We start from the raw sequence: 144,179 nt of genomic DNA, 5'->3' as shown, positions 1-144,179 counted from the left end.
CATCAGATACTAATGCTGTCTCCTGTAGAGAAAGAGGGAATTTAAAAAAGAGTACAAGACTTTTGACTGGAGCAACGGAAGGCACCGGAATTCTTACTTTATAAAGAAACTAAGAGAACATGGGCTGGGAAGGTGGCAGTCAGCATTTGGAAGTTGGAAATAAGTTTGCGGTAGTTAGTATACATTTAAAACCGGTGTTGAGCAGACTGCTGAGCACAGAAATGTGGAATTCATAAGAGAAGTGTATGAGAAAGTTCATGATAAGTTTGTCTAACATACACAGCCAGGAGTAACCAGAAGCTGTAACTCATCTTAAAAGCTGGGGATATTATTATGTCATCTATCCTGTGGCTTACAGTGAGTGAGTCTAGACTCAGCGAGACACAACTGATTGACACAAAATTAAGAGGCACAAAAAGACTACTTCTAATGAATCAGAGTGCTTAAGGATCCAAACAAGAAATATGAAAGAATTGAGCATGTTGTCACATGACTGTAGTTCCAGTACACGGGAGGTTGAAGCATGAAGACCGTGAGTTAGAAGTCAGTCTAGACTATATAGTAACAAGCTGGCTCAAAACCTAAACCAGAAAAGGGTGGGAGGAAAGCAAAACAAGGACAGTGCCACACCCCAGAAGAAAAGGAAGCAGTGCTTCAAGGAGTGGTTACCTGTCAAATGCTGGCTGCAAGTTCGGAAAGACAGGGTAGAATCAATTTTCAGATTGCGTTGTTTAAAGGTCAGACAAGTCTTTGATAACAGTGCTTTGCACAGCCTGAAGGACTAGGCTTATGAGAAATAAGTAGGACACTGAGTGAAGACAGAACATTCAAAGAGATCTGTCAGAAAATAGGACCAAGGAACTGGGGGAGTCATGAGAACCTATTTTAAGTGGATGATATCACAACATAATGTTTGGTGAGTAAAGACAGATAACAATGTCAGAGGAAGGGATAAGGAAGCTATATGTCCTTGGAGTTGGGTAGGTTTTCAGTGTAAAAATTGAGGTTAAGGAATGGGGAATGGAGGAGCCAGGCCATGAATAGATTGATCTTGACTTCTTGAAGAACAGGCATGATGGGAGCCTGTTTGGTTGATAATAAGAGGTAAAGAGAGAATTACTTTAGACTATGTGCTTCAAATGAGGTTGAGCACATGCATGTGCACACACACTCGTTCTCTCTCTTATACACACACACACACACACACACACACACACACACACACACACACACACAAACATGGTGGGGGGGCTTCCTGACTCCTTGATTTTGGACTCCTAATCCTCCTAGACAATGAAAAAAAAGTCTGGCCCTTTGAAACTTGCAAAGTATTGAGTATATTGTTACTAGTAGCACCTATGAAGGCTGAAGATGCTGTATCAGATCCATGAAGGAGAATTTGAGTTGAGACACAGACAACTGGGCAGCTTACGGCTGACCCCTAGGGGAAGTTAGTGACTGGTCCCCATAACTGCCAATATAGAACAGTATCACTGTGACCCAGCAAGTCATGGTCTCAGCAGCACTGGTCCTCCTGAGTCTGTTTTTGGATCTTGGTAGAAGCAGGAGACGGAGCAATGCTGTAAATGAAGGTACAATAGAATAATAAACTGCACTCTTACCAAGCGTGTTTTTTCCTACCCATGAAGTCCTTTTTATCTCATTACATTCTCAAACTCAACTTTGAGGTACCTGCTGTTACCACTGAAAAGCAGACGTGGGGAGCTTGAGGAACTGATGCTTTTGAGGTGAAAAAGACTGAACTTTTGAACTATGAAAGTCTAGACTTGTGAGACTTTAGAGAAAATGAAAAAAAGGGGAGTAAGTTTGGGAGAGAAGTTCCGAAGGAAGTGGAAGGATGTGAGAGTTACAGTGTGGTCTGTTTTGAAGTAGAGAAGGAAGTCCGACTGTGTGGGCACCAAAGCCAAGAAGTTGGTAGATTACGTGGGAGAAGGGTGAAGACACATCAGATTTTCAGATGAACTACGACACTTTCATCAATTTAAAACAAACCTTCAGTGAACAGATTATCCAGCATTAATGGAGAAACTACTTGATGCATTATTCCCTATTTGAGACCAAATTTTAAGAAGAAAAAAGATGTTCAATGTTTAACAATTCCATTTATTTATTATTTGGAAATGATGGCATGCATGCCATGGCATGTATGAGGTCAGAGGCGAACTCATAGGAATCACTTTTCTCCTTCCACATGTGAGTCCAGGGATTAATTTCCAGTTGTCAGTTTAGGTGACAAGCGTCTAACATGCTGACCTATTTTTCTAGATCAACAAAATCATGTTTCTTATATAATTGAGGATTGAGAATAACTGTGATACCCAATATGTGCGGGAGCCTGTGTTATGAGTAGCCCATCAAAGATGACGACTCAGAATTAGTTTATAGCTAGTTAAAAGTCATTATTGCACCTGGGTGGGACTACACCAAGGTGTTAGGGTAATTGGGTTTGACTCCAAGTGTCCAGAGCTCCATGGCCTAGCGTCTTTAGTGAGTTTTTCAGAAATAGACTGCTTAACAGAGGTTATAAACGGTTTTCTGTTGAGGGTCTGGACAAACAACTTACATATGTTATTTAGGATATCCTGACCTTGGATTCTTAGAACACAGTGTGATAACTTTCATGGGATCTTCCAGCTAGAAGATCAAATTCTACTTAAACCTGAAGTGGCCTCAACAAGAATACAAGATGGGGGAACCTTTGCATTGTCTTATCCTGTCATGTATGTCCATGACAATCGTGTACATTGAAGAAGTATGTCATCTTGGAATGGCAGGTTAGAGAAAACAGACATTTGAGGTGAAGTTTAGCTCTATAATGAATAGCAGTTTCAGTTAAAACAGTGTTGGATAAACAACAATAAAACCACTAATGAAACCAAATATGAATGAGTCAAGCTTACTGGAAAGTCTACACAGGGAAAGAAATTAGTCAACAAGACTCCGGAACTGTAAAATGAGAAAAAAAATTCTGTCCTTTAAAGATTGTAAAGTCTTGGGTATTTAGTTACTAACAGCCTGATGATTTGCCACAGTGGTTCAATAACTCAAAGCAATGGAAAAACTTAAGAAGAGGTGAATAGTATATCCATCATACACTTTTTCTTGGGCACAAGCTCGTGCCCGTATGTGACAAAGTCTTTGTGTGCATGTATGTGCAGGTGTACATGCAGGTATGTGATAAGTGGAGGCCAAAGGTCAAAGTCAATGCCTCCTTCAAGCACTTTCTACCATATTTTTTGAGATGGTATTTCTATCTAAACCTGGAGCTTTCTGATTCATCTGGACTTGTTTTCCACAAGCCCCAAGGGTCTCCCTGTCCCCACTTTTCCAGAGGTATCACATAGACATGTTATAGGATCAGGTCCTCATGCTTGGAAAGCAAGGACTTAAGTGATGAGCCATCTCCCCAAACTCATTATTTTTTAGCTCTAAATGTTTTTTTAAAGGTGCTGGGGGTATCTATAGGAACCATAGCAAAACAGAGCCCTACTTCCCCTTCGAGCCCGCCACAAATCTGTAGTCTCGGTTCATGCTGAAGACAAATGATGACATGCAAAATCCAGAAAGAGCCTCCCCTTCCTCTTCTCCTGATCCAGTCCCATCATCAGGTCTGTAACAGACCTCCTGCTGTAGTGTCCCCTCCCCTCATGCCCGCATCTCCAGCAGATTGTGCATATTTTCTCCTCCAACCTTCCTTGCCCCCACTCATCCCTTTATCCCAGCCCCCAACCCCAGCAGGCAGCATTACCTGGGAGCCAACAGGGCAAGTCTGCCAGGGAAGTACATAGGCCAACACAACAGGTATGCAAGCTTCAGATCTTCACTCTCCTTCCCACCAAACCTAATCCCCCCACCCCCACCCCAGTCTCACCCCAACTCTATAGCAAACTGCTTGATGTGACCTCTGCTCACTTTCTGCCCATATTCCCAGTGGGCTAGGCAGATCCTGGTGAAACAACCTGCTTACCTCTCTCCTGTGGACCTCCTCAGCACCTCCCTGCTTCTAATCCATCTCCATTCTCAAGCGTCAATGCCCAACACCTAAAAACACATTGAACTAGAAACCCCACAGTGACCAAACCTGGCAGGATGCTAGAAGTATTCTCTACCAGGCAAGACACAGCATCCACACTCTCCTAAAAATCAGAGGGGAAAATAGAAACCAATAAGCAGGACACCCACAAAACAAAAAAAGACCAGACATCATCATCTAGACTTACAGTCATCCCTAACCCAGATAGATGCCTAGATGCCAGCGTTAGAAACACAAACAGTAACAGCCAAGGCAATATGTCTCCACTAGAGCCCAGCAACCTTACTACAGCAGGTTCTGAAAAAGGCAAGGTAGCTGAAGCACAAGAGGGGGACCTTAAAATACCATTTATATATATGATAGAGGTCCTTAAAGAAGAAATGAAAACATCCCTTAAAGAAAACTATGAAAACACAAGCCAAGCAGTGGAAGGAAATGAGTAAAATAGTTCAAGACCTGAAAGGAGAAACAGAATCAACAAATAAAAGTGAAACTGAGGTAAATATGGAAATGAAAAATATAGGAACTCAAACAGAAACCTCATGGATTCCTCAGTCAAAGAATATGTTAAATCTAAAATGAAAAAAAAATCCAGGCACAAAACATTCAAGAAATATGGGACATTCTCAAAAGCCAAAATCTATAAATAATAGATCCAGAGGAAAAAGAAGAAACCCATGTCCACTGCAAAAAAAAATATTTTCAACAAAAACCATAGAAGAAATTTTCCAAAACCTAATGAAAGAGGTGCCTGTCAAGGTTCAGGAAGCACACAGAACACCAAATAAACTGTGCCAGAGAAAAAATTCTCTTGGTACATAGTAATCAGAACAAGAGATGAAGCAGGGAACCTAACAACAGACAGAGAGGAAATCCAAAGAACCATATGGATATACTCTAAACACCTGTACTCCAACAGCTTGCATTAGAGAAGCCAGTGGCATAAACAATGATGTTACAGGGACCATCCTTGCACTCATATTTCATATCCGTGGGAAATCCATGTTACCAGACTGGCAGGGAGTTGAGGAGGGAACGAAGGGAGATTGGTGGAGACTACAGAGAGCGAGCTCAGGAACTAGTGATTTCTGAAACATGCAGGACTTCAGTCACCAGGTGGAAAGAGAGGTGGCAGTAAGCTCTCCTTAGCTTCCTTCTGAGGCAGCAGCTGTTAGCTTCCTGGAATAGAGGTAGCCATTTTCATTACTTAGCTGTGTCTGAGGTACAATTTCCTTAGCTAAATGTCTCTTTGTCTTCTGTTTTGCTTTCTTTTTAAAGATAGGGTTGTTAGGAATATTTCCTAACCAAGCACTCTATCAACGCAAAATAATCTCAATCGAGCCAAATCAGACCAGATTAAAAGATATTCAGGTTTAATTAGACACCTGTGCTCCTGGGTGGCCCTGAGGGGAATCGGGAAGCTGCCAATGACTACCCACCCAAGAGGAAGAGGAAAAACCACTTGTTTATTTTCTGGGGAGCAGTTTAAATAGTCTATGGGAGTGGTCTTGACCTTCCCTGGTGAAGGGTCATGGTTTGGTGGGCTAACTTGACCTTTCTGGAGGAGCAGTCAAGGTTCGAGGGGCACAGGGGAAGGGCCTCCAAAGATGGAGACCGAGGCTGGGATTACAAGGGTTTCTCCATGTACTTGTACTTGGCTGTCCAAGAACTCATTCTTTAGACCAGGCTGGCCTCTAACTCACATTGATTCACCTGCCTCTGCCTCCTACATGCTGGGATTAAAGGCGTGTGCCACTACCTGGCTTCTCTCTCTCTCTCTCTCTCTCTCTCTCTCTCTCTCCCTCTGTCTCTCTCTCTCTCTCTCTCTCTCTCTCTCCCCCTTCCTCCCTCTCTTTCTCACACCCTCTCCCTTCCTCCTTCCCTTCCTTTCGCTCTTTTATAATTTATACTTTTTATTTTCCGAAAATCTTATACGCGAGTACCATATTTGTATCATTTCTACTGTCTTTTCTCCCCTCCAACTCCCGTCATGCCCCTTTCTCCCTCTTGACTTCATGATTTGTTCTTCTAAACATGTTTGTTACACACACACACACAACACCTTAAGTTCATTTACCTGTTTGTTTGGTTTTCATCAACAACACTTTGCAGTTGATTGACTATTCAAGTGCAGTAGCATCTGGGAAGATTGACCAAGAATTGGAAAGTGAATAGATACCCAGGTTCGACAAGGTTGGAAGAAGCCCCAACATGCTCTTGGCAAACATCTGCACAGAGTTATTACAGTGCCAGCTACTAACCCAGCACAGCAAATGCACTGCAGTGGAAAGATGCAATGAAAGAATTAGCTATGTTAGAAAGATCAACACTTAAAAAATAAAAGAGTAAAACACTTTCAGTTTCTGCCTCGTTCAACAAGCCCTGTGGCCAGCAAGGCTAAGTCTCCACCATTGAAAGATATCCCTAAGACCTAAGTCAGGTACCTGTGGACTCCATGCGTTTGAGCTCAAAAGTAGTGCAAACAAAGCACTTCTCCATTTTATTATTAAAGCAAGCAAGAACATAAGGAGGTGATGTTTCCAGTTAGCTTAAGCTAATGCAAGCACAGCAAGGGAAAACACCTGGTGTATATCTTACCATCTTTTGTCATGGGAAAAAAGACAGGCCTATCTTATCTTGTATGTTATGTCAAAAGTCTGAAATACTAAAGCAGCACACATCTGAATATTGTTTATAGTCAATGTGGTCTTTTTAGCACTAAATAATCAGTCGTTGCTCAATTTTACGGTACTGCCCCTCTCATTTTACCCAGTTATCAATTTATCACTGTCAGTATGGTGGTAGTAATGCTAGTAATTTGTTAAAGACACGTGTTATTTTCCATATCTCCTTCTACATCCCTGCCACCAGTCCAGGTATAGACAGGAGGAACACTGCAGCAGTATCAACTGAGGTAGGACCCAAGGCAGGAGGGTCAGCGTCACAGTCAGTAAGGAGAGCTTGTGTGTGTCATGGGTGATGTATACCCGAAGTGGGCTGTCAAAGCAGCATAGGCACAACAGGACCCACACCACAGTCTCAGAAAATTCCTTTGATAAAGCTGCCAAAGTGTGATTGTAGACCCTAGATGAGGACCCACTACTGCCATTTTCCTAAATCAATATAGCTTTAAACTGTGTTGTACATACATTTCCTTATATGCACAGATAAGTGTAGCATATCTCATCAACAAACTTGCCCTTGGCAACAGATGGTGACCATGGAGTGCCCAGCCCTGACTGGTACATTGACAACATAATGCCTACACTCAAGATTCTCTTCTGTTGAGTGAACTTTAGGTCAAATTGGACAGCTTTGCTTGCCCCCAAGATATAAGTGCTACTAATTGCACCATTGGGAATGTCATCCTGGGCCTGTCATTGTGGTCCAGGGGATTTACCATTGAGTAGGACTTCTGATTCCTCTTTTTCTTTGGCAGCTTATACCTTCTCATACTAGAAAAGCTACCCTCGGGGACAATTCTTTCATGTCAGTTGAGTTCAATTCCTCCAAATCCTGTGTCTGAAGTGTGTGGTGATTTCAGCAACCTTCAATTTGTGGGAATCAACCAAGGGCAATCCCAACAGTCTAAATTGTTTTGAGAGTCTTTTGGGCACCTGACCAACAACTCAAAGAGAGGTTTCCCTTGTCTGTTACTATTACTGGGGTTTTGATAAGCTGTGACTTTTAGGGGTGAGAGGGAACTTCTATAGAGCAAAGCAAGCCCACAGAGTTGGAAAGAATATATATACATATACATCCATAAGAGACTTAATATACATAATGAATAACTCAAGAGACAAAGAGTGACCAAAAAAAGGAAGAAAAAATAGCTCCCCCCCAAAAAGACTGTGAGTCTGAACAGAATTCTCAGAAGAAAAAATAAACATGGCAAAAAGTGCTCACCATGCTTAGCTGTCAGGGAAATGCAAATTAAAGAGCTAAGTGTCTCTCATGTGGAAATGTGGCAGTGTAGAAACCAGGAAACTCTGCGGGCAGGATGTGGTCTGAACCACTCTGCAAACTTTGAAGTAAGATGGCCTTTCAATGTGAATGCCTGCATATACAGACCTTGCAAACCAGGGGCAGATACAACCCATAGAACACCGCCTCTACACTACTGCCACTGCCAGACGTGATAAGGGACAATAGTGACGACAGGAGTGGAAGGATCAACCTCATTTGCCAAAGCCTTGCTTTGGTCCAGGCACTGTTCGTTTTACATATATTCATATATTCAAGTCACACCCTATACAAATCACTTCACCGATGAGGATACAACTAGAAATGCTGAATTCATTTAGAGCAAGATGAATTGACTGGTGTCAGTTTGATTTCTTCCAAAGAGCTCAAAAATCTAGAAATACGTATAAGTTTATGATATCTGAATTTCACACTGAAGCTTAAATTCATTGAGTTGCTTATTGAGCCAGACCTGGGGTGATTATGCCAGCAGAAGAGCCGGCAGCTGCAGTGAGCCAGCTAGGTCTATGACCACCCACGCCCTAAAGGGCTGCCACACCCTACTGGGGACCAGACGATTTCTGTGGCCCATGTTATCATCAAGAACCATGCAGAAGTCTATGGTCTGTGCTAGAGTCTGAAATGACATTGATATCCTGTATTGATGTGTATGGCCTGAGGCCGTGCTAATGTTATGGTCTGGGCAGCCTATGAGGACCTTGTTTGATTCGCAGTACTACTGCCACAGCGGGCTATGTTCGTGGTCTGTGCCATTGCCAGAAATTGGCTGGAGAACCATGCCCGCGCTCTGGCTGACTGTGAAGAGCAAGGATACAACTTTTGCTATGATATTGGTGATTGTCAATGTACCGTTGGGAATGAAGGACATGAAAGGTTTCTGTGACATCCCCTCTATCCCATCCCCTAAAATAACAGCCAACACAGGAAGTCACTGAGGAGAACTCTTCAAAAAGTGTGGTGGAGATGCTGGAGTATCTCTCTATAATTGGTAGCTTCTGGCAGAAGTATGGGAGAAGAAGGACTCAATTCTACTTAAGGGGTAGACCACTAAATCATGTTCCAGTAAGAATATAAATAACACTAATGACTTGCCTTCCTTCCTTTTTTCCTTCCTTCTTCCCTTCCTTCCTTCCTTCCTTCCTTCCTTCCTTCCTTCCTTCCTTCCTTCTTTCCTTCTTTCCTTCCTTTCTTCCTTTCCTTCTAATTCTTTACTTCTTGGTTTTTTTTTGGGGGGGGGTCACAAGAGGGAGGCAGACATGGAAGTACTGTGAGGGGATTGTGATATGAAACTACCAGAGAATCAATAAAAAAATGTGTGGGGGGAGAAATGTTCATTATTATGAACTTTTAGTCGGGTGCCCTGGATATCCGTCAAGGAATAATCACATTAGTAATATGTTAGCGAAAGAGTTCAGAAAGAGTTAGAGTAACAAACAGTTCAGAAGACCGGGACTAACTGCATCTACTATAACAGCTCCTCGTTTTCTGATTCACTGGCTAACTCTTATTTTCATTTTTCTTTCAGCACATGCTTTTCTCTAGTGGAAAGACTTTCAGTGCTGCTTCTGGGGACATCTTAAATTCTCTCATGGGTATAATACTATGATTTCATGAGACTGAAAACTAGCAACATGCTGAAAACTAAATTTAATTTTTCTTTCAGATGTCTTATTGTTTTGTTGACAGATTGTCAACATATGTAAAGATGAATAATGAAGACAACATCCATAATGTATACATTCTTATTCCTTTAATAAATAGCATATTGTTTAGCAAGTAAGTATGTTGTAGTAGTATTTTTCACTTCATTTACATTCTGTCATTAGCAGTTATTATAAAAAATGAAGAAACAACAAGGTACAATTATATTGAATATACACAAAACTTCATAGTAATTTTTTATTTTAAAAATCTAAACTAAAATAAAAAATATGTTTTTATGCTTTCAAAGTATTCCTTTCTTTATAGGATATTCATAGAAATAGTTTTAAAAATATGAATTAAAAATTAATGAACATTACACATTTTATTTCATTTTTAAATATTTGGATAAGTCTTATTTGTTAATAAAAGTAGAATCTCTCATAATTATATGTTTAACTTTTAGGCAGTTGGATTGGTATTATTATTCTTGTTACGTCTAAAATAACACAAACTGCTTCATGTCATTAAATGTTAACCACCGTGTTTGACTATTGTGAATGTTCTCAGGAGTGACTGTTAATACTGGACCTAATACGACAAGACATAAGAAGTAGTATGCTTGGATTTGCAGGTCTTACTTGTTGAATTATACAGAGACTATTGCTAATAGCTTATGTTGGCCTCCTGCCTCAGTCTCCCTAGCACAATGAGACGTATAGCCGTGTACCACAAAAACTGACAAAGAATGAGAATCTACTATATTTTCTTATCTGTGAGAAAGACTTTGATCAGTTCATTTGTCTTCTCTCTTTGCTAATTAGTACTATATAAAAATCTTCCCTGCATTCAGAGTCTTTTACTTTGTCTTAGAGACTAGACACAATTACTCATGGAATTTAAACAGAGTTGCCTTTGTTTTTAAGAAAGCAGCATATTATAGAAAAATACTTTCCTGGTTCCTGGGAGGTACCTGTTATGAGAAGCTGATACTAGAGATTTGTCATTGCATCATCATACAGGTTATCAGACCCTGTCAAACAGAGACATACTTCTTTTCCCTCAATAATACAACTATTTATAAAAATACCCTTCTAAAAAGAGACTATTAACATTACTTCATTTCCATGATTATTGTCATGCTTATGTGTTCTTCAATAACTTTATGAATCACCATATTTTTACTATTAGAAAACAAAGTGCTTGTCTCTGTTATTGAGTTCTACTTTGATAGTAGTTACAAAATTACCCTTCAATTGAACTCTGGTTTCAGATGGGCTCTCTCTCTCTCTGTGTTCCTACAGAAGTGAGGAGAGCAAATCTGGTGATGACCAACCCAAGTGCTTCCACCGGATCCCAGGAAGCTCCATTATAGAAACACATCTCAAGCAAATGGATCAAATCACCCCAGCAATGATTTGCTGAAATTCTTGTGGGTAGGAATGGAACAAACTCTCACAGTATTTAAACAAGGAGCTACACAGTCAAATTTGAGATGGTTGTCTCACTGTCACATGACTTGTCCTAGTATGAAAAGCCAAACCCAAGAGAAACAAGCAAAACCATACAAAGAGTGTGAACTTTTTTTGACAAAGTTGAATTGAACACTGACTTTAATACAGCCAAGCCAGCTAAAGAGACTACATACGTTACTACATAATGCTTAAAAGCGTTATGGAAGCTAATAAAGCTCCTCATCAGGTAATGGTTTCACCTCTGGATTTACAGACATATATACAGATCAACAATTTTCTCTCACGCTTTACTTAAATACAATGTGAGTTGAGTTTGTATTGCAATTAAAAGTACAGGTAAATGCTTTAAGCTTTTAATGTCATTAGGTCACAGAAAAATGCAGGTTATATATGACAGGCACTACTCAGAAGCTGTAGTTAGAGGTAGAAGATAGTGAATTCTCATATTCTCCATGTTGAAAGATAAGTGGCACACATGGACCATGATAAAAAAAAAAGTGAACATGGAAGACCCTCAGTCAGGTTGGAAAAGCTAAGAAAACTGGATGTGGTGGTTTGAAAGAAAATGGCCCCAAAGGAAGTGACACTATTAGGAGGTGTGGCTTTGTTGGAGAAGAAATGGGCTTGTTAGAGGAATTGTGTCATTATGAGGACAGGTAGGATTGAAGGTCTCATATGCTCAAGTTATTCCTAGTGTGACAGTTCGCTTCCTGTTGCCTGCATTTCAGCATGAACAGCTACCTCTTCAGCATCGTGTCTCCCTGCGTGCTGCCATGTCTGGCCATGATGATAATGGACTGAACCTCTGAACTATAAACAAGTCACCAGGATTAACTGTTTTCTTTGTAAGAGTTGCATGGTCATGGTGTCTCTTCACAGCATAAGAAATCCTAACACACTTTGCTATTGTCCACAAACACAAGACAATAGTAAGGTGCAGTTTAAGGTTAAAACAATGGTAGGATACATAGTATGATGAGTATGGGCTCAGAACAGAAGAAAGTCACCTTTGGCCCTTCCATCCATTCTATGTGCACTTTCTTAAGGGTGAACCCTTTGCCATGAAGGCAAGATCAAGAAAAGGGAGGGCAAGTTTCATCATCAGAATTGTTTTATATCAGGAAATAGCTGTTTCTTTTAAATGACAAAAAAAGTGAAGAAGAAAACAATCTTCATAAAAAAGTAATAGAAAAGGGGGCACTTGAGAAACTCATTTGTTTTTTACCTCCACTTTTTTGAAGCAGGATTGGCATACAGAAAGTCACATATATTTAGCATAAATCACCCGATAAGTTAGGGGATAAAGATACAGATTGATACTAATATCACAACCTATTTTATAAATACATCCGCTACCAGATTTTAATAGAAAGACCTCAGGATAGAAGTACTGTCCCAACATCTGCCTCAAGGAGAAAAATGGTGGAGAGAAGAAAAAAAGTATTCCATGTAAGCTGGCATCAAGTTCAGACACATGACAGACAGTAACCACACATACAACAGGAGAGGGGCCTTTAAAGAAAGTTCAAAAACCCAACATAGTGTTAAGTAAAACATAGAAAATAGATAGAAAGGAAAATGGAAGTTATATGATTTTAAATAATGCAAACAAGCAGGCTGACTTATAAGCTCTGGGCCTGCTGCCCTGATTCCCTGAAAGCTACTGCACTATGGAGATTGAACCGGCCATCTTCTGTAACCAGACAAGGCTTCCAGTGGTGTAACTGGACAGCATCCAAACCACAAAACCTTCGACCTACAAATCTGTCTTACCTATAAGATGTGCTGGAAAAATGGTGACAATGAACTTGTGGGACTGGTCAAATCATGACTAGTCTAATTTGAAGTCAATGAGAGGGAGCGCATGACTGATACTGGATCACCAGGAACTGTAAGCTGGACATCTCTGAGACCTAGGTTAGAACCAAATATGACTGGAAAAAACCAGTTAAATGATTGCTAATGATGTTCTACTATACTCATAGGTTGGTACCTAGTCCAGAAGTCTTTAGAGATGCTGCCTCCTGCAATTGAAGATACAGAGATCCATAACCAAACACTAGGTGGATAAAGAGTCCAGGTTGGAGGTCTCCATTGAGTCCCCCTCAAAGCTCTGAGAACCTTTTGGAAGGAGAAAGGATGAATTATAGGATCCATAGGGGTCAAGGACAACTGGAGAGAACAGTTTAGGGAATCAACTAAGCAGGGTTCACAAGGACTCACAGAAACTGAAGTGGCAGTAGTGGAGCTTGCATGGGTCTATGCTAGGTCTTCCACATATGTTATGGTCGTCGGCTTGGTGTTTTGGGGGAATCTTCTTCCAGTGGGAGTGTAGGTATCTCTGACTATTTTGTCTGCTTTTGGGACCCCTTTCCACCTGCTGGGTTGCCTTATCCAGCCTTGATGGGAGAGTTTGTGCCTGGTCTTATTGTATCTTATTGTAACTTGTTCTGTTCCCTTGATGTTCCTGGAAGGCCTGTTCTGTTATGGATAGCTATAGGGGCAGGTGGATTTGGAGAAAAGGAGGCTTGGTGAGGGGTGGACGGGTGGAAGGAGGAGAACCTGAGGTTGGAATGTATTATATGAGAGATACATAAAAGTTAAAAAAAAAGATTTATGAGGAGGAAAGTATAGTATCTCATTAAAGAGGAAAAGTGTAGTACAGTATCTCATTAGAGTGGTTATTCCACCATCTTTATAGCATGGCTTAAGGAAAGCCAGTCAAAGTGACAAATCTAGATCTATTGGAATGTGACCCCACCAAGGTTAGAGAATCTATTCTCTTAACTAGAAACCGTTATTTTCATTCTAACAGGTCTATGCTTGTAATATGAGGGGGCCGGCTTGTTGGGGTTTCCGTCCCGCCAGGTACCCCACAACCGGCAAATCCCAAAGAGAAGTCACACACAGGACTCCATAAGGTTATAAACTGATTGGTCCATTAGGTCAGGCTTCTTGTTAGTCCTTATAACTTATGTTACCCCATTATCCTTATCTACATTAGCCACATGGGCTTAGTACCTTTCTCAGTGTGACAGCTTACATATTGCCTCTTAGGTGGCCTGCGCAGGAATGGCTAAGGGAGCTTTCTCCTCCCTCGCCTTATCCTATTCTCATTGCCCCGCCTCTACTTCCTGTCTGGTTGACCCGCCTATACTTCCTGCCTGGCCAATCAGCGTTTTATTAAAATACATGATTGACAGAATACAGATAATTCTCCCACATCATATGCTAACAAAATCTTATGTTCCATAAAGAAATAAACAATGTGATTAAATTACTCAGTTATTTTATATAATAAGAAATACCAGTATATTTATAAATCAAATAGTTCACTGAACATAAGTCATGTATTATTTTTTTGTTTTTGAGTCAAGCACTTAAGAAGTGTGTGTATGTTAAGACACATTGTTTCAAATAATGAACTTATCACCAGAAAAGTGATCATTTCTGAGTTCATCAGAAATGAACTCAGTTTTGGCATATAGAAATTCATAATCAATTGTTTAAAATTAAATCTAGATTTTATTATAAAACAGATGAAGCTCCCTTTTTACTATTCATGAGGGAGTTTTGTTTGTTTGCTTTAGACTTTTTTTCTTTAATATATACATATGTGTATGTGTATGTGTTTATACATGAGCAGTTTATCTCATGGAATGACATACTGAGACAAAAAGGCTTAGAACTGGCCTGTCATTGCTGAAGAAAAATCTAGGAACATATAATTTATTTTAGTTCCAATCTGGAATTTCTAGGTCGATGTGGTATTACCCTCTGTATGCTGTGAATACCTCTGGTTGATAAAGAAACTGCCTTTGCCTGTTGATAGGGCAGAACTTAGGTAGGTAGGAAAAACTAAAGTGAATGCTGGGAGAAAGAAGGCAGAGTCAGGGAGAAGCCATGTCGCCCCACCAGAGACAGACATGCTGAAACTTTGCTGGTAGGCCACGACCTCATGGTAATACACAGATTATTTGAGATGGGTTAAATTAAGATGTAAGAGTTAGCCAATTCGAAGCTAGAGCTAATGGGCTAAGCACTGATTTAAATAATATAGTTTCTATGTGATTATTTCACGGCTAAGCTGCCAGGAACCAACAAGCGCCTTCCTCCTACAGTTCACTCTTGTGTTAAATGAACAAACAAACAAACAAAACCCGTTCAATGCTTGTCAAAGACTATTAAATATGACATCAATGTTGCCTAACATTTTATTAAAGTATTTGTGCCTATTTTCATGTCCCTGTACATGAGTGGCAATGAATCATTTTAATTAAAGATTTACTGGTCATTTTGCTAAACACATTAATCCTTCAGTCAAGTCACATTAGCCACTCTGTGAGGAGGGAGCGATTTCTATTTTCAGTTTGAGAAGAGAATGTAGAATTACCTCACAATGTGACTGTATATATGACCATTCTCATCACATCTCTCTTCCTCTTGGAAGAGAGACTCTCTGGCTCAGTGGATTGTGGCCTGGTTATCCTTTATTTTACAGCTAATCACCCTGTATGAGTGAGTATATGCTGTGCTTATCATTTTGGGTATGGATCACCCCATTAAAGCTGATTTTTTTTTCTAGTTCCATCCATGTGTCTTCAAATTTTCTGAGGTCATTTGTTTTTAACAGATGAGTAATACTCCACCGTGTAAATATAACACATTTCTTTACCCATTCTTAGAGTGAGGGGCATCTAGGGTATTTCCAGATTCTGACTATTACAGTTAAAGCTGCTAAGAACATAGTTGAGCAAGTGTCCTTTTGTTATGACTGAGCATCATTTGGGTATATGCCCAGAGTGGTATTGCTGGGTTTTGAGATAGACTGATTCCCAGTTTTCTGAGAAAGCGCCGTATTTATTACTGAAGTAACTGTACAAGATTGGACTCCGGCCAGCAATGTAGGAATGTTTCCTTTTTTCTACATCCCTTCCAGCATGAGTCGTCACTTGTGTTTCTGGTCTTAGCCATTCTGATAGGTGTTTAAGATGGAATTGCAGAGTTATTTTTGGGTTGCATTTCCTTGATGGCTAATAATGTAAAACATTTCTTTAAGTGTTGGCCATTAAGATTTTTCTGTTGAGATTTCTCTGTTTAGGTCTGTACCTCATTTTTGAATTGGATTATTTGTGGTTTTGTTGTCTAGTTTCTTGAACTCTTTATATGTTTTGGAAACTACCCCTCTGTCAAGATGTGAGAATCTTTTCCCATTCTGAAGGCTGTCATTTTGTCCTATTGATAGTTCGATTTGCTTTAAAGAAGCTTTTAAGTTTCATGATGTCCCATTTATTAATTGTTGATCTTAGTGTCTGTGATACTGGTATTCTATGCAAGAAGTTGTCTCCTGTGCTAATGCATTCATGGTTACTTCCCACTTTCTCTTTTATCAAGTTCAGCGTAACTGGACTTATGTAGAGTGAGGTCTTTTAGTAAAAGCAATATTCAGCAAGCTGACAGTCAACATCAAATTAAATGGAGAGAAAGTCAAATCAATTCCACTAAAATCAAGAGCAAGACAAAGTTGTCCACTCTCTCCATATATATTCAATACAGTAGTACTTGAAGTTCTAACTAAAGCAATAAGACAACAAAAGAAGATCAAGGGGATATAAATGGAAAAAAAAGTCAAAGTATCACTATTTGTATATGACATGATAACATTTATATAACGATCCCTAAAATTCTACCAGTGAACTCCTACAGCTGATAAACCCCTTTAGCAAAGTGTCTAAATACAAGATTATCTCATAAAAATCGGTAGCCCTCTTACATACAAACAATAAAATAGCTGAGAAAGAAATCAGGGAAACAGCACTCTTCACAATAGCCATAAATAACATAAAATATCTCGGGAGTAACTTTAAACAAGCAAGTGAAAGATCTGTATGACAAGAACTTCCAGTCTTTGAAGAAAAAAATTAAAGATATCCGAAGTTGGAAAGATCTCCCACGCTCATGGATGGGTAGGACTAACATAGTAAAACTGGTTCTTTTACCAAAAGCAATTTACAGATTTAACACATTCCCCATCAAAATTTCAGCACAATTCTTTACAAACCTTGAAAGAACAATGCTCAACTTCATATGGAAAAACAGAAACCATAGGATAGCCAAAACAATCCTGTACAATAAAGGAACTACTGGAGTTATCACCATCCTAGGTTTTTATTTTTCAAAAAAAAAATTGTGTGTGTGAGTGTGTGTATGATATAAGTGTATATGTGCGTATGTGCCTGCATGTGCCTTGTTGTTCGGTGTAGGCCATGACCAGTAATTTTTTCCCACCTTGCTTCTGAGGCAGAGTCTCTTGGTTCTGCCCTGCATAGTCTAGTCTTGTTGGTCCCCTGGATTCTAGCAGCGACTCCCATCTCTACTGCCTGCCTTTCCACAGGAGTGCTGGGATTCAAATGCACATGAACTTTTCACATGGCTGAGCTCCAGGGCTACAATACAGACAATCAGTCTTGAATGGCAAGTGCTTTTAGCCCCTGAGCCCTCTTGACAGCTCTTTTTAATTTTTTTAAATTATTTTTCAGATATTTGTATGTCCTTGCTAGTCACCTATTTTGTGATTAAGATATTCTTATACTTTTATTTTTATAATTTTATTTTCATGTTGTCTATATAATTGTAAATATTTTTTTCGTCCTTTTTTCATCATCTTAAAAAAATCTTCTCTTGTTTTTTTTTTAAGTAAGGGATTCTTAAATAGGGAAAGACCTTTGCCAGAATAAAATTTTAATAGATGATTTAGATCAATTCTTTCAGATAATAGTTAAGAAGAAGCAATGTCATACATTACTTTAAATCCTAGTCTCTGAGTATAGGCTAAGGGAGGAGGCATCAGATCAAACAGTAGATTTCACCTCCTAATTTTATTAGAGTTTCTAAAATTATTTTCAGTATTATGTATTATTGTTTAATTCAGTATGTTTTATTGAAAATAGAATTTCTTTCATATGGTATATTCTGATTACAATTTCCTCTTCCCCAATTCCTCCCAGATCCTTACTAATTCCCCCAAATCTACACTCTTTCTTTCTTTCTCATTTAGAATACAGGCATCTAAATAATAATGACAATAAAATGAAATAAGACAAAGTAAAAACAGCCAAGTCAGAATAGGACAATACAAACAAACAGAAAAAAAAACTAGCTAAAGAAAAAGCACAAGAAAGACACATGGCTATAGATATACACACATTACACACACAGAAAAGCCATCAAAACAAAATTGAAAACCAGAATATATAAGTAAAAGATCTGTAAGTTTAAAAAAATGCTCCAGCAAAGCACTATGAGTTGAAAAACACCCAAAATTCCATTGACATTGCATTCATGATTCATTAACCTCCTACTGGTGAGCATAGAACCTGCCCTTCACTGTAGTTTGATTATACATTGAGATTCCGTTAGAGAAAACTAATTTCTCTTTTGTCAAAGGTTATCATCTGGACATAAAATTGCTGTGCACAGGACGGCATCTTATGTCTACTTCCCCTCTGAGCACTGGGGACCCATCTGACTTGGTCCTGCATAGGCCCTACACATGCTGCCACAGTCTCTGTGAGTCCGTATGTACACTGTGTCTTGAAAGCCTTCTTTCTTTGGTGTCTTATATCTCTTCTTGCTCTTCCAATCATTCTGCTTCTTCTTTGGCATAGTTCCCTGAGTCCTGAGGGAAGAATCTGATGGAGACATCACACTTTGACTGTTTCAAGGTCTCCCACTCTCTGCGTAGCATCCAGAAATGGTTCTCTGTTCTCATTTACTACAGGAGGAAGGTTCTGTAACGATGACTGACCAAGGCACTGATCTATGAGTATAACAGAGTGTATTAGGGATGGTTTTATTGCTATGTCCCTTTACCAGACTAGTAGTATTTGGTCTGCCCCTAGGCTCATGGTAGTCTATCTAGTCTCAGGTTGTTGGCAACTGGGCCAGGTAGGACATGGGTTTGCTCTCATAGAGTGGAGTTTAAATCTAATCAGACAGAGGTGAGTTACTCCCTCAACTTTTGTTCCTCTATTACACCATCATATCTTGTAGTTAAGTCACCACTGTAGATAGCAGAGTTTGTATCTGGGTTGGTGTTTACCTTTCTCCTCTGGCAGTGTGCACAGTACCTTTCTGTACTATGAACACTAGGCACCAGCCGTGAGTTAAGTAGGTGTTGTTTGTAGCAATAAGGCCTTATCACTAGTTTGTGATGATATTATTGGGATTTGCCTGGATTGGATGGAATTTTACACATGGCTCCTCTGACCAACTACTTTATGATGTTATTTAGCATCAGTATATCTCTGTTTAGTTTTTGTCTGGATGACTTGTCTACTGGTGAAAATGGAGTATTGAAATTAACTTCTCTCACTGTGTGAGCATCAATATGTGATTTTAGCCATAGCAGTGTTCCTTTTAGGGACTTGGATGTCCTTCTGTTTGATGCATAAATGTTTAAATTGCAAAATCCTCTTGGTGAATTTTTTTTCTTTGATAAGGATGTAGTGTTCTTCTTTATCTCTTCTCATTAGTTTTGGTTTGAAGCCTCATGTCAGATATTAAAATGGGTTATACTGGCCTTCTTCTTTGGTTAATTTGCTTTGGATATTTTTCTTTATACCCATAATATCCTTAATGTTGAGATGTGTTTCTTGGATGCAGCTGACGAATAGATCCTGTCTTCCCATTTATTCTGTCTGTGTCTCTTTTTATTGAGAAATTGAGTCTTTGAGGTTGACAGTCTTTGAGGTTGAGAGTTATCAGTGAACTGTGTTTGTTGATTCCTGTTATTTTGTTGTTCTTGTTGTGGGAGTGGTAAAGGTGGTGGTGGTGGTGGTGGTGGTGGTGGTGGTGGTGGTGGAGGAGGAGTGGTGGTGGTGGTGGTGGAGGAGGAGGTTGTGGTGTTGTTGGTGGTATATTTCCAACTCTTGATTTTCTGATCTGGGATTATATATTCCTTATGTTTTCTTGGGTGTGGTCAACCACTTCATGTTGAAGTTTTTTGTCTATCACATTCTGTAAAGCTGAATTTGTAGACAGGTGTGCTTAAATTAGATTTAATCATGGAATGTCTTTCTGCCTATTGTGATTGAAAGTTGTGCAGGGTATAATATTATGGGCTGGCACTTGTGGTCTCAGATTTTGTAGAACATCAGTCCAGTCCCTTCTGGCTTTTAGAGACTCCATTGAGAAGTCAGGTGCTATTCTATTAGGTCTGACTTTATAAGTGACTTAATCTTTTCCCTTTTCAACTTTTAACATTATTTCTTTGTTCTGTACATTTAGTATTTTGATTAGTATGTTTAAGGGGACTTTTCTTTCTGGTACAATTTATATGGTGCTCTGTATGTCTCTTATACCTCGATAGGCATCTCCTTTATTGGGTTAAAGAATTTTTCTTCTTCGATTTTACAGAAACTATATTTTGTGTTTTTAACCTTCGCTTCTTCTTCTCTTCCTACTATTTGTAAATAGGCTTTTTCAGGGTGTCTCATATTTCCTAATTACTTTGTGCCTACCTGGAATTTTAAGATTTAATATTCTCTTTAAACATGGATCATTTTTTTTATTTTATCTTCAGTGTCTGAGATTTTCTCTCCCATCTTTTGTATTATGTTAAAATTTACTTCTGAAGTTCTTGTAGTTCTTAAATTTCATTTTCAGAGTTCCCTCAGTTTGGGTTTTCATTAATGATTCTATTTCTACTTTCAGATATTTAACTATTTTCTTCATTTCCTTTCACTTTTTGTTGGTGCATTAAGACTTTATTAATGGATTTGCTCATATCACCAATGTTGGTTACTATGGTAGGGTTATTGAGTTCTGGAGAATACATATTTTCCTGGCTCTTTTGAATTGTGTTTATGTGGTGGTGTTTAGACATTTGAGTTTGGGATACTTGTAATTCCAGGGGTTGATATATGGTCTTGTCCTTTTAGATTGGTGTTTCATTTCTTGGTTTCTGTTGTCCTCTCTAGATCTTAAAAGAGTGTGGTAGGTGAAGGATCCCTGATAGGGAGAAATCCTGAGTCCTTGCCAGGAATGGCCTCTGGCAGTAAAATGTATTTCTAGAAACTAGGGGCTATTTTTAACAAATGAGAATTGACTGAGGGTGTCACTGAGAAGGTCCACAAAAAGGAGAAAAGGGAATTTTGTCATGAAGATCTGAGGATTCCCCAGCAAGTGGAGTCAGAGAGGGGAGGCAGGTTCCTGTAGGTGATCTGTGACCCCAGGAGCTGTGTAACATGAAGGGCAGGCTTGTTGGGGTTTCTGTCCCACCCAATACCCCACAGCTGGCAAGCCCCAAAGAAAATTACACAGAGGTCTTCATAAGTTATAAAACTGATTGGCCCATTAGCTCAGGGTACTTATTAGCTCCTGTAGCTTATATTAACCCATTATTCTTATCTATGTTAGCCACATGGCTCAGTACCTTTCTCAGTGGGGCAACTCACATCTTGCTTCTTCGGTAGTTTGGGCAGAACTGCAGAAGGAGCTTCTTGCTCCCCAGAATGTTCCTGTTCTCATAGCCCTGCCTCTACTTCCTGTCTGGTTGACCCACCTATACTTTCTGCCTGGCCAATCAGCGTTTATTTAAAACATGGTTGACAGAGTATAGACAATTGTCCCACACCAGGGCTGGAAATAAACTTAGGGAATTTGCAATAGTAGAAAGGAAGGAGAGTGAAGAGCATCATCTACTTGTTTGAATCCAGGCCAGTATGGCCAGTGGGGTCCCAAATAAAGTGCTCTGGACTTTGAGAAGAGAAGGGATAAAGGAGTGAGTGTTGTTCCTGTCAGTGCTGAAGAGTCCTCAAGGAATTGGGGAAGAAAGAGACGTCAGGCCCCGGAAGGTCTCAAGTTAAGTATTCTGGTCATTTATCAGAGTGCTTCTCAACCTTCCTAATGCTGGGACTCTTTAATTTCTCATGCTGTGGTGACCCCAATCATAAAATGTTGCTACTGTGGTGAATTATAATGTAAATATGTGATACACAGGATATCTCATAAGTGACCTCTGTGAAATGGTTTGTTCTATCCCCAAAGAATCATGACCCACAGGGTGAGAACCACTGATCTATGAAATTCTCTTTGTTTTAAAATATACAGCTTTCTTGCCCACTGAAGCATTAAATCTAGATACGTATATACACATAAATATGAATTTATGAATCTATACTTATATACATGAGCTATGTATTAATGATGAAAAGAAAATATATAAATACCTAGATCTAGAAAAGTGCATAAAAATTTATCATAATAATTAATGCTCGACTATTTTGTAATCAATTTTTACTTTAAACCATATAGATTATTGAGGGTTGAATATAACATTTCTTTAACAACCAGTATGAATTTCTTGGGTTTTACTTGCTCTCTGTGATAAATGAAAGCCAAAGGCAATGTTATAAGGATAAACAAATGCTTAACAGTGCAAATTCCAAGAGGAAAGTCAGATCTTAGCTGAAAATCAATCTTTCAAATCTGTCTATAGCTATAAATATTTACAGTGCAGAATTAACTCCATCCCAGAGATTAGGGTAAGTAAGACTCTGAAAGTTTCCTTCACAGAAAAATCTATGCTCATGCAAAGAAAAAGACAGTTTAACCAAAGAGTGAATCTAAGCAACAGAAAAATACAGATACTCTTCTTTCCCATTTTTGTTTTGCAAAATAAGATGGTTTGAGTTACTAAGTGTGGTGGTTTGATTAGGTATGGCCCCCATATATTCATATGGTTGAATGTTTGGCCCAGAGTGAGTGGTGTTATTAGGTATGGCATTATAGGAAGAAGTGTGTCACTGTGGGGGCCAGCTTGGAGGTCTCAAACTATGCCCAGGGTGCTGGACAGTTACCTGCAGTTTAATATGTAGATCTCTCAGTTACCTCTCTAGCACCCTATCTGCCTGCATGCTGCCTTGATACTGAACTAAACCTCAGATCTGTAAGCCAGCTGCAATGAAATGTTTCCTTTCTAAGAGTTGCTGTGGTCATGGTGTCTCTTCACAGCAATAGAAACCCTCATTAAGACACTAAGGAAAGCAACTGGTCTGCTTTTCTTACGACCCATCCTCCACCTCTCACCATGTGCACCTAGAGAATTCTAGACATACCAGACTGACAATTTTGTCAGGATAAGTTTATTTAGATCAGTATAAAGAATACAATTTTTAGCCAGGAGGTGGTGGCACATGCCTTTAATCCCAGCCCTAATGGAGGCAGAGCCAGGCAAATCTATGTGAGCTCGAGACCAGCCTGGTCTGCAGAGTGAGTTCCAGGACAACCAAAGATATACAGAGAAACTCTGTCTCAACCCCCCCCCCCCAAAAAAACAACCATTTTTGCAAAATAGAGTTAACTGTGGAAAACTGAATTTCAAAGTGGGAGTCGATGTGCTTTTAATGCATTCTTGCCCTTTGTGATCTTCAACTGCATGGAAAGCCTTGATAGTAGTCTCCACAGGGCCGTAAGCTCAGGGAAGACTAAGAGCTGAATTACAATGTGAAACTTGCCTGCATGCTGCATGTAAATATACAAAGAAAGTTCTTCACATGAAAAGACAAATGGTTTCTAGAAGGCTAAGAAAAATCTAATAATCATTCATCACATTCTTCATGGCCACGTGGGCTTGGAGCTGCTTTCCTGATTTCCTTTTTCAAGTTTTGTTGACCTCTCCAAATGCAACTGTGACTTTTCAGATGGGTAGAATTTTCAAAGTCGCACCTTTCCTATGATCCTAGGTTTCCACCTTACAGCTCCTTTTTCTATTACATTGAAAGAAAAGTACTTCTGCTTAGAGGTATGCCATAGGAAATTCAGTGTTCATAGTGCCAAGGCCTGAAATGAGCTTGTTTTCCAGTTGATACTAGTAGACACAGAAGACTGAATCAATGTGTCCCTCAACGATTATTCTTGAGAGAGAGAACCTCTCCCAGTTAAGTTCCCTGGGCAACCACTTTTGGAATTACATTTAGCTTTATTTTCTCCTGTTTTCTGTGTTTCTAGAACTGCTTTATTTTCCTCTTTGCTTCCAATATCCATACACATTTACATTTCTCTTTGTATATTCTCTTAGCATTTAGTATTTTTTGTCATTTTTATTCTTTACTCTTTTGATGGGCCTGCCACCCAGCTCCCAAATAAATCATACAGAGTCTTATTATAACTTATAAATGCCCAGCCTTAGTTTGTCTTGTTTATAGACATCTTTGTTTAACTTGAATTATCATGTCTACCTTCTGCATCTGGGCTTTTCCCTTTCTCTAACTTCTGTAGATCTTACTCACTCACTCCATGGATGGCTGTGTATCTGGGTTACTGGCTCCTAGGCTCCTCCTCTCCTTTTATTTGCTCCTCCTCCTTTCTTGTTTCCAAATCTTTCTTTTACTTCTATTTTTTCTCTCTGTCTGCATTCCCTACTAATCTTTCTCCTGCCTTGCTATTGGCTGTTCAGTTCTTTATTGGACCAATCAGATGTTTTAGACAGACAAAGTCATACAACTTCACAGAGTTAAATGCAACATAAAAGATTGTAACACATCTTTGCATCATTAAAACAAATATTTCACAGCATAGACAAATGTAGCACATCTTAAAGTAATATTCTACAAGTATTTCTCCAATTGCTTTTCTCTCTATCCCTTTTTCTGCTACTAATGATCCAATGATTTTTCCCATAGAAACAAGTACTTGCCTTTAAAGTTGGCTTGTCAATTACTATCTGGTTATAATAAACCACCTACCCGTATCTTGGACTTCAAACCCATGTTATGGAAAAATCAAAATAGGTTCATTCCTGTTTATAATTTAACCCCTGTTTCTCAAGTTGGCCACTATGATCCACCTGTAACTTTAACTACAAATGGCTCTACGTTAGCCATTTCAGGAAACAGCAACCATGCCTGTGTTTCAGGAGGTTATTAAAACCACCTTGTTTTGCTTACATTCCACTTCTATAGCCACAGTTATGTGCAAAATCCCCCACCCTATGGATTTTGCCCTAGAAAAAGGAGTTGAAAAATTTGTTCAGGCTGTTCTCATGAATCCTGCCTTAGTGGAAGACACACATGGATTCAACTCTGATGTTCACACAAATAAAGCTTATTTCAGTTGGTGGTTTTTCTTCTCACAACTGTGGGGTTAATAGTTATTGCTTTGCTCCTATCCAGACAATCCACAGAAGACCCTCCTTGAGCATGGAAATTCTACTCACTTATGCTACTAGAGTTTGGTTGGATCCCAGCTTATTAAAATGCAGAAGTGTTAGTGGTTGAGCCAACAGTAGCTCAGAATCCCGGTTGTCCATCTACTTGCATCTCCAATGGCTGAGGAAATTTCTAATGCTATTTTTCTAACAATTCCAAAAACAAACTGAGAAGGAAATTTTGATCTGGAGAGAGACTGCCTTTGTTAACAGCTAATAATTCCAAAAACAAACTGAGAAGGAAATTTTGATCTGGGGAGAGACTGCCTTTGTTAACAGCTCATCAGCTACAGGAAGGAAGATGGATATACAATAAGTACATGCAGTGCCCTGGAAGAGAGACATGTGAAGATTGAGCAGAGATATCTGTGGGTTTTTATTTTGTTGTTTGGGCACGTTTACTAACACCTTCCAGATCATCATTCTCTGGTGCGAACATCCCTTTTATAGTTAGTGTCCTACTTGTTAGCTTTGTCGACTTGACATAGCCTACAGTCATCTGACATGAGAACCTCAACTGAGAAATTTTCTAAATCAGATTGGCCCATAGATATGTCTGTGGCTGGAATTGTCGTTTGATACTTGATTAAAGAGGAAACAGCCCACTGTGCAGTGCCCCATCCCTAGGCAAGTGATCATGAGCTATTAAGACAGCTAGCCCAGCTCGAGCCTGTGAATGAGCCTCAGAATAGAAGGAGATTTATTCTGCTTCCCTCAGCGATGGACTGTAAATTGTTTCCTCGCCTAAATCACTTTTGGTAGGAGTACTGTCATATTAACAAGAAGGAAACTAGAGTAGCTAGTGTTTGCTAATTGTCAAATAAATTCTCATTTATTGACTAAGAGCAAGGCAGAAATTACTTTTGTTTACATTTGCTTACAAGGGAAAAACAAAACAAAACATGTCTAAGCCTGAACTTCCTGGGCCTTTGGAATCTTTTCTGAACCCCATTTCTAACTTTGAAGGCTGCTTTTTACCACTTTTCTCTGTGCATACCACAGTGTGTACCACAAGAGCCCCCCTCTCTCCAAACAGGCCTGTGTGTTTCTGCCCTTGCTCAGCATCACTCCTGACCTATCTGCCGTTCTTGCTGAGTTTATCCTTCCTCTGTGATGTCACTTGATTGTCTGATCTGGAAGTGCCCTCCACTTATCATTGTGTACTTTCTGTCATGGGACCCATGTTGGCATTGCTGCCCATCATCTGCCTGAACCTAGACTAAAGAAACAGCAGCAGCTCTGAAACAGTACCCAGAAAAGCAGACACTGGTGTGGGCTCTCTTCACTCTTTAACAGTGGTAGACATGAGCTCCATGAGAACTCCAAAGACATCTAGAATAGGGATGGAATTGAGCGAAGGGGAGCAGGAAGCTGTTTCCATGAGGAAGAAAGGTCTTAATAGTTCCATCCACTAAAAGAGGACGGTTCATCACCAAGGCAACATGGTGCAATATGTTTGCAACCTGGGTAAATCAGACAGGTTGGAACTGGCTGTTCCCATGCCTTGGAGAAATAGTGAGGAGTGAGGAGGGCTCAACAAAGACAAGTAGAATTAAACTGTCACATCGCATCGGATAACGTGCTGATAACACCTTCTGATAACAACACCTTCAGCTAATGCTGAGAAGCAAGGCCACTCAGTTTGTGCGTACGTTGGTGGAGACTGCACACAATAAGCCCCATCTGTCTCCTCTCAAACTAGAAAAACTGAAATAAGTAATGCAGGGAAAAATAAATTATCAATGTTTGAAAGAGTACACTTGCCGCTATTGTCAATAATCTTTTATTCTTTCAAAATTATCTTCCAAAAAACCTTAAAGAATACAAAGCTAGGTTGTTTAATGATTTCCCAATCACTCCAGTCTATGGACAAGAACACTGAAACTTTAAGAATGTGTAATAGAATGTGTGTAGAAGAGAACCGCTCCTTCTTCCTCTTTTGGATTTTGTCACTCTTGTGACAGAACCACCCAGCCTCTGTGCCCCATTTTCTGCTAGCAGGAAAAGTAACTTATCGGTTTGTCCCCGAATCTCTGTTCAGCATGGAGTTACAGTTCCCTCACCACCTCCTGTCCATCTCCTAAACTTCCATGTTCCAAGGAGGAGGGGTGTAAGCTGAATTCTGCAACTACTTGGTATCTTCCAAAGGACTTTGTTCTATTAAAAAGCATTGTATTTAAACATGCCCTCGACTTCAATAATCACCTTAACCTTTTAACTCTTTTGTTCCTGGGCCTATCCTGATGCAAAGCAGGAACATTGGTAGCACTGTACCATAGAATTCTTTCAAGAATTAAAAGCACCCATGCAGGCAAAACTCTCATAATAGGATTTGTACACAGGAGAACTATTTTGGAAGCATTTGTTGCTACTTGGGGAGATGATAGAAGTTCACAGCTTGAAAGCACACATTCTGAGGCCAGCCTGCCTTGCTTCAAACCTTGGCTTTGCCCCTTACTAGGGTCATCACGTACATAGGGCAATTGTTAGAATTTAATTACTATGCACAAAGCACTCAGGATAATAGCTAATGTTCAGTATTAGATATTACTCTCCACCTCTTCCCATGCTACCCACTTGCATGTGTCCTGTCCAGGGAAAGAACTCCAGAAGAACCAGCTGCCATGCTCAGGGCCTCTAAACCCCAACAGTTTCTGGCCTAAGCTTCTTGGCCAGCATTCGCTCTGTGCACTCAAGCTTCTCTCACAGAACACACAGTGAGGAAAGTTATCCCCCCCCCCCCCCCGCTTTCCCACCCTGGGAAGACGAGGCAGAACACTTCGTTAACCCCCTGCCCTTTCTTTGGGAGACCCATCTTCTCAGTGGAGGGCTACGTGGTGACAGAAGATATTCTGAATTAAGAACAAAGCAACCCATTCTTCATACATCATTCAATTGATCTCAAACTGCATTAAGAACTCCAAAGAAGTCTCAATTAGAAATAGTGCTTCTAACTTGAAAGGCATCAAAGGCCTATTTGAATGTTAAAGCGTCAGACAATTTTGAATTGTTTGCAATTTGACTTTAATGAATAAAGCATTTGTGCTGAACCATATTAAATTAATAAAAAAAAATCAGCTAACTTTGTTGTATATAAAGAGGAAACTGTTGCATAATAGAAAAAGCTGTAACCTTTATATGTGTCTGAGTATATTTAAAAGGTGCATTATAGCCCCCTCTTCTGGCACCTAAAGACATAGTGTTTCCAAAAATTAAAAAGTCATAGTAGCCAGATTAGAGTATTTTATTACAGTTTCATAAATATCTTTGGAGAAAAGGTGCCTGAAATAATACTGTTGGGTGATTTCTGCCCAAGAGAATCCTAATCAAAACACATAGCAGAATTAGTAAAAACTAGAAACCTATGGCAACCTGTGTTAAAAACAAAAAACAAACAAACAAACAAAAAAAAAAACACCTAGCTTTGGTGGGTAAACAGTGGGGTGAGATCGCCACCTCGTGACAGTTTTAGGAACTCTCACAAGTGTTCGATTTTGTGACTACAGGCAATGTACCCAAAAAGCTATATAAACCGTTTTCTATAGGTAGAAACCAGTCCAAATCCATATTTACTGAGTGCCATGCTCTGTCCCTCTTAGCAGCCGTAACTTTAGGACATTCAAAAAAGGTGTGGGGCGGAGGGAGTACATCCCTAACACTATTGCGAATCCCATTCAGGTAATTTCTTTTTTTAAAAAAATGAAACAGGAATATCTGAATTGTTTAATATTATGAAAGTTCTTAGAGAACTTCCCAAGTGAAGTCCATGAAATCTAAGGAGTAGCAAGTGCTTTGTTAATTTCTTACTCTCTGGAGAACGGCTCCTTAAGGCCGCAACTGCACACTGCTGCAAAGACGAGCACCTTCAAGGCACACTGTCCCTGGGCAGATGGCAATAGCACAGGCACTCAAGATGTTCTACTTTTAAGACATTCATCGTCAGTGGTTGTCAGATTGCTACAGTTTGCAGCTCAAATGTCCCCTGAAGGGCGCACTCAAAGTGTCCTGGGTACTACTCACAGAGCTAGGAGATGGGACCTGAGATGGAAGTTTAGACCTCTGAAGTAGGTTTGTGACCCTGGCCAAGAGATGACATGCCAGCTGGCCCCATGCTCCCACCATGACCTTGAACTTAAACCTCTGAGACTACGAGCCCAAACAAATCGTGTCACATTTTCAGTTATCCCCGGTGTTTTGACGTAGTGCTCCAAAGGTACCTAGCACACTTTTGGAAAGTCGGGCTTTTATTTAGCATCACGGGAGGCTCCCAGACACACAAAGAGGGGTAAGCCTAGCTGTGGCTTTCCTCATCCTCCACAGCTAGATGCTCTCACCTTCCCTCTCGCAAGTACTGTCATCTGGACCCCAAGAATCGTGGGTTTCCCATAGATTTTCCAGTTTGTTCACATCCTGAAAATGTGCAATGAGTGAGAGGATTATTATGTTTGTCATACAAAGTCTTCTCTGGAAAGAAAGAAAGAAAAACAGAAAGGAAAGGAGAAAGGAAGAGAGGGAGAGAAGGAGGAAGGAAGGAAGGAAGGAAGGAAGGAAGGAAGGAAGGAAGGAAGGAAGGAAGGAAGGAAGGAAGGAAGGAAGGGTGGGCAAACAAACAAGTCCTGTGTGAATTTCCCTGTATAAACTTTTCAGTTTTCCTAGGATTCGGGCAAATTTACTAAGACTCTTGACTCAACCCATGTGGGCAAGTGACTTTTTGGCTTAAGGGAGGCACTGCTTACCCAGACTCTAAGAGTTCTGCCCTGGCTCACAGTTGCAGCTCTGAGAGTTCTCAGGGACACCCTCCAAACTCATTTTATTCTCTTTAAGTGAAAATCAGGAGCAACTAGCTTGTACGATGATTTTCTTGAAACTTCGAAAGGCTCTAATATGTTCTTAGCAGTCCCCAGCTCCCAGAAGGCTGTCCATTCTAACTGTTCCTGCTGCTTGGTGCTCCATGAGAAGTTGGCTCCAGGATTCAATCAGGTGAGAAGAACTCCTGATTCAACTTCTACTTTTTGTTTGAGTCAGCGGACCTATCTTTGAATGGTAGCAGGTGTTTGATGATCTGAACTGTCATCAATAACTGGGCAGAGAGAAGGAATTCACTAATGAAGCAAGCACAGCTGTAGATAAGAAAATGTCCTACAAGAGGAGAAAAGACTGAGGAGAAAGAGGGAAACTGTGACAAATGCCATGGAAGCAAATGGACAGACCAGGGCCCTCAAGCTCTGGCAAGCCGCTATGCTTTAGCAACTAGCCATGATTTTTGCTGTGTGTCTGGCACCATGCTCAGAATATTGCCAATAGTTCGTCCTTTCACTTCTATAATAATTCAGTAGTTTGCACATTGAAGAAATAGCATAAAATAATCAATCAGAGTCAAATAGCAGAGATGTGCTTGGAAGATGCCAGGTGCACAGAGGAGACGGGCTTGTGAGTAGTAGTTAGCTAGATCCCTGCCCCTCCCTTGCCTGTGCCCTACCCCTTCCCACCTTCTTACTCTTTATATCTGCTCTCTAGCCCCCTCCACTCTCTCCTCTAGTCCTTCTTTCTCTCAGGCTCCTGTCTCTTTTCCTTTTTTATTTCTCTTTGCTGCATCTTCTCTATTCTCCTTCTCGTTTCCCCTCCCTCCCTGTCTCTTCCCCCCTTTCCTCCCCCCATCTCACTCTTTTCATCTCCACTTCTCCTTCCTCTTCTTCCCTTTCCTCCTTTCCCCTTACTTTCCCTTCGGATCCTCTGTTTCCTCCTCCTTTGCTCTCCATCATCCTCTCCTCTCACCCTTTCTTATGCTCTCCCTTTTTCTCCCCTCTCCCATCATCCACCCAGCATGCCTAGACCACTGAAGAGAGCAAAGCTGAAGATTCTGCATAATTTCCTTTTTCAGTAGGGTACTCACCTTTAGTTACATTCTGAGAAGATGCAAAGATCACAGAAATCTCTCTGGGCATAGGACACAGAGCAGATCACGTTTATCCTTTTTCTTTCTTTACAGAGAGGTAAGTTTCTAGACAGTGGCTTGATACCTTTACTGTTCCATTTTAGCCTGGTTATCTGACTGTGATAACTAAAATTTTCTAATAAATGACTCAAGCAGACAGCGCACACAAAGACAATGTAAACATGGGCTAGAGACTTTAATACACTATAACCACATAGTCAAGTATTTCCTTTTGAAAATGTCTCCTTCCTAAAAACATAATATTCTTTACATTTAAAAAAACTGGTGAGAAAATTCAATCTTGTCTTTAAACAACTTCTGGCCTTGAATTCTCCTTTGTCTTAGTTCCTCAGCAAAAGAATAAACACATTCTCTTTCTCTAAAACATTCTTTATCAGCAAATGTGGCACCTTATGTAAGACAAAATACATTGTGTGTGTGTGTGTGTGTGTGTGTGTGTGCAAGCGATGATAAATTGTGCTCTAGAATATACACAATCCATAATGTTTGTCACTACTAGAAATAATGAGGATAGACGATTTAGATTTAAATTTAAAAAATGTCATTACCTAAGAGCTATGTTACTTATTTTCCTTCTATATTTTTGTAGAAAAAAAATGACTTGGTTAAACACTGACTCTATTTTGTTGGACAACTGTCATAAAACCCTAGTGGTGGAGACTCATCTTTAAACAACTATGTGTTGTAAGGAGGCCTCTAGTAAGTTCCCTGATGCTTAGCCCTGAAATAATCACACAGAAACTGTATCAGTTAAAACACTGATTGGCCCATTTGCTATAGCTTCTTATTAGCTAACTCTTACATATTAATTTAACCCATTTCTATTAATCTGTGTATCACCACGAGGTCGTGGCCTATCAGTGTCTGTCTCCGGCCGCAACTCCATGGCTTCTCTTTGACTCTGCCTCCTTTCTCCCAACCTTCGGTTTAGTTTTCCCTGCCTATCTAAGTTCTGCCCTATCAACAGGCCAAGGCAGTTTCTTTATTCACCAATGGTATTCACAGCATACAGAGGGGAATCCCACATCACCAATGCTCCAACCACTCATTAACATGACAGACTTTACAATAATGTGGTAATTATTTCTAACTGTCCATTTCCAGTATAATCAATTCTCTCAATAACCATGAAATCAGAGTCAACTAGCCAGTTTAGCTATCCATCTACCCAAAGAATAAGACCACGAGCAAAGGAGATGATAATAACTAATATTTATCAAAACATTTCTCTGAGGCATCACTCAAGTGCTTTACACATACCATCTCATCACCGCTTTCACCCACTGTTTCCATTTACTCCTATCGTTGTGGTAAAATGCTCCAACAGACAAAAGCAGTTTAGGGGAGAAAGGATTTATTTTAGCTAACAGCTCCAGGTGACAGACCATTGCTGAAAGGAAGGCACAGCACCAGAATCTCGAGACAGCCTGTCACATCACATCCGCAGTCCAGAGCAGAGAAGTAAAGAAGGCAGGAGTGCCCTACAGACATTCTGCTCACTTTTTCCATTTCTATACAGTCTAGGACCCCAAACCAGAGAATAGTACCACCCACAGCAGGCTGGTCTTCCCATATCAATGAATGTAATCAAGACAGCCCCCCATGGGCATCCCCATAGGCTAAACTAACCGAAGAATTTCTTCATAGAGACTCCTTTGCCTGGTGCTCATGGGTGTGTCGAGCTGAGATTGAAACTCACCATCATCACACTCACTCTATAAGATGTGGATTATTACTGATGGCGTTCCACAAAGGATGTGCTGGAAACTTACAGACATGATCTTCAGTGGTCGAGATCGTATAGCTAGTACGTAGAGTTAAAATTCCAACCCAGGGAGTTTGTTCTCCAGGCTCTCAACTTCAGTAACGCTGATGGCTAAGGCTGGGCAGCTTTGCCGTGGGGGCCTCCATGGGGATGAAGAACGTTCACCTGCTGCTGGCAGCATCCCAGCTCCGCTCACTCCATTCCAGCAGCAGCCTCTGGGCTCACCTCTTTTTCCCAATTGTCCCCAGTTCTCCAATCCCAATTAATTTGGAAACAACTATTCTTCCTGCTTGTCCTGCCAACCACTCAGTCTCACCTCATTGGACAACTTTGATAAATACTTTAATGGCTATAATATATTTTATTGGACATTAATGCACACCTACCTATATACTAATTTTGATTATTTTATATAAAAAATTTGAGAGCTGGAAACAATGAAGCTCTTGGAAATCCCCCTTTGGTGTATATATAATCCTAGAGTTAAACTTGGTTAAAAGAGTCCCAAGCAGTAGGTGATTTAAAGTACAAAGACTGTCACTGTGATCCTTTCGGGAGCATCACCCCTATATTCCCAGCATACCTCAGAAGATGAAACAAATGAAAACTGTATCAGTAAGGCATATCTACTGTGAAATTTTATTTAGTTAGTGTAAACAGGGGAAATCTAAGTCAACAAACAATTAGAATTTAATTACCTGCATATATAAACAAATTATTAAAAAAATTTAAGATTAAGAATTATGTTATTTTTCTAAACTATGTAACAGGTTAAAATTTGTTAGCACCTTGGTTTTGTTACCGTTCTTAAAAATGTATAATTAAACATATATTAAAAGCAAGTCTTCTGCAAATTTTATTTACAGTATGTTGTGCAGATATTTAAAGTGATCACTGCTATGTTGACTACTTAGGAAAAATATAAAAATTAAGGTCAGCACTTCTGATGAAATTACTTTAACAACAATTTTCCCACACACAGAAGTCCAGAGAAGAAAAGGCAGTCTAGAGAACCTAGCACAATATCTTATACAATCCACATAAAACAAGACATACACATGAACCAAGTTAAGGAATATAGTGAAATTTATTTATTACACATATTTCATGTAAGCAATTTGCCACAAAGTTTACATTCTGTGCATCCATATGAAAAGTCACAGTATACACAGACTAGATGCAAATACATTAGACAAAAGCAACCGAGAGATGTTTATGTTGTCACAACTTTTACAATATTTGCAGATCTCTCTTAAATTTTGGGGAAAATATGGTGTCATTTTGATCAAAAATAAACACATTTTATACCTGTGATTTTTTTTACTATTAATACCATCTCACTAAAAATATAATTTCCTACAAATTCTGCAAAGTATTAAATTAATAGGATTTGGTTTATGCATATCAATAAGAACATAGTTAAACACGTATCTGACTAAGTAAATCCCAAGACAGACAGTGGACTTCATTGGATGTATAAACCGTGTGTCCTTCCTTGGGTGCAATTTGAATGTAATACCTTTTAATAACCTATTTGGGTATCATGGTTGTGGTTTAAGGACAGAGCAGCACAACGAAATTACCTAAAACGCACACACTACCACGATTACTACCAGATCAAACACTTCAGGAAGGCATAGCTGCTATGTCTCCCAATGTGCATAAAATCAACACCCTGGATAAATTGTAAGTCTTCATTTTCCGTCATTTAGGGACTTTTGCGGTTGGTCTTGTGCTTTCTCTTCACTCTTCTTTTTAACATCTGCAAAAAAAAAAAAACATTCTCATTCTTATGCAAAATACATGGAAATATATTTTATATTTAGAATTAAAGAATTGTTTTGTGCTTGGTTCCCCTGAGTAGTTTTTCATCCTGACTAGGTCACATTTTGCCCTCAGCAGATGTGAATCTGCACAGAGAAGACATATTCGAGTAGTTTCTAGATCTTTCTTCTCGTCAATTTTCTTCCTGGTCTATAGTAACTATAACCAAACACACTCTTAAAATGTCATTATACCCTTTACCTACAGGACAGCAAACTACAGCAGAAGCAGGCGAAATGACTTGTGGGAAGTCACCCAGCTAGTGAAAGTCACAACTTGAATCTAGATCAAGTGGCTACATAGGTCCTCAATCATTTCCCTATTCTGGTACACATTTTCTCTGTATTCTTTGCATTTTCTATTTCCTTTGCTTCTTAGAGATAACCTTCTGCCCTTAAGAAAAGATGAAATCAATGCCATTGTGCAGGAGCTCCTTCACCTTCCTACTATAAAATGTCGAAAGTCTTCTGTAATATGGAATCATTGCTCCTGCCCCCACTTGCAGAACAATGGGAGTGCTTATGTGCTTCACAGGAATGATTACATAATTTGTTATTACTCATTGAGAAATGACACAGTAGTGACTACACTGATAAAACTATGAATAATATTGAGACCAGAAGAGGAGAGCATTCAGCAAGTACAGTGAGTGTAGGGCCCTGCTCACTGTCCTGGGTGGACGCCTTTGTTGTTGTCCCTGGTGATGCTCTTGCTGCCAAAGTCTAATGCCCTTGTGGTTCCAACTCCTGCCAGTTTCCAACTCACCAAGAAAGCTACTCCAGTGACAGTTCCCTGCTCTTTATTCTACCAAACTTCTCCCCCTTTCCTGCTTCTTCATTTCAAACCCCTATCTTTAAACTCTCTTTCTTCCCCACCCTCTCTTGTCGTCCTCTTTGAAACAAGATCTCACTATGTAGATCGGGTTAACCTCAGAGTCACAGAGATTTATCTGACATTGTCTCCCATGTGATGCGATTAAAGACATGTAACTCAGTTGCAATACTGCTTTCTCCTTTTCCTTTCGTTCTTTAAAATGTTCTGCATTTGATGGTCTTCATTTAAATGAAATTATTTATGTTTCAATATTTCCAACAAAAATTCTCCTACCAAAACCATTTATGAAATCTTTGAAGATACGTCTGGTACTGTATATTTAGAGCTTTTTATTTGTCAAATATGTATTAACCAACCTTGGCTATATAATGAGTTTCAGACTAGCTTGGGCTACAATGTAAGGTCTCTATTTTTTTTTTTTTAAAAAAAAAGATGGTTATCAAGCTAAGCACCTGAAGTAGTTCTCAAGTACCATCCAGTGAATGGTACAAAATAAACAATAAACAAAATACGTAAAGTATGTGGTACGTGAGAAGTGAAATACGTTCACGGGTTAATTAAATCAGGAGTAGAAAATAGGAATTGCTAAGATGTCTCAGGCCTAGAGTTTACAAACTGATACAGAATTGGCTGGGAACAAGCCCCAGAAAAGGAGGCATTTTAGCAAAGACCTACAAAAGCAAGGTAGTGTGCTCTTTATATCCCATGCAGAAAGGGATACAAAACGAGATAATAGTAAAATCAAAAGCAGCAACAGCAAAGAGACACAATGGGAAGAAATTAAAACGCATAGGATGGAATCTTAAAAGCAACAAGACCTTATGTAGCAGGTATAAAAAACAGGCAGATTTCTGGGTCAATTTTGAAAGTGTAGCTATCAGTGTTCTCTAAAGTTAAAGATGAAGAATGTTCAAAATAGAAGGGAAGCAAGGATGAAGCTAACATTTTTGGTTACAGCAACTGCAGCTGTAAAATAACTACTCATCACGATTGGAAAGACACAGGAAGAGCAGGTTTCAGAGGGAACACCCAAGGTTTGCTCTTAGGTTCATAAGTTCGATAGCCTAGCAATGATGTCAGCCAGGTAGTTTCTTCAATGAGAGCAAACTTCAAGCATCTTCAGACTGAGATCCATAACTGTCAATCTTCATGTCCGCTTGAGTGGATTTAGAATTACCTGGGAGACACATGTCTGAACATAGTCCAGAGAGGCTAGACTCAGTGAGTTCAGACCCTGATTGTGAGCAGGGACACTTCATAGGATTCCAGATGAAATAAAAAGGTCAGCCAGAAAAACCAGTTGAGCATCAGCATTTGTTTTCTCTTCTGATTCCTGACTACACAGACAATGTGAACAGCCTCCTCGCCATCTTTCCTGTCCTCCTGCTACGGTGAAGTGCACACCCTTTCAAACAGTGAGGCAAAGTGAACCCTTCCGCCTTAATTTGATTTTCCTTGGGTATTTGGCCATAGCAATAAGAAACGTCAGAATACTGGTACCAAGAGCAGTGCTAAGCCTGATTGTGAGATTTCATAGGCCTCTACCACAAACTTTTCAGAGGAAGAGTTTTGAGCTCCAGATTAGAGAAAAGCCCTAAGATGTTAAAAAAAGAAAGAAAGAAAGAAAGAAATAAATAAAGAAAGAAAGAAGAAAAGAAAGAAAGAAGCTTTTAATAGGATATTCTGATGGCAATGTGAAAGACCAGAATAACACGACATATAAACATTGGTGGCCTGGTCTATGAGGTGCCAGAGAGGAAGCAAGGATTCTACAAAGAATTAGACTACAAGTCTTCTTGCTATGTTCTAGCAAAGACTTTGCCAATGTCCTGAGAACTTGAGACTGGATTCCAAAGGAACAGACTAACGTGTTTGGTAGAGGAAACGTCAAGGCAACATACCATTGAGGCTGTGCCATAACTACAGCTTTCTGCCTCATGCATTCGTTCTTACAGTGAGAGCGAGCAGCCAGTGGAGCAGAAAGATACACAATGTTTATAGTTTGGCAAAGAAGGGGAAATGCTGACAGCTGAGGATCAGCCATGTGTGGAGAAAGCAGCTGTAACTGTTAAAGGGATGAGGGAGATGAATGTGAAAACTTCATATTTTGCACTGGGTAAAAGGGAAGATGCCAGAGGGCAATTCCCTACTCATTTTGAAGGCCTACGTTTTCAAAAGAGCAAATTCCTTTAAGTAGGGTGAGACTCATATGTGAAGCCTATGAAGAGGTCTCTGCTAAAAACATTTATTGAAGGAAGAGTTTCCTGGACTCAGCTACCTAGTTCCACAAAGACCTTACACAGTTGCTCTAGAGTAGTGGCCCTCAACCTTCCTAAGGTTGCAACCCTTTCATATAATTTCTCATGTTGTGGTGATCCTCAACAATAAAATTATTTTTGTCACTACATCATAACTGTAACTTTGCCACTCTTACTAATCGTAATATAAATATAAATATTTATGTTTTCCGGTGGTCTTAGGCGACCCCTGTAAAAGGGTCATTAGAGGCCCAAAGGGATCATGACCCATAGGTTGAGAATCACTGCTCTGTGGCCATGATAGAAGTAGATAAGACTATACTTAAGATTGACCAAAATGGAAGTTATGAGGATATGGAAGCACCTACCAAGGTCCCAGAAAACTACTGAGGCCGATCAGGGAGTGAATGACTTTTTGAAGGAAGGCCATGTGACCAGTGAGTGAACAAACTTCTGAAAGTAGGCCATGTGATACCATGCAGAAAGCTATGAAAGTAAAGCCTAATTCGCAATGGTGATGTCAAGATACGTGAGAAGCCAGGACTGAGGAAAGCTTGAGGAATGGAGCAGAGCTGGTCAAAAAGAGGGGCTGCTGTGCTGCTGCCGGCAATATTTGGTGAGTAAGATTGGCCATGGTACATAAAGCCATAAAAAGTGCCAGGTGGGGGATATAGAGCTGCAGGATTTGGTGTTGTATCTGATGAATTTGGTCTTCTTGAGCTTCTTTCCTTGCGATGTCCCTATTCTTCCTCCCCCATAGAATGGGAATTGTGATTTTCTGTCATTGTATGCAAATTATTTTTTATTTCATAAGGATTTACATTTGCATCTCAGGAGAGGTTTTGGGTTCTAGATTTTCTAATAATGTCGAAGCTGTTAAGACTATAGACTTTTGAAGTTAGAATGAATTCATTTTGCATTAGCTGATAGCCATGGGGCTATAGTGGATAGGACTTGATTGTTACAATTCAAAATTTATATGCTTGGATGTCACGTTGATAAAGGGTATACATGCAATGGCTAATATTATCAACTTGGCTGGATTTAGAATCACCCCGGAGGTATTCTTCTGGGTATACCTTTGAGAGCATTTTAAGGCAGCTTGAGGTGAGAAAGGAAAACCCAATCTGAATGTAGGTGGCACCATCTAGTCAGCTAGAGGCCTACTAAATGAAAAGGGGGAAAAGAGAAAGAAAGCTGGGAACTGGCATTTGACTCTCTCTACTTCTTTATGATAGATGCAGTTTGAGCAGCTACCTCACATTCTACCATGACACATCCCCCCATGATGAGAACGACCATTCTAAACTGTGAGTAAAAATAAACCCTTCCAGCATAACATACACAAGTGATTCTAAAAATTCTACTAGGAAACTCCTACAACTGATAAAGTAGCAGAATACAAAATTAAATCACAAAAATAAATAGCTTTCCCATACACAGATGACAAATAGTCTAAAAATGAAATCAGGTAAACAACACCTTTCACAATAGCTTAAAATAATATAAAATATTTTGGGGTAAGTCTAACCAAGCAAGTGAAAGATGTGAATGATAAAACTTTATGACATTGAAGAAAGAAATTGAAAAAGATATTATAAGATGGAAAAATGTTCTATGCATATGGATAAGTACAATTAACATAACAAAAATCCTACTATGCAATCTACTGTATTGAATCAAAATTTCAACACAGTACTTCAAAGATCTTAAATGAAAATTTTTCAGTTCCATATGGAAACAAAAAATCTGGGATAGCTAAAATAATACTGAGCAATAAAAGTATTGCTGGAGTTATCATAATCCCCAATATCAAATTGTACTACAGAGATAAAGTAATCAAAAATAATGGTATTGTCATTAAATAGTCCATTGATCAATGGAATCAAAATGAAGAGCTCAAAATAAATCCAAATAACTATGGACACCTAATTTTTGAGAGGGCAGAAATACATAGAAAAGACAGCATCTTCTAGAAATGATGCTGGTCAAACTAGTGTCTGCATGTGGAAGAATTAAAATAGAGTCATATTTATCACCTTGCACAAAACTCATTTCCAAATGGATCAAAATCCTCAACATAAAACCATGTACACTGAATGTGATAGAAGATAAAGTGGGAAATATCTTTGAACTATTTGGTACAGGAAAAGACTTTCTGAACAAGACACCATTAGCACAGACACTAAAATTAACAATAAATAAATTGGATAACCTCATAAAACTGAGAAGATTCTGTAGAGCAAAGGACACCATCATTTGAACAAAAGAGCAGCCTAAAGAATGGAAAAGAGTTTCACCAACTACACATTTGATAGAACACCAATATTCAAAATATATAAAGAACTCCAAAAGCAAGATATCAAGTAAACAAATGGCCTAGTTAAAAATGGAGCTCAGATCTAAACACAGAATATTCAAAAGAGAAAACCCAAATAGCTGAGAAACACTTAAAAAAACATTCAGCATCCTTAATCACCAAAGAGGTGCAAATCAAAACTATGTTGAAGTTTGATCTTAGACCAGACAGAATGGCTAAGACCAGTAAAAAACAAATGACAGCTCATGTTGGTGAGGATTTGGAGAAAGGGGAACACTCTTGCATTGCTGGTGGTAGCACAAACTTGTGCAGCCACTATGGAAATCAGTGTGATAAGGTTCTTCAGGAGTATGGGAGTTGATAGACCTCAGGATCAAGCTATACCACTCTTGTGCATAAACTCAAAGAATTTTTTATTCTACGACAGAAAGACTTCCTCATGTTCATTGCTGCTCTATTCCTAATAGCCAGAAATTAGAAACAGCATAGATGTCCCTCTATATATAAATGGATAAAGAAAATGTAATACATTTACACAATAGAAATTTATTTTTTAATAGAAATTTATTACTTAGCTCTTTAAAAATGAAATCATAAATTTGCAGGCAAATGGGTGAAACAGAAAAAAATCATCCCGAGTGAGATGACCCAGACCAAAAAAGGTGAATTTGATATGTATTCACTAACATATGGATATTAACTGTTAAGTCAGTGATAAGCAAGTGACAATCCTTATAACCACAGAGGTTAGATATTGAGTAAGGTACAGGCAGCGAGGATTGAATCACCCTAGGAAGGAGGGATAGAGTAGATAGCTATGAAAAAAATAGCTGATACTAGAACAGGAGAAACAAATGGGGAAAGGGAGGGAAAAGGGAGTGAGGGAGGAAATACATGTAGGGGCAGATAAAACTAATGACCATTTGAGGGGTTACATGAAAACTTAATGGAGTAGAAGTACTAAAATATATTCATATATGAAGACAATCTAAATGAAATAGCCAAATACTTGGGTAGAGCCAACTAGCTTGGCCAGAGAGACCCCATGGAAGCTCCCAAACAATCTAGGATGTTGCCAAGGTTATAGATTGCTCTCCACAAACTGATGGCGAGCTCCATTGCTTACGAGAACACCTACACAACTCATTGAACATCTATATACCAAACTGGTGCCTAAATAGAGCCACTTCCACTTCATTTTAGCATCTTTGGTATAAAGAAGGTATTTTGTATACTATCAAAAAAAAAAAAAACATAGGCACCAACCCAGCCACAAACTCTCTGATCTACAATGGTGTCTAGCCTGCAAGATATGCTGGTAGAAGGTGGCACAAGGCTTTTGGGAGTAACCAACCAATATCTGATTTTACTGAAGGCTCCCTCCATAACCATAACCAACAATTCTTTGGTGACATAGAACCTGAGACTAGACAGTCTAGGGATCTAGGATAAAAGCAAATATCATTGTTCTAATATATATATATATATATATATATATATATATATATATATATATAGCAAAAGATAGTTCTTAATAAGATTCTGCTGTGTTCAGTGCCTTGTTCAGCCATCATCAGAGAAGCTTCCTCCTGTAGCAGATGGGAATAAATACAGAGACCCACAGCCAGACATGCAGAGATTAAGAGACTGTGGAACATTCAACCCTAAATGGATGTATCCATCAAATCCCTCCTCTCAGAGATCTGGGAATTGTGCAAATGAGGAGACAGGAAGAGTGCATAAGAACCAAAGAGGATGTAGGACCCCAAAAAGCAAGCCCCACAAAATCAACAGGATGGATGCATTACAAATGAATTCACAGAAACTGAGACAACATACACAGGACCTATATAAGTCTGCCCTAGTTGGGGTCTTAGAGCTGAAAGGTCAAGGGACACATGACCCCATGCTTAAGGCAGAAGCAATTTCCAAATGATAACCACTTGAAAATGAAAACTTAGTTTTCTTCAAGAGAGTCTCGCTGGGGAAATAAACTACTCAATAATAGGCTGCGTGCCTAGCAGTAGACGGCCAACAGAAAATAAACCCAAAGTTATCTTTGGAGGTTCTTTTTCCTATAATGTCAGGTCAGGGCTTTTTTTTTTTCTTTTAATTGTTTTTTCTTTTTTATTTCCAGAAGCATTTCCCCTCCTCTCTTTTTACCCTATAGGTCTTTTGCATATATATTATGGCTTCCAGTTTAGTGCCTTTAAGAAACTTCTGAGTCTCAGCAAGTGGGTCTATGCTTCTCTATCTGTTTCTTGTGTCTTTTGTTGGACTCTTTTCCTTCTATTTGTTTGCTTTGTCTTATTCCAATGTGTTAGTTTCTGTTTCATTGTATTTTATTTTATTTTTATCCATTATAAGCCCGTTTGTTTTCAAATCAAAGAAATGAGGTGGATCTGGATGGGAGGGGAAGGGGGAGGAACAAAAAGGGGAGTGGGGGTGAAAACTGTTTTCAAGATATATTATTTGAGAAAAAAAAATCTATTTTCAATAAAAAAAATCCTTCCTTAATATGGGTTTGTCAGTTAGTTGGTCATTGCAACAATAAAAGTAACTGATATAATATCTAAGTCTATGTTTCAGAAGGATATAAACTATACAATGAGATCAGATAGCAATTAGAAGCAAAGAAATAGTGACCAAGTTGTCAAATACTGTACTTCATACGTTTTATTCCATCAAGTGATTGAGAATATGAGCAAACAAGACCCAGTGCCTTTATCAAGTGCTTATCAGTCAGCCCCTACTGACTTTTTGGGACCCTACTCTATTAGGATGGACACCTTCCTAGACCTGAATGAAGTAGGGGGGGGGGGGGCTTGGACTTTCCACAGGGCAGGGTTCCCGGCTCTCTCTTAAGGAGGGAGGGGGAGTGGGGAGGAGAATGGGAGGAGGGTAGGAAGTGTAAATTTTTGAATGGAAAAATAAAAAAATAACAAAAAGTAAAAGTAAAGTAAAATAAAAAAAGATAAATAAATAGAAGGAAGAAGAAAGGGAGTGAGAAAAGGCAGAGAGCAGAATGCCAGGGCCGGTGCCTCTTCCTCACAGCCAGACACGGAATAAGAAGGAAAAGAAAGTGATACAGCGATGGAGAATGGCAAGAGCCCAGAGGCAAAAGGTAGGAGGGATAAATTATGATAATAAAAGCAGGCTAGAAATAAATCAAGCTTATGCTGGGCATTTCACAGGGGAGGGAGAGAGAGAGAGAGAGAGAGAGAGAGAGAGAGAGAGAGAGAGAGAGAGAGAGGATATGAACAAAGAGAAATCCAAAGTGAAAAAGTCAACGAGGAGAAAGAAAACCATGAGACCAAAGTGTCCTGGAAATCAAAGGACACTATTTAAGGCAAGATGCAATAATCAATCATGATAACATTTTGCAAGGTCGTGCTAGAAAAGGGCTGAGAATGGACCAACAACTATAGCAGAGACAATGTCATAGATAGGTGAGATGGACGAAGTCTTACTAGGGTTAGAGAAAAGAGGGGAGAAAAAGAAAATTACTAGTCAAAAGAGCATCACATTATCATGATACAGGGAAGTAGGCAACAGCTGCAAGAAAACATGGATCATAAAGATATCTGGGTCCTAGCAGTCATTGTCTCATTGCTTATGTGTCCCAAGTTCTCTTCCTGTGGTGCTTTTCCTCTTCCTTCACCCTCAACCCACGGTGGCCAGTCTTTATTTCTAGACATCTAGACATCTGCTTTACCCACTGGACTTTTCTTGTATGTAGAGAAGAGTTGCTGAGTTTTAGTGATTTTTAAGGATTCTAAAAAGTGAGGGTTCTTGAGAATTTCATGCATGAGCACTGCGTCCATATCTCTCTTTTCTCCAACTCCTTCCTTCCCCATGCAAATTCATAACCTCTTTTGATTTATTTTGCATGCATATATATGTACATACACATTGTATATATAAGCTTACTGAGTCTGTTTAGCTTTTCTCATATGTATACATGTTCAAGGCTGACCACTAGGGATTGAACAGTCTATGTGGGAATTTGTTTCTGCAGGTAACTGGTTCTTAGTAGGCACTGACCTCCAGAAGCTCCTCATTTACTTTAGGACCATGTGCCATTGCCCCTAGCTGCATTGGTGTATCAACTGATATTATGATGGTTTGGTTTGAGACAGAGTGTCACCCTGTAGCCCAGGCTGTACCGGATCCCACTGTGTATCCCAGGATAGCATCAATCTCACAGCAATCCTCTTGCCTCAGCCCCATGAGTTATTCTGACTTCAGTGATGAGCTTCTCTGATGTCTATTCTAATGTAATCATCCAGGAACTCTCCACAAAGCACCCCATTTCCATTTTCTGAGAAAGCGTATCATTGTTAGTTTATATCTTTTCCCCTTTAAGATCTAACACTCCTGTTGGACTATAAAATCTGGGACGGCAGGAGTTCACATCTGCCTTATGCACCACTAGGGTCCCTAATATTGATCAGGCATAAAATTGAATGGTAGACAAAATAGCAATGATAGAAGCAAGCAAAGATATTTTGTGACTGAAACATCATCTTCTATCACCCCTTGTTGATATGTGAGAAGGCTCCTTGTCTTCTTTATTAGGGTTCTCAAACTATAAGTAGTAGGTTAAGACCCATGATGAACTAGACAGCCACAATACTCAGCTCAGTGCAATGGTTACTGTTTATGATGACTTAATTAATTTTGTACTGGAGAGCGAACCTAGAATTCTAACACATGACCATGCACATCTAATAGACAAAAAACCAACAGTTTCTATGTTCACCCTTAGTACATCAAAATAAAATTACCTAGTTTCAGAAGGGCGTAGAAATCTATTTTACCTTAAAACCCGAGAGCTTTCAGTCAAGAAGAAAGAGAACACAAAAAAAAAAAAAAAAAAAAAAACTAGTTGAAAGGCTGCTGCAAAGAAAAAGCTTAAAAGGAGACACATGCTGCGGGTTTTATTTCAGAGGATTAGTGTTACCTTCCTTCATGGACAATGCCTCCAGCTTCAGTGGAAGATCAGAGGATCCACCTGTAGCAGCGGAACTCTGGATGTCAGGTAAGGCATTGCGTCGGCCGGCCCTTGCTGAAGAGGCAAAGCTGCTAATCACAGACTCCACATCAGTCATCTCCGATGAATCTGTCCTCATCACAGCATCTATAGATAGAATGTGCGCATTAAAAAGTCTGAGCCTGTTCAGAGGTAAAGGGTCACCCCAGAGACCGATGGCTAGATCAAAATCGCTACAGGCTTGAAGATCTGATCTTGGGTGGCACACGTACAGCACTTGCGCCTTGGCTCTAGGGTGCCCACGTGAACATTTGCTGAATAGGGCAGGAAGCGCTTCTGTGAGCCAGATCGCTATAAATAACCCCGGAGTCCAAAGCACCACTTGAACGCTTGAGGGTGTAGTAGACCTAGACTTTTGTTCTGCTTTTCTATGGATGAATCAGCCAAGCCAGGGCTTGGAAGCCAATGAAAACGGACTGGTATAGCCACTCCCAGAGTATTTGCTTGTGGTGTTTGTTTAGGCTGAAACCAAATCACTGTAATTGCGGGGAATATACAAAGCACTTTCCCCTTATCCTTTAGAAACAAATTCCACTTTATATATAAGGCCTTTCCCTCCACAGTTGGAACTTCATTTGTTCCGACACGAATAGGTTTCAGTAGACTCATGTTTATCCTGGGCACTATTTTCCTTGCCTTTGGGTGGGCGCAGTCATTGCTAGCACCTTCCCCATCATCCCTTATCCTCCTAGCAACGATCTCTCTCAGTTCTTAAGAAATCATTCACTATACAGGAGGTAGAAATTATTATATATTATTAAAAAATCCTTAACTGATCCTGTTTCATATGATTTTCTTTTCTTTTCTTATAAATTTTTCCTAGGATTTGATATTGAACTGTTACTCAGAAACTGTGATGGTAGCAAAAAGCATTTGCTGAGTAAGCATTTATGCATCAGGTTCTTGCAAGACCTTGAGTGTGTGTGTATCTGCAGGGTGTTTGTACTCAGAGAGACAACAAAAGGTGCATGCTTTCTGAAAGGTCACCTCAGAATATGCCCAGTGTCCCTCCCAAAGTCTGGAATTAATCCTTTCTGGTATTTATGACAGTAAACTCTGGTCTAGAAAGCAAGTTAGCCTTCTCACAGTAATGAAAGCGTCGCTCTTCTTAGACAATCAGCTTTCACTCAGAATGCTAATAAGCAAATGAGCGCGTGCAGATATGCTACATTTGGAATTAGAAAACACAGCTCTTGTTGTCTGTCACACATAAGAGCTCATGTGGTGCCCATGTGTTCTTCAGGAGTGTGTTGGCAGTCCAAGTGTCCCTACAAGAAGCCTTTTATTGTTGTGCTAGTCAATCTGCTTTCAAAAGCATCAAATGAGGTTTGCAGACACAATCCGGGAATTAGACTTTCAGTGTTTGATATTCGCCAAGTGTCTGGCATTGACAGCTCAGAGAAATATAGTGAGCATTGAAATCTTAGTTCAAAAGAGTCCACTTGATTATAGACTTGCAAGTGACAGTGGTCAAATCATCGAAATTTATGAGTCACAGTTTCCCTTCTACATATCGGGTACAACAACTAGCCGGTCTGATTCACGGGACTGGCTTTGTGGAAAAGCAATGAGATAAAGGGTAAACATCTCTCCACTCCTATAAGACCATTGATGAGCAACCGCTTGCATCATTGGTCACCTCTCACTGCATCTCACTTCAGCACCCTGCCGTGTACCCGCTTTAATCCTAACAAGAAGATCCTGCTACAGGATCCTCTAGACACCTGATAGAGATATCTTGAATTTTCTAACAAAGAGACCAGCATTTCTTCAATAATATTAATAATATTTTGTGTCTATCACCTCACTTAACATCCCCATAATTCTATAAGGGTAATGGGGTATGGTCCACATTTATGGATCCAGCCACTGGGGCTGAGAGGTTCAATGACTGACTTAAAGTGCATAACCACTAATCTAATTTTGGAGAGAAATTTAGTCCAGCTATCCCTGAAATCAAAATGACAGGGATTGTTAAGAAAAAAATCCTAAAATTCTGGTGATATATGCAGCTAGCTGCATATAGATCTCCTTTAGATTCTGTTCTTTAATAATTCTGAACAGGAAACTGTGCATGTTCAAAATTTTTCCTCTGTGCTCCCCCCACCCACCACCGTGCGTGCGTGCATGTGTGTGTGTGTGTGTGTGTGTGTGAGAGAGAGAGAGAGAGAGAGAGACAGACAGACAGACAGACAGACAGACAGAGAGAGAGAGAGATAGTGTGACACGTATACAGAAATTCTTTATTTTAAATATCTGTTAGTTTGAGAGAACCCCTACTCATGATGAATTCATTTCACCTAAGGTGTCTTCCCTATAGCTTGTGAAGAATTGAGTGATGCCATCTTGAATGGTTCTTGGGCCCTGACTCTATCCCTAGTCAGTTATCATTGACTCAGAAATGATGCCCATGATCAAATCCTTATCTACAAAAATCATCTCGCCTTGTAACTGCCAGCACACTATGATTGGCTTCACAGACCAGACCCATGATTTATTGCTTGATGGTCTATAGCCTTAAAGCTGAAGATAACAGAAATTAAAATATTAAGATACAATATTTTAAATATTTCAATGATACATATGTAAAATGAAATGGTACATTTCTTAACAAGGTAAGAAAAATCAAAAGAGTTTTTAACTTCTATCAAAAGAGAACTTCTAATTTTGTCTACATTTGTATATTGTATATAAATCTCAACTTTAATATTAAAAGAGATCTTCTAAAAAGTGATTACAGTCATGAGCATGGCAGGAGAATTCAGGACCCTGGGTTAACTTCTTTGCTATTTAGGAAGTTGTTCCTTTTGCCTTACATTATATACCACACAGAATTTTCTAAGTGAAAACATCACAAAACATTCAGTAATGAGAATCTTAAGACCAGGTCAGTAGTGGAGAACCAGGGAGAGCCAGCAGCCAGGCTGCCTTCCTTTGAGACTCTCTCTGCTCCGCTGTTTCTCAGTTTACATTTGCATTGGGCTCCTCTCATAGGTTGGTGTTGAAGCTGACCAAGATATCCACCATTGACAGACCAGACAGCTTATCATCTCGGTCCACAGAGCTGTGAGTGTTGGCATTCTATGGTGAAAAGCTCTCTACCTTCCGACCCAATGTGTTTGCTTTACAAAGTTTGCAGATTCTTTTTGTTTGTTTGTTTGTTTGTTTGTTTGTTTTTCAAGACAGGGTTTCTCTGTAGCATTGGAGCCTGTCCTGGAACTAGCTCTTGTAGACCATGCTGGCCTCGAACCCACAGAGATTCGCCTGCCTCTGCCTCCCAAGTGCTGGGATTAAAGGCATGCGCCACCACCGCCCGGCTCGGATTCTTGATTCAGGCTGCAGTATCCAGTTCTTTAGATTCTCTGGCAATAGGTGACCTGTAGCATTGGACAAAATTGGCAAGTCCATCAGGAAAAATAACATGAATATAGCACATACATCGTGCTAAGAATCTGATAATTCTAGGTGACATAGAAAGTGTGAGATCTACCGACAGAAGCATGTCCCCAGAACATTTTGCAATGTTATGGGAACAAAAAGAGGAAAACAATAAAAATAAAATCATCTCGATTTTATACAAAGGAAAAAAAAGACCTATTTGGGAACTACAGATAGAACAAAGACAATATTGACCAATTTTTAGCCCCCTAGACACATTTTAATGTACTGAACATACATTACTTTTATAGTGTAGAAAGAATGAAACAAGACAAATTACAGGCCATCAGACAATCTTAGCACAGAAAGGTTCTAGCAACAATATTTTGAGCATATAAACAGCAAATCATGAAATGAATGCTCTCCCTTCCCTAAATACTCATTTTACTTGTCTTTGTTTTATTAGACAGCAGTGCTTTTAATATTTTATAAGGAATGGCATATGTAGAAACACGACACTGCTTTTTTATAATGCCGTGTGATATTTAAAAATCATAGTTCATGGGAAGATGAGGTAATACACGACCTAAGGGAAATAAACCTGAGATAAGCTTCTAGGCATTTTAAATGTTTTAAGTTTAAAAAGCTAATTATGTGAATGTTTGCTAACTCAGGTGACTGACTCACTAGCATAGCTTACTCTTTCTCATCCACAGGATTAACAGAGGACCCCAGATGAGTTCTGTTGTCAGCTGTACTGCTTGCAAGGGCTGGAGCCAATTGGAAAATTGGAGATTACATTGAAACCCTGCATTTCCAGTGAGATAATGCCGTTTGTATTGCCATGGACATATATGGTCTTAGTTTAAAATATAGCTTTTAAGTGGCCTTAACAAAAGACCATAATACAATCATGTATACGTACATTCTAGCCTCTTTGCAGTCTCTAAAATATGGAGAATAAGACATAAGCACAAATGAAGACAATCAGATGTTTAGGCTTAAATAGAGTACTAGATTTATACCCATATACACAATATACACATAACATGTACATAATAATGTGTGTGTGCACATATGTCTAACCACTAAACTCTCAGTGGACTTAAAATAACACCAGAAAACAGTGTGTTTCCTTGTTGAAACTGTAGCTACAGACAGATTTTATGTCTGTCTCTCTCTCCCTCTCCCCAGACTGCTCAGTGCATCCTTTGTTCATACTAGCCTGTCCTCAAATGTCTTTACTTGAAGCCAAGAATATAAGCAGGCTGATACTTTCCTCTTTTCTCATCTCTCGGTCCCTATCTTTCACCTCAGTTTCCACAATGAAACCACTGTCAACCATGTCAACAAAATTTATTTGCTAACTTAGTTCTTGTGGGGGAGGGCGTGAGCCAGACTGTCTGAAGAAAAAAGAAACACACAGAACACAACAACAACATCAAAAAAGAAAAATGAAAACAAAACGACAAAAATCAAGCACTTAGACTAACAAAAATGGAATTCTGAAAAGTCTGTTTCTGGAAGCAAAAAGAACAAAGGCAGATACTGGTCTCAGCTGTCACATAGGGGCTAAGGACTTCCTTAACTTGGTGAGAGAGTAAGGCTGAGAATATTTAAGACTACAGCATAAACACTTTTCAAAAGGAAAAGAAAAGGAGAGAGAGAAGAGGAAAGGCGAGGCATGGCTTTATCTATCTCTTTCCAGATCTTGATATCTCCATACTTTATGCTAATGTTCTTCAGTTCTCTATGTTGGTAGAGATCCTTATTTTGTGATTTTCTGTCTTTTATACGTAAACTTCCTCCAAACATGGTGAAACAAGCAGAATAGTTGCTTCTCTGGAAACCAACAAGCCAGGTATTTATCCTTCTGATTACATATGAGCCCTTGACCAGCCCACAAGCCACAAAGAGGAACAAGACAGTGTTGAAATGAGACACAGTCTGGTCCCTCTGGCTACTTAACCTCAAGTCCTAATCTTAGGAAATTAGGGAAAAGATGTGAGTCCTTTAACACATCTATCCAACCAAGTGACAACACCATTTTAAGCTAAACAGAACTTAGAAGAAGCATTAGCATATGATGAAATTACTTTTTTACGTAGAGATATGTCTCTTTAAAATTTTCCATTTGTGCCATTTCTATGTCTCTAGTAAAAACACAAACAACTGAAAGTTTATTTACATTTACAGACATACACTTTTTTAAGGCTTGGTTCTTTCTTGCAATAACACAAATTCTCAACATGCATATTCAAGTTGTTCTAGCACAGAAATTTCTTAAACAGTTAAAACATGTAGTATTCAAAACCAAACTTAATTTTATTCTCCCATAATCTTCCAGATGAAGCTATACATAAACCTGAATACCTTTCCAGCACTATAGTACTTACTGTTTTAAAAGAGAACTATGTATGATAATAATATGAACTCTTTTGTGTGAAAACTGGAAAATCATCGTTTAATAAAGTCACTAAACAAATGTGAGTTAGAAACTGAGACCTACACCCAGTGGGAGCCAGAAAGTGGTAAAGTTTGCTTCCACCATTGATAGTAAAGATTAAAAGAAACTAAAGAATAAGATAAAAACATAAAATTGTAAGTCCAGTTATCAACTGCTATGTGGATTTTGTTATGGTGACATTCAAATAGCTCTGCCTGAAAGCCTTAAGCTAGGAAAATGCAGGACCTCGTGTGTGTGTGTGTGTGTGTGTGTGTGTGTGTGTGTGTGTGTGTAACAAGCATTAGTTATAATTCACAGAGTCATAATTAATGCAAAACTCTTACAGCATCAACCCTGGCCCAAGGACAGGCATTCAATAGTTCCATACTCTGACACAAATTTTCCCTGAACGGGATTCACTAACATTAAACTGGACAAACTTACTGACCTATAGTAAAGAGCATACAATCATCAGTTGTCTTCTGTATACTTGTAACCCCTGACCCTTTAGATCAGGTCCAGAGTTTTCAAGGGTTCCCTTTATTATGATCGTTTTTTCTCAATAGGGAGGAGATTCAGCCTTTGTCCTTTGGGTTTCTTTCCTAAACATAAGATTATTCTGAGGGTAATTTGTTGATTACTCATCAACAAAAGCTGTAAGGCAACTGTTCTACCACCACAGAGACAACTTAGGGCAGCAATTTAAATCACACACTCTCATTTCAGAACTCTTTTATAATATATATACACATATGCATTCATCTTTGAAATGAAAAATTGCAGTCTGACACAAATCAAATAATGTACTATGTACCATATACATCAAAACAATAAATGTAAGAATCTACATATCTTTTAACTTCTTGAATTATTTTTTTAAAATTCATCAATACAACCCATTTTATACCATATATCATGTGATAACACGTTATATTTACAATATATCTTTATCTTTTTTTAAAAAAAGAATTTATTTGAATTTATTTCATGTGCATTGGTGTGAAGGTGTCAGATCTCTTAAAACTGGAGTTACAGACAGCTGTGAGCTGCCATGTGGGTGCTGGGAGTGGAACACGGGTCCTCTGGAAGAACAACCAGTGCTCTCAACCACCAAGCCATATATCCAGCCCCTATCTTTATCATTTATGATAAACTTTTTGATTTAAAAATTGTATCTCTTATTGATCACTTATCTCTTTGCACTAAAAGTGTCTTCAGATTCTATTCCCAATCTCCTTAAATAACTCACATTTGTGCCTATTTGACAGAAAACCATTTCAAATGAAGACTTCAACACACACTTTTGAGCAGTGGCATGCATACTTAACTACTCCATTGCACAAAATGAACAGCATTAAGTAGTACTTGCCTCTGATCGGGTCCTTTCATTTGGTTAGTAGCCCATCTAGATAAATTGCATGTCTGATTATCTAAAAGGGAACATTCCTGAAGCTGAATCCTGCATTGCTTCCTTACAGTCTTTTGACTTCCAGCAAAATTTTTAAGTTCTTTGCAAACTTCATTCTATTGGCATCAAAGTAGGATTAATATAACCTATTTTACTCTATTGGACCCAAGCAAATAATGGCTCTAAATGTTGCTCATTAGTAACTTCCTAAATGAAAAGTGTTTAGCTACCGATTACCTTAATTTATCAATGCTATAATAGAATATTGTTATGGACACCAATGGCCCTCTTCAGCTGCTCTGTGGATAAGATTTAGAAACAGCCTACAGTATGGGTTATAACAACAAAAAGGTTAAATTGAAGACATTCCTACTGAGCTGGTGTTTAATAAAAAATATGTGTATAATCTGTCAGTGTGAACATACACACCACTTTCATTGTTGTTACTATTCTACAGCATCTGGACCAGAAAAGCCTTTTGTAACAGAAAATCACACTTCCTTAGTCCCACCCATGAAAGTCTCTCCCTATAGGAGAGATTTTTAGATTCTTTCTGCAATAAACTCTTTCAGTGTTGTCTTCAGGACTTAAACTGGGTTCGGATCCTCAATTGTTTCATGATGCTTGGAAGATAATCTTTAGTCTGAGTACTGTTATAATTACAACGAAGAAGGTCATGAGCAGAATTCCTGATCACCTTGCTTTACTCAGTACTTGTTAACTTCTAATATATATTCTAATTTAAGTAAATATAACCCCAAACAAAGCATAATGGTAAAAGTAAGAGACCTGGCTAAAGAGTGAAATTGTTTATAAAAGTGACGTGGATAAATAACTTGACATATAGGTATGATACTTCAATATATCTATTATATATGTATATCTATATTTATAGATACATAGATATGTAAGTATTGTATATATAATTTAATTTTTTTGACTACTGTATCTTATTTTATCCATTTAAGTAAGAATTCCTTGGAATGTCTCTTAATCTATCTTTGAATAAATATAATTTTTAATCTTTTTTCCTTGCTGTAGAGAAAAGTCAAACAAAAAAAAATGGTATGAGTGTACCTGCTCAAGCTCCATTTTGTTTTTTCCCCCACGGCTTTATTTTTCATTATAGGAGAAGAAACCAGTTTAGTGTTTCATCAAACAAAAATTGAATCAAAATCACAGTAGGAAAATTTTAAGCATTTAGAGAACGTTTTACGTCATGGATAAAAAAAAGAACCGAATAGCAAATAACATGAAAAATCATCTCTTCAAAATGCTTTTTGTTCCTCAAATTATAATGCTCATATTATCCTATAATCAAGTTAAACAGATGAAAATATATTTAAATAGATTCCTTTAACCTGCACAAAATCTTTTGTAAAATAAAAATGTCACTCTAGTTTTGTTACATAAGTACAATGAGTTCAAGAAAATAGTATTCAAAATGTGTTTTAAAATACAAGTGAAAAAATAATTTTGTAACCTGTATGTATCTATTACATTTTTCAAAATGCATCAGTAAAAACACTTTAAGAGAAATGCATTGAAACAGCAGTCCTTTATAGGTGGAGCTACCAGCTGTGACTTCTGTTTTTCCTTTCCAACTTCATTGTTTTCCAAACTTTCTGTAGTGACAGTTTTTAAAAGTACTTGTTTTTGTTTTCAAAGTTACAGTTACATAACTTCCCTCCTTCCCTCTCGTTCCTCCAACCCCTCACATCATCCCCTGTCCTGCTCTCTCTCAAATTCATGGTTTCTTTTTAATGGTTATTACATATATACATAGAGGATGTTTATAATAGGAAAACTGACAAAATCATGTTGAACAAGCACTGCTTTTAAGCCCTCTGATGAAAATTCCCTTGTGTGATCTTCTGTTGTAGGGTGGTCATTAGTCTATTTTAAAGAAACAGAAGGTGAGAATTAGCCTAGCTAACAGGGAAAGACCGGAATCCATCCATCCTCACTAATGCTTCCATCTGCATCTCTTGGGACATCTGCTCAGCACAGGTCAGGTGCTTTCAGCCTTGTCTTACTGAGTATTCCCAGAGTGCTTTGCTCGGTGCCAGAGTCTGGGGAATTAGCCATAAAGAGACTGAGAACTGTAATATACACAACAGTGACACCCACGTGTAAAAGCTGAGTACCCCACCCCACAAAGAAGGGATGCCTAGCTGACATAGATTGTTGCTGAGTTGTGGCATCGCTGGAATCATATCACAGAGAAGCAAATGTCATTAAAATGCATGAGTGCCTCTTTTTCTCTGAGCACTAGAGAACCAAAAAAAAAAAAAAAACCCATGTTACGTAGGAAAAATGAGTATGAGAAGCATTACCTAGAAATAGGGACCAATGTCAAGGAAAGCTATTAGAAGGCTGGCTATTAGGAAGAAAAGTTTGATGAGCAAATCTACAGAAAAGCCTATTGTTTCCAAATGCAGATGACCAAGAATGGCTTTATATCAAAATTAGAGTAAGAATCAAGACCTTAAGTTATCCCATTTAATGACTTATTAAAATCAGTTTGTTAATAATAAATATAGCCTATAATGGTTTATGTAAAATTCAACGAGTATGTTACAGATAGCATCAAATACAGTATTTGTACTTCACATTATAAATATTTCCACTAAAACAAGTTGGATCATTCAATAGTGCATAGCAATATTTAATATTTCTAATTGCACACAGTTTTTTGTTCAACTACATAAAATTAGGTCACTTATAACTTGACGTATTTAAATATATAGCATGTGTATCTATTTGGTAATTGATCACATATATATCCATAATATTGGTATTTTTCACGAAATTCTTTGCCATATTTTAACCCCTGAAATAGCTCACCTTGTTTCTCTCATAGAACAAACTTTAAAAATTCATGGAGCCTTCTGCTCTGTGTATATATAAAATATCTATTCTTACCCTCATTCTGACAGGAATGACTCTTTCACGTTGAACCTGACCAAGCACACCTCAGAATCTCACTTCATTCCACACTGGCGGTTACGACGTTTGACAATGGCAATGATTACTTTTACACGTCAACTTGAATGGGCCTTGGGATTCTCTGATTGTGACTAAGCTTTCACTGGATACAGCTAGGAGAGTGGTTTTGGATGGGATTTAAATCTAACATCGTGGGCATATGTAAAGCACATTGTCCTTCCCAGGGTGGGCAGGCTTCATCACACCCCCTAAAGATGGGGTAAGCACGAACTTGATCTCTGCCTATCTTTAACTTACAGCCACATTTCCTCTACCATTGAGCTCAGACTTGGACTGGAGCAACAATCGTTCATCCTGGTCCTTAGACTTGAAATGAGATTACAATAAACAAAATTTATTCAAGAGTTTTGGGGGGAGAGACGGAGAAGCAAGAAGGCATCATTTAACACTCACCTTGATCTTTGTAAACTTTTATTCTTCTGAGCTCAAGAAAAATTATCTTTCTTATTTGCCAACATAGTTATCAATTAAAAAAGAGTTTTAAAAATATTTGATCCTGAAGTTAAACATATCATGTATTTGGTTTTCATGGTTGTCATAGTTTTGGGGTTTGCTTATTTGGTCATTAAGTTGTCCAAAATTCTAGAAAGTTAGCACTGGTTTTATATTTCAATTTTTGTACATCCAAGTACAAAAATTTTTCATTTGGTCATACATTTTCACATATATAGATGTTCAAATGTATAAATGTAATATTCTTTAATGGTTTTTATTTTAAATCACAGGTTCTCATTTTTCCTTCATAGTCGTGATAGTCATTTAGCTCAAAATAACAATAGCATCTACTTTCACACCTGCCCACAAATTACAATCCTAGAGAACTTAGACAACACTGAGGACCCTAAGGGAGACATACATAGATCTAATCTACATGGAAAGTAGAAAAAGATAAGATCTCCTGAGTAAATTGGAAGCATAAGAACCTTGGAAAAGGATTGAAGGGGAGCAGAGAGGTAGGCAGGGGAGCAGAGAGGTAGGCAGGGGAGCAAAGAAAAATGCAGAGATCAATAAAAATCAATAAAAAAAGAAAGTAAAATTCATTCTCACCATGCCTTTTCCAATAATTCTTGACCATCTACAGGATTTGTTCCTTCATGTGGCCTATGGCATTAAAATTTCCTGTGCTGCCTCAAACTCTGGTAAAATGGTGAGAGCCTTGATTTACTTAATGGCAGGATTCTCTCTTCACTCTGCTGCCACGGTGGAACCCTAGTTAAAACATCCTTATTGCAGGGAGCAGGCACAATTCCTACTTATCCCTAGTAGCAGACTTTAGCTCTGAGTAGGTGCACGGCAAATCCTAACCTCTTGGGGAAATCATGGACATGATTCTCTCACTACTGTTCACAGCACCTGGTTATTCACTCTGACCTCTTTAAGTCTTTGTGTGGCCTTCAGTTTTCTTGGCCTTGTCCTATGAGCATTTGTGATCTCAAACTTTTGTGGTTATCATCTGTTCCAGGTTCCCAGAGAGGGCATCTCTGCCTCACCAATGGGGTGAACAGGAAGAAATGCAAATTACTGGTGTTAGGAATTACATAACCTTCTAAGCATTGATAACTAAAGAATATCTAGTCATGATAAATTAACTGCTGTTGGGTAGCTGGTTCTGAAATAAGCCAAAAGCTGAAACAGGACCTCTAACTGCTGGGGACTCTGAGCTGTGAGCTGTGTGGTAGCATGTTGTCTCTATCAACCATTACTGTCTCTTTCCATACAATGACATGGTATCAGGTCAAACACTTCTTTTACAGGTGGTCACCAAGGCTTCTGCTTCTATGAGCAATAAAAGGGTGATGTGGGACTCTGTATGCTGTAAATACCACTGGTGAATAAAGAAACTGCTTTGGCCTGTTGATAGGGCAGAACTTCGGCAGTGTGGAAAAAACTAAACTGAATGCTGGGAGAAAAGAGGCAGAGTCAGAAGCCATGGAGCCCTGCTGGAAACAGACAGAAAGGCGCCATAACTTTAGCCAGTAAGTCACAGTCATGTGGCAATACACAGAGAAATAGAGATGAGTTAAATTAATATGTAATAATTAGCCAATAAGAAGCTAGAGGTAATGGACCAGGCAGTGTTCTAAATAATATAGTTTCTGTGTGATTATTTCAGGGCTGAGCAGCCAGGAACCAACAAGTGGCTTCCCTCCAACGAAAGGGCAGCACCCTGACCAAGTAGAGGTCCCATCAGCCTTACTTTCAGTGATTCAATCTAGAGTTCTCTGGTCACTGTGTCTATCCCAGTGACTGCCATGGGTTACTTGAGGTTACAATACAGATATTTGTAATTGTGAGTACAAGGGACAAGGCAAAGGGCAACCCTTTGTAAGATCGTGGGAAGGAGGAAGGCCAGCATCCTGCAGAGAATCAAGCATGGCATTCCAGTTGTTGTTCATGCAGGGGTAGTGACCTTGCTGGACTCCTGGGCTGTCGCTTCCCTTGCTGCTGTCACTTGTTTTCTTTTGACCCCCAAGGGCATCAAGGTTCACATCCATGGTGGCCCGTGGCCTGTGGCCCAGGTGCTGATGAAAACAAAAAGGGGAAAGGGAGAGGAAGGAGCATTTGGCACTCAACCAATCTTGGGATGCATAACCTATTGCCAATATGCCCTGGGCTCCACACTGTTGCCGAAAAGCACACCAAAAAGCTAATTCGCAATCTCAAGCCCAAGACCCCGTGCAAGCCATAGACTTAGGACTTTTCTGGATGTGGACCTCTACCCAGGAAGATGAACTAGGGATCCCTTGAGGAAAGGACAGCCACCTTTAATGCAGGCCAATAAGGTCCTGAGTATCTCCCCATAACCACCAAAAGGCTGTGCAACAGATGGTTAGGTAGAGACAAAAGTATAAAATGCCGCCAGGTCAGAAACACAAAATTATCTCAGATATTTTTCTTTTTTTCATTTAAAAATGGTGATGAAAAAGAGAAAGGGGAAGGGTTTACCCGTGTAATAGGAATTGTCGGCCTATTGTGGAAGATAGTTTTAGTCAAGTTTGAGTCATGATCTAGCATTCTTTCCTGGCACCATATCACTGACAGTGTTTCTCTTGCCAACAAAGATCCTAATCCATAGAGTTAAAGGGAAACATCCATGGCATGCCGCAGGACAAATGCTTGGCATCCTTGTGGAACCTTGTGCAGGGTGAATTTCAAGCTTTAAACATACAAATCTACAAATCAACAATTACCATGAGGCAGACCTGTGAACATGAAGATACTGATTTCAGGAAGAAACTTACAAATATGACAGAGGTGAAGAGGACCCTCCCCAGCCACCTTTATCAAATATATCCAGTGCATGACCATCCACAAAATAATGATAAAAAGATAAAAGTTAAAAACGTAAATACAAACAAAGGAAACAGGAAGAAAGAAAAAACCTCTGAACAAAGCTGCACAAGCTAACCTGACTGGAATTTTAAAACTTACCTGAAAAAGTTTGTAGATCAAAGGGAAAAGAGCTCTGATCTTTTTGTGTGTGTGTGTGTCTTCCGAATATAGGTTTACAATTTACAATGATATTTGCTGAAATGTACCAATTGGTAACTTACCACGACTTTAAATAAGTCTAAGGGGGAATGCAGAGATAATTCAGTGGTTAAGAGCACTGACAGCTCTTCCAGAGGACACATGTTCAATTCCCAGCACCTGCAAGGCAGTTTACAAGTGTGTCTAACTCCAGTTCCAGGAGCTCCAACACCCTCAGACAGACATATACGTGGGTAAACAAAAAATCATTTTATGCGTATGGTGGTGGTGCCCTTGTTTAATCTCAGTACGTGGGAGACAGAGGTAGGTGTATTTCTGAATATGAGGTAGTATGATCTACAAAGTGAGTTTTAGGACAGCCAGGGCTACACAGAGAAACTCTGTCTGGAAAAACAAAAATAAAGGCCCACTAGCAGTTAAATCAGAAGTACTTACTAAATTTAAACATATTGTTTCCTATAGTGTTGAAGGAATATGTAAGCATAAAAACAGAACAATTTATAATTGCCTTAGTCATCAGAACACACTGCCTTAAAGTATCACATAGTCTGCATAGACATTCTTACCTAATAAAAATTAAATTAAATTTCTGACATAAATTTATTTGCCAAAATGAGAAATCCTGATTCTACTACCTCTATTCCATGTTAACATAATCAACATGCCTCATTTAATTTAAAATGGTATTTTCAGGGATTAAAACTTATTATATAAGAGCTGGTGAGCAAAAGATTAATTCTTGACTGATTCTCCATTTTTTATTCAATTGGTCTTAATTTGTCCCATTCTTGCATTGTGGGGAGGGGGACAAAGGATGATGTCCTGCAGTGGGTTCTAAAATCTTAATTTATGGCCCCATTCGATAAAGCTCATGTATCTAACAACCTCCTGATTAAAAGTGCTGACTTCACCCCATCAATAACTTGCAAATACTTTACTACGATTTATCTGACTAATATGATGAGTTTGCCACACATTTTAACAGCTTCTTGATCACAGCTGCTTTCGTCTACAAGGAGACATGATGCACCTTAACTGAGGTACTTATGGTGTCCATGAGCAGCAATGCTAGTGGACATAATCTTTAAAAAAGAAAAAAAACTTACATATAATGATTTTTTAAAAAAGGAGTGAGATGAGCAAATGGGTCACTACCTCAGACATAGTAGAAGGCCCTTCCACCTCTATTAAATACTTGGAAGTCACTGGTGAATCCATGTGCCAATCCATTCTTGGCACTCAAGAATAGACACTGACATTTTCTGCACCCACAAGTTCAACATCTGTGATAGTTTGACTGATAATGGCTCCCATAGGTTCCTAGGTTTGGGTACCTAGTCCCCAGCTGGTAGAAGGCTTTGGGAAGGATTAGGAGGTGTGGCCTTGTTGGAAGAGGTTTTTCACTGGAGTTGGGTTTTGAGTCTCAAAACACTTGCAGCATTCTCAGAGTACCTCTAGCTTCTGGGTTGCCAATGATGACTGCAAATTGCCCCTTGGATTCTAATTCTAAAAATGCCTTTTCTTGGCCTCATACTATTTTCCGGTGGAGTGGCCAACCGTGAAATTAGAATAGAGTCTTGGAATAGAATCTCACAGAGCTTGAACCTGTTCTCAGAAGTATCCAGTCACTCATTTGCCTTGGATTCTTGAAGTAGTGCTCTATTAGCTCATCATGTCTACTAGGATCTTGGATACAGAATGAAGTCACATCTGGGAATTTTTACAAATTATCTGCCAGGAGAGATGATCTTTTCTCTGCTTTCTTATTTGACAGACATCATGACATTCATGAATTCCTTCACTTCTCAATGTTCTTAGCAATATGACAAATTTCTTGTGGTAAACTGAGTGAATACAGTAGTAATATTTCTATAACATACAATGGATCTTTATGGAGATTTTTTTATTTTTATCTTTTAGTCAAAACATTTCTAATAAAGGAAAAAACAAAGGGTGGTTCATTGGGCACATTGGAGGCATTCATATAAGCATTGGATGCCCCGGCCAATGGCCCCACTTGAACATTTTTGCCAACTTATAGACCATTACCAAAAGTTTCTCCCTTAGGTAATGAACACTGGAAATTTCTTGTTTTACAGATCCTCAAAGGATGAACTGGGTCAGCACAATTCTCCTAGCAGGTTCACACTACAACTTAACCACAAGAGGATACTCTGATGTGGGATTCCCTCTGTATACTATGAATTGGTTATTAAAGAAACTGCTCTGGCCTATGGCAGAGGCAGGGCAGAATATAGCAAGATGGGAAATCCAAGCAGAGATAGAGGAGGGAAAAGGTAGAGTAAGGAAGACGTCAGACCATCACTAAGGAAACAAGACATGTAGAAAATGAGGTAATGCTATGGCCATGTGGCAATACAGAGATGAATAGAAATGGGTTAATTTAAGATGTAAGAGCTAGATAGAAATATGCCTGAGCCATTGGAAAAACAGGGGTCTAATTAATAGGGTTTCTGTGTAATTATTCAGGTCTGAAAGTGCAGTCTCTGTTTATGATACTCGTTATCTGACTAGGAGTCCTACACAACAACAACCTGAGAAATCATGTGATTTAGAATACTCGAGCTGAGGGTCTGAGGAAGACACGTAGTGGAAATTCAACCTCCCATAAAGACGTAGTGATGGTTAGGCTTGGGAAACAGCCAGGGTAAGAAGTCTAATGATCTTTCCAAACAATTTTTATTTAAAACACAACTTGGAAAATGATACCCTTGCCCCTGCTAAGTGTCACTCTCACCCAAGGCATTGATTGGCGTCTGGAAATAATGAGTTCTATGTCAGTGTCACACAGGTCCCTGAGTTGCTATTGTTGGCTGTACAAGAGGCTGTGAAGTAAAGTTCACATTTTTTATTGCCATCTCAAAATATGTTGTCCTTTTTGTTAGGTGGGTGATTTGCATACAAGTAGAGATGTTTTTGCCAATTCCTAAGAGTCTCTGTTATCATCTGGTTATAAACTGCTGTTCACTAGGTTTAATAGCACATGTCTATAATCCCATAACTCAGGGGGCAAGTTCAGGAGGATTGCCATAAATTTGAAGTCTCCATGGCTTTCATAGTAAGTTTCCGGCCATCCAGGGTAACATGGTGAGACCCCCATCTCAATACAAAATGAAACAAAGCCAAATTAATCAACCAAGCAAACATCAAAAACAAAACAAACCACCTTAAATTGATGTCAGGCATGAATTATGGTTTAAGGACAAAATTTAAGTATCTGATGCAATACTCTGCAACTAGTCCAACCATACATCCCCTCACCACTATTCCTATAGATAAGGTTTCTGAGCCAGACACATGTTCTTATCAAAGGCACCAAGCACCGCTTCTAAAAACCCTGCATTAGCAGGATTCTACTCTCTGCCTGCCTGTATAATTGTTCGAGCAAACCAATTACACCTTTTCCTCAGCAGCCAGTGGCATCTGCACATCATTATACATAAAAACTGGCCTGTCTGTCGCCCTGAAATATACAGTGTTCTCCCCATGCCCATTTCCATCCCCATGCTGTCGCTGTATGTAACTGACGAACTGCCCTCAGCTTTATGACTTCAGCCTCAATTGACATTTGGCTTTTCCTTTCAGAGGGGTGAATAGATGAAGACATTGCACAGTACCGATACTACTTTTCCTTCTCCCTTGAAAAAGAGCCTGAAGGATAGAAAGGGGAAAGGTGTTGAGTTTACATACATCATGTGTTCACACCAATCCTCAGTGGGGTGCAGCTTGTACACCCCGATCTACAGTTGTTTCAAATGTAACCCCAACATTGAGTTGAAGTATACGGACCTGCATCTGGCCCAAACTAGGATAGTTGAAGGTTAATGTTTGTTTAAACCACTTATATTGGTGTTTGAAACCTATTGAATCATTTTGTTGTTTCTACCACACTTCTCTAAGAGTCTGGAAACTCTGAGGTGGCTTTTAAGCTCATCTACCTTTCTAGGGCCCTAGTACCTATGGAACTTGTCTACCTTGCTAGGATTTTCCCTGGAAATTAAGCCGTAATTCTCTCTCTTGGATTTATTAACCCCACTAAAACTTCTATTGATATGTCTTCGCTGCTCAGTTAAGAGGGTTGGAGATGTGCGGATCTCAGAAAATACTCCATAGACAAGTTCTCCTCAGATCATAAGCTCTCCCACTAGCTAGTAAATGATTCATTTCCCTTCCCAGAAACATAAAACCTTACTCTTATGTCATTGTTTGCTTTTTCCTCCTCTAAGGTTTGTTCTCAGTTCTCCAGTCTCATCTCGGAAGGCTGAAGTCAGGTTGTTGTCAGAAGCCATGCTGGTGCTCAAGACTGTGGCTGCTTGTTTTCACTTAATAAATGTCAGATACTTGGGCGATCTTTTGTTCAAGATTGTGTGTATCATTTCCATCTAACAGTGTTCAGTAAGTGTTCAGTGTTTAGTAAGACACTAAAGGAGGTTTAACCAGTAAAGAAATCTCAGTTAATAATTAAATTGTTATCAACCATACAAATTTAGCAGCTTTCACTTGCTTTATATTCGTCTATAGGCTGTATATTGCTTTATTGCATTGTTTCATTTAATCATTATCGCAGATATCAGTGTGTGTGTGCATGAGAGAATGAGAAAGCTTATAAACGTGAGATGAATAAAACCAAATTTTCTAGACAATAAGAATCATGCCCTGTGTTAGGATTTAAATTTCTTATATGTAATTCCAGAACATGTTTTTAGTGATTTCATTATGTTCTATCCAGTTTCCACTGACCTTTATAAAATTGGATGGTATTAGTACAAAATAGAAATATCTTAATTTGGAAATAAGCCTCCTAAAACCTACTTGGTACACCCATTTGTCACATGCATGAATCTCTTCAACCAAAGTATTGTCCTTCTGTGATCCCAATACTCTCTACAGTATTTCTACTTTATTATATTTTATTAGTTGTGTGTGTGTGTGTGTGTGTGTGTGTGTGTTTAACTGTAGTGTATATGTGTATGTTTGTTTGCATGTCAGTAGTCATCGAAGCCAAAAGAGGATTATAATCCTGGAGCTAGACTTATAGGTAATTGCAAACTGCTAAATGTAGATGCTGGGAACTGAATTCAGGCCCCTTTCAGGAACCACTGAGCCATCTCTGCAGTCCCATTGCCGTAGTGCTTTATCCTTAAAATTCTGTTTCAGCAACTCGTCTGGTTCAAACACTGTGATTTGAATTTACTCTTAAAATTGCATTTACTCTTAAAAATATAGATTATGGAACTGAAAAATATAATTTTGAAAATAAGATGTGTTCTTCATGCTTCTTATTAACTATTCTACAGTTTATATATGGGAACACATACTTCCATATTCATTAAAATTCTTTCATAGAATAAATAGAAAACTCTTGTAGTTTATGGTATAAACTTCTATATAATTTAATCACTATGTTATGTCTGGGTGAGTTAATTTTACCTTCAACCTTATTTTCTTTTCAAAATAGGTAACAGAAATTACTCATTAAAAACAGCATGAGGCCAATGTGAACTTTTGTTTTTAATGAACTGAAGAGTTTTTCAAATGTTATTTTAGAGTTTTCTTGATGTACTTTATCCTCATGGCTTTTTATTAGAATATTAGAATAATTTACATCTTATAAAAAGACATTTTCTCTTGAGAATGAGAAAAGACACAAATAATGCAAGAAAACCACTGTTTGATACACTCACAATGGCAGACAGTTGGGGGCCGCATGCTACTAGCCTGTCCTTTGAGTCATTTCTATATAGTAATGCAAATCCACCTGAAATGCTCTGCAAAGTCCTGCAATTCCCCTTTGAAACATATAACGAAGACTTTGTGGCCTTCTCCCAGCTACATACGCTCAGCCTAAACATCTTTTACCTTAGCTGCTGAATGATCAGCCACTCTGCTCCATCCGTCTGCCCTAACATTGACCTCGTCGAATTTCACAGCCTTTAGATACTTTCTTTTATAGCTTTGCTAACAGCATCATTTCCCTCCTGATGCCAGGCAGTGTAAATCAATGCCTCTTCTTTCTTATGTGTTGTTCTGCCAGGAACTGGATTCTCACCTTTGCACTTGATTAAATTGTAGAAAGGAGAAGACAACTAAAATGAGGTCTCTGAAAATTGCATCCCACCTGTGCCTGCCTGGAGCCTGGCAAACAGAATTCACAGCAAATTAGCTCTTCCTGAGATCTTTTTAAAATCTTAATGAGAGCCAGGGGACACACAGGAGGAGGGAAAGAATCAACAGAGGAAAAAACAAAACAACCCCCTCCCCCAAACCAAAACCAAAGAAACCCTATTTGCTGAGGATTAATCTTATGCCAGAAGAATGAAGGAAGTGTTTGCCTAATTTGTTTGTGTATAACTGTCAATGACGACAGTTCTTATCAACGCAGAGATCCCTGTATTCCACGAGCTTTTGATTTAGACACTCTGGTGTCATCTGTATTCTTAACTCTGTGGGTAATTGAGGCTAACAGGTTTGAGAACTGAATTAGAATACAGCTCAAGTAGTTACATCTTTTTCACTGCATCATGTAATCTCTTCTCCGCCTTTTCCAGACCACATTGATTAATTGGTTTTCACATCTAAGAAGATATGTCACTCACTTAGCAGGTTATAATTGGTGGTTTTCGCAGTGACTAGCAATGCACATACTCAGCCCTGAAGACCTACGAGCTCAGTTTCAGACCTAAGTAAATTTTTCCTTTTAGTAAATTAAAATTTGAACTAAATTATAAAGTAAAATTTTGTTAGACTTGTTACATACATCAGGATATATGTCGGTGTCTTCCTCTGGGCTCTGCTACCTTTCATTCTCATAAGCAAGTATGAGGCTCACTAATAAAACAGCTTAATATCATTCTCACTAAGTACTACGTAGGGTACTTTTTCCTTCCGGAGAGATATAGTTTCTGGGGAGGCAAGAGCAAATATTTTCTGTGCATCGACCAAGGGCATCAAGAATTCAGTGGCACACTCCAACTGAATTTCATATCCACTGATCTTCTGCCACTCTCATTTGAAAAGCCTGTCTTTACAGACGGGAAGTTTTCAGTGAATTTGACACAGGAATAAAATGTCTGTTGATATTTTAAGCATTCTACATTTGTTTTCTAAATAACTTATATGAACCAAGAAAGACACTCTGAGTTATCCTACCACTCTGTTTATATTCAAATTCTTCACTGACATCCTATGACATTTGATTAAGGATAACAAAGAACTTTGGAATAGGAAAATTCTCCCAAATCTATTTTGAATTAAAATAACTGAAGAGAATACCATCAACAACAACAAAACCAAGAAAACAAACTAGAAAATAATCACCTGACCTACAAGGGTCTTCAGTGAGAGTCGTGAAAGAGTTGCTCACAGAAAACATGGCTCAGAGAAGCTCATTTGGCTGGAAGGGAACCTCTCCATCTTGAATCTATTGACTGAGATCTCATTGGTTCTCTCAGAGATATAAAAGATGGAGAAAGCAAAAGGCAATACGGAAAAGATCTCATGCATTTAACTAAAGTTTCACAAGTTACTGGACACGTTTGCTTACCCGAATCAAACAAATCAGAAGAAACATTTGGAAATGAGGTCAATATTTACCAGCTTCATCAGAGAGAAAGTCTGAGAATGAATGTGTGAAAGAAGTGAAGAGGACACTCCATGAACACTTTATACTGTCGCAGGCATGCTTTAATTATAAGATGAAGCTCAATATCTGATCGATGTGATCGTTGTCCTTTCTTTCCCCAACATATTTTTATTAATTATTTTGGAATTTCACATAAGGTACCCCAGCCACATTCATTCCTCAGTCCTCTCAGGTCTGCCCCCCAAACCCTGTGACCCTCATCAATTAGAAACAAGTCCAATTTGTATTGCACATATGGTCACTGGAGCATGGTCAAATTCCCCATGGCTATTCCCTTAAAGATAACTGAGTCCTTCTCCACCCTCACCCCCACCAGAAGCCACCAATTGTGGAGAGCTGAAGCTCTTTTAAGAGTGTTTCTTGATCAGATTTTCCCAGATCAACTGTATAACCTACCCTCTTTCTTAACTTCCTTCATTGAGATGCTCTAGCAGTTTAGAGATCCTCCAAAACCCCTTTTAATTCATCCTATCCAAACCAACTCTTGGGAAACCACTCATTCACTCATTCATTCATGTCCAGGTTTATGCTCTAAACTAAACCAGACAACTCATTAGTGGTAGCATTTCTACCAATTGACTCATGTAAAAGAAGCATCTTTTTTTTTTAAGGTGGGATACATTTTCCATGAACCAACAAACTTTGTTTTCTACCCATTTTCAACTCTGGGAAGGATATTAGGCTTGTGTTCCCAGTACAACCAGATCCACAACATGAGGGAATTTCTTAACCGCTTTAAGCATCAGTTTCCTTGGTCCTTTTTGTGTAATGCCCCCTCGATGTTTGCATTGTAGGCAGGAATACCTATGTGTCTTTAGTTTTCTTTCTAGTAAATAAGTAGCTACTATCTGTGATCTCACTGATTCATTGTACTGGCTGGTTTTATGTCAATTTAACAGAAAAATTAGAGCTATCTGATTGGAGGGAACCTTGAGAAAATACTTCCATAAAATACAACCGTAATTTTCTGAATTAGTGCTTGATGGGGTAGGGCCCAGCCCATTGTGGGTGGTGGAATCCCTGAGTTGGTGATCCTGAGTTCTATAAGAAAACAGGCTGTGGAAGTCATGGGGAGCAAGGCAGTAACAGCACTCCTCCATGACCTCTGCATCAGCTCCTGCCTCTTGGTTCCTTCCCTCCTTGAGTTCCTGTCCTGACTTCCTTCCATGATGAACAGCAATGCTGACGTGTAAGCCAAAGAAAGACTTTCCTCCCCAACTTGCTTTTCGGTAATGGTATCTCATTTTAGCAATTGAAACCCTAAGACACTTGTGTTTCACACACCTGCTTCAATCAAACCTAGACTTTCTAGCCACTCATTGGAAATATCAGGATGCTAAGGAAGGACAAAATGACTAAACATAGTCTAATTTAGTTTTAAGCATTTGGAAATCAATTTGCTCTCACTTTAAGACCTATGGACTATATACTAACTGTAATATGTAACTGTAACTGTATACTATGGACTATACTAACTGTAATAAACTTAACAGTTTAGAATTTGGAAGACTTTTTACTAAAATTTAATAAAACTAGATCTTATTCGCATCAAAAGTATAAGCTTAATATAGTTATTATGTACACGATGGCTCTTATTTGGGTTGAATGAAAAATGTTCTGGTACAAGTTCCCTTGTCGTCCATCCATTGTCCTTGAGGCTTTTAGTCCAAGAGGAGTTCAGTTTTAAATTCCCAGATACACACTGTGCCCTAGAAAACAGGGATTTCAGAAAACCTGAAATGCCGGGGTCTGTGAGGTTCTGACTATATGCAAAGAGAAACGTTTTCGGCATTTTCAGTAGCCCCTAGTCCAGCATATGAAAAAATAAAAAACATCATAAGAGCTCGAATTTTTGTTTTTTAAAAGCAAGCTTGCATAACATTCTTCAGCGAATGTTTATGGGTCACAGAGAGAGAGCTGGTGTTCCTTCCATCTCCTCGCAGAGCCTCTAATGTCTAAAGTACTGTTGATTGCCATGACTAGAATTCTAAGCCACTTCCACAGTAAATTCTAGAAAGCTTTAAATAACTTGAAACATGTTTCGGAGGTGCCTTTCAATTCTAAGATAAACTAGTTATAAGCAGGAAATAAGTATTTCTTTGTATTCATAGTATTTTTCAGCTGAGGCCAAATAAGATGAGCATTTTGCTTTAGAATCCAAAATTCTCCTCTTTCATTTAATCCTTTTTAAAACTTACATCCAGATTTATTTGCAAAACATAGTTAGGTGGAGCTGGAGAAATGGCTCAAAGGTTAAGAGCACTGACTGCTCTTCCTAGAGGTCCTGAGTTCAATTCCCAGCAACCATGTGGTGGTGGCTCACAACCACCTATAATGAGATCGGGTGCCCTCTTCTGGCATATAAGCAGGATACTGTATAAATAAATTAATTTACAAATAAATATTTAAAAAAACATAGTTAGGTTATTCATCTCTCTATTTTTATATGTACATAATAATTAGCACTATACATGCAATTTGTAGTCTTTTAAAAACTATAACTCCTTTTTATTGCCCACATTTTTGCATAATATTCTCCTTGGTACACTGGATTGTACTATGACTATATGATCCTGTTCCAGCTCCATCACAATCTGTGATGGAGGAAAAAAATAGCAACTTTCTTATAATACATTTTAGTGACCTATGAAGGTGACCAGTTGATATTAAAATTAACAAGTGTGTTACAGAATTTTGAAATGTTTAGAAATATTTTAGTAGATTTGTTTTAAGATGGTGATCTATATTTTGCATAAGAAATTTACATGTCCCTCTGCTCTAGATGATCACATACATACTCTACTTTCTTTTTGTATGATTTACTGGAATTGATATGAACTAATGAATGTGGTTAAAGGCAACCAATCAGAACAAAATGAGATAATCCATGAGTAATTTGTCACATAAGCACACTCACATGAACACACATATATGGCACACACACATATACACACATGCAAATAAAGAAATGAGTTTACAGGATCTGAAGAGATAACTCAGCCCTCTCTCTCTCAGCACCAGAATCTGAGCTGAATCTCCAAAACTCATGTTTAAATAAATGCCAGGCATGGTGGCACACCCTTGTAGTTCCAGAGTTGGTGAATTAGAGACAGATGATCCCTAAGGCTTGCTGGTGTGTTCTTAAAATTTAAGAGTTTAGAGAACATAGTCTAAAGGAGAGGTGAGAACAATTAACAACGTAGCTCATGTCTCCTCCTTAACGTACCATAAAATCGCAAGTTATTTGCATTTAAAATTGACCTGTTTTCACAGAATTATATGTGACAGAGCTAAAAAGAACCAGTGACAAAACATGAGATACACAGGCTTTGCAACGGTTTGTCACCTGATCTCGGTGCTTCTGTTTCTTAAAATAAAACCTTAGGTGAGCACATAAGCTGTCTAAACCTCTGCTTAGACACAAAACAAAACCTCCCAAAGTTGAGGAGACTACGTGTGACAATGCATGAGGGGTCAGTGTGGACGACCCATTAATGTTGAGACAACCCAGGACAGGTTAGCTGGTCACTTCTGCTCATCTTGAGAGGTGTTCGTCTTTCTTTAGAAACATGGTCTTCCTCCTGGATTTTCTTTCTTGGAAAAAAGCACAGCCATGGACCTTTAGAAAAGGCACAGCATAAGAGGCAGGACAGCATTAGTAGAGGGAACATGGGACCCCTCTTGGGTCTCAGAGGCCTCCTTGCTAAGTGATGTTTCTATGGAAGACACTCTTGCAGGTGGATACTTGAACAGGAAAGTTGTCTCAAAGAGCACGTTCTACTTTTGCACTGTAAGATTGCTCAGAAGTCCAATTCAGCACTAGAGAAGCTTGTTTCACCTGTGTTAGCTGCTCCTGAAATGGCAGAGGCAGAGCCAGCCTAGTATTAATAGTACAATAGGAATAGAGTGGCGTTGGGGGTAGAAATTCTAATCCTTCTCTTCTGCTGTGACCTTGGGCAAAACGTTAAGGAACTTCCCTCCTCCATGAGTAAGAGACTTAAATTAGACAGTATCCACAGTCCTTTTAAGCTGAGAAATCTAGCGTGTTTCATTCCGGGCTTTTATTAGACATCCACAACACAGGTCTTTCACTCCTTCCATGTAATCTGGACCTTGCAAACATAAATATATCCCTTTACCCACACAGGCCAGACATGTGCTTAGCTTTCTGTCTCAACACCTAGGGACAAAGGGAGGATGTGATTCAAAATATAGAAATCAGCCAGTTTTTTGTTTTTATTTTTATCTAAACAACTACTCAATCGTCTATCTCAGGACATTTCAGGAGGAAGATATCTGGGAATACTGATTCCTTACAACCCAAACAAAACCATTTTCTTTAATGTTAATGACCAAGTAATTTGAGAATCACCATAATAGGAAAAGGCATCTTTCTCAATGTCTGGCACAAAGATCACTTTGCAGTTCCAGAATCTAAGATGTTTGCTGAAAGTACTGGGAAGTGCGGTCAAGAATCCGTCCTGAAACAGTAGTCTCGAAGATTCCACAGAGGCAAACTTAACTCATAAGACAGTTCGTAGATGTTTACTAAGAAACATCATCATTGGATAAAAGCTCAAAATTTACAAAAATGACATAGGAGAGATGGGGCAATGTGATAGTCATGTCGACATTTTTCATTTCCATGGAGCGCTGATTCGTCATTTCATTTGGTTCCTATCACAACCTAAGGAAGCAACTCCATAGCGTGCCTTGTACTGTCAAAATGAACCATCATCAGAAAGTTCAGGTAATTTGCCAAAGATTAGAAAATTAATAAGTAAGTGGATGAGAACCCAAAAGTCATCTCACATAACTAGGAAACAGATCACACCACTACAGGATGTTTAAGAGTTGAACACTCCCTTTGAAATAAATGATTTGCTAGAACTTATCTGATGAGGCTGCTGGAAGTATGTCAAGTGCCTGTTGGCTGGTTTTATTGGCTACCCTGCAAATGGTAAGGTTATTAAAGCAACTATTGATTAGCCAAGATAAAATCAATATTAGCTAGTAAGTAACAGTGATTCGAGAATTTCGCTGGATCATAGAAAGATCTTAAACAGTGATCATTTCAGGTCAACAACCCTCAAATACGGATATTTACCGCTCTGAAACTCAGACATATGCTGTCTAGGTTTCCCAGCTAGTAAGGATGCTAGTGAGTGGCCTTGCTTTCTTGATCTCTCTTTATACCATGGTCCCTCTCTAACTTAATGTATATCCACTCATCATTGGCTTTAGTGATAAATAAAAATAGACTTATTAAACTTGCAGTTTTTGTTTCAACAATAAAGAGTAAAAATACTATCATTGCAGATAACATTTGGAGGACAGATTTCTGTTTGTTTTTCTCTTACTGGTTCCTCTAAATTTACCAAATAGCACATCTGTAAATATGTTTGCTTATATTCAACTCTTCACTAAGTAGAACAGAATGGGTCTGTCAGATTGCCAGATCCAGAACTGGCCCATTGAACACAATTATTATGACACAGTAGTAGACTTTAAAAAATGTGTTGAAACTGAACAAACCTTAGCTATGTGAGATGTAGCATGAGCTTTTTAAAAACCTACTAAAACTGTTAAGCATGGACAATACAAGCCACATGACTTTTAAATGAATAAACATTCTTCTCTTTCCTGTATTCATGCCTGTTTTTTCTCTTTCTTCTTACCTGTGATATAAACTTTCTAAAATATGTTTCCATAAGGTGCCTCATTAGATCAATATGTAACATGCCAGCCTCATACATATGTGGACACATACATACATAAGAGAAAAACACAATGAAAATATCATCAAGAAAGAAGAATTGACCAAAAAAGAATGTAATACTCACTAGCTGTTCATACATTTGGTAAATGTATGAACATTTGGTGTTCTAATTGGTGTTTGGTTTCCTTTATAATATTTTGTGGCTGCCTTTGAAGAGAGGTCGATTTTTCAAATTTTCATGCCCATTCATATTGTGTGGCTATATTTTGTCAAACAAAGGAGCTATTTCTTCCCCCAAGACAATATCTAATTTTTTTAGTATAGAAACATGAAAGGATACTTACAAATCTCTGATTAAAATGTGCTGTTATTTCTAAGAGAGGTGAAGGGCGATGCCAAAATTCTTTCTTTCCTGAAAATGGAAAACAAAAAGGGAGAGAGGAAATACTCATTGGAGAGCCAAAAGGAGGATAATTAAGCTAAAAATGAAATTTGAATATTTTGACTGTGTTTTTGAAACAGGTTTAAACTAATAAACACTATGATTTTCCCGGCTTCCTAAGGAAAAGTAGAACCTCTGAGTCAATGACACTGTGTGCTGAAAATTCAAAGGGATTTCACTCCCAACACCAGATGTACCTAAGATTATCAGTTACAAAATCTATGGAGTAATTAGTGCATCAGCACTGATCAAAGTTGAGAAAAAAATTCATCTCACAGACACAACACACAACAGCAAACAGTTTTGCAGTCACCCACAGAAAGGTCATTTAAGAAAATATGTGACATTACTATATTTTTGAGAAGTTGTGGATATCCATCACACATCTAGAACATGACCTCATGTAGCTCATTTGGAGTGGATGTGAAATGTCTCTTACAGGCTCGCGCCCCTTAACTTCAGTAATAATTGTAGGAAGTGAGACTCAGCTGGAGGGAGAAGGTTACTGGGAGTGGACTTTAGGATTATAGTCGGATCTGGGTCCACCTACTCAACTCTTCCTTTTCAACAATGTATAAGTATCTGTGCCTTCAGTTCTCACTTCCTATGATGACTCCAGCTACCCTGTGTTTGTTTCTTGCCATGATAAACCGTATTCCTCTAGTTGGCGCCTCCAAATAAGTGTTGCTTCTCTCAGATTGTTGTTTCTATCAGGTATTCTTCCACAGGAGCCAGAAATGTAAGACAGACCGACACACTTCACCCAAGTGCCCAGATATGGGGACCACAGAGAAGGAGCCATCTTCGTTCCAGCTATAAAAACAGATTGCATCCACTCAGCTCCTCCTCACAGAATGTCCCTGGGCTTAAGCATGCCGTACCAATAGGATGAAAAGTTGTAGGGATATGACTTTCCAGTACCGGTTCACATTACTCACTCATAGAAATGGGGTGTTTTGCATGTTCCTTTTGTCCCAGGGCAGTGTGAAATTCACACTTTCTACTCTGTCTCAGCAGTCTTCTAGACTATATTCTTATCTGCCGGCTTGCTTCCTGGAGGTTCACTCTTTACCTACATTTTGGGTGAAATCATTTCACAGTAAATCTGTTCATTCCTTTCCAGGCTTACTACCACTATGTAATCAAGCTCAAGAGTCCTCACTTGGTATAAGCCGTCCTGCAGGAAACACCTCCACTCGACTTTCCTCCTTGGTTTTTACTCCAGTCTAATATACCCCAATACTAAAAGTCTAACGTTATTCCCAGGCAGTGGGTGTGTATTTGCCTTTGTGACTGAGGCTCTTTACCTTCAATTTTCTCTCACCCCTTGTTAGCATCTATTCATCTGTTCTAGGTCAACTTGGGCAGCCCTTCCCAGAATCCTTTCACATCTCTTTCAGACTAGGTAGAACACTAATTACATCTAATTGTACTTATCCCATGCATTATAAATTATAAATTGTTCTCAGTGACCGCCTTTATTCTCATGCTAGCTTTTGGTTTTTTGTTTGTTTGTTTGCTTTTTTGTTTTTGTTTTCTTTTTAAAAACCTTTCAAAGGCATGAACAGTGACTCATTTGTATTATCTCTAGCACAATATTTCACAGATTGTGGAAGCAATGCAATAAATAATTTGTTGAACGCCAAGGTGTGTTAGGGTCTTTTGCGACTTACAGCTGCCTGATTGCATATTTTTATTACCTTGTGAGAATTTTAAAAGTAGAAAGAGGACATTTTTAGTTTTGCGCCTCTACCCCACTTGTCATATGGTTTCTTACTGTTCCACTCACTTAGGGACGGCTTCCCTTCAGTAGTCTTACATTTGTAGGCCAAAGAAGAGGAAGTGAGAAGAGGAAGAGAAAAATAAATGACGAAACAGTCATATGGGAAGTAACAAGAAGACAACAATTTACAAACTTAAATATTTATGGACTATCATGCCTATATACACCACTAAAAATCCAAAATAAAAAATGTCATAACCCCATTTTCCTTTTTTAACCATTTGCATATGCTCCTTGATAAAGATCTAGCAGAAGGGGCAAACAGAATTTCACTATGAAGTCACCTGATAAAAAACCATGCATTGTTGCTTGCAGTTGGCTTTTTTTTTTCTTTTTTTTGAGACAAGGTTTCTCTGTGTAGCTTTGGAGTCTGTCCTGGAATTTACTCTGTAAACCAGTCTGGCCTCTGCCACCTGAATGCTGGGATTAAAGGCATGCACCACCACCACCACTTGGCCTGCTATTTGCATTTTTTAAATTATAGTTAAAATCTCTATAATTTTATGCCATCTCTAGAATTAAATTTAGGCTTGCTTTTTGTTTGTTTGTTTGTTTCATTTATTTTGTTTTTTTCTCTGTGTAGCCCTGGCTGTCCTGAAACTTGCTCTACAGATCAAGCTGGCCTAGAACTCAGAAATCCATTTGCCTTTGACTCCCAGGTACTGAGATTAACGGTGTGACCAACCATTACTTGACTAAAATTAAATTTAATTTTAATGTTATAATTTTTTGCCGACTTCTGTCCACAAGATAAACACATGAAATAAGAAGAGACTAGAACAATCATTTTCCTTCCTAGCTTCTTTTTGACTAAAGTCACATACAAAATATTTCTCCAATGGACTTTGAAAATGGTTTTAAGCTCATTATTTTGATTATTCATATCTTAAAACTCAGATTTACAGATAGTATGATAAACATAAATACAGTGAAAATTGAAACTGAATGAATCTCTGATGTGGGATTCCCCACTGTACGCTGTGAATATATTTTATTGCTATTGATGAAAAAAAGTTGCTTGGGCCTATGTTAGGGCTGAATATAGTCAGGCTTCAAGAGATATAGCAAGAAAGTAGGCAGCGTCAGGGAGAAGCCATGAATCTGCCACAGGAGATAGATGTCCGACACCAGACAGAACCTTACTGGTAGGCCACAACCAAGTGGCGACACACAGATTAATAGAAATGGGTTAATTTATGATATAAGAGCTAGCTAGAAATATGCTAATAGGCCAAGCAGTGTTTTAATTAATACAGTTTCCGTGTGCTTATTTTGGGTCTGGGCAGCCAAGACAAACAAGCAGCCTCTGCCAACACATCTCTAGTCATCCTTTTCAATTAAACATTTTATACAAAACTACAAAAGTTCCTGAAAAAGTTTCAAGAAAAGTGAAACTACTATGACCTACTATGTCTGTAGTATTGGCATACTACAAAATATGTATTGACATGACCCAGAGTCGTCTAAGAGGGGAATCGCAATTGAAGGATTATCCAGAGCCAATTGGCCTTTATTTGTCTATGACGGATTGCTATAATTGCTAATTAATGTGGAAGGACCCATCTCACCGCGGGCAGTGAGATGGGTCCTTCCATATGTATTGACATGACCTTCATATGTATTGACATGGTCCTTCATATGTATTGACATGACCCAGAGTCGTCTAAGAGGGGAATCGCAATTGAAGGATTATCCAGAGCCAATTGGCCTTTATTTGTCTATGACAGATTGCTATAATTGCTAATTAATGTGGAAGGACCCATCTCACCGCGGGCAGCACTATCCCTAGGGCATATGGTTGTAGACTGTATAAGAAAGCTATCTAGACAAACGTGAAAGAAAGCCAACAGTGTTCATCTATGACTTCTGTTTCAAATTCCTATTAGAATTCCTGTGCCATCTTCCTTCCTAATGAAGTGTAACATAAAAGCTAAATAAACATTTTTCACCCAAAAGTTGACACAAATCGTGGCATTTGTCATAGCAACAGAGAGAAAACTAGAACAATATCGTACATAATTTTACTTTTTAAGTTATAAAAATTATTAGACTAGTAAGTGCTAAATTATAGTTGCATGTATGTTAAACATTTAAGGATAAATGTAAAATGAAGTGAGAATGTGTTTGTGGTATTTGAACAAGAATGACCCCATTGAATTCTGTAAGGCATATTAACAACCATTGTATTGGGTAGCTTTAAATGGTTGTTCTTATTCTCTAATTAAATTAAATTAAATTTTCTAATTAAATGCATCTAATTTCTCAAGCATGACAACGGTAGAAACAACCATCAGAAGGGAGTTATGATAATTATGATGAAAACCAGGTATGTTATGACTATACCTTCTACCTACAACCCAAAGAATTAGCTTAGGAAGTTAAGTGACACTGTACATGACATACGGGAGCCACGCAACACACGCTTGGTAACGAATAATGCATTAATGAAAAAAATAAACATTTAAAAGGAGGGGCTGAGAATATGGAGGCTAAGATAGTACTTTAAGAATCTTTTTTAAAACTTTTTTTAAAAAAAAAACTGTCTTCTCTCATTTTACATACCAATCCCAGTTCCCACTCCCTCCCCTCCTCCTGTTCCCTCCATCTTCCTTCCCCATTCCACTCCCCATCCAATTCTCAGAGAGGGTAAGGCTTCCCATGGGGAATCCACAACGTCTAGAACATTGCTTTGAGGAAGGACCAAGGCCATCCCTACTAGATCTAGGCTGAGCAAGGTATCTAGGCTGAAGAAGGTATCCCTCCAAAGAGAATGGGTTCCAAAAAGCCAGTCCAAGCAGTCAGGATAAATCCTGATTTCACCATCAGTGGCCCTGCAATCTGCCCCAACCGTATAACTGTCACCCACATTCAGAGGGTCTAGTTTGGTCCTATGCTGGTAATTTAAAAATCTTAAAAGGGATTTTATGCTTTAGGCTACTGGGAAGACTTAACAACTTTTAATGTTAAATTAGACCCTAAAATAATGGGTAGATTCACAGTGAGCAAACAGATCAATGAAAGTCTCTACATGTAAACTCAGTAATAAACAATAAAATCCTACCAAAAGGTGAAGACAGAAAAATTAGAATAATGAGGAGATGACACATGACTTCCCTGATAATTGACCCCCTCCCATTCTTCTAGAGAACTAGAACTTTGAACACAGACAAAGAATTTTACTCCTCCTCGTGTGTTTTTAAGTGTGGCCATCCCAAGCAACTGTTCTATTAAACGTGATCTGTGAGAAGGATTTCTAAGTTACTTCTAGATTACACTCTGAAAGAAAGGAAAGCGGTCTCTTCCTCTTTGCACTCAAAACTGAATCTGTGGGAGGGAGTCATTAATTACAAAATGGACAGAGATCCTATACTACAGACGGTGCAACAAGAAGGGAGTGGCCTCATCCATCAGTGACATAGTCAGGTCATTGTATGTGTCCCTGACCCATTAGTAGAACTGTCAAAAAGGAAAAGCTTAGTTAACACTGTATTTAAGTCACTGCTAATTCTAAGTTTTGTCAGAAGCACCAAACCCATTAATACATATGGCTAATTTTTTTTTTCTTAATGAGAAAATTCATGGGAAGTAATCATAGGAGATACTGGATGAAGGTCATGGAAACATGTCTCAGGTTCACTGTCTGGGGAACTAAAGCAATGGTAGAATCAACAAAGTGATGACAGGAGAGAGAGAAGGAAATCAGGTAACAGCGGAAGAGACAAGGGAGATGCTCAGTAAGTCACTGGGACCAGGAGTCTGCAGCATAGACAGTGGAGGAAATTGAAAATGGAAGATCAACAATTTTTATAGTATATCTAGCTTACAAATGAGAATCAAATAAGATATCATGTAGTGTCCAAAATTGAATAAAGGATTGTTTGCACACAAATCAGAAAGAAGTGACAAAAATCAGCACAGAAAAAAAGGCATTTCTTACTTAGCAGTGGAAAATGATTAAAATCAATAGAATTAACTCAGGCTGGCTAAGACATATAAAGGAATTTCATGTAGTCTATAGCTGTTTAAAATTCATATAAATATCTGGTGAAAATTAAAACAATCAGTTCTTGAAGTAGAAAGCATTCATCAACGTTCTGAAGAAGCCAAGTTCAAGACCTGGAATTGTAAGAGAGACAGAAGTACCTAAGCATCTTCTCCTTTTGTAAGAAACTTCCCTAGCAAAAGGAAGAGGAGATACAGTAAGAGAAGGAAGCAAAGGAAGCAGAGATGTCTTGGTTTAGATAGTGCTATACCTAAGAGACTGCTTACCCCAGAAATGGCAAACTGAAGCCAGAATCGCCTCCTCTATTTTAGTTTCTACATTTTACATTTAAGCCTCAAAGTTAATTAAAAAAAATACAAAGTTTGCAACAAGGAAATAAGAACAAGGCAACATTATAGAAACCTTTATCATTCATGAGATGTATTACAATTGCTGGACAGTCACCAAAACATTCAAGGATTTTCAGGGGATAGTACACCATGTAACATGACCCCCGAGTATCTTCTTTCTCTACCTGGACTAGGCCATTCAATGAGGAAAACACATTTCAGGGAGAAATCAGATCAAAGATTTCTGTTTCACTTTGTACCATGAACTTCAGACTGATCACTGATCAATGTTCCCATGGAACATTTGGGAAGATTCTAGGACTTTCTTTTAGAACCATTGCATGATAGAAGTAATAATTGACTACGTCAACTCATAGAAGCAATTGGATACAAATATGAAGAAAGGGAAAACTGATGAATTTTACCTCAGTGGAGACTTGGGGTTCTATTTAATGTTATTTTAACAGTATTATATTTAGGAAGTTCCATACCTATCATGGTAACATTAGTAACCTGTTCAAATTAAACTCATATGTTTGGAAAAGGCATATCTGTGTGCTCCGGGGCAGTTCGAGACAACCAAGCACTATGTGGTCACAAACTCAAGCCTTACCCTGGGCTATGGGAGATCATTTTTTTCTCTGCATGTAACTTAAAAATAAAGTCTATCTTCTCTAATTTCTGATCTTTCTAGAACCAGAGAGAAGGTGACAGGAGGGCCACAGCAGAGGGTTGCACAGACTGGGCCATCATAGCTGTCACTCACTATGTCCGAGGAGTATTCTTAGCTAAATGTAAAAACTACTGAAGCCATTAAAGTCCAATTTAGAACCTAACGTTTTAATATACTTTTTACAAATATATATTCTCCCTAGAACAATGATTCCTAGGTAAGCTAAATTCTAAGCATTGTATTAGATATATTAACTGATTTAGATATAGTTCAATGTAAGATATTGAATTAAATTTAATTTAAAGGCAGACAAAGGTTTCAGATAAGATTTTTTTAAGACGGAAAAAAAATCAGCCCAAAAATACTTAATGTAAAATGTCTTTTTTCCTCCCCTACTGATCATGACTACATGTCTGATACATCCTATCTGAGTGCACACTTCCTCTAATAGCAGCTTTTCCATGTCTGGGCTTATCTAGCTCTGGGAAAAACAGCAGCTGCAGTGGTGATTCACTAAAGCGTGTTCTGAAGGCTGCTGCCACTGCTGCTGGAAGCTGTGCTTCTCATGTCAGTCTTTGTCTTCCTGTTGTAGGACCCGTCACAGAGTCATCAGCCTGATGTACTGACTGTGTCGATTGCTGTTCCCCTTGTATTGCAATACATCACACAGAGCTTGTTGAAAACACCATCTCATAGACCTTTAAACACCAGAATAACCATACAGTCATGAAAATGCAATTGTGAAAGAGATTATTAAAAAAGAACCAACCCATTATTAAGATGCTGAAAGACTACCTGATTTTCAGTTGAATGATCTCAGCCACCCTCGATGTTGCCCTAAGTGGTTGTTCTCAACCAATCGTATTCCAATTGTAACAGAAATGTCAAATTTAGGGTCATGAGTGGAGTGGTATATCTCAAAATGGTATGTCAAAATCACAATCCCTAGTACCTGTGAATATAATTGGACTTGGGAGTAATTGTTGCAAGGTGACCAATTTAAGCAAAAGTTCCAATAGAATTAGATGAGTCATTAACCAAATATGACCACTGTTCCTATAACAAGAGGAGACAGATATTGATTTTTTTCTAATCACCATGGTGACTGACACCCAGGAGAACAAAGGGTATGTCAGCAACATTAGAATATTATTTTCATGAAAATTTCCCAAGCAAATCGAATGCAGAGAAAATGATACCAAAGGGACCGAGGAATGACAGGAGCAAAGAAGGGAGACCCTGAACTCCTGCTCTGGCATCGCCCTTGAGGGCAGAGACACAGGTGCTAGAGTCAAGACATCTTTGGATAGTGTTAGCTCTGTCGCTGAAAAAGTTAAAACACTCTTTGGAACCTTCAGCTTGTTCATGAGTAGCACAAGATGAAAACGTTCACCAAATTCACACAGCAAGTCTCGGTAATGACGAGCAGCACAACGTCACTCCCACTTGTCTCAGCGCTGGTCCAGACTGGCACTTTACTGGTGACAGAAATAACTACCCCCTCCCAAGGATTCTGCTTTTTCTCTTTTGATCAGAAAAAAATGAGGCCAAAGAAAGATGAGTCAACTCTAAAACATACCCATGTGTCATAAAAATTACGTCTGTACGTCTGGAAATTTTCACTCTTTAAAACTTCTCAAATTTTGTTGGTAGGAACATTTCTAAAATATATCAATTTCTCTTTCTTGTTTGTTTAGGTACTAATATCTACTATCAGTAGATATTTAGACGATATTAGATAGGGTAATATATTTCATATATTTAAATATTTACAAATATTTTATATTTTATCATTGGACCACCTGTAACTTTTATGACTATTAAATATTAAATGATGCATTATATTATTTTTTCATATACCAGAACAGCAATTTCTTGTGGTAAAAGCATGCTTATCTCAAAACATATCTTTTCAAACTTTGCTTAATCTTCCATATATAAAGCTCCATATATCCAGTTATCCTATCCTAAATAATTTCTCTAGTTGAAACAATATAAGTTGTTCACAATTTTATTTGATATTTCTCAACTTTTCCAAAGTGTTTCTCAGACAATAAAGTATTTAAATCTAAATACAACTGTTTACTTTTAAGAAAGACTTCTAAATATTTTAAGATGCAGAAGGGGATGACTCCAGAAAAACATTTCCTGACACATCAGGGTGAATGCTCAGACGAACTGATAGAGGCTGTAGCAACATGGACAAGACCTGCCCAAGCTCAAGCCAAACAAAATCCCAGAACAGATGAAGGCAGGTAAGTAGAAAATCCCAACTCCAGCCAAGATGCTATTTTAAATTGATCCCTTAGAAGAAAGAAGGTAAGTTTTCTTCAATTAAGTGTCTCTGGTTATATCAGCCATGCCTCAGGACAGGCTCATGACTTACAAATACTTGACTAACTGACCTCCACAATTTCTGTGATTGGTTTGGTTTGGTTGTTGAACATTTACACAAAGGATTTTTACTCCACTGTTAAGAAAAATGAAAGTATAAAATTCACAGGTAAATGGATGGTACTAGAAAAAAAAATCGTCCTGAGTGAGATAACCCAGACCCCAAAAGATAAATATGTGATGTTTTCTCTTAAATGCGGATGTTAGTTTTTAAGCCTTCAACAGGCATGCTATAATCTAAATGACCACAGAGAATCATTACCTTATCCTGAGACAACTGAATAACTAGGAGCCAACATCACACCAACATAAAAAGTTATTAAGAACAGAATGCAATTCTGAATGTCAGAGTTAACACTATAAAACTTTTAGAAGAAAATATTGAGAGAAATCACTATAATGTGAGCAGTACAAACCTTCCTGGGTTATACCACCAAAACATAGTGGATAGGAGAAATTAGAGATTAATTAATCTTCATGGAAGTAAAAAAAATGTACATTAAAGGACAACATCAAGAAGTGAAAAGATAGTCTCAGGTGTAAAGAAACTACTTGCCAATCATACCTGTCTGATACAATAGTTTCACATACAGTTATTGTTAGTAACTAACAAAGAGTACTGGCAACAGTACTGATGGACAGGCCTTCGAAGAAAAAATCCACATGACCAATGTACACGTGAAATAATACACAGAATTATTAACCGCCAGCCACATGTTAAGTAAAACCACAATGAAACATCACATTATACACACAATGACAATTATAACTTAATGATACGGCTATAACATAATGACACGTGCTAACAGGCATGAAGAGAAACTGAAAGCTTTATTTATTGTTAATCAGAACATGAAAAAGTACAATCTCTTTGGAAAAGACTTTGGCAGTTCTTTCAACTGTTAAACGAACTCGCCTTGCAACTCAACCTCTCCACTTGTAAATATATGACCAAGTATATGGTCAAAAACACACACACACACACACACAAAGCCACACGATCAAGAATGTTCCTAGCAATGATAAGCATAGCAAGCAAAATATGGGAAAATAAGCATTCATCAGTATAAGTGAAGTCTATCTACAGAGCACAATAGCATTTGGTGATATTGAATAAATGAAGGATTGACTCATGTTTCAACACAGTTCAACATTCAAAATATTATGCTAAGTGAAACAAATCACATTTACATGAAACATCCAAAGCATGTACTTAAAAAAAAAAAGACTTGAGTGCTTGGGCAGAGCTGGGGAATAGTCTGTGAGAAGTAAAAGGGCACAATTAACCGTTCTTAGATTTCTCTTTGGGATGTGGAATAATCTAGAATTACAACAATGCTATGTGATTATTCTATCTACCACTGAATTGGACACTTTCTGCAAATGGAAATGAATATCAGTAAAGAGATTTTTAAAAGAAATTTGTTGTAGTAGCTACTCAGAAGATATGTTCTCTGTGAACACAGAATTAAGATTCTCCAGGATATGTTTAACATGTCTTATATATGTTCTACCTATTGAGTAGTCTGAGGTGCAAGAAATACTGAAATACGTAATCCTCAAATATAAGTGCCTTGTGTTAAAAAGGATTATAAAGTGAGTGGGTTTTAGATAAATGGCAATATTGATTGAAGAACATGTCATTTCCTGGGGTTTCTCTTTTCATTTAAAATCAGCTCCCAATCTATTTTTCTGAATAAACCACACATTTCCAGATGAGAACACATTCTGCTTAACTGTTTAGTAATAGACACAATCAGCCTTTAATCTGTTGGAAGTCACGGGGACTGCACCTTCCTAACTAATGCTGATATCGTCTCTGTGGTTTGTACCCAGCAGTCCTTGTTCTTACAGTGGCATTATGAAAGGGAAAGTAGGATGCAATGTGGGCTCTAGGTGATTGGAGACAGACCTTTGAAGGGACAGTGGGACTCTACTCTTCATTTTCCTTCCTGTCCTATCCATAAAGCAATGAGTTTCTCTGTGGTCCCCGTTGAGAAAGGGCTGCTTTATGGGCCTAAAAGCAACGGTATCAACCAAACGTGGATTCGAATCTACAAAACTGTAAACCTTTCCCCTTCACTAACTGATTATCCCAGGCACGTGCCACAGTGATAGATGTCTGCCTGACACATTTCTTAAGCACCATATGCCCTGACAGCTCTCAGACCCGAGACCTAGGGAAGGAGAATTTGACTATGTCTTTGGCTTATAAAGGAGCAGGGGTCCAGGACCATGGAATGTTAGAATTGAAGCAGCCTTCAGAAAAGAAAACATTTAACTTATCTTATCTCACTTGTGCAGTTCTGCCCCTGGACTCCAGTAGGCCTGCTGACTTGCTGGAGTGACAAGAGCAGAACTAGGTCTTCTGAGATCTGGGCCACAGTTCTTTTCACGACATCACTTTGTCTTTCAAGGCATAGCAGAATCCCAATTTCTTTGCTCTTACCCATAGGAATGAAGATGTATAATAAACCCACCAAGTTTTTTTTTTTTTTAACTTTTATTGGTTCTCTGTGGTTTTTACATCATGTCACCCTGATACTGTCCTTCTCTCCATTCCCCGCTTCTCACCATAGTCCCTAACCTACATCTGCCCTCTGCCCTTGCAACCTCTCCTAACCAAAGCAAAACAAAATCCAAAAGGAAAACCAAAAACCAAACGAACGAAATAAAACTAAGGAGAACAAGGAAAAAGAAATAAAAGGAAAAAGAAAGAGAGGGAGGGAGAGAGGGAGGGAGGGAGGGAGGGAGGGAGGGAGGGAGGGAGGAAGGAAGGAAGGAAGGAAGGAAGGAAGGAAGGAAGGAAGGAAGGAAGGAAGGAAGGAAGGAAGGAAGGGTCAGTCTCCTTGTGGAAGCTGTGGAGTGGCCCGGTGAGTCACACACACATTTCACCCTCTAGTCCTTTCGTCTTCGTTTGCAAGTGTTCACTGCCATGAGTCATTGGTCTGGCTGAAGGCCTCTGTCATCTGTCACAGCAACCACTCACATTGGGCTCTCACCAGGGATCCCCCGCCCACACAACCACCAGTTCCCTCTCCAGGACTTCCTGTGTTCCGCTCATGGAGATCCTGCAGGTTTAGATCTATAGGTTTCTCCCCTTCTTAAGCTCAAACAGTTTATAGTTGAGGTGGATATCACAGCCCACGATCCCCCTTCTCCCCTGGCAATCCAGGCTGTGGACGTCAATCAGCACAGACCCCAACTGCAGCAGAACCACAGACCCAGACATGGTCCTCAGCAACAGCTCGGACCCGGACACCACTATTGCCCGGGTAGCACACAGACCACACAGACAGTGTTTTAAGGAGACTTTCCTTCTATGCAATAGAGTTTACCAGGCCCTGCTACTGTTCAGAAATAGCAGCAAATGATTATATTTAGCCTTTTTATTCATCCAAAAATTTGTTTGCTATCTTCTAATTAATTTGTACAGAAAAATTAACATGGCTGGTAATTTCTGCGTTCTTGCAAAACAAAATAATATGCCATACAGAATAAATGTTTTCATTTTTCTTTTCCTTTGTTAGTTATTTGTCCTGTATTATTTCAAAGAGGACTTTTATTTTACTTTTCTTTCTTATTCATTTATTTACTTGTTATTATTTATTTATTAGAGGTTTATTATTTGTTTTATTTTGTTTTGTGTTTGTTTGTTTGTTTTTTGAAACTGGGTCTCTCTATGTAGTCCTGGCTTTCCTGGAACTAATTATATAGATGAGAATGGCTTTGAATTCACAGAGATCCACCTGCCCCTGCCTCCTGAGAGCTGGGATTAAAAGCACACACAACCATGCCTAGCTATGTTTTGTGTTTATATCCTCTAAAATCAGCTTGAATGGAAATCTCTCAGCTGTCACATTTTTGTTTTGCTTGTTTTTCCAGACAGAATTTCTTTTTGAAATAGCCCTAGCTGTCCTAGAACTCACTCTGTAGACCAGGCTGGCCTCGAACTCACAGAGATCTGCCTGCCTCTGCCTCCCAAGTTCTGGGATAAAAGACATGCATATGCCACCACCACGCAGCTAGCTGACAGATTTTTAAACCACTATTACCTATCCATTTACAGACTTCGCTATCCCTTCTTGTTAAGCTATTGATTCAGTGCAAGTCATATACACAGACAACTCCACATTAAGAAAAGTTTGACACTAAGAGCTTGCTAAGCTTGGATTTTAAAGACTAACTAAGACTATGGCTCTTTTCAAACATGGAAAATCTTGCCTTAACCTGAACGACAACAGAAAATAATATTTTCTTTTTGTAAATTAAAGTTTCTTAATGCCTGTGTAAATGGGGACTGTTCAAATACTTTTAGATAACATAAATAACTAAGGGATCTTGGAGAATGATCTCACATTTAATTCATCAGTATCTTGGTTATTTGTGAAGTCTTGTAAGGCGTAACTTTTTTTTTTAATCTCCTTTGAGAGAATCATGGTTAGGACTAACATCCCCAGTGCTGGTTACTTTGAAAACATCCTTCCAAAAAAGACACTAACATTTACGTTAACGCTTTGTGACAGGTTATTTTGTTCGTCAGCTTGACTGGACTGAGAAACATCTTATCCATTAATGAAGCACATCTTTGGGTGCATCTATGAGGACATTTCCACAGGTTTAACAGAGAAGAAACGATCCACCCGAATATCAGCAGTGTCACCTCATGAGACAGGGTCTGGGACCGAATGAAAAGAGGTGAAGGAGAAAAGGAGAAAGCCAGCTGATGCCAGCATTTCCAGTCTTTCATTTCTCTTCTTCTTTCTCTTCTCCTCCTCCTCCTTCATCATTTTTCCCCTGATTACTTGTGGATGTCACAGAATGCCCCCCATCACCCGTACTTCCCACTCTTCCCTTGTCCAGCCCTCCCTATGGACTTCCCTCCAAAAAAAAATGTTGAGGAAAGGAAAAAGCCCAATTTGTGTTGTCATACAGTTACTAGAGCAAGATCAAATTCCCAGGGGCCACTCCCCTAAAGAAAATGAGCCCTTCCTCACCCTCACTGCCCAATTAGACATCTACTGTGCAGAGCTACGCTTCAGTATCATTAGCTACAATTTTGAAGAGTTCTCTTCGATGGCTTCCAGTCTAAGCTGTTACTTTTTCCGGGGGTGGGGTGGGGGTAGAAGCCATCACAGAAGCCTTCTATGTCTCTCTTTCTCAACTGTGAGTCTGCAGTCATTGATGTCACTGCTAAAGATCCTTCCTTGTCCTTTTCAATCAGCAGAAGCACCGTCCACGGACTTCCACGTGGTATGTGGCAACAGCACAGACCACAGATATCCACCTGGACTCTGGGGACAGTGTGTGTCACAGACTTCAGCATGGTCTCAGGTGACAGTCCAGGCCATAAACACCAACACTTGAGGCAGCCTAGCCCATAACAACATGGCTTTAGGCAGCAGCACAGACAAACAGGCACCCATACGGCTTTCAGTCATAACATGGGCCACGGACATCAATTCTATCTCGTGCTGCAGGAGGACCATAGACCCAGACATGGCCCCTGCCAGCAGCACAGGCCACAGACATCAACATTGCCCTCAGCAAGGTCTTCATTTCACTTCTTGACCCATGAAGATTCAGAGAATTCTACTAACATGCTCCCCTTTCTATCGAACCCCTACTAGGTTCTTTTAAGTCACCACCAACATAAGCCTTGCCTCCCTTCTGTCGTCTTTTCTAGGTGTTTGGTATAGGTGACAAGAAAAGTAACAACACACATAATTTTCTTGGCTTTTATAAATATAAGTGTACTATATTATTTATAAATCTTATTATCTTTGCCAAATCAGTTGACAAATTCTAATTATCAAGAGAAATATATATCTACATCAGAAGTAATTTTTCAGTGCCACTAACTATCTATCCATTTCCTGTGACTGACGTGAGACTAAAGCATGGTTCACTCAAAAAGTCCTCGTGACTCTATTTGATAAAGTCTACTTTTCACTTCTCATGAAAAACATCTCAATTAAAATTTTAAATAACCCCATCCCTCTCTTTAATATTCATATAAAATGTTAGCTCCATTAACACTGGCATTAAATTAACATTGGGAGGTGCTCTGCAGTGCCCAATCCATTTGTTAAAACAAGTAAAAGGCGTTGCTCCCGTAATATCATCAGGCGCTTTGCGTGAACAGGAACTATAAGGAAATCTTTATGGAATTTGTTGTTTTTTCAACACTAAATAGTATTAATGGACAGCGAACACTGATTTTTTTTTCTATTTTATACACAAGCACCAAGCTCTAATACGTTAAGTAAAATATCCAAACTCTCTCATTTAGAAGGTTTACGGGCTTCAAACAAATCCCCCACTCGAAGGTAGCAGTTATAGCACTAAAGTTAGTGTCAATGATAATAACATCAGGGAGCAATTGCTACGTGTAACACAAAGTTTTCAGTAAGCATATAAATGCCAGCTTGGCTAATCCTCCTAACAATTTTATAAATCACACAGCATTATCCCTAATTTACATGAGCACTGCTAGTTCTTTTGCTTAAGTCATGAACTGCCTGGCAGAATCAACTTAAAGGGAAGTGTTTTTGTTTTCCACCTGCAGAGGCTTTCCTCAGCTCATGCTTTCTTGACCCCATTGCATAGCAAGATATCACAGCAGCAAGAGTGGCAGAGGGAGGGAGGGCGGAGGCAGAAGCAAGCTGTTTACTTGATTATGGTCAGAAAAGGGGCAAGAAGACACCCCCAAATCCTTGTCCTATGACATCCTTTCTCCAGTTGGGCCTCACCTTCTAAAGTTTCCAAAATGCTGCTTCCAAGGCACCAAACATTCAGAATTTGAGACTGTGGGAATCGTTTCATAGTGAAACTGTATCAAGAACGCAAGGTTTATTATTCTACCTTATGCTCACTATTCACGTTTTTTAGGAGCTTTTCTTTATGGCTCCTGTAAGTGAGAAGACAGAAAAAGAAAGGTAAACTTAGAACCTTCAGAAACAACAGCAAAAATACTAAAGTTCTAGTTTGGGTGGAAGCCTAGCTAAAGCATAAAGCATAAAGCATAATAGAAGGGATTTTTATGTTGTTTTAAATAATCAAAAGATGCTATCAAATTGTCATTATGATATCTCTTCAAAATAGCTATGATCAACCCCATTTCATGAGAAGCTGTGGAATATTCCTTTACGCTGTGTGAATATATGTCACTGTAATTGGTTTAAAAAAGAAGCTGACTGGCTAGTAGCTGAACAGGTGGGAGAGCCAAACTGAGAAGGATGGGAAGAGAAGAAGGTCAGAGTCAAAGGAGTGGACAGAAGATGCAGGGGAGCAAGACATGCTGGATGATAGACAGGTAAAGACATGAGGCACAGGGTAATCATAGATTAATAAAAATTGGTTAATTTAAGTTATAAGAGCTAGTTAGTAATAAGCCCGAGGTATGACTGAACATTTATAATTAATATTAAGTCTGTGTGTCAGTTATTAGGGAACTGGCAGACAGGAAAGAAAAGTCCACCTACAAGAAGCAATCTGGGGGAAAAAAGGCTTCAAAATGCACAGGTTCAAAATTGACAGTGTCAAGATACGAACTCAGATCATGAATCCAATACAAGTACATAAACTACTGGTACTGGTACGGTCTAGGATAAACAACAACCAAAACCCTATATTACATACAGGATTTGATAATATCCATGGCTTCAGGCATCAACCAGGGTTAAAACATATTCGCCATATGGGAAAGATACCACTGCTGTTTTTTGCATCATGCGCAGAGTCTAAGATCACAACCAGAGTTTCTGAATGCTGTCACGAGCAGCACATGTCTGACGTTAGTCAAAGCCCATATCTTTAGTGATGCCCTTCAGTGACTCCAGCACGAATCACACAGCTACAGAACTGATTTGAGAGAAATGAACTAGCTTACTGAGTACATTGAGGTGTGGCTGAGAGTCAGTGTTTAAGTTAGCCTACTCCCTAATCTTTTAAAAATTAGAAATACACAACTGAAAAAATAGCTCAATAAATACAAATATAATTTGCTGGGGAGAAAAAAATATCACTGGAAAGAAAATTTCAAGAAATTCTTACTAAGTGGTGAGACTAGAAGCAGCATTGCAGACCACCTCAAATGAGAGACTCCGAACACATTGGTTTATTTATTCGTTATTATTCATTAGACCCCCTACAAAATGCTACAGACTGCAGTAAAGCTAGAGCCACGCCAGTTCTAAGAGACTATCCTATTGTTAGTCCTTTGCAATTTAAGACACTACAACAAATTACAATTCTTGTTCTCAATGAGTAGCTGCAATTTGGAGGTAAACCATCCCCCCACGTATATTGAAACTTAAAAAAATAATAATGCATTTATCAGTATTTTGGTGACACTTATATGTGCTCCCAATGAATACAAAGCTGAGAGCAACAATTTCAGATGCAAGTTTTATTGGGTAAAGACAAAGAACCAAGGCTACCTGTTATGGTTTGAATCTGAAATGTCATCTATAGACAGGCTCACGAGGTTTCAATGCTTGGTTCTATAATAAAGTAACTAAATGAAAGCTTGTATAATTGTTTCCTTCACTTAACTAGAATTTAGCTGGAATAACCCCCTAAAGAGCAAAAAAGAACACAGAATATATTATATGTGTGTCACTAAGAAATATGAAGGGGGAAATCATGTTAAAACCTAAGAGGTCACCGGGTGGTGGTGGCGCTCACCTTTAATCCCAGCACTCTGGAGGCAGAGGCAGGCAGATATGTCTGTGCATCGAGGCCAGCCTGGTCAACAAGAACTAGTTCCAGGACAGGCTCCGAAGCTACAGAGAAGCCCTGTCTTGGGGAAAAAAAAAGTCTTGATGAATTAAGATCAAACTGGGAAGGCAGAGAATCCTCTAAGGAAGTCAAGGAGGAAGAGAGACCGGGCAAATCTGCTATGTGTGTGAAGACACCGCTACTGAAGATCTTGCCTTCAACAGAATGACTCATTTTATCTGACTTTACATCAGTTTTTACATCTTGGTGCCACCCCTACAATTTAAGGATGTCTTTGCTACTCTTCTGGTCCTCTCCAATACCCCCACAGTTCTCTTGCCCCTCATTCCTGTCACCTGGGTCCCTGGCTGACTGACTGCATGCCTAGAGTTGTGGCTGGTGGCCCTCTTCATTGAGGAGCCAGGGTCAGTGAGAATCAGCTAGGTGAGTGGACAAACATAGACGTCCCTCAAATTCAAACGTTGCTTTAAAATTGAATGCATAAGCAGAATTCACTGAATTCCTATGGTTGGTATTTTTTTCAACTGGGGTACAAAGTGTTTAAATATCTTACAGCAGTTCTGTTAAATCAAAGTAATATTTATGCAACTTCACTGTTTTAAAGCAACACTTAAATAATAATGGTATCTATGTAATATAGAATTTTTTGCAGGTTCATCGGATCTGTTATTTCATAGAGCCAAAAGTTATATTGGCCATATTCTACATGTGCATACATTAGTTCCATAAACAAATAAAATACATTATTTGGAATTTGCCCTAATAATAAAGAAGAAAAATTTCCTAAAATATTATATATAAAGGAAAACATAGCTCACAATATTGTAAAAAAATAAGATTACTATCAAGTGAGACAAAACTCCAAAATAATACTTATTTCCTTAAAGTCAGCATTGCTAATTTCAAGCCCAAACTCTCATCCTAGTAAGTGATTATTTGTAACAAAAAATAAATTCCCTTCTTCACAAAATTCTTTCTCTGAAAATAGATCATTGGATGGAAAAAATGGGATCTAGAAACTTAGGGTGGAGACATGGAATATCCCAATGAAGCCAAACAATCTCCTCAATGCTGGTGGATTTTCTTTGTCAATAGAGAGACCTTTTATACTGTGAGGAGGCTAATCCTGCCCTGTCTAAAACTAGTATGCCTGAGGTATGTAACACACAAGTAAATGATGTTCTCCTCAGGACCAACCCTGCTACAGCTTTGTTTCTTGATTTATGACTCCACCTCCCAGACTCCAGAAAGTAAAACACAATATATGCTCCATGTCAAAGGAACAAAAAAACATTCCCCAATTTATATAGACATAAATCTAGTGTAGGACTAGATATTCAACAAGTTGTATGATAGTGGGAGAAACACAAATAGGTCCAAGAGGAATCTATTGGCCTGAGCCCTCTAGTCAGAGAACATGGATTCAATATTTTAGCTAAATGGGTTGGAAAATGTGATAACATTTTGCAGTTGACCAAAGTATGAACCAAAAGGCGATATTCATTAAGATACCATAATTGACTGTTTTAATAAACTAACGAGGAAGGTATCTAAAGGCTTGTGAAGATGGACAAGCAGAGTGACTTAATCATGTAAGATCTGATGACCTCTCCCAGGAAGATCCTTACAATGCACCTTTCATCATAACTATGAAAAAGAAATTTGCAAGGAGGCTCAGGCACTCATGAAGAGTTCTGCGCTCATTGACTTTACAGTGGGGATTTTAGAAATGGACCCTCAACTCTAAATTCACTAAATTCAATAGTGATGACAGGCTCCCACAGCAGCAGGGCCCATTGGGCAGAAACATCACCCAGCAATCAAAATCATCTGACTGCAGTGTGTACAATGCTCACTAGACAAGAAACAAAACCCGAACAATCTGGTTTGTGGAGACTGCACTCTTCCCCGTTGGTTTTTGTACTCCTAGGAAGGAAAGAGCCAACCTGCTAAAGTCCTCCTTCATCTTCACAAACAAAGGAGCTCTGGTACTGGTGGGCACTACTCAAATCATCCCAGGCTTTCATCCAGTCCCGGAAAAGCCACTCCACAAAGCAAACTCCCCATGAAGACAGGAGAAAGGACTCTATACTGACAAAAGTTTAATGTTTACCTGACTCCTTCCCTTCCCCAAAGAGACCTCTAGTTATTTATTGTGGTGACCACATCAAGGAAAGGATATTTATCATTCTGTTCACAATTTCCCGGACAGTAGCTGCAAAATGAAACTATTACCAAGAATCATAAACATCACTTAGCCTACCAGTCTGTAGGAGCTCAGAGAGATTAGGAGGGTGGTTGAGTTTAGCTCATGTGAACAGGATAGTGTGTTCATGGCTATTTCCTCATTCCATAATGTATTATTGAATTGTTCACATTTAAAGCAACCGGTATCATGTCTGCATTGGTTCTCTGAGTGTATTATCATGGTTGGGACGATGGGAGTGGAAGCCTCCACCACTGCTTGTGCATGGTAAGACAAAACAAAACCAGATTTCTTGACTTTGCAGAGATTCATGACACCGTCAAGGACTTGAAAGGTGTAGACGTAAAAACCCATCACCCTCCAAATTAGCTAACCTCTTTGGCCTATATGGACCTTTCTATACACGCTGAATTCCTAGAGGTGAAGCATTTAAGTAAATTTCCTCAAAGGTAAAATGAAAGTCACCCTTGCCCCTGATGGCCTCCCCAATAAAGCACAGTGTCTAATAGGCTCCTAGATTTTGGAAAGCAACACATTTTTATCTTATATGTGCTGCTGTGACCCATTTCCTTAGTGGTCACAAAAGCTGCAAGTTAGAAGTACATCTGTGAATAAGAGGAGGCTCTGCAAAAATGCCAGGCTTCCATGTTCTGTCATTTGGGGCTATGACTCATCAGACGATGATGCTTTACGTACCGGTAGCTGACAGGGATGCTGTGTGCAGCTCACAGCAGACCCTACAGTCACAGTAAAACCTAATTACTCCCCTGCAGATAGCTACCCTCTTTTGTAGAAATAACATCTGTTAACTTTTTTTCTAAGTCTTACTAGTAATGTCTACAATGAACCACCAACTTACCTTATGCATCATGAACTAGTTGCTGCACCCACTAATATAAAAGAGGCTCAATAGTAAATGGGAACCATAAGGCGGAACTCAAGCAAATCCTAATGATGCAAATAATTTAATCAGGAGCTAGCCCAAACGTCCATATTCTACATATTCTCTTATTACCTTCTTTCCTATCAGCTCCCACATATGGCTTCATCAAGACTTTGTTATAACTCACTGACAGGAAGAGAAACCAAAGTCTGGCTTATAGATGTTTGTGCATGATATATGCATACTATACGCCGATGGACAGCCATTGCAATTCAGCTTCTTTCAAATGTATCCATGAAGAATAGTGTGGACTCACTGATGAATATCTTACATATCACCATAGAGCCTTCATCTGACGATGGATAGGGAAAGAGACAGAGACCTACATTGGAGCACTGGACTTGGCTCCCAAGGTCCAAATGAGGAGCAGAAGGAGGGAGAACATGAGCATGGAAGTCAGGACCGCGAGGGGTGAGTCCACCAACTGAGATGGTGGGACTGATCTAATGGGAGCTCACCAAGGCCAGCTGGACTGGGACTGATGGAGCATGTGATCAAACCGGACTCTCTGAATGTGGCTGTCAATGAAGGCTGACTGAGAAGTCAAGGACAGTGGCACTGGGTTTTGATTCTACTGCATGGACTGGCTTTGTGGGAGCCTGGTTTGTTTGGATGCACACCTTCCTATACCTGGATGGAGGGGGGAGGACCTTGGACTTCCCACGGGGCAGGGAACCCTGACTGCTCTTAGGGATGGAGAGGGAGGGGGAGGAGGAGTGGAGGGAGTGGGAAGGAAATGGGAGGTGGGGAAGAGGTGGAAATGTTTAATAAATAAATAAGTAAATATAAAATAAAAAAGAACAGTGTGGATCTCTACTGAGCAAAGAACTCTAATGTATCGAGGTGCTTGCTTGAAAGCAAAAGGAATGATGAATGGTTGGCAGAGAAGGGTGCAGCAAAGCATACCAGCTCTGGCTATGCGCCAAGTTCTAGGAACTAGAGCCAAAATTATGAGTGTTTATTTTATTCTACGTGTACAGTTTTGCTTTCATCTTTCCTTTAAGCACTTATCATCTAACCTTTATTACACATAGCAATTATAGCAGTATCATGGTGTTTAAGTAACACGAGGTAAAGAATAGAGACTATCACCTAGTAGTGTATTTTCTTCCCAGAAACGGTTAGTATGGTTTGGGTTACAAAACACGCTTCAAAAGAGTTGTATCATATTATAGAAGAATGACTTTTTCATTGCTCCTGAGATTAAGGGTACTTTAAGAAAAGATGTAAGGATACTAAGCTGACGAAGTTTGGACTTCGATGACAGTTTTGTGAGTCAGTTTGTTGAGGTCATTGTCCTCAATATCTATCACATACTGACGTAGGTGTTGCTGTGAGTTTTGCAGACATCATAGCCTCTGTAATTAACTGACTCTAAGAAGTTTATCTTCAACAATCAGGGTGGACCAGATCCAATCACACGAAAGACTTGAGAGAAGAATGAGGGTTTGCAAAGATGAAATTCTATCTGTGGAGAGACTTTTCAGCTATGGCTCCAGAGTTTCTGGCTAGACCTTCTGCCAGCTCCCAAAGACACTTAAGCAATCCTTGTAATTTTTCCCATATTAGATCTGTTTCTTTAGTGGCACTGGACAGATACAATTATGTTCATATTGTGAGTAAAGTAAGACCAGAAAATAGTTGAATGACTTTAAATATTAGCTTTCCAACAGCAAGAGAAAGATGCCTGTCATTGTGATTCCATAAGGAGTACCAAAATTACAGTATTGTATGTAGAACAGAAAAATTGAGAAAGTAAAGCCCTATAAGGTGAATAACCTGCCATAAAGCTGTGCAGAAGTTCAGAATTCAAACCATTACATTCCACAAGAATGAAGTAATTAAATATCACTTAAGTTCATTGCCATTTGCTAAGTGAATGTCATCAGTAGACCACATTCACCTGATAAAGAATGCCTATTTTAAAAACAAAACAAATTTTCCCCTTATTAAAAAGTCATTGAAAAACTGATACAAATTTCAAAACTTCACAATAACCTACAAAAAGAATTTTCCTTACTATAGATACAGTGTGGGGGTAATGCCTCAGTAGTTAAATACACTTGCTGCATTTGTAAAGGTCCAGGCTCTGGGGTCAGATTCTAGCATCCATGTCAAGAAGCTCATGACCATTTATAATTCCAGATCCAGGAGATTTGTTTTCCATTCTGTTTCTGGCCTTCATAGGCACCAGACATGCACATGCACAGACACACACATATATATATATATATGTGTGTGTGTGTGTGTGTGTGTGTGTGTGTGTGTGTGTGTGTCTGTATATATGTATATATATATATACATAAGACAATAAATAAATCTTCAAAATATAAAGCAGGAGAATGCTTGAATTGCGTTTTGAGGGTTTTTCCATTGATTGCAGATATATCAGTATTTTTAAAGTCTGAGCCCAACCACAGAAGGCTGTTTAAATCTGAACTAAAGAGAGTCAGTGTCCAGTATCCTCATCCAACTTGGTTTGACATAGAACATCCCCAATATCCCCAAGTAAGAGACTATGGCAACACAGACCCTGACAAGAGAAAGGCCAGATCACGTGCATGTCACTATAAAGAAATCAACTCAGCAGCTTCCTGTGTTTCTCTTCCTCTGCAAGCAGGTTTCAACGGTAAGTAACCACCTGCCTCCACTCTTTTCTCCTATGACTTCTTCCCATGGAAAAACTCCAAAAAGCATAAGAATAACACACCCATGTTTCACGGGTCACTTAAACTTGGCTGCATGTGATCACTTCCAACTGTCAGGAATTCCAGTTCTTCTACAGGCTACTGAAACTTTCTAAGATGAAACTGGCCAAGCCAGTTCTAAGTTGCCTTCTAATTATCCTCATTAGTAATAAAGCGACACGTATTGATCAACTCACTTGAGTTTTACGATTCATGGAACAGAGCCACGTGACCCTTGACTGAAGAATTTCAAAGTCAGGATATCTACGAAGACATGCCTTGCTCCCTGCTCCAACAACCCTCCATCACTCCCAAACCAGAGATATCACCAGTTCTATTTTACAGTGACCTCACAGAATGGAGCCTCTGCTTCAGCATCCTGGAGGGCTCACTATCCCTTTCACCCAGGCTCAACCCTAAGGTTTCAGCATCTCTGACCAGCCCTCTCTCTGGTTATCTGCCCAGATATCAGCTGCCTCCAGACTCTGTGCCACCATGACTGACCCACATGCTGGGATACCATCTGCTGTGCTTTGCTGGTCCTCATGGACTCTGACCTCTTAGCTGTCACATTCAGGTCTGTTGCCCTCATCTTTTTCCCTGATAAGGAGCCGGCTGACTTACTTGGACAATCTCCCAGCGGTTAAAGCAAATTCCAATTCCAGTGGCTTCCTGCACTCTGATGAACCTGTACTCGGACGGCAAGGAGGACTCTTTAAACAAAACAAACTGATACCTCCCACTACCTAGCTCTTCTAATACTATTCTACCGTTCTCTGCCCCATGTCTAAACCAGAAAATAGTCCAATTGAACAGGTTTCCAGCATAATTGAGACAGATGGTTTAACCCCTTAGAATGGAGACAGAACGTCTGCACAATGAAGAAACTATTTTTAAAGAAGTTATAGACTTGTCATTATATGAAACTATGAAGTATGAACTATACATATATATATGTATATAGTATGAAATATATATATATATATATATATATAGTATGAACTATGGGTAAGCATTTTCTCATGCTTTTAAAACAGTTCTTTAGTTCTACAAATAGTTTTGGGGTTAAAAAGACAAAGAAGTACAATTATTAGGGTTAAACTCTATTGCTACTAAAATTCTCCATACAATGTATTCATCAGCAAGAAGTTAAAGAGGCACTGAAAAAACAACCTTAAAGTGATATGACCCTTTGAATGGAAGACTTCCTAAATATCACAGCAAGTAATATTAAATAATACTTCATTAAATAGCCATAGAAAGAAATATTTTATATAATACACAGTGAATTTAATTTCAATAACTTAAGAAAGAAGTACTAATATCAGTTTTATTTTATATACATCAGCACTGAGGCATAAAGGTTAAATAATATACCTGAGTCTATGTAGCTCAAAAAATGAACAAGGGGAATGCAGTATTGCCAACAAATGACTTAGCTTACTGCACTGTGCTTTCCCTCTGAATGATTTTGAAAACTACTGCAGCCAGATAGTGTCAAAGCATGGAAGGAAAGAGATTTACTTTCCAATTTTCAGGCTCCATCAAAAGAAAATCTTCATGGAGTTTAAACGTCTACCTTGTGTCAAAAAGATTATGAAATCTCATGAAGTGGGACGACTAATCGATACAAGCAAAAACAAACAAGAAAGATAGCATAAACTGTGTTTATGTATTTAAATTATAACACAGACTTCACAGATCTCTCGAGAAGTTCATGTTGGAGAGCTCTTTGGAATCAGCTCATACAGAGTTAAGCCATGTTTTCTATTACATACCAACAAGAATGTAACCACATACCAAATTCAGTAAGGGAAAGCCTTTAAGATATATGCAATATGAACGTGACCTTGAAAGGACTGTCTTTTGAGCCCCACCTCAGCAATCATAGTCATACTGGGACTGTTATGAGCTGAAATGTTTGATAATAATTAGCAGTCAATATAGCCACAATACCTTCCAAAGGTCAGAAAATAATATCTGATACAAATAATAACAACTTGCTCATGGGCAGCTCTGGGCCAATGGCATCATCTCGTTGGTTACTACCTTGGCTTTCTTCAATTGTACATTCACATATACAGTTTTCTATCAGTGGAGTTTATTAATGACTGCCATAAAACTTGCATTTTGTTTGCAAGGTAGGATAGCAGTCTGATGCTTAATTTATCAAGGTATTTGGTGTTCTTGAACATACATAAGTTAGAATTTTAATAAATTTTGAAGAGAATATAAATTAAATGAAAACTAAAATGAAGACTTACTTGTCATAGTGCCATGAGTGTAATGATACATCTCAATGGTTACTTACTATCCAGAACTACCGAGGCTGCCTTGAGCTATAGGATTCTGCAGGCCTGGGTTGGAGCTACAAATTTCTGTTTTTCAAGTAGACATAGTTTATTCTGTCTCCAGAATAATGTTGACATATCCAAACCTTTCTAGAAGGGACATGGCATGTCTGTTAACTATTCAGAAATCAAAACAACCATGGGGTAGAACTTTGCGGAGAAGTCCTCAGGAAGTTGATGGACTTTCACAGCCAGTGAATTCCAATTTGCTAAACCACATTCGCCTCCACCTTAGAATCACTGGGACAGTATGCCTGACCCAGAGAGAAGGGGTAACTAGGTTAGGTTCATAATGCAGAGGCGGCTATCACATGGGAAAACGTAATGAGTTGAAGCTAGATTGTTACCAGTCACTCGGAAATCAGAATGATTTCAGACGGTTTTCTGATTTTGATGAGGAATCTCGAAGGATTCATTATATTCTCTCTATTCTTTTACACATTAGCAACGCAATGAGTAAAGAGATAGACAAAAAGTTTTCTGTATTTTATCCCATGCAGCTAATTGATTATGGGATTTGGGCTTTGAGTCAGGAGATCAACATTAACCCAGCTACATAACCTAAAGGAAGGTGCTACATTGGTGGTTCTCAACCTGTGGGTCATGACAACTTAGGGGATGAATGATCCTGTCACAGGGCTTGTCTAAGACCTTTGAAGAACGCAGGCGTTTACAACCCAATTCATTACAGCTATGAAGTAGCAACAGAATCCTATTATACTTGGGGGTCACCACAGTGCGAGGAACTGTATTAAAGAGTCACTACACCAGGAGGCTTTAAGAACCACTGCTCTGGATAAAATGTTAAAAAGCACTGCATCCCATTAAGATCAAACATTGCTCTGGATATATTGGTTGAACAAATACCAGAGCCATTTGTAAGTATGTCCTGTTGGGGATCATCTTCGATTTGAAAATATTTTTCAGTAACTAGCTTTTCGGTAACAGAAATTGTTTGCAGGCCCACAAAAGAGACCTAGTGTTGTCTTGGATGATTCAAGAGTCAGGCAGTACCTGAAACTAGGAGAGAAACAGAGAGCTACAGCCTGGATGTGAAAGCAGTGCCGTGAGCTAACTGGCAACAGAAAGTTCTACTCATTGAGGTACGGTTTGGTGTCTCTGCTTACCTAACAGACCAGTCGACTAGGTGGAGGCCTGCAATCAGTTGACATTTGACTCAAAAGTAATCAGTCACACGGCAGGCTGTTGGTTTCGTTGTGCTTGTGTAAAGGTACAATAAATCCCAGCCACAAGAACTCTATTTACTTTGAGAAAGTCAATTCACCCGGCAGTCTGATCCTCAATATGACTAGTCTGGTCTGGTCTTAAGTTATTCACATTTTTCCAATTTCCCATCCACTTTCACGTTTATCATTTTCAAATAGCTTCACGAGCCACAATACAGAGACCCATACGTTTAGGATGCCGTGGAGGTTAATCATCACTGCCAAGTTAATCAATTTTAAAATCACTATGAAACACATCTTTCGGTTTCCGGGAAGTAGTTTCCAAGAATATTTAAGTGAGGTGGGAAGAGCCACCCTGAAAGAGTGGGAAGAGATGCCCAGTCCCATTACTCGAGCCAGAGTTCCAGACTGACTGAAAAGGCCAAAGTAGGGTGAGCAGTAGCCTTGCTCACTTTCTGCTTCCGGCCTCTGACAAGCCATCACGCTCCCACTCCCGTGTCTTCCCCACTCTGGTGGCCACTATATCCCCAAACCATGAGTCAAAACTAGCCTTTCTTTCCTTCATTTCTCACGCAGTATTTGTTCACAGCAATGAGGAAAGGATGAGAAAAAAGGATGCTTTTTTCTAACTCTTCCAGCAATAACACCCTGCCAGCATGAACCCTCTGAAGAAGAAAGCAGGCAAGGGCACATGAACAGCAACAAAAGCTTTCTTTGCCTTGTGATACAAATATCCCCAAAAGAGGACACAGAGCCAGGAAGACAGAACCAAAGATTCTAGAAATGTATGTAAGAAAACACAAAAAGTTTCAGAACAACGTACACTTCTTGTGATGCTTCTGAGAGATGACTAACTATCTTCAGGAAATATCACAACAAAATATGTTTCTCCTCAGAAGTAGGAGTTGATTTTATTCTTTACTCTCTACCGCTTAAATGTCTCAAGATACAACTCACAAAATTTCCTTGACTGGAAATGGGGTAATGTTACAATAAAACTAAGTTGAAAATACCATAGGTCAAAACATTTGTGACACATTTAACCTGTGAAACTCTAAGGCTCAGAAATGTCACTGCAGAGTCTGCATTGTTCCTTTCATGGTTGCATGGCTGACCGGAAGTTGCAGCTTATTGCTGTAATATATATTGCCATTCCAGAAAGAACTAACATTCAAAATTCACACTCCAGTTGCTAATGAATGTGTATTGTTTTTACGTCACATAATGGAAAAATTGTAAATCAAGCCATTTGAAGTTAGACACTTCCTACATTAAAACAACATAGACTGTTGAAACCAAAAGCAAAGTGAGCTCATTAAAGGCAAACTGGGGAGGGAAGAACAAAGTGTTGAATGGCTCATTTACTATAACTGGTGAGCATGCCTAACACCAAACACAGCCCATTGAGTTAATATGGTAATGGATGATCTCTAACTGCTTTATTTCTCTTCTGTTAGAATGATCAGGGAAGAGTTCAGCCACCTTAGTCCTTTTGGACTTACTTCTCGATGACTAATGTAAATTGTGCAGTGCCTGATAACACAACATGTCTAATAAACAGGAATTGGTTTGCAGTACAGCATCCTAACCCTACCAAATTCAAACTCACCCAACACGCACAAGCATGCTGCCTTTGAACAGGTTGTAACACATTTATTGTCAAATCCAAGATCTCTTTTGATGTAACAAACTAGAGTTGACAATCTAGACCCCTTGGCATAAGCCAAAAACTAAAGGCTAAACTAAAATCAAAAATTAAAATAGTTCACAAAGTAAGCACATACAAGAGAGTGCTAACAAAATAGAACAGCTTTTAATGATTACAGCTACAATTTTTTGCAGCACAATTGATAAAGATTTTGTTTTCATGAATCCCAGATGGAGGACTTTTAACTTCACTTTCTAGGTTGCTGCAGGTACTCTAAAATTGCTTTCCAAAATAAGATCTTATTTTCTTATACTAATGTACCATTTATCAAGTGCCCACCATATCCATACATTTTGAATTGCTTCAGTAATACTCATTTTATTCAATTCTCACCACCATCTTGAGACACACCACTTTACTCTCAAAGTCTCAGGCATGTGTTGTTTATCTAAAGGCTAAGAAGTAGGGCACAAGACCAGTAGGTTTTTAACTCAAAATTAGCCTGGTGGTCAGTTCTTCATGGAAACCTTTTTCAATTTCCATGATCGAAATAACGCTTGAACTAGTTTCTGTGACATGTGTTAATCACTCATGTTCCCCTTTACTACTCTAGTCTCACATATAAAAATCCTGTGTTCCATCCATTCTTAGGTTAGTCCAAGCTTCTAGAACTTTCTCTAGGACCAGACGTTATTCCCTGAATAAAAACAAAAATATTTTTCTCTAGTTACATCCATTCAGACTAGCTATGTCTGTGTGTGTGTGTGTGTGTGTGTGTGTGTGTGTGTGTGTGTGTGTGTGTAACTGATTTCTGTTTCCACATCATATTCTTGAGCCTACTGAAGTCAACATGGGTCCCTTAGGACCTCGTCAAAGGAAACTGTGGGTCTCTCTTGATCTGAAGATGCCTGAGGTCTCCTTAAAACCCTCAATCAGTTTCAATTAGGTCCAGCATTTCTACCCAGGCATGTCACAGAAAACAAAGAAGTCCTCAGCTCTTATCACCAGTGCTCACAATAGCACCACCCAAGACATAGGACAGTCTCAGAAACTACTTGCTAGATGAAGAAATGAAAGAAAGAAAATGAAACCTTTGACATACTGTAGATAGTAATTGACAGTTATCCTATGCCTAAGAGTCTCTGATAAACTTGACCCTTTCTCCTCTATCCTGTTACAATGGTGGTTGTCATCCCCTTTTGTTTGTTGTACGTTTTGTTTTGTTCTCCATTTTCACCTTCTAGAAATTGCTACTGACAGTTTTTGGTGGTGGTGGTGACTACGGCTTGTTTTGTTTTTTTATAGTCTTCAAAATGTGATAGTCTAGCAAGCATGGGAATTAACAACACTTTGTTATCTTTAGACTGTGTGTGTTTGGGCTTGTTAGTCATATAACAGAAAATAGTTCTCTCTCTCTCTCTCTCTCTCTCTCTCTCTCTCTTTCTCTCTCATTTTACTTACCAATTAAAGAAGAAAAAGGTTTCTACAGTTATTTTCTTTTCTTTGTGGCTGTTTTCTACTTTAATAAAAATATTAGGAGAAAGAGAGAGGGAGAGAAAGAAAGAACGAGAGAGAGAGAGAGAGAGAGAGAGAGAGGAAGGAAGGAAGGAAGGGAGGGAGGAAGAAAGAGAGGAAGAAAGAGATTTTAAAACTTCTCTGTCAGGGACGAGAGAGATAGGTGAGAGCTGATTTTCCCGAGGACTCAAATTTGGGTCCCAGCACCCATTTCAGGTGGCTCATATCCATCATTTACTCCAACCTCAACAGTGCTGTCTTCTGGCCTCCATGGGCACGTTTGTTCACTTGACATACATTACCCTACATTACACACACACACACACACACACACATGCACACTAAATCTTTAAATAAACAAAAGCAACTATGTGTGTTCAAAAAGAGTCTTGCAGAGTCAGTCATAATGTATTCCTTTCATGTTGATTCAGACATTTCCAAGCATGTTTTCTGAGCCAGTAGGACATATCTCCCTAGGATGTGAATTTCAGAGTTTCTAAAAGTCCTTGTAGGAAGAATACATAAGAAGGTTGTTGGCCAAACCCTAAAAGCAAAACTTTCTTGTTAACAAGCCATGTCAGACCAAAGGGAAACACTCTGATAGATAAAAAGAACTGAAGTATCAAATTCAAGTAAGGTACAATGATCACTGGAGAAAGGTGCGGGGAGATGGCTGAATATACAATATGGCATGATTTAAATCTACAAACAAAAGAACAATACAGATGAGAAGTCCATTCAGCTGAGACAGCGCGGGCAGGACATGGATCAGCATGCAAGTCTTTAGGGAGAACAACAGTAGCCAAGAATAATTGCTTTGCTCAGAGACGTGGATCCAACCAGAAAAACAAAAAAGATCACAGCAAATCAGGTATTTTTTCCAGTAATTATGCCAACAGAACCTCAGGCAAAATGTGTTCCTTTGTAAATCTTTGTGCCAATTGGTTGTAACAGTACAGGCTGCCATTACTTGTTATATTTCACATAAATTAAAGGTTTTATCAATTTGTCTTTTTATTTTTAATTTAATTGTTACTGTGAGTGTACAGACGTGCCGTGGCATGTGGACAGAGGCCAGAAGACTACTTCCAGGAGCCACTTCCCTCTTCCCACTGTGGCGTCTAGAGGATGATCTTAAGTCCTCCGGCTTGTGCGGCAAGTGTTTTCCCCTCTGAGCCCTAAGGTGCTAAAAAGATCTTTAGTGTGTGCTGCTGATGATGAATTTCCCTTTCACATTTGCTTTGTGACCCCAGCATTTGAAAAAGGAGAAATACCCTAGATGGAGCGGAAATAGACAGCTTTGTTGTACTGTACTTCACAATCATCAACCTGGGAACATTCCTCCTCAAATGTTTCCATTTTGTCCCTCCACTGCTATTATCTACTGCATTTGACTAACTGTGGGATTTCATTTTTACTACTGATGATACATTTTCACATGAACAAAACTTGAATTATTCAAAGATGTTGCAAATGATTTCTGAAATATGCACTGACGTGCAAGCATTATAAAAATGTCTACTTAAAATCCTCCACTTTTGTGAATATGGTATCTCAAATTTAGTTGGTCTTTTTGATGGAAAGTTACTGCTATTCCAAGTTGTTGCTTGAACTTTTCTATAATGCTGTCAATACTTTTTGCATATATATACACATATATATACATAAACATATATGATAGTAAATCATGTCATACTATGACATAACATATTTATCCTTTGACAGTGTCCATGACTATCTACCCTGCAAAGGGTAGAAAACTAACTCACCCAGAAGGTCTCTGCTTTATTAAACCTTTAAACAATCATATTTTTGGAATGTTACTCAGAATTTAACTGATTCATTAATTCTACTCTCAAAAAATCAAACAAATTCACTGTTAGGGTCAATGCTGTTTGTGTCTCTTGTTCATTAACCTACAAGGAAGTTTTAATACAATTACGCCTCGTACTCTTCAACTCTTGATTCCTCGTTAAATATTATGGTATACCAAAAGGCAAAGGCATTCACCAACGTTCTTTTCTCCCACTGAATCTCATCATTTTTCTTCTTTTATCAACCAATATTTAGTCAACATTTGTATATTATATAAAAGTTTATATATTTTCGAGCTCTAACCAGTTATTGTTGCTATGGTCATTGAATCATCAGGACTTTATTAGCCTGAAATGTCTCTATTGCGTGCTACTTTTATATGCTGTGTTTTTTGTGGGATTTTCAAATTAATTTAGTTCCTCCGATATTACTTACGTCTATGTTGCTGTGCTAAAATACAATGACCAGAGCAACTTTAGGAGAAAAGGTTTGCTTGGATTTACAGTTCCAGAAGGTTAGAGCGTGGCAGCAAGCAGGTATGGCAGGCAGCAGCAACAGGAAGCTAACTGATCGTAACACAGCTGCACACAGGAAGTAAAGAACAAACTGGAAGCTAGGTATGGCTGTAAATCCTCAAAGTCCACTCCTCAGTGATGCACTCCCTGCAACAAGGGTGCATCTCCTAAAGATTCCATAACCTCTCCAAAGAGTGCTACCATCTGGAGAGCAAGCCTTCCGATAGAGGAGTCTATGGGGGACATTTCTCATTCAAACTGCCATTGGACCTTTAAGTTTCTACATTAGTGGAAAAAAAGTAACACACTGTTTTAAGTATAACCTTTCATATATAACCTTTTAATATATTTTAGTACTCAGAAATGTCAAGTTCTTAAATTACCCTTTCTTTTTCCAAAATTTTACTTTTCTCAGGTAATTCTTTCTTCAATTTTAATGGCAAGTTTTCCTCCAATTTTTGAAGTTACAAATTAAGTTATAATAAGTTCATAAATTAATATGGAGAAGATGACACTTATACGTTTATTATTCTTTTCCCGGATTCCAATGTAAACATTGTTCACCACTTCCCTTCTTTTGCTTCTCATTCTACTGGTACTATCTTCGTTTAATGCTTATGTTGTACCTACAGAGCTATCTGTAACTGTTCCTGACTGTATAAATGAGGTTATTTTATCATACTGTACATTTATTGTGGAAAGACAAACTGATGTATACCATTAGCTTTTTTATCCCTAAGTAACTGTAACATTTATTCCAATACTCTTTATTTTGTCATCTTTTCCATAATAATTGCAACTTTTTAAAATTAAAACAATTAAGAGACAACAATATACAGTATTTAAGACCAAAGACTCATTCATATGTTAATCCACTTGAGTACTAATTCAGTTTTTCCACTTATTATCTGTGTGAATTGACCAAGTTATTTAACTTCTCTGGTCCTCAGCCTCCTAGTTTGTAAAATAAAAACAATAGTTGCTAGTACCTCCTAGAAGTTAAACATTTTTTTAAATGATTGTAAGGAATTTAAAACAGTTTCTAACAAGGATAATAGTTATTTCTATTTCTATTTTATCCATTATAATTTCTAAAATGAAGTGAAGTTTGGGTGATCAAACATGTCATACAATTAACCCGTAGAGTTTTTTCTGATTTCTTGGGAAAATTTTCTTTTAATTTAATTAAGTTTTGTTATCCTAACTTACCAAGTGGTATACATGTGTGTTTTTTAAAATAAACATTTGGAGTCTGTTAGAAAATCAAGAGTGTAGGTATTATTCTTTGGTCTATTGGAAAAAAATTATTTAAATAAAATTTCCCACTTTGACCACCATCACATTCCTGCTACACTTACATTCACTGTATTGCTTTGTTGCTGCTTTCTAATCTCTTTAGCTAATATTTTGAAATTCTCTTTTTTTGCTATCCTTTTAATTATTTTTTGAGAGGATTATGAAGTTTAGTGTTTTGTTATAAAAATGAATCTGTAAAATGTGCTATTTCCACCACAGACGTCACTGAGCGAGAGATACGTGTTCCTTAGGAGTGTGTGTTTCAACGCGGAGGCTAAACGTCTGATGCACGTGAGATGCTGCCTTCCTTTAAAGTCACTGCTTCAGCTTCTGCTTTCCATGCTGGTCAAGGACATGGTTTAACAGCAGACGGAATTAGACTTCTATCCAACTTCACCACCCACTGGCTAAATCTGTGCAGTTGGCCAGTCAGCCAGCTTTCATCACAGACGGGAACAACCTCCTTCACCTCCTCCCAGAGCGGTCATGAGAATTAAGTGGATTCTGTTTATAAGTCCTGGGCATTCAACCCACGACACTGACCCAGTAGTTACCTTATATATCAGTTTTAGTTGTTCTCAAGTGCAAAGCAAGTATTTGTAACTTTGTTCATGATTTTCCCCCAGTATATAATGACACTGGATTTTGATTGTACTGCATGTACTGGCTTTTTGGGAGCCTAGTCTATTTGAATGCACACCTTCCTAGGATGGAGGGGGGACCTTGGACTTCCCACAAGGCAGGGCACCCTGACTTCTCTTAAGACTGGAGAGCAAGGGGGGAAAGTGGGAGGGAAATGGAAGGATGGGAGGAGGTGGAAATTTTAAATTATTAATTAGTTCATTTAAAAAAAGAATAGAATGACTCCTGTAGAGATCTATGTTTTCCCTAAAATTATTTTACTGAAATCATTCCCTTCTAAAAGGTTAATTTCAATGAAGCTGTTATTCTTCATTGACAAGTTTAAAAGTTGGCATTAAAGTAAAAATGTTCCAATAAAATATAGAACTCATTACCACTATCTAAACTCAGTGGGTGAAAAGGAAGTGCACACTCGTCTCTGGAAGCCCAGGCAAAGAGCCCAAGCCCCATGCAGTATCTTCTGCTTGTTCATGCCCCCTTACTGTTACATTCTCCTGGGGATCTGAGCGGGGAGAACACTGGAGCCCTTGCCCGGCTGAAACTTATGTTCTCCTCAACCCTTATCTCACCTGTGAAGGAGGAGCAAATTTCTCACTTCCGAGACACAGAAGTGAGGAAGAAAGAGGCCTCCAGGCTAATTTTCCCCACTGGAAAATACCATTAAGATTGCAACATGAAGGTGGCCTCTATTTTCAACACACTCAACACACATGGCAAGTACACATCTTACTTGTGTGTATATCCAATTATATAGAGAGAAATACATATACATAATTAGTTTAAAGATATTGCTTTCCTATCACTAAAAATACATTAATCTGAGTTGTATGTCCACCAGTCCTCACCATCAAGAGTATTTCCTTGAAAACACTTACGTAATCTTAGCATTTGCAAGGCTGAGGCCTGAGCTAAGTGTGCAAGACAATCCAGGTTACATAGCAACACCCTGTCTCAACAAAACAAAACACTTGCATGCATTGTTTACTATACTATCTTAGATAAATATTTCTGAAAAGAGTAATAATTAATAGAATGAATGTCTCTCCTAAGTTAAAGAGGGAATTTTAAAAGATGTTAATGGGCCGTTGGCCTTCACTGAGAGCAATTTAAAGAGGCATGGCTAAGAAGAACAGAAATATCAAAATATGTCCTTTCTCTATTGCCTTTCTCAGGACCCCAGAAGAAGGCAGATGAAAATATGTATCTCAAGTATTCAGCATGTAGTGTTTGCTATTAATGGATCACTAGACACAACTGACTGGACAATACTGAGTAACTTTCTGAACTGGAGCCATCTCACCTACCCCTTTCTTCACTGCCCTCTGACTTTAGAACAATAAAGATATGTTCTGTGACACCCTCAACACAAGGATCAACAGGACAGAAAGTTTACCTACCTTTATCCTTCCAGTCTGAATGTGGTCTTTATGGTTTCCTGCCTCCCCAGATTTATCTTGTGTGGTTTTCAGTATATCATGACCCCTGAAGTGAGAACCAAAATAGGAGGGAAAGTTATAAAGATAAATGTCTCTAGTTTGTTGTCCAGTACAGAAATGAGCAAGTGGTTTCTTGAGCAAGAACATATTTAAAATGACCAAATATCTCATAATTTTTCTGTTTCTCTGAGACTATGAGCACAAATTTGTGCAAGCAGCTGCCTGCCTTCATATATATATGTAAATAATAAGTGATATGAATATATTATATATGCCAACTATCTAGTAGCGATATGAATATATTTTATATACCTAATATATATATATAAAACTATCTAATAAGTGATATGAATATATTATATATAGCAACTATCTTCTGAGCAGCCTTTCTTGTGTTTTGCTCTCAAACTGTGTAGGAAGAGTTTACTAAATAGTTAAAATGAAAAGTACACGTTTTTCTTCACATTTTCAAATTTCCATTCCAAATCGATTCTCTCGGTGCGTGGCAGCCCTTCTCGACTGTGTGACTGAAAAGGCGATATATTCCCTGCAGAAGTTGTCTTTGAATCACGGTGGCAAGAAGCAAGGCCATTGTTTTCCTCAGTCACATCGCACAATATTGGAAGTCTTGGGGAAAAAAAATCCAATAAAATCTAGCGTACACATAAAGCCCCAGTGTCCATAGTTAACCTGAAGATTTTCTGTGTACTTGCACAATTTTTACTCATATTCTTTTAAGTTTTATATATGCAATGCCCTAATTTTAAAGTTAACAATACACAAAACAACCCAGTTATTTCCATTTCAATACGTATTTGATAGACGTGGCTACAGCAGATCTCTGAGTACATCAGGCTTCCTTCGTTCAGACAGACTACACTTGTGAACAGATGTAGGATACTTTGCCCAAGATGAAAAAACAATGCTTTGTTTTGTTGACATTTTATAGAGATCATCTGATCACTGTTATCCTAAACCTAGGGCTGATCAACGCTCTTCTGCTTGTCTGTGTTAATAACAGAATTATCACAGCAGGGGAGAGCCCAGTTCTGGGCTATGGTTTAGAGGGAAAAGCTGTCTACTCCCTTCTCAAATCCAGTTGTTCCAGTCTCGTGCTCTGCAGGTTGAACCTCCAGTTCCATTCATTTTCTATTCATCAAACAGTCCGGTCTCTTCCACAACACATGCACACATGACCTTCCCTCCACCTCGTCATTCCCTGCAGAGGTTATCACAGCCCTCACCAATCTTTCTGCTCTAAGATATTCTTCCCCTCACTCATCCTCCACAGACCCTTCACATTAATAAAGCAATCAGACTTCTCATCTGTTACATGGGAATTACATGTGGTCATATTTCACTATGATTCTCAGACAAGGTGTCTTCTTTTCTCACAATGTATTGGCCAGTCTTTTATGTTTGTTTTAAGCAATTTAATGATTCTTTCTCCATTGCTTCCCCGTTTTCTAGAGCTTACAAGTTGGCATTTAAGAGCACTACAAGCGCATTGGCATGCAGAGGCAGGAGGACTGAGCTACGTTCTCTCTCTGAGTCATCCATTTACCGGGTATTGACTTGAGGCCTCATCTCCTTTGCTTCAGGTAAATGACAGAACCTTGACAAAATCCCACTTATCTCTCTAGATTACTCCGGGATTCTAGGACGGCCCCACGCAATGAAGGAGCAAATGTGCAGCTGCTAATCTCCCCGAACAAGAAGACACAGGAAAAGCAAAACGGTGCTTCTCGTATTAGATCTTGTCCAGATCCCTAGGAAAGAATCTGTTCACACGCCTACATCTTGCTGCTTCCTTTTATGGATAGGATATTCTAAACAGCTTGTGTCTGCTTCCAAAGAAGACTAGCATAGTCCTCCAGGTTTGTGTTTCAAAAAGACCCTGAAATTAAAAGGGAGAGGACAAATACTGCAAGCTCTCACTAGTGTCTAAACTTAAAAATGTGGGTCAAGTAGAGATAGGAGACTAGGAGGTCACAAGAGGATGGGGAGGGGGCAAGGGGAGGGGAGATAAGCAGATCTTGCAGAGCGGGAAAATAGTCACAGAACAGATCCCGATCTTCTACTGCACAGTAGAGTAACCATAGTTAGCAAGATGTATCCCATCAATTTAGAAAGATAAATTATAAATTATTAATGTTCTTACCACAGAGTAATGACAAATGTTTAAGACAATTGCAAGCTAATTACCTGAGCTTGTATCATTACATATATCAAAGCATCATGTCGCATGCTATGAATGCATGTACTTGATGATCAATCAAGAATAAAATAAAAAGAAACAGGACTCAAAAGAGAAGTAAGCCTTGATTTACTAAAATTTTAATTAAAGCGAAAGTATCATTTAGGAGACAAGTATAAACCATTTCTTTAATACACTGATAATAATACAAGAAATTAATAAACACTTTTACTAAAGATATAGCTAGAAAGATTTCTCAGCCATTAAAAGAACTTGCTGTTCTCACAAAAGACTGGAATTCAGTTCCCATTGCACTTGCCTGAAACTTGCCTGAAACTTCAGTTCCAGGGAATCTGGTGCTGTCTTCTGGCCTCTGTGTAGGCACCTGTGTGTGTGTGTATGTGTGTGTGTGTGTGTGTGTGTGTGTGTGTGTGTGTGTGTGTACATACAATATTATTCTTCAAAAAAACACAGTCCTAATCTCAATCATTGCATTATGGGTTAACTGAAGATGTGTGTATAGCAGGACATTTGCTAAGCTTCCAAATAAAGGATATGGGTATCAGTTCACTTCTGTGTTCAGTATAATGGCATCAGCTCAAAGGAATTTTTCGTTTGAACTAAAAGCTCACAAGAAATCCACTTTTCCCTGCCCTCTAATACATGACCTTGCATGAGCAGTCCATCTTGCTGGGTTTCCAGGTAAATTTTCTAGGGTGTCTAGATGGCACCGGACAAAATAAATGCTCTTAACTGTCTTCTTGCCTTGACATCTCTACAGCTTTATATAACTAACCCTCAAACAAGGCACAGAGAACCACAAACCAAATGAGGAAAGATATAAATATACCCATGTGATAGCTGATTTTTGACAGACTAATGGATAAAAATTACTTTAATACTAATGCTGTTCTCTACTGTAGAATAATACACAAAAATTGCCATCCCAATCACCTTAATCAAATAGTTCCATATTATGTCTCTTCATATAGCTGTTTAAATGTTATCCTTCAAAACAAAAACTCTATGCCCACTCAGCAGACATCTCCACTCCTTCCTGCTGGCATCCCTTGCAACCATTAAGTTTTCTGCTTTAGACTATATACCTCTTACAAACCTGTTATGTTGTGACTGACTAGTTTTCCTAGCACACAATCCTCCAGGTTTACCTGTGTGACAGCACATGTCAAAGTTCCTTCCATTTTAAAGGTTGGAGGACACTGCAATCTACACACTACGTTTTGTCTGTACATTAGTGGACATGAGTTGCTTCTGCATTTTGTATCATGAACCATAATGAACACTTTACACTTTATTCTATTTAATCTTCGCAATGTACTACAATAAGCGATAGTCAAAGCTTGGTGGGATTCATCCCCAAGGTCACACAGCTAATAAATTCCAGAGCCAGGATTAAAGTTTAGCCCTATCCAAATCTAATATGGAAATCATGAGACCTTATAATATTCTTGAACTTTTGATTCAAGAATATGTCTTTTGTACCTTCATGATTTTTTTGAGAATAAATAATTACTACCTTTATACTTTTCAAGGTCTAAAATGGATCTGGAGGATTGACTCCAAAATTATGTAAAGTCAAACTTATATCCTCTAATTATTTTCTAATCTCTTAGCCTTCATTCACATCTTGCTCCAAAGAAAATACACTCCCCTACTTAAAGACAAAAGCAAAAAGAAACAAGAGTGATAGATGCCTGCTGAACTTATTCTCCAATACCCAGAGCTTTGATGGATACAAGGAAACTTGGCCAAAAGGGATTCTTAGTAAGAAGAACAGAGTTAAATCATAAACCAAGCAATTTAGTTACTTAAGCAATCTTGTGGCCTTTGCTTTATTGCACATTTTAAAAAACAAATTCATTGTAAAAACTTACAATATTTGGCTACCCTCATAAAATAATATCGTACCTATGGCATATTATAATGAAAAAGGGAGTGGGTGTTGAAGGCTGATTTTTTTTCTAAATCTTAAATCTGTGTTATCTTTGGCCCAGTTACTAAGGTTTCTGGGCCAGCCTAAGTCAAATGCATAAAATAGCCTTAAGAGTCAAGCATTTATTTTGTATATAGTTGTTAGAATCAGTCTAGCTATCTATCAACAGATAAAAGTATAAAGTGTGACATTTATACACAATAGATTATTTGTTTAGCCATAAAACTGATCATCTGACATTTGCAAGAAAATAGGTCGTATTAAAAATAAGCTGTACTCAGAAATACAAATATCATGTTTTCTCAAGTGTGTGTGTGTGTGTGTGTGTGTGTATGTGTGTGTGTTATTAAAGTAAAAAGGAGAGCGTGACAGAGAAGAAAGATATCTTAAGATCATAACGGAGTTAGGACGTGATGAAAGAGAGGATAACAGAATCCATGTAGCATGGAAGCAGAGGAGGGTATTCGGAAGAAGAAGTGAACCTATAAGAGAGAGTATGAGCCCCTGCTCCCTCTCTTCAACTGAACTTCAGGAGCTCAGTCCAGTGCTTAGCTGTCGGTCACTGCATCTGCTTCCATCAGTTACTGGATGTAGGTTCTATGATGACAATTAGGGTAGTCATTAATCTGATTAAAGGGGAAGGCCCTTGCAGACACCCTTTCCACTATTGCTAGGAATCTTAGCTGGGATCATCCTTGTGGGGACTCTTGGGAATTTCTCTAAACCAGGTTTCTCCATAATCCCATAATGGCTCCCTATCAACATAATTCTTTTATTGCTCTTCCCCTCCATCCCTCTCCTTCTAACTAGGCCTCCTCCTCCTCCTCCTCCTTCTCCTTTTTTATTGTTATTTTATTTTATTTTGGTTTTTCAAGACAGGTTTTCTTTGTAGTTTTGGAGCTTGGAGCCTGTCCTGGAACCAGCTCTTGTAGACCAGCTTGGTCTCAAACTCACAGAGATCTGCCTGCCTCTGCCTGCTTCTGCCTGCCGAGTGCTGGGATTAAAGGGATTAATGGTTTGTGCCTCCACTGCCAGCCTAACTCGGCCTGGCCTTCTTAATCTCTCCTGTTCCCATTCTCCATCTCCACACTTCTACACCCCCCCCCACACACACACCAAGTTTACCAAGGAGATCTTAATTAACTATTTTCGTTCCTGGGGCCCTCCAAGTGTGTCCGGAGGAATCATATAAACGGGGGGCGTAAAGAGCATGATGGAGAAACCAGAAACAGCTGACTCGAGCTAGTGGGAGCTCACGGACTATGGACTGACAGCTGGGGAACCTGCATAGGACCGAACTCTCTAATGTGGGTGACAGTTAGGCGGCTTGATTTGTTGGGGGTGCAGGGGACTGGCAGTGGCAGAAGAACCTATGCCAGGTGCAAGAACTGGCTTTTTGCAATCCATTTCCTATGGTGGGATACCAGACTTTGTTGACTCTGCCAGGAAGGCCTTATCCCCTCTGAGGAGTAGGTAGGGGGTGGGAAGGGGGGATGGGGGAATGAGAGAAAGGGAGAGAAGGGAAACTGGGGTTAGCATACAAAAATGAAAAAAAAATTTTAATAAAAATATGAAAATAGAGGAAGTAGAAGGTTGGGTGCAGTAGAGGAAGGAAATGAATTAGACTAAACTGTAATATTTATACATACATATATATGTAATTATACATATTACATGTATGCTTATAACATATACACATATATGTATGAAAATGCTGTAAAAATCCTTTACTTTGTATACTATATTCAAAAAGTAATTAAAAATTAACAAATACCACTTAAAAGTTTAGTCTTTCATTTTAGCTCAAATAGAACAGTTTTAGTAATAATATATTCCATGTTTCAGATAAATTACGGTTCATGTAAGACAAATCATGGTTCTTGACAATTTTAACTGTACATAGGATAGAAACCGTGTCAAGCACCTTACAAAGACATTTGCTTTCCTGTAAGTACTTCCATAAAGCATCCCAGTTATGCTCTAACTATTTGGTCTTACACACATTGCTGTTAATAAATGTGTGTTAAACAGATCTCTGTATGCAAGTCTAAGGAATATTTTTTTAATTTTTATGTATTTACAAAATAATAAGAGTGCAAACAGAGAGTGCGGACTATTCTGACAGAGTCTACAATTGTGCCGCCCTATCCAGAGCACTGCATCTTGGTCTGTAGGACATTCACCTAAATCGTCAGGTGAATCGTTTACTCAACAGAGAAACACTGACTTCTAAAGTTAGGATGCAGCCCCCTTCAGAGATGCTATTAACTTCAACTTTTACCAATCCTTGAAGAGTAATTTATGTATATAATATAACTATTAAAAATAGAGAAAGAAAATTCAATGGAGTATCTCAAATACTAGGAACAAATTATGTTGATATTAAATCAAATACTTGACTCTCCAGGGCCTCTTGACCAGATTAGAAGTAGCTCAATAGTTTTTCTCAAATGCAAATATTTGTTTGGTTAAATAATATTAACAGGGAACATTACATATTTCCAGTAGTATAAGGAAAAAAGACATCTCATTTCCTCAGAAGACTTAGCATCAAGCCTGGAGGACAGAAATAAACACAAAATATTTGTGTGAGAATTCCTCCTGTCACTGCCCCAAGTTTGTATTTAATTCAATTTACAATATTTCTATAAATGGCATATATGTTGATAGTATGTAAGTTACCATCTCTGATGATAAAGCCAGACACTTACTGATAACAGCCCCATGCTTCTGAGGGAGGTTCAAACCCTGCCAGGATGGACTGCTCCTCTTAAGGAGAATAAACCCACCATCACCTTAAAACTCCATGGAGGATGATGTGGCATCAAGAGCCCCCTGGTTTCTAGGCAACAATCCCTTATGACTGCTCCAAAGGGACTGCTAGGCAACAGCACTGGCTGTGTTTGCCCCAGCTGTTTCCAAGAGAGCTCACTCCCAGCTCAGCGGCTGTCGAGAGGGCCAGGTTCACAAGAGACTAGGGGCACCTGATTCTGTGACTAGTTACATAACATATACACATATTTCAAAGGAATTTTTCCGCTGTCGCTAAAGAAAAAATTAGGGCAGAGTTAGTTTCCAGCCTGAAGGATACTTTGAATGTATCCTTAATTTAATTTCTGCCCTTGGAGAGTTACAGATTCCATCAGAAAAACTAAAACAACTGAAGCAAACTCTGTAACAAAAGGCTAAGTACTCAAATAAATTATAAATGAGCCAACCTTTATTAAGTCACATTTAAAGTACGACTACCTAAGCTCTGTTTCAAAGAGCTTAGCCATCTGCCTACTTTCTGTCCATAGAAAAGTGGGGTAAATAGAAGAACTAAACCGCAATCCTCGTGGTAAACTATGCCTAACTTATTTGAAGCTGGACACGAGGACACCCTTTTGTAATTCCAATACTTGAGTGGCTGAAAAGGAGATATTGGATGAGACTAGCTGTGGCCACACAGTAAAACCCCTATGTCAGGAAAGAAAAAGAAAGTAAGGGGAGAGAGGATAAAGAGAAAAAGGGGAGAAAATTTTTGCAAAATATTTAAGTGCACAACTCCAGTACGGCATAGCAAATTTTAGGCAAAACTTTCACTTTTATGTAAAACCAACATTTAGATGGTCTGTCACAAATTCTCTAAAACTAAAACAGTCATATTTTTCCAGATATCGCTCACCTTGAAGGCAACAACTAGTGAATTAATCTGAGAACTGTCTCCATCCTATCATGAGTTTTCCCTGTCTTCATTCCCTTTAATGTCCCCCAAACTCATCTGTATAGGAGGAGGAGAACACGCAGAGGGGCATGGACCCTTAGCCATTTCACCATAGTACAAAGGAAATTGAACTACCCCTCTGAGTCAAAGCCTTCAATAAAAGCCAAGCATGTAGAGCATAATACACAAGATACGTCTGAATCTATTTCCTGCCCAACTTCAAGCATGTCTGCTGCTGTCCCATACAGCACACTTCTATTGTGTTGAGTGAATCACGGCTCCTCCAGCAAACCTTGCACTTCATATTGCTTTCATTTTCCCAGAACACATTCCTCTTTACCTGAGAAATGACTGGTTATCTTTTAAGATCTGGCAATAACATCAACCCTCCTCACAGTAACTGGCCCTGATTTCCAGATTACTGATAAAGACAGTGGATCATGCCCATACTTGATCCAAGTTGCTCTGGCAACTTTAGCCACATTGTGTTGAAGTTGTTTCCCTTCCCATTAATCTGTGTTCTTTAAGAGCTCAGACCATGCACCACTTGACCTCCTTTGGATCTGGCCTAGTCCTTAGAATTAAGGAAGTGAGGGTGGTATAATGCATTGTTTATTAGAGAATTGTAATTTTAGGCAAAATTGTAAAATCACAAAGATTGGGTACTTTTGATGTCTTTATATCTCGCAACAGCATACATCAACATACATCAGGGATGTAAGTAGTCAAAAGCTCCATCTCCATATTCCTATTCTTAAGCTGTAAGGAATGCTTTTACACTAAATCATCAGAAATCCCTTGAGTGACAAGATTCTTATAATCCGGCTACCTCTGTTCTTCTTTTCATTTCTTCCCTGCAGCATTAACACTGTTCATTGGCAAATTAAACAAGCATTCTACCACTGAGCTATATCACCAGCCTGTCTCATTCTTACCATAATCATAAAACAACACTCAAGGTTGCAACATATTCAGGAGTCAATTGCTGATACTGATCTGGTTCCCATCTCAGAAAGGTAATTTTTCATTCAAATCTGCAATTGGGTTATACTTGTTTTTGTTTTGAGATGGGATTTCATATATCCCAGGTTGGCTTCAAACCTGTTACATAGCCAAGGGTGACCTTAAATTTTATATGACTTACTTGCATCATCATGTCTGGTTTCTGTGATGGTGTTCTGGATTGAACCCAAATTGCTCCAACTGTAAAACCTCCTTAAAAGTCCCCGAGTCAGCATTTACTCAATAGCAACCTCTTTCAAAGTACTAGTTGAAAAATTAAATAGGAACATGAAGAAATAATGCGCAAAAGTCCAAGAATTCAGCCACCAATCACAAGATCATACAGTCATTCTTCTCCACCACCTCCTGATCCAGAGATACGTGTAAACCTCATCCCCATGGGTTGATTTGTTAGTGAGTATCTTACCTGTGCCTGTGCAACTGTCGAGCCCTCTTATACTAGGAGCAGTGTGATTATCTAACTTGAACACAAATTCTGAGGACTAGAAATCGGAATTATTGGACTGCTTGTGTTGATACACTTGGAGAGAAATTTTAATCTATTGAGTTGACCAGGTACATGCCCAGAGGCTGTACATCTTCACCTCGGAAACCAATGCTGTTAGGAACACTTGCCCAAACACTATCTGTGAAATTACAAGTACATAATTAATACTGAGTATCTATACAATATTGCATGATAGTGTATAGCTTAAAGTAGTTACACACTAAAATGAAATAGATATGTCATGAATTAGAATACAAAGCGTACAAAAATTTTAAGATGTATATGAAATTTAAAAGGAAAAACACATTGCCTCTAGACTTAGTTATGCTCCTAAATTTCTGGGTTTTTAGTGGAGAAAAATAAGAAGGTTTTGTCTTTGGAACTCAATTATTTTAAGTTGGGGATTTATTCATTCTTTCCCTCTCTCTCTCTCTCTCTCTCTCTCTCTCTCTCTCTCTCTCTCTTACACACACACACCCACCCACACACACACACACACCCTTCTGCCTTCTCGTTGGTACAAATCTGCAGTCACCATCCTTAAATACAGAAACCGTTATACCTTTTATATTCCCTTATATTTGAAAATGAGGTTAACCTTGACAATATCTTTTTTTAAAATTTTGAGACAAACATTTTTCTTTCTCCACTATTAGATCTAAATCTGTATGTACCTCAGAGACACAGTCTAAACCCTTATGCACATAAAGCAGACCTTCACAATAAAATGACAGTCACAAAGAGCGCAGGTGCATCAGGCGCTAGGAATAGTGATGGCAAACAACCATGGTTATTTCTATGATGCAAATACACTGAAAGAGCAAAGGCTAGAAAGTTCTGGAAAATAATAGAACAAGTAAATAGAAGAGCTAAGCTTTGATCCGGATCTAACTAAAGCTTACTCTCTATGCATGACCTTTGTTGAACAGCCACTTTGGTGCGGGAGAATTATCTGTATTCTGTCAATCATATTTTAATAAAACGCTGATTGGCCAGGCAGGCAGTATAGGCGGGAAAGCCAGACAGGAAGTAGGGGTGGAGCAAAGAGACTGGGAGTATTCTGGAAGCAGAAGCTCTCTCTCAGCCATTCCTGTACAGACCACCGAAGAGGCAGCATGTAACTTGCCCAGCAGAGAAAGGTACGGAGCCATTATGGCTAACATAGATGAGAATAATGGGTTAATATAAGTTATAAGAGTTAACAAGAAGCCTGACCTAATGAGCCAATCAGTTTATAACCTTATGGAGTCTTGTGTGTGATTTTCTTTGCGCTTGCCCGGCTTTGGGGTACTGGGCAGGACAGAAACCCCAACAAGCCGGCCCTCATGTTACACCACTTGATGTTACTAATCTTTACCTGATCAGCAATAAACCGAAAGCCTCTATTATTTTACAGATTCTACTAATGACAATTTCCCTTATGTCTTATATGAATATAAATATTATTTATAAAATGTTCCTTCTACTATATATATATATGTGTGTGTGTGTGTGTGTGTGTGTGTGTGTGTGTGTGTGTAATATTTTATTCTTGGATTTGTTCTCATAGAAACAACCAGTGCAAATGGATTCACGTTCTCAAAATGCAGTTTTCATTAGCATTGGCCATGAATTGAAACACAGAGTCTTCTTTCTGTTATTTAAAGCCCTCTACAACACCCTCAATCTCTGTGTTCACTCTTACCTTCACTGGGTCCTGAATATTCTTCACAGCTCTCCCTTACTCTTTTCTGCACTTTTGCTTTTTTTTTTTTTAACTACCTTCTAAGACAGTGATGTCTTTTCTCCAGTCCTAGAATTTCCTCTGTGCTTAAAGGACCACTTGAATTACATCTTCTGCTCAGTCCTTCTGTCTAGACTTGAAAATTATCTTTCCCTTCTTTGAAGTCTCTGAAACACCCCAACACTTTCTGTTTCTTTCTCAGAAGCAATTGCGGTCTACCTGGATAAACAGGTGGGGTTACCATCCGCCACCACCTGTCATGAACAGACAGAATCCTAAGCATCCTATAGAGAAGATGGAATCTCATTTCCTACATATATATTATATATATATATATATATATATATATATATATATATATATATATATTACACAGAAATGCTTGCATCCTAGAGGATGCTTTTACATGGGCATTTGTTTGTTTACGTTTAGTTCACCTTTTACTTCAAAAACAGATGTACTAAGTTTAAAGTTCATCAAAATTTCAAACAAACATTTTAAAATGGATGTTTTGCCTGCATTTATGTCTGTGCACTCCTTGCATGCCTGGTGCCCACGGGAGTCAGAAGATGACATTGGATCCCCTGGAATTTGCATTATAGTTGTAAGCTGCCACGTGGGCACTGGGATTCCATCTCAGGTCTCCCGTAAGAGCAGCAAGCACTCTTAACCACGAAGCCATCTCTCCAGCCTTAGCTATACAATTATGATAACTCTCAGACATGAGAATAAAATGAATGTGTACATGCAATATTAAAACATGGAATGATGGACTCTTTTTACAATAATATCAGCAGTTTTATGTACTCATTTTATGACGAACAATTGAACTCAATTTCTTTATACTGATATAATTGTGGTGAGAAAAAAATGAAATCTCAAAAAGAGATTTGTCTGTGGTCACATGAGTAATTTATAGTATTGTCAGCTACATAACAAGGTTTTTCATTTCTAGCTTAATGCTTTTTGAGTTCTTATCTCCAAAATCTTTGTCCATTTTTTTGTATTAGCCACAGATATATAGCTATAGAAAGAAGAAATATTCTCTTTCATTTTTCTTTTCAAATTATTATTTGGATACAGAATATATAGTAAAATTCATTAATGGTGATTAAAGAGAATTATACTGAACAATATTTATTTCTAAAAAGCTTACTTATTTTGCAACCTAAAACACAAAGAATACAGCAAAAAGTCAAGACGTTAAAAATCATACTGCTATTCAGTCCAAATAAAGGTCACTAAAACCTACATACGAATAACATTCATGGTTTTTACACATAAAGCTGCCTTTGGGACCAGACCCTGCTTTGTACCTCAGGGTTTATTTTAGGCCATTTGTCCTCAGGTTTGAAGAGGGCAGTATTTGTCCTGTTCAACATCTCTGTTAAGGAGTCTCCCTTCCCTTCTCTGCTCACACTCTGTCAGATTCACTTGTTTCCAGGAATGACTTGAGACCCAGGCCTAACACATCCAAGAGTCACAAGGCCCTAGTCACCACAGTTTGTTCAGATATCCATGACTCACACCTGCCCAGAAAGCCTGTTACATTTTCCCATGCTTCAAACACAGGTTTACGGTAGAAGCTGATCAAGCATGACCCTGGTACTAAAGACCGAGGTACAGAAACATTTGTTCCTTTGAATTTATGCTTTATAAATTAGTTGCAGAACTATTGGTAGCTTTTTTTTTCCTGACTAAACCCTGATAATGAAGTAAAACCAGGATTTAGAGAGAAGCTGATTCCTTTCAAAATAATTCGCCTTCTGCATCAAGCTGTGACTAAAAGCTGAGTAAGTTTTGTAAATCTCATAAACAGTTCTTGTCCCTCTATGTTAACTTGACAAGGATTTCCTGCTAGGGAAAATTGTTCTAATCCTTAAAATATACTTAATTATTTAAGCATCTCCATTCATGACAGATGCCAAGGGTTATCTGAAAGGAGGTGAAACAGACATATCATGGATTTATGATAAAGTGACAAGGCACAGCTTTGGAGGGAAAATGAAAACAAGTGGGTTGAAAAATAAATTTCTACTGTGAAAAGCAAGGGATTATAAAAGGGAAACAAGCTATGTTGTGCTTAATGACACACTTAGCGTTCTTTAGCCATCATCTTCCCTGTCTCAGATCTACTCTGAGGGGAAACGTTCTTCACTTGCTCCCAAGCCTTCTCTCATCCTTCCCAATGCTAATGAATAAAAGCCAAGGCTCACGCTTCAGCTGACAAAGACATGTCTAATTTCCCTGTTGCTGACTTCACAGTGGACTCTAAGATAATTGGTTTACGATGCTGAACACATCTAGTCTGAGGCCTGGCATGTTGCTCAGCAGAGGAGTTTCCCTTTCCTCAACAAAGCTTTTCCATGGAGAGTGTATGCAAACTCCTCTCCCTGAGTCGACCATTACAGGTCAAAGGGCATACCATATGTTGGTGACTCCCACTTTTGCCCTTAATCCGAATTCCCTCCTTTGGAAAACAGTCCCGTGACTTATCTTTTCTAGACTCACAGTCCCGCCCACATATGAGTTCCTTAAACATTAAATAGAAATGGATTTGACACCCGCTTTCTCCACCACCTTTCAGTCATTACCGTCAGATGAGCATTCAACCCTGTGACACGAATCCTCACCTCCTCTTATGCTCTTCCTCGCAATCACAAGGCCTTTAATCTTAACTTTCACGTTAAATCAAAAGCTCTTTCAGCCGCCCTCCTGCTATTCTCCTTACACTGATGATCCATGACTACATATACATTCTGAAATTCTGCCTGCCCTTGTGGCTATAGAAAATCTCTTTCCAGCTTCTCCTGAACTCCCCGAGGCCCTCCCATACTCTTCTGTTTCTGCATTCTTACTATAGGAAGTCTCACCACACTCCATCCTGTAGACCAACACCAACTAAATGCTTATCTCCCGAGCTCACCTCTGACTTCTCTTTTACGCAGAAGGTAGGCTCTTGTTTTCATATAAGGTTCTGAGAAAGATAAAAAAAAAAAAAAAAAAAAAAAAAAAACGAGGTGTAATCCAGCATCCTCTCCAAATCTGCTCCCCTCCCTAAACTGCCGTGTTCATAAAGGGTGTCACTAGGCAACCTCACACCAAGGCCCAAGACACGTTCAGCAGCATTCTGTGCTTACATAACCCAGCTATCACTGGGCTCAATTCTTTTCAGGTCCTAATATTTCTGGAATAGGAATATTATCTGTTCTTCCTCATTTGGATGACTTAATTAATGGTTAGAAATATTTGCTTGGACTGCCCAACAGTCTATCTACCCACCTAAGATTGTAAAGGTGGAAAACTACCTGTAACTTCCTGCTTCCTCGAATGTGTGAGAGACATAAGCGTGTTGGTTTTTATTTTCAGCCTAACTTTTCGCTCCTGTGCACAGTTCTGCTTCTGTCCCTCAGCACACAGAGTGGTGACAGACATTCTTCTTCAAGGACAGAGGAACTGAGAAGCAAAGCGGCTTCTGAGGAAGCGCTGCCTTTTGTAACTTCTCCTTTGGGGTTGATAGACGCTTTACAAACCTTCAGAGTGCAACAAAAATTCATCATGTCTGTAATATGACTGTTTTATTAGATTTAAAAGAGCTCTTTGGGAAAGGCAGGCAAAGGGGTCTTATTTTGTCTCTTTTGAGTTTAACGTTACACCTGGCTCCAGAAGCTCCACTTATTTTTATTTAAAAAAAAATGACAAGAATAATAAAGTAATATGATTGCTTGAGCTATAAACCATTCCTATTTACACATATGTGTGCATGAAAATAGAGAGTGAGAGAGAAAGAGAAAGAGAGTTTCTTTTCTCCTTTGAGATATGTTATTTCAGTGCTTTTAATCTAGAAATAAGCAATTTTGTGATGGTTAGAATACTGGCAAGAATATACAGGAAGAATGTGGGACTCTTCTGTGGTTTTATTTCTGAGGCTGTCATACTGGATCTCAGTTTTTCCTTTTCTTTCTTTTCCCAAACGAACACCTTAAGTAGCCCATGCTGAAAACACACACACACACACACACACACACACACACACACACACACACACACACACAGAGTGGGGGGGGGAGAGATGCAGAGAGGCAGAAAGAGATAATATGTATCTTTTCATCAACAGCAAATATTAGGACTTATAAGGAAGTGGGGTGTGTCGGGGGAGGATCCTAGGAGGACTTCCAATCTGTCCATCCTGTGCTCAGACACTCCAAGCTGCTGCTCCAGCACGCAGGTGTCAATGATATCCTGGCTCCATACTGCTTGTAATAAAGGATCTCGGACCCCCTGGCCTTCCTTCCTGCTTGAGAAATCCTGTTTCTAATTAATCCAGGCTTCTAGGTGAGACTGCTGTGTCCTACTCAAAACAGGCACAAACCTGAAACCACTTAGTTCTTATCTCAGCATCTCTGAACCCTCCACCAAAAACAAAGCAAACACCACCTGGGCACTGTGCTCTATTAAGACCCTGAGTGACAGCAGGACACAAATCATCATTCTGTGTAAAATCCACAGCAGGCACCCTTCCTGGGTAAGTGCACAGGATGGCCATTTGCCATTGAGAGAGCTGAAAAAAAAAAAAATGCTTCTCTCATTTGAGTAAAAAGTAGAAACTCAGTTTCATTTCTCAAAATCAGTTCTACTTGTAATAAGGAGAAAAACAACAACCATGTTTGGTTTCACAGGTATGCACACGAGTGTGCCCTAGAACTCTTCTTGTGAAATATTAACTCACTATGGCAAGAAGAGCAATACACAAAGTGTATGATAATATACAAATAAGAGGATTTTTTAAAGTATATACTAATAGGAAAGGTTTTAAAAGGAAGGCTTCAGGCTTGATTTTGCTCATAATAAGTGGCTTTTATAGATATAATTCTTGAATCTAGAATCTTAGATTTCCCCACCTGCATTGGGAGATGATTAATTAGTTTTTGCATGACAAATTTAATTAAGGTGCCTTCTTTATAGACTTCATCAATTGCATTTGACATCCAGAAAGGAACTCTTTTTTTTTTTCTTCCCCTTAGGTCAAACTTTTATACTAAAGGGATGTAAAACAACCTAATTTACAGCCAAGTCACTCAAAATTGAGTGTTAGCAACATCTGAAAATACAAATTTCAAATGGATTTCTTTCTCATTTTAAATTCAATTCAGATTTAGTCTTGATTAAGCCTGGTTCACTTTCATTTGCCTAAAATAAACCATTAAGCAAGAAATATTAGTGGAAAATGTAACATTTTAGGAGTAGTTTGTTGTAATTAGCTTTAACTTTGAAAGAAAGCTTACCTATGTATATGTGCACACACACACACGTGTGTGTATGCGTGTATTTTTTTTGTCTATCATGCATCATCTATCATACACACTATACTATTTTGTGTGTCAACTTGACACAAGGTTGAGCCACCAGGGGAAGGAGTCTCAACTGAGGGAATGCCTCTATAAGATCTGATTGTGAGGTACTTTCTCATTTAGTGATTAATGGGGGGAGGGTCCAGCCTATGGTGGGTGGTGCCACCCCTGGGCTGGTGGTCCTGGGAAAGCAGACTGGCAAGCCAGCAGAAGTAATCCAGTAAACAGCACCCATCCAAATCCTTTGCATCAACCCCTGCGCTCTAGATCCTACCTTGTTTGAGTTCCTGTCTTGACTTCCTTCAATGAACAACAATGTGGAAGTATAAGCCAAATAAACCCTCTCCTCCCCAACTTGTTTTTTTTTATCATGGTGTTTTGTTGCAGCAGTAGAAACCCTAACTAAGACACACACACACACACACACACACACACACACACACACACACACACACACACACACATATATATATATATATATATATATATATATATATATATATATATCACTAAAAGCCTGACTGCCACCATAACTGAGGCCAAGAACCTGAAGCTGGGTAACTCATAGGCCCAAGGAGAGAACCTACAACTATTGTTCACTAAAAGGACCTAGTATTAAAGTAACACCTTAATACCTATACGCATAGTTAAGTGCATCTCTCAGGCCTCATCACAGAAGCTTTTCTGTGCAGTAGAAGGTGATTAACTCCCACAACTCATCCCCACACAGAGAATAACAGACTTTGAGTTCCGAGTACTAAATGGGACAATTTGTATCACACCCTCTCCTCTCAAGGCCTTAGATCATCACTAAAGAGGGATTGGAGGAACTGTAAGAGCCAGAGGCTGTGATGACTATACTGAAGCAGTGTTTTCTGGGTCATCAGGATAGTTGCACAGGAACTCATGGTAGCTCTGACTGCATGCACAAGACCTCTATAAGATCAAACCTGACAAAGCCCCAGCATGAATGGGGAGATGGTCATTAAGTCCAACCCTGGGCTGTGAAGCTAATGGCAACTGATGGTGGGGGAGAGTGAGTTCTTTAAGAGATGTGAGCCCCCTGAAGGCTACCCATGCTCCACTACATGGTCTCACAGTCATGCACGTGCAGGCAGCACTAAGTGGACACCCGAAATTGGCAGCGAATCCCAGGTAAAAAGAAAGAAATGAAGATGAGGGAATTGGGGGCTGGACTCAATCAGACCACATTGCATGCATTTCTGAAGTTCTCAAATGTATAGATATATAGTTAAAAATAAATGTCCAGATGCACATTAACTGAAAATGGACAAAATAGGGCATGCCCACACAATGAGAAATTATTCAGCAGTTAAAAAAGAGTAAAATATTGATGCATACCAAATTACAGAGGTGCCACAAATCGTACTGCAAATGAAGCCAGAAACCAAGGAACATATAGTGTATTATTTGTCTGAAATGTTTAGGGAAAGTAAGCCTATAGGAACTGAAAAGGAGATGCAAAATCTCCTGGAGTTCTGATGGGAACTACAAGTAGGCATAATGGATCTTACAAAGTGTTGAAGATTAAAACTACATCATAATAATTATTACGCATCTTCTTAGAAGTTATTAGTGGGGTGACTTTCTAAAAACAATTTGCCTTTGAAGAGGGTAAATGTTATGATGTACAAATTTATAATCTATATCTCATAAATTTATTGTCTAAATCTGCAAACTCCATAGGAATTTAAATAATTGCAATACTATTAGAAAAATAAATTGATCTGTCATTAACTTCAACATATGCTTAAGTTGACAAAAGAAGAAGGAAACATTCTTTAACAAGAATGAAATCTGACACTTCTTAAAATATTCTAGATTGAGTAATACCCCAGGCTGTGTTACTTTGTTGAAAAAATATTATAGACAAAAAAAATTAGTTGATTACTAAAACTCTTCCAAGAACCTCTTTATTTTTCTAAATTAGATTTTGTTTGAAATTGAATCAGTTGAACTTGCTAAATACTTTTTTTTTTTTTTTTTTGGAAAATAAGCTCTCAGAAGACAGTGTCAGTTGAGGGGCACTGATTAGTGTCTGGCAGTCACAGGACACAAAGATTTTTAAAGATGAGACCTTTGGCATCAGAATTGTGGTCACCAGTTTTCATTTGAATAAGCCAAACTCTGAGCTTCCTAATTTTAAATTCAAAGAAGAATTTTTTTTTTTATCGTGTCAAGAAAGAAAAACGACATCCCGTGAAGTGGACAGGGAGGTTTTTAAACGTTAGTGATTACATACAGAAATACAACTGTCAAGAGTAAGTCTGATCCAATACTGCTTCAGGACCAAACCGCTCGTAAGAGTGTTTCATTTTAGTTCTTTCCCGACTGCGCGTATGTCTAAGCGATTATGAGCGCCCAGTATCTATCCACCTGCTGGCCCGGCAGAGTTCAGATGCTAACCCCACTGTTTGCCTAACTGTTTCTCTTTTGGCCCAGCAACTGCTGGTCAGGGCGCTTTTCTGAATCAGGACTGCACCCCGGTAGCATCTCCGAGAAGATGAAACGACATTATCATCTCCGCTTCCCTAAGGAAGGCAACTGAGTTGTGGGATCCATAAGACTGGGTCACCCTTTCCAGAAGGCACCTTCACGAAACTCCCAAAAGGCTGCAGTAACAACAGCCAGGACCAACCGGCGCTGGGGCGCCCTCTGCCTCTCAGGCTCTGCGACCACCTGCCACTTGAGTCCCTCCTCCTTCACCAGCTAGGATCCTAGCGGTGGGGACAGTCTGATACTGCTGTGGGGTCACCAGTTCCCTCGCAGGCATAGTTTATCATGGAATGGGGAAAAACCGGTAAGATGGGGTGACTCGACTAACGCCACAGCGCTGGGCGCTGAGAACGAGCGGGCTGGAACTCAGACCTCTACTGCGCTGGTGGCAGCTCCCCGCCGCTAGGCAGGAGGAACACGAAGCAGCAAGAAAACGACGTGTCGTTGATGGCGCGACAGGAGAAGGGCTCAGGAACTTAGAACCAGCGGTCCCCCAGTCCCTTTTCAGTGCCCAGCGGGCAAAAGCCGATGAGCAGACCTGCCAGGTGCACCTGCTTTCACTCCGACACCCCCACCCCCACCCCCAGCTTCAGGTTTGGAAGGATGGGATCTGTTCTGAAATCCCCGCTTGGTGGAAAAGAGCAAAGTTGTGCTTACGTGTTGGCTCGCTCAGTCTCCCCAACTCCCCGAGTCCTTTCCCTTCCTCCTCCCTCTAGTGACACCCGCTCGCAGTCCGCCAGGTACGTACCAGCTGCGCGCGAGAGGTGTGAGCGGAGCCCGGCCAGGTCCCTTGCGGTGTCGCCTGTCGGCCTCTCTGCAGCACCGGGCTGCGACGCGGCTGGAGCTCGCTGCCGCCTCTACCGTGGGATGCGGCGGCGTCTGTGAGCCGGGCTGAGGCAACGGCAGCAATTTGTGGGGCGGAGGGAGCGACTCGGTCCCGCCCCCGGGAGCTGATCTCAGACCGGCCCTGCTAGCAGAGCCAGCCACCGCCGAGCCCCAGGGGGTAAATCCAACAGTGGCTCTTCCCTCCGGGCGTCCTAAAGGGAAAGCTCTCTTCTCAGCACGTTCACCGAGAACCTGAGTCAGTTCTCCTGGGTTCGGTTAAGAATTTACCAGAGAAAACCGCGGGAAGTTCGCACTTCCCCTGCCTTCTGTCTGGGTGATGTTACCCTTCCCTCGGGTCCCGGTGAGTTCTGGGGCTTGGGCTCCACGGTGTCAGGAGGTTGCACTTGATTTAGCTAGAGGTGTTTGGAGAAGGCAGTTCTCTCTGCACCTGGAATATGCGTGTTCGAGTTTATTTTAGGACTCTTTTAGCACATTGGAGTCTCACACCATGAAGAACACTTGTGTGTGTGTGTGTGTGTGTGTGTGTGTGTGTGTGTGTGTGTGTGCAATGAACAGTAGAAAACAATGTATATCAAGTTTCACTTTTAGACTTTCACTAAGGAAAATACAGTTCTTACCACTAAGCTGTCATTAATGATGCCTTTCTTTTTAATACAGGAAATTGAAAACGATGCTGCTAACAAAACTATGAAGACCCGTCTCTGCTTTTGGAGGAGGTGGCCTCTGGTGTCCTGATAGTCACTAGAATTCCCAGAGTTCACAGCACTGGACTGCTCAGTTATCCTGTTTCTGGCTTCCAGGAATCCCTGGTCTCTGACACCACTTCCCCACTGACTGCTTTCAAATGGGCATTCTGTTTTGGTTTGGTTTGGTTTGGTTTGGTTTGGTTTGGTTTTGTATTTTGGCTGGCCTCGAAATCAGAGACCCGCCTGCCTCTGCCTCCCAAGTGCTGGGATTAAAGGTGTGCGCAACCACCGACGGCCCAAATGGCCTTTTTATGGAAAGACTGTGCCGCACTAAAATTGCAATTTAAAGTGTCTACAGTGTATGATGGTTGCACTCTAAGTTGCTCAGTATTTCTAACTGTACAGTGTGATAAAAATTCTCAACCTGCAGGTAATAAACTGGAACTCAACAAAGTTAGATCATTTACACAAGACAAAACAGGAAAATCCAAACTTGAGATTGTCCAGAGGGTAAAAGATGCTTACTACCGAACCTGGTGCCTTGAGTTTGAACTTCACGACCGGAATGGCAGAAGGAGAAAATTGACTCTGGTAAATTGTGGTCTGGCTTACACGCATGCCCACACATGCATGCCTTCACCAATACACATGTATAAATTTAGTTTTAAAATTTAAGAGAGAGCTGGAGTTATGGCTCCATGGTGAGGAGTTATTGCTCCTGCAGAGGAACAGCGTAGCATTCCCAGCACCTTGGTGTAGATTACAACTCCAGTTCCAAAGATTTGATCGCCCTCTTCTGGCCTCTGCAGACACTGCATGAATGTGATACATAAATATACTTGCAGACAAAACGTAAACATAAAATAAAAATAAAGCTTATTTTGGAAGATCCAATCTGATTTTAAAGCATGTGTCATTCTTCCTTCAGAATGAGTGTCATGTTTGAATTAGCATCCTAATGTGATGTGAGTCCGCAAAATGTTGGGATAAATGCCCTTTTTTCCTCTGAGAACGTTTTGTGTAGTCACAATGTATCCATAAAATGAATCAAGCATTATATCTGTCTTTAGGACAGCTTTAAAAGATGTCTACTCTTTGGCACATTTACAAGTCCTAATACTAGTCTATTGTAATGCATGTGTTTTCTAAGCCCAAAAATTTTAAATATTTTTTTATTTAAAAAATCTTACTTTTCACTTTACAAACAACCCCGGTTCCCCCTCCTTCCCCTTCTCCTGACCCATCATATCCCCTCCTCTCCCACCCCCACTCACTCCTCAGAGGGGGTATAAGGCCTTTCTTGGGGAGTCAACAAAGTGTGACATACCAACTTGAGGCAAGGTCAAACCCTTTCCCCTCTGTATCAAGGATGGGCAAGGAATCCCACCATAAGGAATGGTAAGCCCAGTTATTCTAAAGCTAGTTCCTAGGGATCTACCTTGGGGTGTGAGGGTAAAATAGCTGAACTTAATGAATTATTATATGATAATGATCAAAGTTTTATGATTGTTCAACTGTAGTCCTTATACTCACAATTTATTTTATTTTATTTTTTAAAAAACTACATTTGGGGTCAAATTTGATTTTAAAAACTGTGCCCTCAATACCGAAAGTATCCACACAAATAGATGTTTGGAGGGAAAAGTTTTTTTAAAAAAAAAAATTCTGTACTGCATCATTTGCTTATTTGCCATAAATAACACAGTGCCACCGCACATTTATGGAGGCCAGAGGAATTTGTTTCTCTCCTTCTATCATGACCTGGGACAGGTCATCAGGTTTGGTGGTGGCAAATGCCTTTACCTAATAAGTCATTTTTAAATGGTCAAACTAATTTACTAATGTTCGTTTCTATGTAGAGTGACTTTTTAAAAAACCATTATTTGTAGACTGCACTTAGCTACTTATAGAAGATTAGCGATTTCTGGTGTCCTCTCATGTCTAAATGATGCCATTGCCACCATGTAGACAGCGTGAAGGTCTGCAGCAGCTGCCACTGGACAGAGCTGACCTCACATCCAAAGGGGTATTATAAGTCTCAAAGGTATCAGTACTTTCTCACAGTTGCATCAAATTTTGTTAGATGAAGACTTTAAATAGAGAAGACTTGACTCAGTTTTGAAGTTGTATCAAGAGATAGGATAGAAAGGTGGTGCAAGACAAACGGGAGGCTTGGGTGTTAGGTCTGCAAGAAGGTGAAGGAGAGGGCTTTGTGGTGAACTGAGGGCAAGATTAAAACTAAGTGACACCAAACACTGAGAAAGAAGATGAAATAAGCCATTTGAATTTCAACCAAACGATATAGACAAGACGACAGAGGCTGTACTTGGAAGGCAGTGTGACGTTTGTAGAAGTGCTCATAGAAAAATGACGGCATAATTTATGGAGAAGTTGTGGGTGTAACCAGCTGACTGTGTCAACGACCAAACAAATGTGCATCCACATAGACAGCCAAGCCACCAACAGCGATGCCTGTGAGTATGTGATTAGATCAGGGTCCAGAGACATCCATCAACGTAGAGGACAGATCTGGAAACAACGGATGTCTGAAAAGTTGAGAAGAAGGTGCACATCCAGAGAAGGGGAACCTAAATGAGTGGCAGACTGCTATAAATGGTGGCAAACGCTTCAATACCAGAGAGCAGCGCTGTGTGATGCTGTTCCCAAGAGCTCTAGGAGGGTGTGAGACATCGTCAGAATAACTGGTGATGCACTAGAAGACTATGAAGAAGGGAATGCTCACTCAAGTCCGGAACACGAAGCACTAGCGAAGAATTTAGAAAGACGGTGGTGTTCTTCAATAATAAATAAACATTATCCCAAGTCGGACTGGTTCCATGGGAGAAAACCCTTCAAGGCCCTACAACTGGTACCTGTGAACAAGGCTCTGCTTCTAAGAAAACCCCATCTTCTTCCCTTGCCTTGGGATCCTGAGTAACTGTTAAAAAGTAGCCGTTTCATTTTACTCGGGATTATGTGATGGGAAGGAACTGTGGGTGGGTAGAGAAATGGAAGGATGGGTAGAACAAGAAGCAGTCTGAATCCTCTGTCGCTTGAAGCAGGAGATGCCATTTTAAGGGAACACCAAGATTTTCAAGTAGAAGGGCTCTGCAAGGTCTCAAATGCAGCCTGGATTCTGTTCAGTTCAGGGTAGCGCGGGCTGCGATCTGAGGGCAAGGTGGGAACTGACACTAACCACCTACTCCATGGTTCTGTTGGAGATATTAGCTTCTGAGGTTGACATAACAAATTGTTACAACCTAGGTGACTTAACCAGCATGTTTTTAATCTATTCTCTCACAGTTTGGGAACCAAATCTGAAATCAAGTTTCCCCCTCTTCTCAGCACTATGGGAGAGAATATAGGTTCTGGTGTTCACATTCTGGTTGTCGGGCTTGGCAAGAGGTCCTTTACCCACTGAACCACCTCACTGGTCCAAGGAGCATCTTATCCATAACTCTAAACTTGTCAAAGTTGGTCTTCTTATTAAACTTTTGTTGTCTTCCAAAATAACCCCCGTGAGTCATAAGTGGCTTTGTAACCACATGAATACTTTGGTGTCAGCAGTAGGGAAGTGAAGAAGAGAAATTGATAATATAAAGTAGAATCACGGGAAGATGATGTCTGAGGAGAAATTTTATTTCCAATGATGAGTTTAAGATCTGCTCTGCTATCTCCAATATGGCACCTTTGTTTACAAATTGGGCTTTTGAATTGCCAGTTAATAGATAAGCATAGGATAAACCCTTTCTCCCAGTCATGTAGAAGTAAAGAAAGAAGGAAACATGTGGAATGGGAGGAGAGGGGTGACTACATATAATCAACCACTTGAAGATGCAACAGGCCAATCCTAGGCCTTTCTGACTGCACCAAGATACTTGATAGCAATTCTTTATTCTAAAATTTGTTTATAAGAAAAGGCTTCGTGGAAATTATAGAAAACACATTGTTTTCTCAAAACTCCAAAAAAGTTTCAATATATTTTATTCCATTTTCAAAGTGTCTTTTTGTTTTTAACAGACTTTCAAAACTTTCTACTTATGAAAATGCGTCTCTTGTAACCAATGTGTTCACCGTGCGGCTTAGGCAGGCCTTAGACTCACCTTCTTCCCACCTCAGCCTCCCAGCTGCCATTAGAAGCATACCTATCTCTTACAGTAACATGTTTTCCTTTTTTGCTGGAAGGAAAGTGAAATACATCCACTCCTGCTGCTCATTCCCCACGTCTGACTGATCAGGAGACTGTTTCTCAGTCTTAAGTAGTTTTCTCACATGAAACACAGATTATACTGAACTGAAGAGTTATGAAGGTCTTCTGCAGCTTTCAGGTTCTTTTCTCTTCAGATCCCTTTGCTAGAGAACTCTACACTGTGCAAATGACCAGTTTCACCTAGTCAGCTCTGACAGGTGACGGAAGTAAGCTTGAGTTCTGCTCTCGGCACTGGGGTCTGTGGTGCGGGAGAATTATCTGTATTCTGTCAATCATATTTTAATAAAACGCTGATTGGCCAGGCAGGCAGTATAGGCGGGAAAGCCAGACAGGAAGTAGGGGTGGAGCAAAGAGACTGGGAGTATTCTGGAAGCAGAAGCTCTCTCTCAGCCACTCCTGCACAGACCACCAAAGAGGCAACATGTAAGCTGTCACACTGAGAAAGGTACTGAGCCCATGTGGCTAAAATAGATAAGGATAATGGGGTAATATATGTTATAAGAGCTAATAAGTAGCCTGACCAAATGGGCCAATCAGTTTATAACCTTATGGAGTCCTGTGTGTAATTTCTCTTTGGGATTTGCCGGCTGTTGGGGTACCGGGCGGGACGGAAACCCCAACAAGCCGGCCCTCATGTTACAGGTCTGGACATTTTTAGGCAGTGCTCTAGGACCACAGTATGGGTCTCGCTTGTTTCCTATTTTTCACAGTCCCCTGTCCTGAGATGCCTGGCATGCAGCATCTGAGGAAAATCCCAGTTGCTGCTTTGATCCTTTCCCCAGGCAAAAGGGTAAATAAATCTGGTGCAGGTCACTACATTTTGAGTAGAGCAAATATCCTACAGTCTTTTTCAATTTTGGGTTTTTATATAAAATGTTTTTGCAAGAAAACATTTAGTAACAGCTCATTGCACACAATGCATTCAAAAATTATTCAGACTGAGTGAAATAAATCTTAAGGAAGAAAAAGAATTTAGTTGTATTTTCTCAGAAGAAATTAATCTGGAGGATTTTGTGGATGATATATCTTGAGATAACTAGTTCTATTCTTTATTTTGCTTGTGGGAACTACTATGCTCTTAACTTTTTATGTCTAGATTGGCAATTGATATTGACAGTCTATCAAAACTATGTAGTATTTTCATATTAAGTATGAACAACGGAAGTTTTAAATAAGATTACATTTAAATTCTAACTATATTGTCTTTAAAATACTTTAACATATATGAGTATTATCTGTTTATAAATTACTCATTATCAGTACAGGGCTAATTTCAAGCTGTACTCTTCAAGACAGTTGATAGAGTCACCATGAAGCACTACATTGAAGTCAAGGAAAGGGATGAATATAAAATATTTTCCAGTCCAAAATTAGTAATCTCAACTTCTTCATTAAACTGATAAGCAACAGGTCTTTATTAATGAATATCTCCAATTTTGCAAAGTATTTCTGCAGTATTACTTATGAAAGCCATACAAATGCATCTTGTTAAAAAATGAAAGTGTATGAACTCACTGCAGTCAATTCTTTTTTTTTTAATTCTGCTTTTTTATACAGCTATCTGGGCAGAGAGAGATAAAATGCACTTTTATATAAGCCTCACAGGGAATTATGAAATAATAAAGGATAAATCGGGGTTGAGGAGGGGAGGGAAGAGTGAAAAGGAAAAACTGAGAGGGATAAATAACACTAAATACTTTCCCAAAAAGTCATATGGAAATCTACTACTGTAGACTATTCCTAAAATACATCTGTTCACAGACATAAAAAAAAAAAGTAGAGTTATCCTATATTGAGGCAAAGGTATCCCACGTACATACCATAGATTAACAAATGAAAGACCGACTCCTGGGAATGGGTTACATTTTCTGAAGTTGCTAGCAAGTAACATTCCAAAGATCCCCAATCACTAAAAGCTTTTGCCAACACTTTCTCTTGGTAACTTCCCAGAACTTGATACTAAGATCATATAGCTGGCTATACACTTGAGTCATAGAACATAGACAAATCAAGCTGGTACTGACCTAAAAACTTCATCCTTACTGCTCAGCTTTGCTAGTGCTGGAAGGTGCTATGCATGCTACTGGAGGAAATAAAAAACACCATCCACATCCAGCTGTGTGCCCTGAGAATCACAACAATGACTGGCCTAGCAAACCATGTTGCTGGTAGACTAGAAATATGAACATAATGTGAGTAACCAACCACTTTGTGATTAGACCTAATGTTCAATTCAATAGGTGAAACCCATACCTACACTATTATCAGTTAAGAACATATGACTAGACAAGTCACATCCCTAAAGGATAACGTACTAATATTATTCATCTAAATAGACATAATATTAAACAAACTCTTAATGACAGATTAAGACACATAGATACTCCTATATAGACTAAGACATCTCTTTATTTACACTCCATAATGATAAACATGGAGACCCACAACTAGACAAGATGCAGAGAATAAGAATCTTCAGACAGTCCTAGTGGGACATCTATACCACATCCTCTTCCTTTAAAGGCTCAGTGATTACAGCAAAAGAAGGAGCAGAAAAATCTGTATGAGCCAGCAGCAGGTGGTTAGCTATATGAGACATGACTATCCAGACACAGAAGGGCAGCTGCACATATGAGCTGCTGTTGCTTGTGACTGCATGATCAAATCATGTCAAATCCAAGCAAGCCAGGTTTCCAGCACAGAGAGGGGAGCTGGGCATAAAGTTGCACACCTAGCTGAGGAATTATTGACAATTGTTAGCTGCTGAGAAAGAGCCAGGTTTCTCTAAAGTGTCACCTCTGCTAAGTCAACTACGTTCCACTGAAAGACCACACACCCAAGAACACTTGAGAAGCACAAGTTGGCCTTGATTGGAGTGGGGGTGGATGCACAAAATTGGGAGGGAGGTGAAGGTGAGTGTGGATCTAGGAAGAGTTGAGGGAAGGAGACTGAATGTGACCAAAACTCATTGGATAAAATTTCTCAATACTAAAATGATTTCAAAATACACAATCAGTGAATTGCATAGATACACATTGGCTTAGCACACACTTTTACCATCATGCTTTAGTCCATAAAAGAACCATAGAGAAAGTGATCTCTAAGTTCTCATGATTTCAAATTAAGAATTAACCATACCTGTTCCTACGTGTTAGAGTGCTGTGCAGTGTGACTCCATAAGCAGTAAAATCGCACTGTCTTGGGAACATAAAACTGTAGAACTATCCTAGAACTCACAAACCTCAGCTGGTCTTTAATGAGATCTCCAGCAATTTGTGTCATTTTAAAGTTGAGAAGCCCTGTTCTATGTGCATCTTAAAGTCAGCCGTTAGTCTTCTGAGGTTTCACTGGGGATTAACTGTACTTGCCTTACTCTAAAGAAGAAAATTCCTTTCATCGCTGGACAGTAATCCTAGTCTTCAAGTTAATCCGATTTCTGGCATGGCAAGTGCAATTCATAAATAATGTCTCAGGAGAGTGAGGCGGATTATCTGTGAAAAAATACCCAAAATACAAGAGGTCTCCTTTCCTGAAATGAGCCCCCAGATTATTCAAATCTGAATTTTGACGGTATTTGACTTTAGAGTACTACAACTGTAGCTCCTTCATGATTCTGTAAATGACTAGGATTCTGCAGAATTCGTTGGAGCCCATACCTTAAAACAAGACCAGCTTTCAATCTTCTGGTGGAGGCCAAATCAAGTAACTTTAAGAACTCATCATCTCTAAGTCTTTGAAGTCGCAATAATGGAAATTTTGAACAAAGAGGAATGCTGGAGGTTATCTAGTCAATTCATTTCATTATTTAGTTTAAAGTTACTTAGTCACTTTATTAAAAGGAAATTATCTGCAAAAAAAAAAGGTTGCAGAAATCAAGAGTTATCCTTGATGCGAATGTTATCCTGCCAGTTGCCAAGAGATATTCATTATTGGACAAGATCAGATATTTTAAAAAAATAATTAATTTAAATGCATTTTTTAAACATGTAAAAGAAATGAAAGATATAAATATAAAACCTTAGCTCTGCTTGCTGAGGCCGAACATTGAATTTGGAAAAAGTCACAAATTGGTTTCTTCTTTAAAGTGCAAGAAATGAAATTGTTGATGAAACAAGAGGGGAGACAGAAAACAGAGGACACAACAAGCCAGCATTTGTAGTGAGTTTTGTTGTTTAGAATGCCAGCTGAGTATACTAAGAACCAAAGAGTTCATGGCGCCCTTTGAAATCCTATACACAGACGATCAGTTTGAGCTAGATATTCATCAAAAGAAAGATGAGGAATTTGTTTTATAGTCAGACTTAGTTGGTTCTTGAATGTGGTGGTCTGAATGAGAATGGCCTCCGTAGACATTTATTTGAATGCCTGTTCCCCAGTTGATGAAACTGTGTGAAAGGATTCAGAGGTTTAGTTTTGTTAAAGAAGGTGTACCACAGGAGGCAGATTGTGAGGTTTTAAAAGCACCTCTGTCTCATGCTGGAGGATCAAGGTGCAAGCAAGCTCTCAGCTGCACTCCCAATGCATGTTTGATATCCTGCCATCATGATCCCATCAGGATGGCCATGGACTCTAACTCTCTGAAACTGTAAGCCCAAAATAAACCCCTCTATAAGTTTCTTTGGTCACAGAGTCTCATCAGAACAGTAGAAAAGTAACTAAGACATTGAATAAAGCCTAATACGCAATAAAACCCTAACACCACTGAAATAAATGAAACTGCCAAGAGCAACTTTGTGATTTAAATGCTCTAAAGAAAGCAGTGCAGACTACCGGGATCTCGATTTGAATTCTAACCACTGAACTAACAACTAGTTTTAAAGGAGTTCAGTCTATATAAAGTTATTAGCAAAAGATGGAGAACAGACATTTTCTTTCTTTCCTTCTTTGTTCTTTTTGAATTCTTTGTTGAATTTACCTTCCTGTCATCACTCTGAGACTCACATCCATTCAGAATAGATGATTCACTACTGTGGTTATTTGAATATAAATGATCTCTATAAGCTCATAGGGAATGACACAATTGGAAGGTCTGTATGGCTCTTGTTGGAGTAGGTTGTCCCGCGCTACCGTCTCGCCAGCAAGAACCACGCGGTACACATAGGATCCTTCTGCAGAAAAGCTTTATGTCTCTTGGGAGCTAGAGCATAAGCCACATGGCGGAGACCCAGATAAGATGGAACCCATCCCTTATAAAGGAAACAGACCCCGCTTCGGACGTGTCATTCTCGGATTGGTCAAACTGCTCCCAGTCCCAGGTGAAACCTCGGGAGTAGGCAGGGACGCAGTGGTAGAGAGTTACAAAGCACGTGCGCTGGGATTAAAGGCGTGTGCCGCCACACCTTGGGGTCACAGAGGTCAATCTCTACCTTTGTTCCTAGAAGCAATGGAGAATGTGGTCCGGCCCTCCACAGTAGGTGAGGCCTTGTTGGAGGAAGGGTGTCACTGTGGGGGTGAGTTTTGAGGTCTCATTTACTGTAACATGCAGACCATTTCCTGTTGCCTGAAAGATGTAGGACTCTCAGCTACTTCATCAGCACTATGTCTGCCTGCAGGTCACTATGGTCCCCGCCAAGATGATAATAAACTTAACCTGTGAACTGTAAGTGAGTCATCCCAATTAAATGTTTTCCTTTATAGGAGCTGCCATGGTCTTGGTGTCTCTTCACAATAATAGAATCCCAAACTAAGACAACTACCAAGATACTTGAAATATATTCAACATTTCATTTTCAATTCCTATAAAGAAAGCATTTGGGAAATAGCCCATCAATTAAATTAATATCCCAAAACAATACCACCCAGTACTTCTTTATTTATCCAAAGGAAGCTCATGTACTTATAAGTAGTTTTCCTAGCCTGGTGCAATGTATGTGTATACAATGGTGAGGTTGAATGAAAATGGACTCCATAAACATATATTTGAATACTTGATCCCTAATCGAAGAAAGTGTTTGAAAGGATTCTGAGCTCTGGTTTTGTGGGAGGAGGTGTACCATAGCATACGTGAGGGCACGTAGATGGGAGCCCAGAAATGCAAAGAGCAGATAAAAGAAATCTTGCTAATACAGAATTATTCAGCATGGAGAACCTGGGGTTTCTTGGGTTTTCTTCCTGAGAGATTAATTTAAAAGGTAGATAAACCATCATCTGCATAGAAGGCTGAGATCAATGTGATTTGGGGATTTCGTTTGTTATTATTTAATGTTGACAAAATGTGCTCTCATGACAGGCAAGGACACTTCTAAAGGAAATATACATCTTTAGAATAATTTAGCATTGACAGATGCTTTTTACACTTTCCAAGTCTTATATCTATTTTATCCTCCATCCTTGTCAATAGAAATAAAGGTGCAGAGGACAGCTATGTGAAGACTCCCCTGCACATGTACCGCAGCCCCACCATCTCCTTTCCCTCACTGTCTCTCCCTGCAAACCCTCTGACTCTCCTCGACTCCTTGGCCAGACTAGACCAGGAAAGATTTCTGGTTGTTCTGCCCTATGAAACTTGAAGTACTTGCTCAACAGATTAAACTCTCATCTTTTTGGTTTCTACATTCAGCGGATTAACTATTAATACAAGGTTATCACATTACATCCTGTCCATACTTTATAATTATCCTGGAGACAACAATTAACTCTTCTCCAGCTTCCTGAACTCCCAGGGAGCTATGAACTAGTCGTCACGACTTCACTGTGGTATGCGCAGAGCAATGTGTGCAATGTATAGTATTTATTGCCTCCAACCCAAGAGTGAACTGAAGCACAGACAGGTAAACTATTCCCCTATAGCTTAGCAATTACAGTGAAAAGTACTGTTTCAAAATTTCTTTGTCCAGCACCTGAGCCCTGTGATCTTCCCCACTCATCCTCTAAGTGTTCACAGATAAGATTCTAAGACTTGCTCTAACTAATATTTGATGTGAAGAAGGCATCCACAGAGCTCGTATTTCTAAAAATGAAGTTTCATTTTAAGATGATGGGTTTATCAACAAAGGGCTTAGAGATCAACAAGATCAGTATTTACTCAGAGAGCAATGTCCTTACCAAAAATTAAGCATTTATATATACTTTACTGCTTTCATCTAAATTGTATTTAGGCACCTCACCTTTCTGATCCTGAGTTTTGCCCAGTTTTGTTTTCTGATTTGAAGTAACAGGGAAACATTCTCTAACTAAATATATATGCACTAACAGATAAAACACTTCATAATAGCCCAAAGTGAAATTCTAGTAATTTTCAAAAATATTTGAAGAGCAAACATTTGAGGCACTTACTCAGACTCAAAAGTTTGTGGGGTTTTTTTTTTTGTGTGTGTGTGTGTGTAATCTAAACTGACTTTGTTGGAACCCATGCTCACATTTACTCTCTTCTGTTACCCTCACTGTTTCCAGTTGGTAGTGTGTGACAGGACTTCAAAGAAACTGCTGCTAGGCTGTGGATCTACAGCCGCAGCAGAACCCGCTTTCCTACCTACAGCAAAAGGAACATATGGAGATAATTTCTTAGAAATTCCCCCGATTCACACAGCACCTTCCACTTTTCACTGAACAAGGACTTATAAGTCACACAGTATAGGAATCTACGATGTAGGGGTAAACATGTCTCAGTGGTTAAGTGTTTGTGCCAGGTTCTATATACAGTGCTGGGGTACAAAAAAACACACGGAATTTACAACTAAAGGACTTAAATAATACCTCGAAACAAAACAATGTGAAAGCAAATACAATATAAAGAAACAGAGGTGGGCTACAACATGCATGTTCTTACTGGTGTGGTATCACAGGCCTGTAACCACAGACAAGTGCCTCCCTTAGCTAGGCAGCTCATTCTTCATTCCCCATTCTTCAATCTCAAGTACCATTTCCTTGATTGAATTCTAGGTTTAGGAATTCTCATCTGCTGGACTGTAACGGTAAGTCAAACACATGTCTTTTTCTGAAGAAGGTGGGACCTCCAGGGTATTTGGAGAGGGATTTTCTCAAGAAGACTTTTAAATGTAGTCCTTACTAAAGATCAAACAGAAAAAAAAATAAATATTTTCATCCATGCATCTAAGATTCCCTCCTCACTGAGCCCATACTTCTTTTCACTTCTTTCTGTACTCTTGAATTTATAATAGTGTCAGGGATACTACTAATTTATGAGCAAACAGAATAGGCATGTAAAATACAAATGATGTTAACTTACTTAAAGCATTGAATTATTAATCAGCGGGAAAAAAAAACCCAGCTAGATTCATAGACTGGTGCTCTGCTCAGCCTTGGTCAGTCTTGTTTGCTGTGGATGACAGTTGATGTGAAGACTCAAACCTGGCTGAAGGACTGAGAGCAAGTGATTGTTGAGAACTCGGCTCTGAAACAGATTCTCTCTATCACCCTCGCCACCGAAGACTAGGGCAATACTGTGGGAGAGAAAGAAGAAATGATATATGGAGCAGAGGCTAAAGAATACTGTGCAACACTGTCTTCTAGATATGGCAGGGCTGTTTTACCACGAACCCACACCAGCTCTGTGTAAGGCCTTCATAAACAGGGGCCATAACCTTCTCTCATGGATGAGTGACGTACTAATGAAGCCCCACCCTTAGTTGAAGAACTAGCTAATAACTAGGTAGTTAATGATTGCTGGAGGAAAGCTGATTTTTCTTCAGTACCATAGCCACTATTGTCCATGTCCTGGTTAAAAAAAAAATCCTCTACATGAAACTCACGCAAAGAACCCTAACTAAATTCAGTAGGCCATTGTCCTAGTTTAGTTTACAGTGATAAAATGCTTCCTAAAAACAATTCAGTGAGGAAAGAATTTATTTGGCTTACAGGTTGTTGTTCATCTCAGAAGAAAGCAAGGCAAAAAACTCACGTATGGGTTGAATCGACCATACAGGAGGCTGGAATGGCCACGTTAGCACCATAAAAAAGTGACAGAAAAAGGCGAAGTTGACGCCAAAAGCTAAGAGCTGCGCCAAAAGTGTGAATTAGAAAAGGGCGCGAAATTCAGAAACAGTAACATCACAAAGCCGAGTGAAGAATACTCCCAGCCAAGAGGGCGCTGAAGTGGGGCAAGGGAGGGCGGAAATCTGACTTATTTACAAAAAGATGATTGGAGTTAGAGATGGGGTAAAATGACGTAAAGTGTTTGATGCCCTTGTGATCCCCATTAACAGCTCTAGGAGCCTTGGCAGACGTGACTGCTCATGTGATTGGCTAATTTCCCTTCGCTTCTGGGATTCGTGGGTTTTTGCTTTATAAATTGCATGCTGTAAGGAAATAAACAAGTTCCTGCTCAACTGGACTCCCTTTGAATCTGATTGTCTCCAAGACCCAGAGTTGGGTGGTTAGCAGTGCACTTCCCCTCCTCAGCCAGGGCCAGTCCCAGCTGGCTCAATTCTTGGGGAGGGGGTGTTTACAGAGGGACCCCATATCAAGGCAGGAACCTAAAAACAGAAATTGTAGCAGGGACCATGGGGAGTTCTGATTAAAGACTTTCTTCACCTGCCTTGCTCAGAACCAGGACCGCTTTCCCAGGGGTCGCACTGCCCATACTGGGATAGACCCTCCCATGTTAATCATTAGTTAAGAAAATACACCACCGGCCAATCTGATGGGGCAATATCTCAGCAGTTCTTTCTTACCAAGTGACTCTAGTTGGTGTTGTTTGCAAAAACTAGCCAGTACAGTCCCCAAAACATTACCAAAAAAAAAAAAAGGAAGAGAGACATGACAGGAAGAGGGAGACTCATTGAAGAGAAGAGATCCAGTGTGATTGTGAACAAGATGAGAGAAAGCCATTTGTTGTGAAAATGACCAACATACATGTGTGTATGACATCATCACGTTTTTAAATACATTAAAAACTAATTTTAAAATACAGCTAGAAATAGCAGTGGTATAAAATGACAAGCCACATGATAGTACCAAGACTGCTTCTAACAGTTAGAACACAAACGAAGGCAAACTTAACACACTGCACTCAGAAGCTTCTCTGACCAAGGCTGAAAACCTTAGGGTCTATGAGTCATAGGGTTTATGACTCTAGCTTACTTTCCAGCTAACTGAGAATTCAAATCTATGAATTACTTTACTTCACTTGGACTTATTGGTCATTGCCATTTTTGGCTCAATAGATCATTGTTTACTCTTAGACACTCTACCCACGCAGAGTAGAGAATGATTCATCTGCTGAGTAGGTAATTAAAAACATTACTTCCCAATCCCTTTATCAGTTTAGTTGTTAATTCAGTTCAGAGTACATTTGTCATGCAGCAAGCATTTTACTAGGGACGTAACCATGATCCCGCTCAGAGACTCCACCTTCTCGTGGTAGTTTATCTACATTCTTAAATCTCAAAACCAAACCGGTCTTTGAATGTGTCACCTACGTACG

General features: G+C 39.1%; 1 protein-coding gene and 1 long non-coding RNA gene across 5 annotated transcripts; one reads left to right on the top strand and one right to left on the bottom strand.

The window, feature by feature from the left end:
• Positions 1-34,152: 34,152 nt before the first annotated feature.
• Pkib (cAMP-dependent protein kinase inhibitor beta) lies at positions 34,153-128,929 on the bottom strand. 4 transcript variants are annotated; one of them, XM_087911113.1, is made up of 7 exons: positions 128,802-128,918; positions 123,112-123,162; positions 109,057-109,141; positions 72,833-72,900; positions 58,025-58,136; positions 45,284-45,460; positions 34,153-34,846 (listed from the first exon to the last, which is right to left on the bottom strand). In XM_087911113.1, exons 5-7 carry the CDS (start codon positions 58,107-58,109, stop codon positions 34,779-34,781), a joined length of 330 nt encoding a protein of 109 aa, XP_087767239.1. In that variant the 5' UTR covers positions 58,110-58,136; positions 72,833-72,900; positions 109,057-109,141; positions 123,112-123,162; positions 128,802-128,918; the 3' UTR covers positions 34,153-34,778. The 4 variants fall into 4 exon arrangements, with proteins under 4 accessions (XP_087767239.1, XP_087767241.1, XP_087767235.1 ...); XM_087911115.1 differs by lacking the exon at positions 123,112-123,162 and having other exon boundaries at positions 72,833-72,892; positions 128,802-128,929; XM_087911109.1 differs by lacking the exon at positions 123,112-123,162 and having other exon boundaries at positions 128,802-128,854.
• Positions 128,930-128,994: 65 nt separating this feature from the next.
• LOC146895861 (uncharacterized) lies at positions 128,995-130,479 on the top strand. The gene is made up of 2 exons (XR_015001966.2): positions 128,995-129,239; positions 129,557-130,479. It is a non-coding gene; the product is annotated as an uncharacterized LOC146895861 (long non-coding RNA).
• The last annotated feature ends 13,700 nt before the right edge of the window (positions 130,480-144,179 follow it).

The sequence above is a fragment of the Myodes glareolus genome, chromosome 1, assembly GCF_982192425.1.
Source record: "Myodes glareolus chromosome 1, mMyoGla1.1, whole genome shotgun sequence".
Lineage (NCBI taxonomy): Eukaryota > Metazoa > Chordata > Mammalia > Rodentia > Cricetidae > Myodes > Myodes glareolus.
Note: the sequence above shows the minus strand (reverse complement) of the source record. Positions and strands in the feature narration are given on the sequence as shown.

What these genes read in the sequence shown, in the direction of transcription:
- Pkib (XM_087911115.1), bottom strand. Translation starts at nt 58,109, where the DNA reads ATGGATGTGAACCTTGATGCCCTTGGGGGTCAAAAGAAAACAAGTGAC. An exon ending in CAGCCCAGGAGTCCAGCAAG is followed by an intron (nt 45,461 to 58,024) that starts GTCACTACCCCT and finishes TTCTATCTATAG; the next exon opens with ATGCTGTGATGAGGACAGAT. An exon ending in GGCATTGTCCATGAAGGAAG is followed by an intron (nt 34,847 to 45,283) that starts GTAACACTAATC and finishes TTTTTTTTGCAG; the next exon opens with ATGTTAAAAAGAAGAGTGAA.